Below are 144,179 nucleotides of genomic sequence, written 5' to 3' on the forward strand. Positions count from 1 at the left end.
TGTACCATCAACATGATTCTGAAGCTGTTTTAAAATGAAAAAGTGACGTAATATAACTTTAAGAATAATTATAAATCCACTCTTAAAATGATCAAATAAATCCTGAACATGAAGCAGGATAATCTGGGTCCATTCGTACAAAACAGGAATTCCCAGCATCCTTCCTCTTTCCCTCCAAATAGCCAGTAATGAATGACTCCCCATGCATCGAGAGCATCATTAACGAGATATGACCTGTGTCTGAGCGAGGAGCAGAGGAAGGTTTCTTTAATTAGCACACTACATGTCCTTGTCTTGTCACAGACGCAGTAACAGATTACATACATTAATGCACCACACGTAACCACAGTTACCTCGCCGTCCACTGTGGGTCCTCATTACTTGCCTCCTTTGATTCCCTCGCTCCACCTCCGCTAAGGTAGAGATGACGAATGAGCCAATGATAATTCAGGATAGGAGAATCTTCCATCGTGACAATGTAGCTCCGTTTCAGGTGCACTCCCCCTCATTACTTTTGAAAAGGCAGATACCATATAGAGAGGAACAATTAGCGAAGCTTTCATCTTAGCATCATGCGAGGTGTTCCTCTTTTGTATCTTGAAGCAAACATCACATCAGAGCCAGGCGAGCGCGGTGTAATTAAGGTGGCGAGGATGCAATTAGCTGCAGCTTGGATAAATATTTTCCCAGTGATAATCCAAATTCCTGTTTAGGAAAAACATTACTGCATATTAAAGAAATAATTTACCCCAAAATGCTAATTCAGTGAAGCCTCTGTGGTGCCCTGTTAGGGTTTTTTTACACTGTTGATGTGAAGCTACGACGCTGGAAAAACAAACTGGATAAAAGAGCAAAATAAGAATATTTAAAATGTGATGTAATCACACGGCAACGAAATACTTGCACGTTAAATATAATATTACATAGAGTTACAGAAATAACACCATTTCACATGATTATAACCAGGTTTGGGGAGTAACAGAATACATGTAACAGGATTATGTAATGTAATTAGATTACAGATACGTTCAGTGAAAAAAGAGGATTACTGACAAGATATCAATTTTAAATAAAGAATGATATACAAGTCTGTAACCAGTGTTGTATAAAGCACCCAACAGTCTAAAGTAAAGATATCCTGTTAAAATATTATTCTGGTAAACTCGAATAATCACCCATACAAATAGTACTTGAGTATAAGTCTTAAAGTATCTGATATTAAATGTGCGTAAGTATCAAAAGTACAAGTAAAAGTAAAATATACATATATTTACATGTATGTACTGTAAATATTGTATACTATGGGTTGATCGATTACCAGCCTGGACAATTATCAGATCCGATATTCAGCATTTTTCTGATTATCTGTGTTTTTAAAAAAAATCTGATTGTCGTTAAAATACTTTAATTCAAAAGTGCACTTATTAGGCTCTGATGCAGAATGCAACCAGAAAAGTAACTAGTAACTAAAGTAAGTAAAAAGTATGATATTTGCCTCTGAAGTACAGTACTTGAGTAAATGTACTTACACATGACAATGTTGTTAAGATGAAATCAAAGTCGTCTTATTTATATTTCTTTCCTCTCGTCTTTATTTGAATATGTTTGGCATTGAAGTAATCCAAAAGTAACGCAAAGTAATCAAGTTACATTTCATATTGTGATAGTTGGATTACCTTACTGACTAAATTTTTTAACAAGAAATTAGTAACTGTAACAGAATACATTTTTAAAGTGATTATAACCACAATAAACTCCTGTACACCGCTGACTGAACAGCACAAGCTGAATATCTTTAGCCTACAGGCCCTTCAGCTGATCCTCATCACCACTAAATGGGAAAAGTGAGTGCTGCCAGGGGACATTAAGGCTCATCTCTCGATGGGACTGAGGTATAAGTTCATATTTTCATTTCACAGAACAGAACTGAAATCCTGTGTTTCGTTAAGTCCATAAGGTTTACAAATATATCAGCACTGAAGGAGTGCGACCTCGTCCAAGAGGGGGGATTTAGGATTTAAATTATGATCCGTGCTATAAAAAGATTTATGAATCGAACACAATTGAACCTTATGGACTTAACTTTCCTTTCTGTGTGATGAAACATACTGTATTCACTCCTGAACGGCAGATGTTCTGGGTCCAGATGTTCATGCAGGCAGCAGTAGAGGGCAGCACACCCTGAGCGTTTAGCCGGACACAGACAGTATTCCTCAAAGTCTGAATCTCATAAAGGCTGGGGGACTCTACGACGGCTCAAAACGTGGAAGATATTTATCTTTAATCTGTTTTCACACACACAAACACACACGCACAAGTACACACACTGTCCTTCCCCAGCAGCACACAGATATGGAGGTGGGCGGTGATGAATGGCTCATATCAGTTGAGTGGAGAGGCAGGAGAGAGTTAAATGAACTGTCCTTGTTCTGGGGTCTATGTATGCGCATACATTGTTATATTTTTACCGTGGCCAGTGAAAAAAAAAAAAATCTGGGTTAGTCTACGGCTCCTTTTCTTTGTGTCCTCACTGATTCCCATCTCTGCTCAAAGGCAAAAAGCACAGCGAACATCAGCTGCACGCAACAAATACAGACAAGCAGACAAACTACTGTCTTCCAGTTCACCTTCAGCTTCAAGACGTGCAAATTTAAAAAATAAAAATAAAAAAAAATCCCAAAATAATCTCACAGACAAAAAGTCAAACTGGCCACAGGACAGTCCTTCAAGAGGGCGGCTTTGGTGTATGTCAGGGCTAAAGGGAACATCAGCAAAAGTGTCTTTGCCAGACTTTGGCTGAAATGTATTTGGGCAGCTGTTGCCTAGCATGAGATGGCGACTGGGTTGGCATCAAGTGTACTGCCTTCCCTCGCCAGCCAACACAAACATCTGCTTTGCCTCCCCACCACCATTTCGCCCAACATCAAACAACAGAGCTCGCCTGCTCCGCTGCCCCCGTGGCCAATCCCAAGAATTAATGACCCACCAAGCACATTAGCGGTGCCCTATTGCCCCGGCCTGGCTGGAGCGGGGAATAGGGAAAGCCGGGAGAGGGCAGGGTTAGTGGGTCAGGATGATAAAGTACTTCACAGGTCAGGAATTAAGATGGAGAGATATTCAAGTCCTTTTTCCATCCTACAGCAGGGTTCATCTTTACTGTTACAGTGATTTTGACAGATAAAACTTAAATTCTCCACCAGCACAACATAGTGTGACGTATATCTGCTTTACAAACTGCACGTCCTTTTAGTTCTGGTGCCAACTCTACAGTATACATCTATAGTTATCTCTGTGCTTTTTAATCCATAACTAAGTTAAAATACTTAATCACGTATGTGTTTTTAAAGGGGCAATATGTAAGAACTGTCCACCTGTCAAATGATATTCTAAACAACTCCAAACATAGCCGCTAACTGCTGCTAACTGTAGCTGCCGTTAGCTTGTAAGCTAAGTTATCCGTGCAGCTAGCGATGGTATTAGCTGGGGAAGTGTTAGCGTTGTCTGCTATCAGACTATTACCTCTTGAGGAACAATATAACTAGGGGCTAGCTGGTTAGCATGCATAACGTCAAAACTGTTATTTCTTCATATTCTGTTGATAGTTTTAATTTTTTAACGTTTTAAACTAAAACTATTTCATGTCGCACCTTTAACTCGTGATGTTAGCCTGTCAGCTAGCCTAGCTGGCTGCCTAAAAAGCTCTGCTTACACTCATAATAATTGCACCGTTCACCCCTCTTATCCATCAGTGAGGTCGGAGCTTTACTGCTCGCTTTCAGTTTCATATCTGGCAGCTCTCCCAAGCACAGAGTGTAAAAACGAGCCATTTTTGGCAGCTCTGCCAAGTAGAAATCCCTCTCTCTGATTTGTGATGCCAGCCTGCCGTTATTTGTCTATCTACAGTATATGTCTGTAGTTGTCTTGATGCTTAACTTAGTTATAATACTTCACGTTTCACAGTTCGCTCTATTGTTTTGTCATTAATGACCCTTTAGATAGATAACCATTAGTGATGTTAGCTAGCCACGTGCTAACATTAGGTTGCTATGGCTCGTTTTTACACTCGGTGCTTTGAAGAGCTGCCAAAAATGAACCGAGTATAAAAACAATGGTTTTAAAAACACAGAGGAAATGATCAAAAATGCTAAAAACACTGTGTACAAAGACTCGCAGTGAGAGGTGAAGTATTTTCACCAACTTATGAATGAAAAAGCACAGATAACTACAGACATGGACTTTAGAGTTGCACCAGAAGCAAAACAACACGCAGTTTGTAAAGCGGATGTACATCACACTACATTGTACAAGTGGAGAAATCCGGATTTTCCATGTTTGACAGTCCGACAAGTGGCAGAACAAGCACGCTATCTCAAGTTGATGATAAGGTTGTTAAAAAACCCAATTTATGGCAATGAAGAAGCAGCACTCAGACTAAAACGACCCACTCTTGAGTAGAAACAAAATCTAAGAGGGCCTTCTTCCTCTTTCTCTTCGGGCTTCCCTGTGCGTGCTCACTCTTTCCCCAACTGGTGCTGTCAGGGTGTGGATGGGAGGACTGGGTTATCTCACTGACTGTAGCCTAAACACGCTGCGCCGATGCGACTGAGAAACAGTCGTCATTTCCTTAAGCAGAAAGAAAGCAAACAGTGAGGGCACTCTACATTGAGCTGTCTGCAGTTTTAATGCTTTGAACGGACTGAACAGAAAAGTAAGAACACGGACAGGCCGGGGCCTGCTCGGGTCAGTGTCTCCAGTTCCACTTTATGGCCTCCCTATTCAATTTCACACAATGCGCTCTGGAGACAATGTACAGTAGAGTGTTTTCACTGCGCGGCGAGGCCGGAGTCGAGGCCTCCGATCAATCATAATAAATGTTGACCCACAGAAAGAAAAAAGGCGCGTTACGGTTTGCTCGTGAGAATATTCACACGCCCCGACGTCTTGTATTTGCAAAACGAGATGTTTACACGGCGCCGTTTTGCCCTGTTCAGCTGTCAACACTCACAGGCTTTCAAGGAGCGCAATAGTTTAGAGAGAGTCGTGCTAAGTGGGACTGTTTAGGGTTGGCTGGCTGGAGCATGCACTCAGCGCACCATCATATAGACCGCTGTTTTCTAAATGGCCCCTATTAACTGAATGGGAAAAGGCTGCACTCAGGGCCTGTGTTGTTAGCTCAGCGAGGACAGGCTACACGGCTCGCACAGCCTGGTGTCGTCTCCACACGGCTGACCTGCCACACAGGCGCGTTTCATCACCGGAGGACTGATATGGCGCCGCTCACTGCCACCGAGGTGCAATTTGTTGCATTTGGACTATAACTGTCAAGAAGAGATATACCCTCACTTAAATAGCCGCCCATAATCTGCCCCTCTCCCTGTATTATCCTAATTGAACCCATGGGCGGCCAACGCCATCAATAGCTGAGCTCATCTGCGAATTAATAAAACATGGGCCCTCACCGAATCTATGCTCGTGATAGAGCTCGGAGCTACTTAAAGGACTGTGATTGTTATTTTCAAAAGAAATGGAAGCACAATAAAATCGTTCTCATTTTGCTTTCCAGCGGTGATGAGTTCTTACGGCTCCCGTGGTCCTTTGCTGTTTCCCCAATGAGCTCTCTTCTTCCTCCTTCCCTTTCAGTAATGGAAGCGTTTATTAAAACCATCAAACGCCATCAAGCCAAACATGCTTTTGCAATCCGGGCCTGTAATGCGGTGACGCTGGAGCTGCTTCGAGGAGCAGATTCCAACCAATTCAACAGGTGATCGCCATCACGCGGGGTGTTTTGTCTTCTTCTCCTTAACTGCTGAGCCATGTGTTCCTTGGTCAGGACCGAGACATGCTGGCACCATCAACAAGTGCCACATCAGCACAAGTACAGGGGGGCTTTTGACTGTGTGTTTGTTTTGACTGTCTGGACTGACGCCCAGCGTGATGTGGGAGCCGATGAAAGAGGTGGTCATCATAATAAGCGCTAGATCTTAATAACAACAAAATCCTGGAGGACACTAAAAAAGCAGCCAGAGGTTATTAAAGACATCTATCATGTCTGTTGGTCCAGTCGTCACCAAGTCACCATCCCTTCTCTCCTCCTCTCACCCGGCGATGATCGCTCCTCTGTTGAACATGAAGCCGAGGCCGTCGCAGTTCACTTTCTTGCCTTCTTCGTCGCCCACGCAGCTTCCTCTCATGTAGTCCCTTTGTTTTCGCACATACAAAAACCCGTAAGGCAGACTGTGACCTCCTGCAGCTCCTCCTGAAGCAAGGCCAAGCCCGAAGTGGCATCGCTCTCTGAAGAAAGGCACGACTCCTCCAACGTCAACACAAGCGTACCTGGCCTTGGGTGCACCTCAAAAGCTTTCGGTCCGCTCGTGGGCTTATTTCACAGCGCAGTCTGTGTGTACTGAAATGCCTCTCAGGACATAAAGAAAGGAATGCCATAAAAGCTGGAAGGCCATGACAACTTGATGAGCCATCAAGACCGACTGTGAACAACCAGAAACACGGAGAGAAAAGGGCTGACATCACAGAGCTGGGGTATATGGAGTCATGGATATATGGACAAAATAGAAAAACAAACTGACTCTCCAAAGAAAACAGTGAGTAATCCTTGGACAGAGAATTGTTTGGGCACGCTCACGATTGTTGAAACACCTCGACGCAACAGTGAATGATGGCGCACACTTGTCTAAGCTGGACCTGTAACAGAGTGGGGGGTGTAAAAACACGAGAAACCATCAAACCAGAAGGGAAACAAGTTCCCATGAACAATATCCACAAAGAGGAGCCTTTTCCGCGCCGCGAAGCGAGCTTTAGTAACACACACACACACACACTAAAAGTCGAGAACATTTTGAGAGCAATTCTCATCACTGAAATCTGTGGAGTGGCCCTTTAAAGGTGCAGTATTTCCCTTTCCTCTAATGGAGTGAAAGTCTCTCAAATTACAAATAAACTCAAGAAGAGTGCCAGTAAAATCAAACACAAATAAATCATCCACTTACAAATCCAACATCGTACCAGCCTTTAAGATGCCTTAAAGAGGGGTTCTGGTATTTTTAAACCTGGGCTCTGTGTTTATATATTTTGGTGTCTTAAAAATACAAAACATTTTGCAATTTGCCCAGTAGATCAGTCATGAAACGGGCTGCAGCGTAATCTCTGAGGGCGACATCGACCGTCAAAGAACATCTACTAGAAGTGCTTGTTTTTAACACCGACAGGCTCAGATTGTTATTTCAAAGTGTTTGACGACATTACGGAAATAATCCCCACAGTTTAGACCAGTAAAATCCTTCTTTTATTGTTTTAGTCGATGTACCCGAGCTCTGTGACGTCAGCATCAGCGCCCATATGTTGGATCTGTCAGTGGAAGTGTGTTTAATTGTACTGGCGCTGGTTTTGAATATATTATGTATACTTTGTGTGACTTTATTGCACCAGATTTCAAAAGAAAATATTGAAGTCTTAAAGAGGGACTCCACTGATTTTACACATTAAGTTGTCATGTCGTCATGAGATGTACCACACAGCCTGTATCAACATTATATAATGTATTTTGTCGCTCTTAAGGGAGCTATCCAAAGTTTGAGAAACATTTGGAAAAGCTCAGTGAGGTCAAATAAAACAGGCCATTGACTTGCATTATTGGCAATGTAGTTTTTGGAGCATACGATGAGGACAAAAAGTTAGGACATTTCAGCCACCCTTGCTTTAATTTTGAGTATTTTTGTCTCCTCTGAGTCCCTGAACTTTACAGAAGCGCAGTACTAAATAGCTTAAATGCCACATTAAAGTAATAGTTTGACATTTCGGGAAACGTATTCACTCTCCGGTGACGAGTACAGGGACATTTTACACATTGGCAGCCCGACTGACGGGATAAAATGTTGGCAGTTAACACGATAGGTTCACATTTGTATGCGACTTTCATGTTGCGGTGCAGAGGGAATGGCGGTGAAGTCACAGGCAAGAGGGCAGCCAAGCCAATGACCACAGTTCAAGACTGTGTTTCAATGTTTATAAGCAAGACCTCTGGACAATGTCGAGCTGTGGTTGAGCTACAAAAACAGGATATTTTTGATGGGGAGTTGCGACATCTTCAGCTGTGTTTGTGGTGACAATACGAGCCAAGACATGATCTTTTCCAAACACTAACCAATTGTTTTTGTGCCTCAACCTAACCAGAGCATGAGCACAGCGTTGCCTCAACATAAAATTGAAAAACTGAATTTTAAAGTTGCAATAAAAAGAAATGTAAAGTTTCAACGTGTCCGTGGTTTGCACGAATGTCCGTTGCTAACATTCATTCTGGTGTTTAAGTTGGATGCGGATACAATTTACAAAATTGATGACATTACAACCATATAACACAATAATGTTAAAGCTAAGAGAAAGAAGCAATAGCGTTAGGAAACACTTATTAATTTTCTTTATGAGAACAGTGATAGAACGCTCATGTCTGTACAGTAAATATGAAGCTAACGCAGCAATTAGCTTAGCAACCACAGGACACAAGGACAAAGTTTTAAACATCTGTATGATTTTACTTCGGCCAGGCACAGAGAGAGTCACCACAGAAGAAGAGACTGGACGGGAATTAAATGCGTTGGATGGTGGCAAAGGAGAAGTGGAGGTCCGTGCAAGACCTCTGAGCAGCGCCCTCTACTGGTTGTATAACATCCACGCCAACGTGAAAGGAGCATGATTACACAGAATTTGTTACTATTGGACGGTGCTAGACTACACGTCTCTATGCTAAGCTAAGATGAACAGCTCCCATTTATGAGAGTTGCATTGACAGAGAGCATAAAAGCATTGTTTTTAAAACGTTGAACTACTTTGAAAATATATGATGTGATGTGCTAGTAGGATGCGTTGTTGGAGTTGAGACTAGACTGCATGAAGCAGTCTGATCAATTGCACATTCAATTATTCTCACAGTTTCTTTACATGAATACTTTACCACTCTGTAGGGGACCGCTGTTCACAGAAAAAGCTGTAACTTTTTATAAACGACTCATCTATTTTATCGCGATACTTAAGTTCAAATTCTTTTGCGATGTTGTACCAAAATGGTCACAGCACTGGACACTTTTAGGAGCGAATGCCAGAAAAGAAACCTAACACAAATGTATTTCGTCAAGTGCGGCCTCCGTAACAGTGTGCACTATCATGTACTGGGCTGTCTGCGTTGTATTTAATGATTTACTCCCTCCAAACTTCAGTGGAAACATAATATTTAACATCCCTTTGAATGTCTTGTGTGAGGCAGCAGAGCGTAATGTCGACTTTCATTCCCTTTTTTTCAAAGAGTAAAACCTTGGAGTTCGTCTAGAAGGCCTTGTTGAAATTTGCTGCGTTGATTAAGATTTTTTTTTTAAAAGATGTCACTCACGGTCATTGTCACCGCTAGTGATAAAAAGTGGAGCCCAAAGGACATTAAGTGGAGGATTTATGGCCGCCATATATTTGAGTGGAGGGCTGCTAAACCTTATGAAGTCTGTCTTGGCACTGTGAGGTTTTGCTTTCTCTGTCTCGCTCTGTTGGTTTTTTCCCTGTTGCTTCAGAGTGCCTACAATTTCCCTCTCTTTATTTTCATTGGCATTTAAAGAGCTCGGCGCTCTGTTGAATGTACTCATTCAATAGTGAGCTTTTCAACACACGCACACGCACAAATACATCAGGACGGACGCACACACACACACACACACAAAGAAAGCAGCGGTGAACATACAGAGTAGACCCTGACTCTCCTGCTCAATGCCACAGGATGTTGGAACCCAGCAAGTTTTCAGACGCACGCCGGGTCTGAAAGCATTTCTCCCTGTCTATGCCTGTCATTGTTGGGGGGGGGGGGGGCATTAATTGATTGGCTTGGTTTCTATTCCCTTTTGTGAAGTGGCTTCAGACGTGGCTTTATGAAGGTTGCTGAAATCTATTCAGACCATTCTCTTTGCCTGGTGGAGCACAGCACAGCGGTGGAGCAGCCGCCGTCTCCACCTTTATTGGGGAAATCGCCCTTGCCACATTTTAATCTGCCATCTCCTGGGGTCTCATAACACTTTATGGCTTTATATGTCTCATCAGGTTTTATATTCTTCATGTACAAAAATGACTTCTTCAATCTTCTTTTTGGCTTTTCACTCGCCTTTTTTTTTTTTTTTTTTTTAGTTCTTAGATATTTGAGCCTTGAGAAGAGGCAAAAGAAGAATCGCATTAACATAGAAACATCAGACCTCTAAATTCACTGTGTGCACTGTTAACAAACAGGAGGTTTTCACAGGAACTTCTCACAGTAAACTGCTGAACTTACGCTTTTGCAGTGCATGACAGGTATTTTTTTTGGAATACTGTGATGAGCTGCTGTGAATTTGAATCAAGCGACATCCTGCAGCTGCCATAAAAAAAGTAAAAATAGCACATTACAAGGAAATACTGTAATTAGGTAACTGCAATAACAGTAATTTAGCAATAAAATAAAATATTATAGTTTTACAACAAGGTATACATGCCAAAGGGCTAACAACATGCTAACAGCCCTACAAGAGCTCCAAAAAGGTACACAAGCTAACCTACTAACAACATGCTAACAACAGGCCTACAAGTGGACCAACAAGGTGCACAAGCTAACATGCTAACAACAGGCCTACAGGTGGACCAACAAGGTGCACAAGCTAACATGCTAACAAAAGGCTAACAACAGGCCTACAAGTGGACCAACAAGGTACACAAGCTAACCTGCTAAAAGGCGTACTTTCAGCAAGCAATGTGGTTGTGTTAATGTGAAAACACAGTACATCGATGTAGTATTACATAATATTAAGTTCACTAAAGTTGTATGTATTACAATAACTACAGATGTTTACTACAGTATCAACTAAAATTTTACATCAAAATACTTTAAAATGTGTATATTTAACGATGGAACACAATATAATTTTATGATTTTCATCTATAATACTGTAAAATAATGACAGTATACTACTGTGAATTTACTGCAATTACTGGCCAGTAATTTGACAGTTATAACTTATACAGCGTGTCTGCATATGAATGGAGGCAGTCTTCAGGATATAATTGACCACACATGAGATCAAAGTGTGTTTGTGCAGCAACATTTTACGAATCCGCCTTTTTTTTTTTTTTTTTTAAATGCAGAACTGTGACCAGACGCTGAAAGTGTATGTACACACTCCAAACTGTGTTCCAGTAATTAAACATGTCCCATAAAACCGTCAACGTTCACCTCGAGGCCATCAGGAGCTACAGTAATCCTGGCGGGGGGTAATTGGAGAGGTGGGTGTCAGAATCAAATCATCAAAAATAGAGACATTACTCACTTTGACTCACGTACGCTGCAGCTTTCAGACACAGTCACACATACACACACAGTAACAGCTCATGCAGATGGTCCTATATCAACATCTGGCAACAGCTGGAGTTGTGAGCACATCTGTTCCGTCCTAGGTGGAAACAGAAAGGGTTGCCGCTGCTTTAATACTGACCTTCCCTTAAATATTTTCACTTTTTTTCGATACGCTGTAGCACCACGGCAGCCGAAATCCAACACCAGCGGGGTTCTCTTGTGTCCCCCCTTCCCAGATTCAGACAGAATGGCCTATCAAGCTCGCCGGAGGGGAACAAATGTCTGCCCAAATCACATCGTTTACACTCTCATACACATCGTTTCCCCTCCTTCTTTGTGTTCTTGCTTCTGTGACTTCGCAGACTTTCTGTGCTGCTCTTCCTTTGTTCTTCCTTCTCTCTCTGCTTTAATGTTTTTCTCCTCTCCCTTCTTCACATGTCCGCGTATTATCAGGGCAGCTGATGAACCGCCTTGTACTTCTCAGCTCTGTGAGACAACAGACGGCTAAGATCAGAAGCATTGTGTGGGAGACAGACGTCGAGTTATAATTTCTTCGGCTGCAAGGGTCTGTGGTCATTTTGACCCCTTTTGATGATGTGTTGCCTTCACAAACCTTCTCAGTGTAACAGTGTTGCAAAAAGTACCCAGAAGACATACTTGAGTAAAAGTAAAGATATCTTGTTAAAATATTACTTTGGTAAAAGTCACATATAGAAATAGTACTTGAGTAAAAGTCACAAAGTATCTGATATGACATGTAGTGGTAAAAGTAATTTACTGGCGATAAATGCAGTTATGTATCAAATGTACGAGTAAAAGTAAATTAAACATACATTTACATGTATGATTAAACTGTATGTTGACTAGATCAGTAGTGCAGACTTGTTGGTGTCACTGGCATTAGCGTTTTCGGCATTGATATTATTAACATTGGCGTTAATTAAATTGATTTTATCGGCATTGACATTTTCGGCATTTATGTTTTTTACCTGATTGCGGATACAATGAATTAATTTATAAACGTGCTACTTTGGCTCTGATGCAACATCCAATCTGCAAAGTAACTAGTGACTAAACTTATCAAATTAACGTAGTGGAGAAAAACAGTACAATATTTGCCTCCAAATGTTGTGGAGTGGAAGTATAAAGTAGCATAAAACTGAACTACTCAGGTAAAGTAGAACTAACTTAAAGTTGGACTTGAGTAGATGTACTTAGTTACATCCCATCACTGGTAACAGATACATCTGTCTGACCCCAACAGGCCCATTCAGGTGGCAAAATTGATTGAAATGATGTAAAAAAAAAAAAAAAATTAAATTTGAAATACAGCCCAAGACACATGGCCTGTCTCTTCTTCGTTTAATTCCACTCTCCCATTCCTCTTTCTGGAGATCCATGAGACCTATTTCCTTTCTCCTCCATCACCTTCTACTTCTCTACATCTTACTTTTTACTTGCCCCATTTTGCAATCAATCTGCTGTTCATCTTATCTAATGAGCTCATTAGGGTGTCTTAAGCAATGGTGATTGATAATAATGGCTTAGAAATGTCCCATTGATTCACTTCTATATCAGGCCTGTAAAGTAAAGGCTCTCTGCATTAAAACCATGGGTCAGCTGAACCCTGTCTCCTGTCCGTCGACGACGTCTGGGTGACAAGTCCTTTTGTTTTCAACGCACGTCAGATTCACGATAAGTGAAAACTGGTTTGTAGTCGACACATCTGCTATAAATTCCTGCAACAAAAGTGTGAGAAATCATTACGGCTGAGAGGATGAATGACTCCTTTCGCAGCGTTTTTCCCTTCAACATGCTTAAATTCCGCCATATTTTACATGTTTACAGAGAGCGGTGAGTGAAACCGAATGTTAACAGTAGACATCACATTATTCCAGCCAATCAAAACAAAGGAGACGTGTTACAGTTGGTCAGTTCGCTGGAAGTCTTTAATTTTTATGGCTGGGCTTCTTAACAGCCATGACTGATGGAGCCATTCGACTTTAAAGCTGTAAGAGCTACTGTTTGCAATGCGGGCCAGTTTGCGAGGCCACTGGCAATATGTCTGAGGATATACTACAGCTTTATGTACGCCATTTGTGTGTTTGTGTGTGTGTGTGCGTGTAGGAAGGAGGGAGAGATGGAAAAAGAAAGAAGAAGAAGGGGAGGGCGAGGAGGGGGGGCTGCTAATGATAATTTGGGAGGGGGTGTGTGTGACAGAATTTGCGCCCACATGAATAACGCGCAGTCAGCCTGCAAGCTCAAAATCACTTCAATAGTTTCACATCAACCAATTTAATGGCACAATCCCGGGCCAGTGAAGTTTTTATTCCAAATCCTGTCCATAATCTAATGGCCTTTGAAAGTCTGCCACTTCCCCCTGGCTGACAGGTTGTGCATTTGGATCTAATTGAATCCATTTACATCCTGCACAAATGGAAAGCACATGGAGGCCTTCCCACCTGGTTCTGATCAGCTACTGAGTTGGGAGAGCCACACTCTTCGGAGTACGCCCAGTGCCAGCAGGGGTTACTCGACACAGCGCAGCGAGGGGAGGGGAGCGGAGAGAGAACACCTTTTGATATTACTCTTGGCTCTGATTTAATTCAGTTTGAGTTCACTTACCCCGTCACATTTCCGTGTACTCCTATCTGTCTGGTGCTCTTTTACAGTTGTGTAATATTTAACCACAAGGGGGAGTCCAGCAATAACCACTCGTGTACAGTGGCACTGTGTCTGCTGAGCATGGAGAGTTTAAAAAATTAGATTTAATGAAGTATTTCAGGTTACAGGCTGGCGTCTGGGCCAGTTTTTTTTTGTTTTTTTTCACATTTAATGTTCGAATATTAAAACATTTTTAGTCAGACAAAATATTCACAGGGGGTTGGCAAAATACTGCAATAACCAATAATATAATTAACTGAATGAATTCCCTAATTAACATTTTTCAGGTTGCAACAAAGGTGTGGGGGAATTAGTTTGAAGGCTAATCAGCAGCACTTGTCAGAAACTGAGATTTGACAACCAACACTTCTGAGTTTTCAAAGCAACGTGAGGCGACTCATTCATTCACTCCTTCATGTGGAAGATGACTAGAGTGTGTAGTCTTTATTTCTATTAGCAGTAGTGCTTTATCTTGTGTTTTTATTATTCTGTTATGTATTTCTATTTTGTCTTGTTTCAATGTTGTTTCTATCAATCAATCACTGCTGTAACAAGTGGATTTCCCCAGTGAAGGATCAATATTTTAGTGTAGGATTTTTCAAAACACTTGTGTTTGACAGAAAATACTTAAACACATTCCTTGAACAAAACAGGACCGAAGGACGAAAAACTTACACATCTGGCTTCTTTCTTAATAATAACATAAGATACTGTAGATACAGATCCCTGTTGTGTTTACCCGTTTCTTTTCATAAATCAGATAATAAAAAAATACATACAATACAATACAATAAAAAACAACATCATTTTCAGTCATTGTCGAGAGAAATCCACAGTTTCCCTCCATATACTGAAATACACTTCAGTGTAGTATACGTGCAGATGGACTTTTAACATTAATAAATGCACATGTACAATATACAGTATATACTGACAATTATTCTTAATAATAAGCATGCAAAGTGATATCATGTATCAATGTTTTAAATCTTTATTTAGTAAGTTAAATGTACAACAAGAGTGTTTAACTAGTTATGAAGCAGACTCATTTTAATACTGAAGCCTCTATATGACCTACATAAGCAAACCAGACTATTATGAGAATATCTGTTTGGTTATTATATTCATTCTTACTGCCGGTCACCAGGTCAGATTCTGACTTATTTTGGTTAGATAAGTCATAGTTAAAACTATTTTTCATGGTGGAGTGCCGAGGATCAATTAAGGGGTCTCACAGCCTGAGAAAAGAAGCTCGTCTGTAGTAACACAAAGTTCTCTTTGTTTCACCGTCATCATCATATTACAGCTATTAATCCCATTAATCTACAGGCAGATACATTACGTCATCGTCATGCGTCCTGCGGAAAGCTGGCTTTACAAAAGAAAAACAGAATTAAAAGATATCTTTAGTTCACGTGCTTCCAAAACAAATGCACACACCAGCCAGTTCAAGATCTTCACGATAGGAGGCTGCGGTGCTCATTTTGACCACAGGAGCCACCAGAATCCATGAAAAACAAAAGTTCCTTGTGGCTGCTTTAAAGCCTTGTTTCACAAAAAGAAATACTTTGACAGTTTGGGCAAAAACATTAGTAAATATGAGGCTACAGCCAGCAGCCAGGTCGATAGCCTAGCACAATGTCTCCACTTGTTTCTGGCCTTAGCTAAGCTAACCAGCTGCTGGCGTTAGCTTCCTTACTGCGCAGACATGAGGAAGGTATGAATGTTTTGATAGAAGTCCCAGCAAGACGTATAAGCTGTGCATTTCGAGGCATTATTCCCTTTTTTGTCAGTTTTTACATTATTATTATACAGTATGTTGTCTTTGTGATGCCAGTAGTGTCATGAATCCTCATTATGAGTAAAGTGTTCCTGTGTGCTGGTCGGTGACGACATGTGGAAACGTGTGTTTTTCAGGATTTATTTGCGGCTCGGTAACGTGGCCAACACTCGCGTGTCTGCAAATGGATATGGTTAATGGGGGCGATGGGTAACATCATGACCTTCATCAGGTCCCCCTCGTAGTCCATCCCAGCCCCACCTCACACCACATCTGGTTTGACCATCTCCACCCCAAACCCCTGCTAGCCACCCCCGCCTGCACCTCATCAATCCTCTGTGTCATCGTTGCCACACTTCTGGCTATTGGCAAAGTAAGCCGTGACACGAAGACGTGAAAATGATGAATGGACTTTTCCGGTCAGGAAGCGGCGATGGTTGAGGAGACACCCCACCCTCGCTCATCTTTCCGATCCATTTTTCACTTTCTTTCCCACTGCCACGTCTCTCTGTTGTCTGTCCCTCTTGAGTCAATAAGAGCCAAGCGATCATGCTCCACAAATAAAGCTCTCCAAAGTATGTGGTTGGATTTTTTCATTTTGTAGAGAAAGTTGAGTCTCCAGAATGGCTTCAGATGACAAGCCCTTTTCATTTTTGCTTGGTTATGAGCAACTCTGAGCAACTAAATAAACAGCTAATCTTTTTATGAAAACTTTGATTGGATAAAGAGAACACATAAATCACTAGATACAATTAATTCACATAATCATTTCAGCCATCTTCCAGCCATATTTTTTTCAGTTTTAATGGAAGCTGCAGCACTGTACATAATAAGAAAACTGATGTGGTTTCTGAGCATTAAAGCATGTAAACCTATTCTGGAAGTAACCCAAAATAAAATCATGAACCTGAGAACGAGCACTACAGTCTCCTTTATTAATCAAATACATTCTAGTTCTCTCCGTGTTTACACAATTCGATCTGCGACTGGTTTAGCCCTCACATCCCCGACCACAAGACTTACAGTGAACCTTGAGTTGGCGTCTGTATACCATCCATTGTTGTGTCTGCCTACCCATAACGTGTCTATTCACTGCTGGACAATACTGTCCATTAACTATTATACGACTTGCTGTAGTTTTATTGGCTGCTGATGTGAATAGAAGTCCCACTGTGTTCTGGAGAGACATTATCATTCTCGATCGCCATAACTATCGGCTGCGACTTGCACGCCGAGGTTCACATAATGGCTCATGACTGAGATATTCATGTGAAACTTTGGTCAGACATGGTTATTACCTTTATAAATTGTAGTAATTTTCTCTGTCAGATGTCATATGATTTTAATGTTTGTGTCAGGGTGTGTGTTAAGGCTTTAGGGGCATGTTTTCGAACAGAGCCAGCTCTTAAAATCTTTCCACAGTCATCACTTCGCCTTCATGAACTCTGGCTCTGTAGCTTCCAATATCAGACCAAAGAAACCCTCCCTTGTTTCTATGCTCCCTCGGGGCAAAGTGGCACTGGTAGATATTTAAGAGATTTAGGCCTCCTATGTTTGGGGGGGGACTGAAGCCACTCCTTCCCTCGCCCCCTAAAGCACAGCGAAGCCTCAATATCTTCATCATCCATATGTCTGATTTAACACATGGAAAGACTTTTGTTTCCCTAAAAGAAGAGATGAATTAAATATCCGCCAAAGTTTTTCTGGGACCATTTGTTTCCGAGCCTTTCAAAATAATCCTCCAAGGAGCTGCACAGTTTGTCTGACATCAATTATTTCGAATAAGACAAACAGCTCTCGTTAAAGCTGCCGAACACAGCAGGACAGATGTGAATATTCAATAAAAAGACGCAACACTGCAGGTTAAACACTCCCCAAAGTGGAAGTTTTTGGTGCTTCTATTTAATTTCAGACGTATAGAAACTTAAATCCTCAGCGTGAATATATTGAGGGATTCTCTTGCATGTAATTTGATTAGTGGACCAGGATTACAGCCGGCCCTCCCTCATTTACTTTGAGTGAGGAGAAAAACAATTAAGCTATACATGTTGGCTATCAAGGAGACAACACACACATGCACAGGCACACACACACACACACACACACATGCGCGCGCACAAGTCTCATTTAATCCTTTATGATGCGCCTGGAATTTGTAATGATTTTAATTAGGAAAGGTGCAATAGGAGTCTACTTCGTGGCAATGCTGACACTCCAGGGTGCCGGGAGCCAATTAAAAATATGTGCTGATCAAACAGCCTGCCCTCGCCATGCACGACTATCCCCGGAGCCCGTGCTGCAGCAGAGGGACGGCCAAGCTCAGGGCCTCCAAGCTCCCACAGAAACAGGCTGCAGAGGAGCCGGCGGAGCTACAGCCGACACTCTCCGCCCTGAGATCTGGTTCAAGGCTCAGCTACTCCTCGCATTAGCTGCCTGCTACTGTGGGCGAGTGGAAGCCCCAGAAGAGGAATCCTTCAGCTCACAATCAAACGTCTGTGAGGAAATGTCACACACCCCATTTGATCCCCCACAGAGATCCTTCTTTCTTTCCACGAGGGAACTGGCTCAGCCCAATTTTCCCTCACACTCTGAGTGAGAACGCCACATTAAATTAGAATTATATGACAATTTAGAGTGACAATTAAGCCTGGTATTAATTACACTGTTCCTTTTGTTTCGAGCAATCCCTGCGATGTTGCCAGACCCAGGAGTGCCCAAAATAGATAAATTTAAATGAATCTGAAAGCGACTTATATTTTCCAAATGTTAATATTCATCTCTGTCACATCCACCCTGTGTGAAGTCCCTCCTACCTCTATCATTAGGCATCTCTGTCCCCGGTGATTAATGATACTAATGAGCATGTGCAGCCATTCACTCTGCCACACATTATTCTATCCTCTGGCCTAGGCCATGTGTCATGTCCTCCTGTGAGCGGAGAAACATGGCTCCCTGATCACATTCAGCCAAACAATAATATTAACTTATATCTTTTGCAATATCTATGTCAGAGGGGCGCACACACGTGGATTGAACGTGCATAAACGTGCATACGGCCTCATTTTCGACAACAAAGATATTAAAAATCATAATGAAAATGATATTTGCATGCACTGGAGACACAGACTAATAATCAGACATCACATTACTGTATCGAGACTATATTCAAAGTTAGCTTTATGTTTCTGCTGTATAATTCTCAACACATATCTGGTAGTTTAATCAAATGTGACAACCTACAAGACAGTGAATTAGTCTGGAGCCTGTAGTGGAAAAGGGATGGATCTCTCTTTGGGTTTTTTTTAACAGACTTTTATTGGTAGGAGTTATAGAGGACCTTTCGCCATCATATCAGTAACACACAGATGGAAATGAAGAAGATAAAATAGGAATAATAAAAGAGAAAAGTGCCATCTATCCTCTCTCAACAGAGAGATCTCCCTGCTGACCACCCTCCTCCCTCACCTTCACATCATACACAGCAGCTTTACTCCATATTGTCCTGTATACAGACACGTGTGATTAGCTATATATAATAGTCACATCATCTTTGACAGTTCACAATATTATGCAGTGATACCATAATCAAAATTAAGTGGGGAAACACAATAAATGGGGAATTTCTCACTAAAGTACACCAGTGCAGCCCATTATTATGTAATTACCTTAGTTTATGGGCTTAAAGGTGCAATATTGAAGAATTTTAGGTGGAAACATGAAAAAAATTTATTCAAATCATCAGCAGAATGTGACAAACTCAGTTTGGACATTATGATGTCTATTTGAAGTTAGCATGCTAACCAGCTAGCCTAAGCCGGTCTTGGTCCAGAGCTCCGGCACTAGCCACATAAACACCAACTCTCCTCGATGCTCAGAGCTCTAAGTCCGGACCGCTAACTGAGCTAACGGTAGCTACAACAGGCAGCAGTTAGTGGTTATACACTGCCTCATATTGAGAATGAATTGGACTAGATGGCAATTCTCACATACTGCACCTTTAAGTGTTACTGTGCAAAATATGAAGTCGTGCTGTCTTGTAATTACATTTTGTAATAGTAGTCTATTACAAATGGTCAGACTGATGGACTTATGGACATCCACCTTCATGCATCATAGCAACATCGGCTTTCTTTGAAAACCCTGATGTTCGTAGATTTTTAGGCATGTTAAGAATTGGCTTAATTATGATACGATACAATACCATGTAGCGATACGATACGATACGATACGATACGATATGGTATTATATGACATGACGATACAATACGATATGAGGATACAATACATACGAATGATATTTTTCTCCCTAATAGGATAATTTAAAGCCTTTGTTATGATTGGTTGTCACTTCCCATCTGGTAACTCTGTATTTATGTGTAAATGTTGAAATAAAAAATCTGCTGTGAATACAATCAACCTTTTCTATGTGTTTCACTTACACATGTTGCTGAACTGTCTGCTCCCGCTGCTGTTTCGTCTTCTCTCCACTTCGACATTGTTGCAATGATGCAGCATTGTTAAACTTTTATCTTTGGCAGACGTTGCAGGATCTGTCAGGTGGGCAGCAAGAGTGATTACCGCATATTTGAAGATCCATAAAAAGGCCCCCATATCTTTGGGAGTCGCATCAGCCGGGACGCTGAAATACAGCTCATCACTTTTATGTCGCAACCACAATCGGCTGTTGGGATGTGAAATTAATATGACGGAGGGGCCATCTGGTGTAGGGGGGCACGGTGGCAACCAGGAAAACTGTTTTAGGCCTTGCAGAGGACGTTTTTAATTGGACGCTTTGTGTGACAAGCATATACATGTCATATAAAATGATTCGTTGGTCTGAAGGCTGCGCTGGATTTATAGTAGCGAGCAAAGAGACTTGGTGGGGAAGAGAGAGATGCTTAGAAGAAAATAAAAGTAACGCGTTAGTTAGTTATGAGTTTGGAATGAATGCACCAAATCAGATAACCATGTAGGAATGCTCAGTTTGAATCTGATTGTACAAAGGTTGCTTGTTATCAGAAACCCTTTTAACACAATCTGACCTCAGTGCGTGCTTGTTATTGTTGTTGTTGTTTCTGTAGATAAGCATCAGCATAGAAAGCTTTTAACTACCTTTTAAGTAAGCCAGACATTCTAAGTTGCGGCTGCAGCCCGCTGTGCTGTGAAGCCCGAACCCCCGACTGATCATTCATCGGCGGCCCGGCCTCAGCACCTTCTTGATTCAGAGGGGGATGATTGGAGGATGTTGTCATTGTTAAACTGTGGTTCCATTTTCTGGCCACAAACGAGTGTTTTTCTACACTGAGGTTCACAGTAGTAATTGTTAGACTTCTCAGAGCGCTCATACAAAAGTTGGCAGGCAAAGATAAAGTTTTAACATCTTCTATTAAGGTTTTTACAGCTGATTTTTATTTTTATCCTCTTTCATTCCAGCAACTATATGGAGAAGTGCCGCTCTTTGTAATAATCGAGTGTCATTGAATTCATATCGAATGATCTGACTTTGTAGGTTTTTTCTCAGAAGTCTGACTTTTTCACAGAAGTCATTAATTTAACTGCCGACAGAAATCGTGTGTTGTTGTTTCTCTATCAAACTGGTCATAAAAATGAGGGTATCCTTATAAATCAGCATTGGGTGTGGTGAGAAGAAGAGGCTGAAGCGTGAGATGTGTAGGCTCTGGGACCTTGAACTGATCTACAAGATCGCTGCTCCGTCCGGCCATGTGATGCTTATGCAATGCTCCTCCAACCTGCAGCTGGGGGAGAAATCAATCACACCACAGACCCCCTTTTCTTCTCTCAAACAAGAGCTTTTTAGTGACAACAGCTATCTTGGTCACATGACCATGGGAGCATCATGCAAAGACCCCTCCCCCCGATACCAGTATCCCCCCCAGCACCCCTCGGTGCAGATGTTGGGTAACAACATGGCTGATGAGTTTAACAACGGTGGCACAGTGTTGCTCTTGTGTTGTCGTGTTGGACGTCCACGATCACGAGACTTGGTCAAGGAGAATAATTACTTCATGTGTGATACAGAATAAGGCAATTATCAGTTGGGCTGTTTGGATGGAAAGTCAAATAAAGCTGCTTCTTGGTTTCATGTCCTTAATTGCAACAAACATGATCACAAACACACACAGAGTTCACCTTCACAAAGACATTTTCCACAGTGGAGCTGAGCCGTCAGCCTCTAACTGCTGATGAACTTTGCAAATGTTGTCATTTCCATTGTGGGCTCAGAGGACTGTGAGGGGAACAGTCCCGGCCTCCTGTAACTCCTACTGAGGTAATGAGGGGTTAAAATCTGATGTCAGGTATGTTGTGTAGCTGACCTTAAAGGGACAGTTCACCCTAAAATTAAAAAATACTATTTTTCCCCCCCTTACCTGTAGTGCTATTTATTCATCTAAATTGTTTTGGTGTGATATTTAAAAATGATATATTTATGTCGTGTTAATAATGTACATGATAATATTGTTCAAATAATCCAGCAGGTCTTAAATTATCGCTTTAAGCTCTCACTTTGTCGTAGTATGTGGTGATACTGTGACTTAACACAGGCTGCCACCCACCATAACATGGGAAAAGACAAAGAAGATGCAAGCTGGCCACCACCAGTGTGCGGCTACTACTGCCAAACTAAATTACTTTGCCCGTAGTGCAGGTAGATATCAGGATAATTTCGTTATCGTGAATTCTTTTGGCCACAATGATCACGTATAAAAATCTGATAAAGTGATAGACCTAGGAACTATATGGCAATCGGCTTGTGGTCCTCAAGGAACTATTTATTTCTCTCCCGAACTACACCGTATCACCGCGCAGAAGGAAGCGTGCATCTGCTCATGCACAAGAGGCTAGCTAACTGAGCTAACTAAGCTAGCTAATGTTCACACTCAGCCGAGGAGAACGGCACTAATCTTTACATCCTGCACTGCCAGGAGCACGAACCTCTCGTCCGTGCGTAGATGCACGCTTCCTTCTGCACAGGTGTATTTCATTAGAAAATAAAATAGCTCCTCCATGAAACTGCTTACAACAAGGTCTGTGGATTATCTTGAGTAACCGGGTCATGTTTTCTGGACAGAGAAATTACTGTTGAGTTTTTCTAAACTATTTTTTTTTACAAGCCAAGTGCCATCTTGTTCCATTATATTTGAGAGAAAGCAGACATGTCCAAAACTCTGCAGCTCATGCCAAAGAAATCTGGATAGATAAACAGCACGAAAGATAAGAGGAAAAATGTGTATTTTTTATTTTGGGGTGAACTTTCCCTTTAAAGGTGGAGAAAGTGGCAGAGGATGTCACAGGATTGTAAGCTAGTGCTATATAACAACCACTGAGCATTAAGTATTCTGATTGAGGAAAAATTGTTTGTTTTTTTATTTAATTTAATTAATTTGTAGGAGATCAATAGTTATTTATTTATTTTGGTGCTCCATTATACTGCAGGCTCTGATGCGTGTCACAGTTATTGTCTGTGTCTATTGTCATATGTATTCACTCATGCTTCCAATGATCTTTTGTTTTCCGCCGGAGGAAGTATCATGTGAATCAAGGCCACCTGGGTTTTTAAAACAAGACTTTTCATTGGCTTGTTGCTACAGAAAAAAAAAAAAGAAAACCTGAAATGTGTTTGAGCTGCCCTTTAGCAAGAGTTACATCTCAGTGAGAATTATCTAAAAATAAAATGAACAGTTTTATTAGTGTGGTGAGATCAGATCCTTGAAGTGAAGACAGATCCGTGTAACAGCGCCAGCCTTCAGGAGGCTTCTGGTTATGCCATATGCCACTACAATTCAAGCAGTAGCACCCCCACCCACCACACACACACACACACACACACACACACACACACACACCTCGATTATGCCAATCCACCCATGATATTAAAAAAATGCCATGTTTTGTATTTTTTCAGACTAATTCATGATGTTATGTGTGTAATGTATGTATATGTGTGTAAATATATATCTTAATTAATACATCTACTGATAATAAAGCAGATCATGCCTCCACGAATGCTCTCTCTCTCTCTCCCTCACACACACACACACACACACACAGAGGTCAAAGGCTAACCTAGGCCTCGTACTGCGGGTCTTAACTCGACCAAACTAAACGCATAAAAACCAACCTCAACTCATTTTGGATGATTTAGTTTAAATATTAAGTGACATTTTCAGCTTTTAAATAATGAAAAAATCTAATTTAATCTGCTCAAGCGTTTTATGCTCCAAACCTAAAACAATCACAAACATATATATATATATATATATATATATAAATATTTTTTAAACAACATGAATCCTCGCCGTCAGAAGATCATGCGTGCTTTGTGTTTTATGTATGGGAATAAAATCATATAGACAATCAGTTGATCTATCCTTAATATCCAAGGGCCCTTTCACCGTCTGTAGACGTGGGTGGGAGGCACACACTGTCAATCATCAACGCTTCATTGATCAAGGACAATCCTCGTCGTACAACTGGTCTTTTTCATAAGAAATCACTCACTCTGCATTAATTATCACTCTGCCTGGGTGTGTGTGTGTGTGTGTGTGTGTGTGTGTGTGTGTGTGTGTGTGTGCCACCTCTTTGACTATTTCGCTTTGCTTGTGCACTCACTTGAGAGGAGATGAGATGAAATTCCAGCACCCTCTGCTAAAATACAAGTTGGTATTCAAGCACAGCAGCTCGACCTTTTGTCGGAGCTCACACTGAGAAAATAGCGTCGAAAAAAAAAATCCATTACATTTTATCCCGCAAGTTAAAAAAAAAAATGATTTCAGAAGTATTTATTCATTTCTTTCTTTTTTCTTTTTTCTAAATGCACGCTGGATGTTGGATATCTTCATATAAGCGTTGTGAATTGATAAATAACAACGAGCCAGTTTGAGGTTTAATCTGACAAAGATTTTTTTTAAAATCAATAAATACAGATTTGTATTTTTGTGCTGCTTAAAAAAAATCGTATGTGGGTCAGGGGTCACTTTCAACACCAAAAATGTGGTAATAATTTAACATAAATCTTTTTTTTTCGTCATAAATATTAATACCCTCCTTGTATATTTTATTTCCCTGTGATCTCACGGTTAAATAAAACATTTACTCAAGATTAAAAAAAAAAAAAAGGTTGCGCAGTTTAGTTGTGTACAAAGTGTGAAGTAATTGCAGACATTTATTTTTCTTGACAAACACTTAAAATAAAAAATAAAATAAAAAAATGTTTGGTATCACAGAGAGTGGCGGATGTTTATTTAGCAGAGGGGAAAAAAATGTTAAATGTTGTTAAAAGGCTGCTTACATGATAACAAACATGTCGCTCAGATAATGAGAATTATTTCTGTGGCTGCCGCACATTCACGGTCGTCTCTGCGTTGTGTTCACGCACAATCCGTCCGCTATCAAACATCTGATAATAACTCAGCGACTAAAAGCCAGAAACCGCAACTATTACAAACACAGCACGCGACGCTATCGCCCGACTCCACGTCGCATTTCACACCAAAACAAAACGACGCTGCTTTTTTATTTCTCTTTCTGACAAACCTCATGCAGCCACACTTTAAAATGGTGAAAGGCTCCGTGCAGCTCCTCTCCAGTACCGCGGACTTCTCTCTCTCTCTCTTTCTCTCTCTCTCTCTATCACGTGCAGCCTCTAAACATGAATTATTTCCACTTTACTTGTTCTCGTAAGTTTTTCGTAATGATCTGCTCCGCATTTATCCGAAAACTAACCTCGATTATTTTGAATATCCAACATATAATTTCCCCCTCTCTGCAGTATTCCCTTTGATTCACGCTTGACTCATATGGCTTCAGGGCCAATAGGGGTCCGCCTTTGGGGCGCCTTGAAACCGGCTCTTCTTATCCCCTTTCATCATCTAACCCGGGAAGCCTTGAAACCGCAGGGCCAGTTATTGCCTTTTTTTTTTTTCAGACAGCCCAATGCGGACTGGCCAACAGCCAATCAGAGTCTTGTTTACATTCTGTGACTGACAATGCTCTGGCGCCGTGCCAGCCAATCAGAGCATCACATACAGGGAGGAGGAGGGGGGGAGTGAGGTGGGGGGGGGTTCATTTGTAAACATTTAGCATAATGTAATAACCAAAGTCCATAGTAATAACATGAGAGAAATATTGGAATTACTGTCCTGTCTGCATGATTCAGTGTAGAGTTTCGTGAAATTGGCGTTGAAACCATTTGTCAAAAAAGCCTCTGGTGGCTCTGAAGAAGGAAAAAATGTGGACGAGAGTACAGTGAGGGTTTGATGTGTGGCTGTAAATACCCTGAAATGTTAGCAAAGGTCTTAAAAAGTATATATATATATATGTAACATATAACATAAACATATATATAGTATATCATATTAAATGTTCTCTTGTAGCATCATTATTTAGCGCTCTATATGTTAGCGCTATTTGTGACTGTTCATTAATTAATGGTGAGTTAAATGTTAGTTAATTGTTATTCACTGTTGACTAACAATGAAATGCTTTACTTACCATTTGCTAAGCGATTGTGAAGGTTTATGAACGTCAGATGCAACTTTATAACGATGTTTATGAATAAACTAATGTAAACATCCATTGAACTTAATAAACAATTGCTTCATGAATAGTTTATAAAGCATTTGTAAACAGTGAAATACTATTAGTTGTTAATGATGTTTATCATAAAGTGCTACCAAATGATTTTTTGTTTGATATTTTACATTAATACTATGGAAGCCCATTGAGGACTTTATTAAATTGCTAATGTAAAATTGAAAATTAAAATGTAATTCCATTACAGCTTTACAATTTTCCAAATATGTATGTGTTATTTGAGTTAAAACAGAAAAAATAGAAAATATATATTATATTTTTTAGTCGTGTGACACATTCATATTTGGAAAATTGAAACGCTATTGTGGAATTACATTTGAATTTTTAAAGTATATGTTATCATTTTAAAAAAAGTCCCATATGGGCTTCCATAATTTGCATTGTTGAGGCTGCTGAATATATAGGTGTAGGCAAATAACTTTTTTTACTACTGTGCATTTCTGAGATGCCTCCAAAACAATGCAAACTACGGAAGCCCATATGGGACTTTTTTGAAATGATAATGTAAACATGCAAATTAAAATGTCACTCCACAACATCATTGCAATTATTCAAATGTTGTTTGACTAAAAATAAAAACAAAACAAAATTTTTTTAGTCACACAACATATTCATATTTGGAAAATTGAAACGCTATTGTTGAATTTTGAAACGTATATTATAATTTTAATTTTAAGTCCCATATGGGCTTCCATAATTTGCATTGTTGAAGCTGCTGAGTATATAGATTTAGTCAAATAAATTGCTTTTTGACTACTGTGCATTTCTGAGATGCGTCCAGGCGTAAAGCTTTTCGCTCACGTCTTATGTGAAATATATTTGGAGCGTTACCTGGGCTGATATGTAAGTTCAGTTTGGGTTTTCCTACAAACATGCATAAACTGATTTGCAATTTTGACAATTTCCTTTTCATTTGAACATTATTTACACCATCATGAGAAACTGTCTGTGTTGATTTTATCCTGTATCCATTTGGAGGCTGTGCTCCGGCTGCACTGAGCTCTATTGTGAGAGATCCTCGACCATCCCGTGCTTTAAAATCTGGCGCTTTTCACTCTGTTCAGCATCGCCAGTCACCACACCATTGGCCTGCGCTGCCGGCCAATCAGAGCCGTCCGTATCTCCGGGCGGGCGGCACGAGCTCATTAACATGCAGGTACCCGACCAATGGGAGGGCGTGTTTACCCTGCCCCGAGACGCGAGGTACGCAGTTGCACCGGGAGAGAAACCGCTGCTCGGAGATCCGAGCCGCGATCCAGCCAGGCCGGAAGCCCTGTAGTCCCACTGCTTCCATAGACCGAACCAGAAGGCTACTGCACAGCCTCAGATGGAAATACTGTAGGACCTCACTCTCTGAGCCACATGCTTTATTTCACATTTTGATTTTAAATGGGCGTCGCACTCGGCCTTGCTCCTTCCCTCCCTGTGTTTTGTGATTTTATAATTTATTGTTATGCAAGGATTTAACATACCAGTAAGTAGTGATTTTATATCCTTTAATTTTTTTTAAATCTGTGGAATAAAAATATTTTAAGGCCTGTTTCATTGTTGGGAAATGATAGCGGCTGTATTTAGGTGAAGGGAAGAAAAAAAAAAAGAAATGCTATATGTGACATGCTGTTCATTGAACACAGCACAATGCTGTAATTTACTTAATAGCACAACAAAAAACAGCATGTTTGGGGTTTATCCTGTGAGGAATAAATGGAGGATTTAATGCAGCGAGCTGCCAGAAATAAATTAAATTAAAATATAATTATTATCATTATTAGTAGTAGCCTTCCAGGATTAGTATCGATTATAATAATGTAACAGCGTCACTACATTTTGGCGTTAGGAGCATTTTTGTTATTATATACAATTTTAAATTATCGACGACTTATTTGCTTGTGTTTTGTTTTAAATTATCTTATATTTTTAGAAACGTGACACGCTACGTATTTTTTAATTATTATTTTTTTTTACGATTTAAGATCGAAGAGCTCGTAATTAATTGTTCGAACATGTTTAATTTTTTGGTGAAGCTGCCGGTTGTGGTCAGACTGTGGTGCAATTAACACAATATGGAGAATTTGCATTGGAGAGGACAGGGAGGGGGGGCGGCGTGTGTGCGCTTGCTCGCCCCGGCCGAGGTGCACTCCCTGCCGGCCAGCTCAGCCACGGAGGGCCGCCTGCCTCCTCGCAGAGCGCGGTCCGACCTACACAGCGTAATCTGATTTATTATCCGCGTTTCTGCTTTCGATTGGATTCTGTAGATGCAATTGACAGCTGCTTAATGAATTGCATTAGGGGCGTCGATTATTTTCGGACGCTTTTAGTGTATTTGTGGAGGGCTTTCGCTTATTTAAAGGCAGAAATGAAAGAAAAACGACAGGCGGGGGAGATTTGGGCTGCTGCTGCGATCGCACTCACATAAATGTACAATTCGAGCATTTACACGGCGGCGGTGTGATCCCAGGCCTCGTGGATGCTGAATAATTTTAATTCTAGGGGTTGTTAGTGGACATATGAGTGGGCTGAATGCAACAGCATGGCGAGGGGGAAGGTAATGGCTGACTGCAAAGCACTTTCTCAGTGTGGAGACAAAGGCAGTCCTCCTGACGGGCGGCCATTCACCTTGGATCTCTGCACAGTCCTCAACCTGGAGACTCAGCCATCATGCATGCAGAAGCAAAGAATAAAATATGAAAAGGCTTCTTCGCTGTTTCACGTTGAGGGGCCACATACATGCAGGTTGCTCAGGAAGCCTCCGTTGATCAGATTTGGTCCCAGGGAGCTCCGTATGGAAGGATTTTTTATTGTTGCTGGTGTAGCTGTGAGCTGAAGGCTGGGCTGTAACTGGCTGCATGTGGAGATAATGGTGCTGAGAGTGAAAGAGCACATATCATACAGCTACCTGTGCATTCTTACACATTTTAACATTTTTTTTTCTTCTTTTGGATTCAATTTAATTCATGCTAAAAGAGGCTTTTTATCACGCTGAGGACCCCCTGCACCCCCTTCGAGAAACCCTGTAGGGCACCCCCAAATTGTGAATCCATAATGTGAAACCAAACATATATCCTTGTGTCGAGAGAAAATCCACTCATGCAGGATTTATTTATTTATTTCTCTATTTGGAGCTGTAAAAAAAATTAAGCTGCCTTCTGTTTGCCTGCTTCATTTTTTTTTCAATCACTGTGGCACAAAAAAAACAGGCTGTCACGTTCAAAAACATATACTTTTCCACACTGAAATGTCGTTTAATTGTAATTTAAATTTAATTTGGACTTTAATAATGCTATTTTTCCCCCCCCTACAAAATGTATTTATTTTTTGGTGTGGCATGGCAGAGGATGAAGCCTATAATGTATTTTACTACTCTCATTTGATTACCTGACCTGAAATAGGTCAAGGCAGATGAAGACAGTGAGAGTGCAGTTATTCACACACACACGGGCGCGCGCACGTGCACGCACGCACACACGCAGAGAGAGAGAGAGAGAGAGAGGCTTTCAGGGTGCATCTGTGTTTTAATCATACTCTCGTTTTGAATGCGATTTGTTTGTGAAACTTTGCAACTCAAATCGCTCCGATGCACGATCGACATTTCTGCGATTATATTGTAGTCTGCAAAAATAAATAGGTGTGTGTTTAGTGTGTGTGCGCGCGTGTCAGTTTATGCAGCTCGTGGTGCAAAAATGTGAAAATAGTGTGTGAGGTGGTAATGAGAGCTGGATTGATGGAGGCAGGGGAAGGAGGGAAGAGAAGGAGAAAAAAAACGCGGAGACAATAGGACGAGCAAGGCAGCGTTGTTCACCTTGAGATGTAGGCTTCCATCATCATCATCAACACACAGGACAACACACTTCCTGCTCTCACACATCACGATTTAAAAAAAAAAAAAAAAGGTATTTATGTATTGCATGTTAATAAGCAGGGGGGAGAGAGGGACAGCTGGTAACTGCTGACGTGGTATTTGAATTAATTGTTTGGATAAAATATGATGTGAGCTTAATTAAAGAGAGAGAGGGAGAAAGAAAGAAAAGGGGGGAAAAACCTAAACATGTGTCAATCTGCTCGTCGTGTCTCTGCAATACGAGAGTGCTGCTCTCCTCCATATGATGTGTATTAGGCCTGATCAATAGAGCTGAACGTGAGCCCGGCTCAGTGGGCTCCTGGACGCCTCGCTCGCCGTTTCTACCCGCGGTGACTTATTTTTGCAGCAGCAGTTTTAAGCTGGAGAAAGACAAGAAAAAAAAAAATAGGGGGCAAACCTGGATATGACAGAAAAGGTATCACAGCACAATCCAATGGGGCGGAACTAATGATTTGTTTTCTCTTACATTTTATTGGACTTGTCAGTGTTTTTTTTTGTTTTTTTTGCATCGTGTAAATCCAAACCGAGCCTGCTCCACATCCATATGAAAACATGCTCTGATTTTTTTTCTTCTCTCTCTTGACAGAAAAGATGATCGGGGGCTACGTTTTTGGCTGGGGAAGCCTGCGATCGACTGAATGCAACACATAGATCTGAAGGAAAGGATTATTATATGGGTTGCATTTGATTTTCCTGACCTGCCCTATCCGGATTTCGGATTACTCAACATTCTTCGGGAATGGAAGGACGGGATTTCGCTGCTCCGGCGCACCTCCTCTCAGAGCGGGGCGCCCTGGTGCACCGAGCCGCCTCTCGGATCGCTCCCTCGGGCCACAGCTCTGTGCAGCACGCCGGTCACTTCCCGCCGGGAAAATATTACCCCTCGCACATACCGATGGCTCCCCACTCAGGTTAGTCAACCAATCTACGCTGGTTGTGTCACACAAGAATGAAGCTGTATGGAAAATGTTTGCTGCCATAGTGTTGTTTTAAAACGCTCTGTGAGTAACAGGCTATGGCCTGCATGTGTGCTGTCCTACAAAGCTGGTTATTCCTGCACAAAAGAGAGGAACAGACGCCTGCTCAGGTGTGGCTGTTGACAGAGTGTTCAAAATATCAGCTGAAATTTACATGTGATTATTTTTTGATTAAGCTGAATCAACATTTCTGGCTTAAATATCTCGAAGGCAATGAAGGAATCATCGCTAAACAAATAGCCGTTTGATAAGTTAAGTAAATGCCACGGTATTTTAAAATGGCATTTAGGATCTGTTTTAGCTTGCACGATGGGGAAGTTGGACCCTGCCACTGGTCTCCCATTGGCTCTGGGGCTGCATTACAAATGAGATTTCGTCACTTCACGTTACATTGATGAGTGTCACACCGGTGCCATCACTTGACTGAAACCCCCCCCGGGCCAAACCCAAGAGCCATAAGCAAGTCAGAGAGGAGGGTGGGGGAGGTGAGGAGGGGAGGGGGACGCTGGATGCACAGGTCTGCACGGGTTACATTGGATGGAAGAAAGCTAGAAAATCCCACTTCTATATTGGGCTTCAAAGTGTCAGGGTGCAAATGTGTTCACAGTGCATGCATCAGGTTTAACAAGTGACTTGGGTATCTTGTGTACCCGAAGCGTGCGCCTTTGCAAACATGCACACACAAACAATACAACAGTGTAAAAACTGCATCATCTACAGCAGCTGATATATATATATATTTTTAAAAAAATGCAGGAATGACCCTTTAAAATCCCAAACCCTTGATGTTTATAAGGCTGTCATGCTCATTTTTTAAAGCAGATGCTGGGTTTAATTTAATAATGGCCACAAAAAGAAACAATAGGAGAATTTATATATTTGTTGTTACAACATTGTAAAAGGACTGGATCACAATGTGTGAGGGATTTTAAATAAGTCACATCAGTGGCATATTGATTGCATCAAACACTCACACATCTGAAACAATTTCCTTTGAAAATATGTTAATGTGCCTGCTAAAAGCACACGTTTATGATGCAGCAGCTGAGGAATCTTGGGTCACCGCTCTGCCAAGAATATTTAGCCCTTTAAAGTTATTTTATGTAACGTATATCAGCTAAAATTATCACTGTAGGTGGTCGTCGTAGGCGGCTAAATGCCGGATCAAAGTGACCTCTGACAATGCCTTTTTGTCTTCTGCGTCACGTTTTTACTTATTTATTTATACTTTTGCTAATATCTTATTGCACTTCCCGCTGTAAAAAGGCAGAAGTGTTGTGTTTGGCTGATCAAACATATTTTTCTCTTTTCAAATTCATTGTGTTCATAGGGATTCTGAATTCATTTGCAAAATCATGCTAAACACGAGGTATAATTAGGCATTCAGGAGGATTCATGGGCGCCGTTCACCATTCATCTCTCACCATTCATGTTTGCTTTTGGCAGCACTCACACACACACACACACACACACACACTCTCTCACACACTCTGCCTGCGTCCGTATGTTTTCTTTTTTTTCTTATAGATGTTCTGTTGAGAGCATGAAGGCTAATGTTGGCTACAGGGCACAGGTGCCCCCCCCCCCCCCCTACAACCACATTTCTTTTGTAGTATTGTGCTGCACCAACATGCAGACCTTCCCTCCAAATGTCATCACTGTTCAATGAGCAGCACAGGTGGTTTATTGTTCTCCCCGCTCTCGTCAGTAACACATGGGTGTGACTGGAGAGAATATCCTCAAGATTATTTGGGAAAATGACTTAATTCTTTGCATTTCAGGTTTCAGGAATAATTTCACACGATTTCATGTAAAACGCCCTCCAGGCGCCGTTAGAATTAGTTTGCCGTTGGGCGCTGCTGATGTACAATCTTTGATTTATTGTTTTAATAATATTTGAAAATGTCAAGCATGTCATAACGCAAAAAGGTGGACGAGACACGAAGCATAATTCACAATTATTCATGACGTATATTTTCAGGATGGTAATTTGTCACAACAGCACACAATGCACATTTATAACCCGTCTGACGCGAGAAAAAAAAACGTTTTTTTTACCTTTTTCACAGCCATTTTTATTTATCGTATCCACATTTAAAGGAGCACTATGTAGATTTTGGGGAGAAATTTTAACCGGGAGAGAAAAATTTGTATTGATTGATTTTCATGCTTGAACGACCTAAATAATCAAACATGTCTGCGTTTTCATGACTGAATGAACTGAAAAAACAAACTGCCCTTAAAGGACAACACAGCTTCATGCTGTTTTACTTTGTTTATATGTGGTGGACCCTGCCACCTGTCTAGCCTCAAACAGTGTTCTGGGGACCTTATTTTCCTCTGAGAACAGCTTGTTTATTCAGTTACGGAAACAATAAATAAATCTGAGTTTGTATTATTACCTCATTATTTTGTAAATATTTAATTCTGAGTTTGAATTTCTTCTCCAAAAACTACATAGTGCCCCTTTAATATGAGCAATAAAAACCATGATTTTCTCTGTAATTTATTCATATGATCACAGTATCCGTTTTGTCTTTTGTCAGCCAGTTTACCCAAATGAATCCAGGCCAGTCTCACTAAGTAAGAACAGTCAAATCCTCGCACGCTGTCCGACCAAACCGCTGCTGTTTGTCTTGACAGTTCGGGTCATTAGTGTCCCCCTCAAGTGTCCTGTATGCTAGCAACATTAGCACAACTGAGCATGCTGTTTACTGAGTGTGTTGGATCCCTTCAGTTTCTCTGCACTTTCCCCCCGGGGACTAACTCGCACACTGGTTCACATGAATACTTTACAAAGAGCATGAATATTTCAGGGTTGATGTAAAAATGCATTCAGAGGCAGGTTTCTGATGTGGCTCCTTGAAAGGGCTCCTTCTGACTTTGCAGAGGTATTTATTGTGAGCGCTCCCCGTCACCCTCGCAGCTGAAAAAGAGTGATGGCGGTTGCGACACCCTCCCCTCGCCGTTGTTCCTTGAATTTCAACAGATTTTTTGGAGGAAATTTCCTTTTTTCTCTTTCTTCTGCACACGCTGGTGAGTTTGGTTGCAGTTAGGTAACAACACACTCCTACCTTCTTACCCACTGAACCATGTGAACTCAGAAGCAGCGGAGATTCTGTCAGCGTGCATTTGCCTCTGTCCGTCTTCACCTACTACAAGCCAGTCATTTGTAATGCACGTCAGGTGGTCGGTTTATAGTTTGCACTTGCACTGTGTTCTGGGAATGTGACATTGGAGCAACTTCTCGCTGATGCAGTGAGACGAAAACCTGTAAACTCATCTAATGCGGTTTAATTCAGCCAGTTCATTTACGAGGACTTTGAAATAGAAATTTTATCTTCTGCTGGCTCCGGCGCAGAGTTGGAGGCAGTCTTCACTTGGCTGTGAGGCTGGGATTCAGATGTTGGATAGTGTCAAAGGAGGAGACACAGTGGAGCTGTCTTTACTGCTGGCATTTACGGCGGTGGGCTCATCTTTCAGCCATATTGTTCTGATCAGTGTGCTCCGGCTGAGGTGTGGCTGTGTGAAAGCAGCAGGGGGTTCGGAGGCTGTCCACGGCTCAGCTCTGCTCCAAACACCCCACGTAATCAAAGGTCATATTTGTGTCATCTCGCTCGCTCATGCCTCTCCTCTGTCTCCCTTTTCCATAAGCTGTCCTCTCTCTCCTCCCCTCCATTTCTCGCTCTCCTTTCTTTCCAGCAGGAAGACCCTTGTGTCTGGGAAGCGGTGGTCCTTCCTGCCACTTCTGTTTCAGCCACCCTCCCCTGCCCCGGGCCATTGTTGCAGACCCCAGCTTTGTGTGTGTTTTACGGCTGCTGTTAAAGATAAAAAACAGTCCCTTCCACCCCCTTTATTGTTTTCTGGTAGGATGTCCCTGTCATTCCCTTGGTTTTTATGTCCTAGCTGGATATCCGAGCAGCTTCCCCCTTCAAAGGTTAGCTATGCTGTCTGCCTTCTCCCATTTTTTTTTCCGAAGGGGAATAAATAACTTTACTGAGACTTTTATTGAACGTCTCATTGCTGGAATATCCCATGGGTCTGTGGTTGTTAGGAAGACGCTTCAAAGACAAACACAGGTGTTTGGTGGAGTTAGCAAAGGGCTGGTTACAACCAGGGTCTTTAAAAGAATAAACCTCAGCGAGTGGGTGAGGGTTGTTTGTGGGAAGGGAGGCTTCTTCTTCTTCTTGGCCTTGTAGCTCTCGTGTTGTGAGCACTCACAGTTCGTACCCGGCGTCCCTTTTGCTTCACCGACCTCCCCCATCGTCGTTGACCCCAGACAAGAGCGGTGGCTGGAGTGTGTTGCGTGCTCAGGGTAATTATTTAGCGAGACAGAACCCAGAGCAACCGAAAAGCCTGTCCTTTCCCTCTGAGTCTAAAACAAACTGTGGACTCGGTGAGAGAAGTTTAACAGCCTTACCTGCCTGAAAAGAAACCTGATGTGTTGAATAAGCCATCTTAAATATTACATTAAAAGGCTACTTGTATCCGGGAGCCACCGTGGTGGAAGTACAGTGACAGAACGTGGGTCTTAGGCCAAGTTCCATTTGGCTCGGGCCTCGTGCGCTACCTCCCTCTTTTTTCTCTCGCTGCAGCTCTGCAAATCAGAGCGAGAACCTTGGCCTGTTGTCGGGCTCGTTTGTGGATTGTTGTGAGATGACACGGTTCAGACGCGATATCACAGGAGTTCCCCTGAATGGTGGAGGTGTTGCTTGGCATCGTGCACCTGGCTGAAATAGCACTTCTCCCGGTGCTGCAGCCATCTGTCACCTTCCCCCTGACATCGCTGCTGGAGACCCAAATGACTTGCAAGGGCAGTCAGGCTTTTCTTTTTTTTTTTTTTTTAAAGAGCGAGAAAATAGTTGGTTTTAAGGCTAATGTGAGCTCGCCATGTTTCGAGTGGATTCAGGCGTCAGTGTCTTTAAAGCCTTTGGTGACGACAGGATCATGAAACCCAATCATCAGTCATCAAAAGTAATTACCAGCATCTGGAATTCATTAGCAAACCAATCTTAAGAATAAATGTTAGCAATGTACATTTCTGCATACCGTGATTATGTTTCCAAAGAGCCCGGTACAGTTAGCCGCTGTTAGCCGGGAGTTTAGCAACAAGTAAAGCCAGTTTTTCATTATGAAACTCCATAAATCACAGAGGGTTCAGGCAGAGCAGCTGGACGACATTAGAGGGAAACAAACAAAATATTGTCCAACATAAAATATGATCCAGTTTCACCCGAATCAGTGAATAAAGTTATAAATGTGTTGTTGTTTTTCTACAATAATCATGGGGGCCCATTCCCACAAACACATCTGTAATAAAAATAAATAGAAAATACTAAGAAGTAGATTTTTTTTCTAATTTCTTTTTGTCTTGTTAAACGTGGATGTGGTCTAAAATGGTTAAAAAGGTTTCTCTTTTTGTCGACCTCTCATTCTTCCACAACACGGTAGAGATTATGTTTCCATCTGCATTGTTTTGTTGTCCTAGCGGTTGGCTGTTGCTGATCTGGTGAGCTTAAAAGCAGTTATGAGTGGTGATACGGGGTTATTGAGTTTGATATTAGATTAGGTTTGATTAAATCAAAGGGGACTGTTGGGCTTTGGCGGAGGTATGCACTCTACTGAGTGCCAATCTAGTTTTCCTTTATGTTGTGACAACGCCGTGCTCATGGTGTGGTTAGGTTTAGGAAAAGATCATGTTTGACTTGTTCTGTCACAAAACAAACCACAGGAAGTAGTCCGGACGTCTCAATAAAAATCTTAAGTGATTTGGCACTTACGAATGTTGAAACGCCGTCCTGAACAGTGGTCTCTAGCTTGGCAGACATATTGCGTAGCAGTCATGCCAGCATCCTCCTCCTGACATTGAGTTCAGCTCATACACATGTAATCCTGACGTGATATGACGTGTATTGTATAAATGCTGATGTTGATACCAGCGTCTGACCGAAATTAGATTTTTTTGGAGCCGATTACAGAATTTAATGTTTTCAATATTAATTAGGTAATATTACAAACACAGAAATATAAATTTTTTTTTCATAACTGAATAAACAAGCTGTTCTCAGAGGAAAATAAGGTCCTCAGAACACTGTTTGAAGCTAGAAAGGTGGCAGGGTCCACCACATATAAATAAAATAAAACAGCATGAAGTTGTGTTGTCCTTCAAGGTCAGTTTGTTTATTCAGTTCATTCAGTCATGAAAATGAAGAGAGTTTGTTTATTTAGGCATAAAAAAATCAGTCAATGGAGAGTTTTCTCTTCCGATTAAAATTTCTTCCCCGAAACTACATAGTGCACCTTTAAGTGACAGAAACGATGTCGTTCCCTGTCTTGGCGCTTCTCTGCTCATCAGCAAAACTGTCCACAGAAAGTAAAAGCCTGAGTGGGGGAAAAAAAAAAAGGATGGATCTGGCTTTGCGAGAGGAATTTGGCTGGTGAGTGGCCACGCTGCCTCAGAGACGGGCTCTTCAAACAGACCGCCACCCACACTACACCGTGTGGCATGGTGCCACAGAGCCCTCGTTCTCGAGCACGGGGCGTGTACACAGGACAAACACAAAGGAGACCCACGGGTGAGAGTGACGGGCAGGGTAATACCTTCCTGTATCAGATTTCAGGGCATTGGATTTCAAAACCTTGCCGTCTATTTTTACGCTCAACGCGAGGAAGTGAGAAGTTGCATTAAGAATCCGACGAGGCTATGAATGTCTTTTGTTCGCTTCCCATGACGAACACACACACTCTGCACGCGCGCACGCACACACACTGACACTGAAACTTGATGGAAAAAAAATAGCTGGACTGGAAATATATTGTTGCGAGATTGAATAGACTGATACATTTGCCCAAAGTCAACCGCTGCTGTTTTGTTTGTGATTTGGATCTCTCTCTCTGTGTTTTGCTCTTTCTCTCTTTCTTTTTGTCTCTCTCTCTCTCTCTCTCTCCCTCTCTCCCCCCTCACTCTCCCTCCCTCCCTCGCCCAGTATCAGGCTGCTTCTCATCAGGCAGCCCCAGGCCCACCTCAGCGCATGGCCCTATTGCATGTGACAGCTGTTAGACATTATTAACGGCTCAAGCAGAAAATCCAGATTACTTGTTTTTTAATTTAAATTTTATGATTGTAATCGTTCAGTGAAAAGAACAAAAAAGGGCCGTTGCCCTATTGTTGTTAGCGGATTTGTGGTCAGTGACAATACTGTACGCACGAGTGTGTGTGAGCGTGTGTGTGGTTATGTTTGGGTGGGTGGCTGGGTTTGCATGCGTGTGTGTGTGTGTGTGCTGGGCTGTGTTCTCCAGACACCCCCCACTAGAGCCGAGGCACCCTGTGGTTGGCTGTGAGGCCTGAGACAGGTGCACTGTTAACCCTCTAACGTCTGAGTCTGTCCCGGCTGGATCTGGATCATGACGATGCAGCTCGTGTAGTGGTCCCACTTTGTGTCCATTCTAATGACGGGAGAGGAGTTTTGGAAATCACTGTTTCGTCTGTCGTAAGGTCCGAAACTCTGCAACGTACAGGCTGAAGTTTCTGCTGCTGTAGCGCTAACATGTTAACCCTCGAAGACAGAGAATCATTTTGTGGGTGTCTGACTCTGATTTATTTTGCTTTTCACCTATTCTAGCAGTCAGAATCAAGCGCCATACGGCATTTGATTCAGGAGAACCTTAAATTTCAGTCTGGCTCATTTAAAGTCCCAATTTTACATTTGCTTTGTCTGAGAATGAAGTTTCTCTAGTTTTGGAGAAGAAATTCAAACTCAAAATTTTAATATTTACAATATTAGCGAGTAATAATACAAACTCTAAAATATTTATTGTTTCCATGACTGAATAAACAAGCTGTTCTCAGAGGAAAATAAGGTCCCCAGAACACCGTTTGAAGCTAGAAAGGTGGCAGGGTCCGCCAAATATAAACAAGGTAAAACAGTATGAAACCGTGTTGTCCTTGAAGGTCAGTTTATTTAGTTTATTTCAGTTTATTCAGTCATGAAAACAGAGTTTGCTTTTGTTTGTTTAGACATAAAAAATCTGAAAATCTTTCCCTTCTGATTCAAATTTCTTCACGTGTAATCCTATTTTTTTTCCTTTTACCGATCTTATTTACTGCCTCTGCAGTATCCCAAAAAGTTCAGATAGTAAATAAAAGGTTATTAAATCATAACGTAGGACACTGACTAGTAAACGTGAATAACAAAAGAGGCATGGCTACAAACCACTGCCCGTTGGCCCAAAGGAAGAAACTTTGTGGGTTTCCTTGATGAAAAAATGCTGCAGAACTTGATGGCGTAATCATGTTTACTACAGAGTCTCTGACACCCACCAAGTCATGTGTGATGCCACTGAAAAGCTGAGAAACTCCACTTTCCACATGGATAGGATTAGCAGTTCAAAAGTTATTGATCGTTTTAGAACAATAGTCTGTCGATGTCTTTGAGGGCTCATGCTCGGGATTTATTTTGGAAAGAAAACAATCAGACAGCTCAGCGCTTCCTTTCCGCTCCCGTTTCTCGCTCCTATTTCGTATTTTCCGAGCTTCCCTTTCTCAAATAGCACACGCACGATGAGCCATATGTGTGGATGCTGTGTGGCGGAGACGCAGGACTGAGAGCAGATAAACTCAAATAATGGGCCACAGTTCGGTGACTGTCAGCGGAACAGCGGGCGGTGGTGACACAGTACCCAACAATGAGGTGCGCTGCTAAATATATGCAGAGATTTGCCATTAAATATACATGCAGTATGCCTCTCAAGGATGTGTCAGCCCTTTTGTGAGAAAACAAAGATTAGCATCAGGAATTCCATTTTAATAAGTCTCTCGGGACCCTCCAACCAGCTGCCTAGTCCTCAATCCAAAGGGGACTTGTTGCTCTCTCTCTCACTCTCTTGCGTGGATTTCCTGTGCTCCCTCTGACATTGATTAGAGCGAAAACCCTCCCCTCTCCCTCCCCTCCTGCCTTTCTTTTTTGTCAAATCACTTGTTTTACACCACAAATGTCGACATGTCCTCCTTTTGATGATGCATGTCCGTACCCTGCCTGCTCCTCCCGCCTTCTCTTTTACATTCATTGTTTCACAGTGGGTCCCTCTCTGCCCTTCACCTCGTTCTGCAGGTTTTTTTTTTTTCTTTCTCCGTCCCCTCTGCCTGCAGTGACCACTAGGCTACACTGCCTCCTCTCTCTGATACAGTACGTGTCCTGGGGATCTGGGGCAAATGACTGGCTCCTCAGCAACAGATGTGTGTTTGTCTGCCGGTGCTGCATGCATTAGCTTTCTGTGCTCGCCATGCACGACCACTGACCTACCCTCTGGTGAACGTTGGGGGTTGGGGAGGGAGGGGGACTGATGCACGAGGAAAGAAAGAAAGAGTGCGACAGCGAGACTAGATGCACGCTGTCACATGCTGTCATACACTTACTGGTGCATTGCGAGCGGGCGCACACGCGCACAGTCGCGCACGCACAAACACTGGCAGGCGCGCACACTCACACATCTTGCTTCCCAGGAGGCCATGAGGCCAGTGGGACAGAGCAAGCTTGAGAGTCTGGTTCGTCTGTTTACATCTAATTATAGAAACAGGACTATTTCTGCAACCGCTGCTCCAGCTTTTTTATATTCTTACAAGAGGGAGAGAGAGCGAGAGGGAGGGAGGGAGAGGAGGGAGGGAGAGGAGAGAGAAAACAAAGCTTTGACAGCCTTTTCTCACAATGGTGAACGGTTATCTCATCCCCTCAGCGCTGCCACAGTCTGCAGGCTCTCAGTACAGTACAACAGGAGACAGAGGGGGAGGGGGAGAGTGTCTTGTATCGTAAGCCCTCTCATCCTCATGTAACATGAATGTGCAAATTTACGAGAAGCGAGCAAACGGCAAATAAGGAGATGTACTTTCCCCCCATTAGGCCCGCCGATACATTCGGTTGACAATCACCCCGATAAAAAGAGAATCATTCCTTCACCCCTGCCCCTCGGGCTCTCGCTCCGGCCCGGCGTAAAGCGCCGTCCATCACGCCAGTCAAAACAAAAGGAAGAAAGAGTTGATGTTGAGGATTAGCGTTGTATAAAATGTATCTAGTATTAAAGCGACAGGGCCGGTGCTGTGGTTAATCCTCGAGCTCGGTGGCTGATATCCAGCTGAGTGTCTGTTGTTAGCCAGGGGGGCCTGGAGGGGGTGAGCTGTCAGGGAGCCGCGGCGCTGCCTGTCGACCCGCCTTTGGGGTGCCGTGTGAGGGCCAGGTTTTGGCCTGTGGATCGGGGCCAGACAGGCTGCAGCCTCTCGCAGGTGCTTTCATAAAGAGCCCCCGAGGCGAAATGCACAGCAACCTGAGCCAGGTGCTCCCCATCCCCCACCCAAATACATAAACCGCTACATAATGTGTGCTCGCATTCACCCCGCTGCCACCGCCCACTCCGCCCCCTTTATTCAGAGACATGGCAGGTAAATTAATTGGCCATGAGTATGTAACGTATACGCCGAGATAAAGGTGCGCTGTCTGGCCGAGGCGTAGCGTAACGGCCGTAATGATGGCTCCATTGTGTTGATGTTGAGGGGGGTAGTTAGCGGCACAGCCAGCGGGGCCTTTGCTGGAGGGCTGGATAGTCTCTGATTAATAGTGGGGAATGCTTTGAAGTGACACCCAAGTGCACCGGCTCACAGGCTAATAGCAATACCATCAGTATAGGGAGAGCTCCCTCTTCCTCAGTCTTCATTAGCTAACGTTTCCCCAGCACCCTCCTCTCACGCCTGCCTCATCTACAGAGAGCCTTTAGGAGCTTTTTTTTTCTTTTCTTTTTTTTTTCCATTTTTGCAATTGTTTCATGATTTCCCTGCCATCTCTCTCTGTCACGTTTGGTAAAGTAGGAGATTTCTTTCCTCGAAGGCAGCCTCCGCCGCTAAGGTGAACTGTGGCACGGCCTAAAGACCCCTGGGATTGATGTGGCACAAGTGGGACATGACTGGGGACTGTTCCCAGGATCCATTTTGATCTCCAGTACTGACAGACGAGCTACAGCCGTGGGTGTGTCCGCGTGAGTGTGTGTGTGTGTGTTTAGGAAGCCGAGGCGAGCAGGCAGGGCTGGGTCTGTCAGCTGTTGGAGTAAAGTAAACTATTAGCGGTGGGAGAAGGCAGTGTTTCCAGTGAAGAATTAGAACCACTTCTAATTGCAGTGAGGTTGGGCTATGATTACATGCTGGCTAATGCACTGACAGACCTCTCACTTGGCTGGCTCTCAGAACACTGCTGAAATGGCTGAATGCCTTTTGGTTATACAGCATAATGGGAGGGTGTGTGGATGCACGTGTGTGTGTGTGTGTGTGTGTTTGTGATGTGTGGGTGGCTGCCTGCCTGTGTGTATCTGTGATTAAACTTGCTTTTTAAGTGTGGTTTTCCGTGCTCTTGGCGTGTTTTTGCGAGTTATGCATTTCGCTTGCATACGTGTGTGTTTCTGGAGTGCCTGTCGTTATTTGTAGTGGAGGTAACTTTTCTTTTTCCCCAAATCAAAACTCAGCTGGCGTAGCCGTCTCTGAACAGTAAGGAAAAAGTGTGTGTGTGTTTTTTTGTGTGTGTGTATGCATGTGTTGTATTCGTGTGTGTGCCCACGGGGAAGAGCAATCAAAGGAGCTGTGTGGTGGAGAGATTGTATAAAAGGAGTGAGAGAGGAAACGGAGTGGCAGGCAGCTGAGAGGGCAGCATGTGGGGGTGGACGGGGGGCTGATGCAGGTGCCTAATTCTACCTCAGCCCTGGGCGTTTTATATTCCATCCATCGCTTTCCTCGCCGCCTCTTCTGCATCGGGCCTGTTGTGGTATGTAGCAAATCCACCTGCCTCAATTACTACGTTGATTAGCCGATATATCTGTGACAGTAATCAGAATAATAACACACCCAGATGGATTTATACATCTTTATACTTTAAGTCTCCTGCATAAATAACCAGGTAAGAATTTTAAGAAGCTGTGTTCAGTTTTCACCCCGTAATCTTTCATTTTTTTGTGTGTGCGTGTGGAACAGCCTGTTCTCAGGTGTGCAGACGCCCCCGTTTGCAAGAATCTGTTGGTTTACTGTTTTGCAGTTAAGCGCCGTAAATCACGTCACATTCCCAGCGTTTGGGATGACAGTTATGGCAGTGTATCGGCTGTTTCTTCATCAGGCCCTCAGGCCCGAGTTATCACGCTTTTAACGAGATGGGAGGAAGAGATCGTTGCGGTTTCTTCTGGGGTCAGGAGGTCAGAGAGAAACTTTCAACACAGTAACTGGAATTTTGTTGTGCGCATCTCTTCTGGTCAGTGATAGGTCACAGATAGGCAGAGTGGTTCTAGGACTACTCATGGGATTACACAAAAGACCCACACAAGGCATTTTCATTATCAATTATTGTCACGATTAATCACTTAGTCTATAAAATGTAAAAATAAATTGCGAAAAATGCTCATCACGATGTCCCAGAGCCCGAAGTGAAGACTTCTTTTGTCCAAACAGTCCAAAACCCAAAGACTCTTCATTTACTGTCGTAAATGACAAAGAAAAGCAGCATATTCTTACATTTAGGAAGCTGAAACCAGCAAATGTTTGATATTTTTGCACGAAACATGATCGAAACAATTAATCGATTATCAAATGGACTAATTAATTAACCTCCGAAACTCTACTTTCGTTAGCATGCTAACCAGCTAGCCCCTGTGCAAGCGTTGTGAATACCAACCGTCTCCTGGCCCCCGAGCTCTCAGTCTTAACTGCTAGCTGCATGGCTAACTGAGCTAACTAGCTGAGGGCAGGTACAGTTAGCAGCAGTAAGGTTACTCTGGTGAAATGCTGCCCCCTATTGGTTTAGAGTAGGAATTCATATTGCACCTTTAACTTCGAGTGCAGATCCAGATAAAGGGATGTTTTTGACATTTTCAGCAGTTTCTCAGGGAACAATGCATGAATCTTGATACAAAGAAAAATCTGGCAGATTTAGGTGACTGGTGTCTATGAGTGAGCACAATTTAACGGGGATCTGAAGAGCTTAAATTATTGTAAAGCAGTTTGAGTGATACAGGGCTATCGAGTTTGATACTGAATCAAGGCTTGATTGGATTGAAAGGGACTGGAAGGCATATTTTAAACCTCTAGTGTACAAGTTTCTAAATATACCAAAAATATCAGGCTGAATTTTGGGGAAATGTGTAAAAAAAAAAATGATGCAGAGGACTTGCAGATTATTTAATTTAATTATTTGATTTTGCAATTGTATTTTTTATGTTACCAGGAAGTCCAATTGGGATCAAGATCTCTTTCACAGGGGAGATCGGGCCAATTAAATGGTGCGGCTCTAAAAAGCAAAGCAACTTCGGTGTAAAAGTATCATAAAGCTTCAGTGAAGATTTTACAAATTGAGAGAATCCTAACCGAAAACTTCAGCAGGAGGGCTTTCGGAGGTCAGCAGTCACAAATGGACGTGGTTTGGCGCATGTTTGAGTCGTGTGCGGTTGTTAGGGAACAAAACAGGACACGTGTTTGTTTTATTTTGGTGATGTCCAAGGCTTGTCGCTTCCTGGCTACTGTGTGACGCACCAGTGAGGTCTGAGGAGAGAAGTGGTCATTACCCGACCAGAGTCGTCTGTGCACATGGAAACTGGATGGATCAATACCACTGGCATGGAGGAGGTGGAGTAAACTATGCAGCTGCGTGGGAAGGAGAGAATAGTTTTGCATACTGGAACATGTGATGGTGCTGCAGATGTCTGTTTTTCTGGAGAATTTTTATTCAAGCTATGCAGTCCGAGATGTATTAACGCCTTTTTTGAGGGGTTTGTGTGTGTAAATGTGTGTATCCGCATTTGACAGATCGTCTTTCAGAAAGTGGAACTGCTTTGAGGATCAATACTGACACACTGTCTGCACAAGTACACACACACACACAACACACGTACACACACACTTTTACGCCCGCTGTCTCATCTGTCAGTTGACAGAGTTTTCTCCAGCTCTGTGGGTTTTCTTTCCAGCCAAGCAGATGGTGAACATTCAGAATGAAAGCAGATCCTAAGTCTTTTTGGATCTCCATCAATCCGGCAGTCTCTGGGCCCGTCCTGCACGGGGCTCAAGTTTCTCGCCACTGACTGAGCCTTTACTGCTCTGCAACCAGGCCGCGGTCGCCGCCTTCCCTCCACAGTGGACATATGTCCAGTCTGTGTCCACTGCTTTTAAATCTCACATTCGATCAATGCTTGGAGCGGAAAAAGCTGACAGTTGCTCCCATTGCTCCCCAGCAGATACCTCCAAACCCAGCAGGGTGCCTCTGCGCTCTCTTCTCCCATATCCTCGCCCAGTGTGTGGCACCCTACTGTGTGCATATAGAAAAAAAGCTGTGAAGAGCTCATTTCCCTCGTCTTCTCTCGTCTGTTTGCCCCGCGTACCTGCAGCAGCAGCTGCACCAGCCAGCCCTCCTCCCTCAGCCCTCCACCCAGCGTGTTTTTATGTGACAGAATGAGCAGGATTTATTTCAGTGCGCGTGCTTGGACCCTTTAACAGGGCTGGTTTTGAAAGCGCGCCACTTTGAAGCCCGCACCGCTCCTCAACTGTAAGTGATTTTATGAGACGTGTTTTCTGTGCCAGTCAACCAGGCCACCGCGCCACAACCAGATTGGTGGAGAGCAATGGGGATGCCATTCCAGCACACAACCATCTGGAAGAAAGAGGAGCGGAGGAAGTATGCGTACTTGTTCGCATATGTTTGTGTGTGTGTGTGCGCGCATGTAAAGGGGGAGAGGTGGTTAGCGCTGGCTGTGAAAGGAAAGTAAGTTTGGCTTTTCGGAGGAGGCCTCATACTGCCCCGGCCTGCTTCTACTGATTTATGAGCCTGTGAAGGAAATCTCTCATTTGTCACTTTTCATCTCTTTTCTCCATTTCATCCTTTTTTTCTCTCTCTTTCCCTCTCGCTCAATGGACGTTTTTCCCGAAATCTTCCACTGCTTCCAAAGGCTGGAGAGGAAGAGGGAAGAGGAAAGGAAAGCAGCCAGGACGGAGCTGCTTTCTTTTACGTATCTGGTTAAACCATGTCGAACAAAAGCCTTGTCTTAGTGGATATGTTTTAGTAAATATTCATAGATGTTGACATGTCAGCGTAATGTATTTTGTTTGTGGTACGGATGCGTGTCATTAGCAGTGTATACTTTCCGCCTGTAAATAATTCAAAGCACTTGTTATGGTGCTGTTCCTGCTGCACTGTGGTTTGAGCATTACTGTTAGAAAATAGGAAGGAAAAAAAAACATTGGGTCTGAATCCTCTGTAAAAACACACTCAGGTTTCCTGCTAATACCTGCGAGCCAGTACATTACCGCACTGGGGTCACAGTCAGGTCAACTGCAGTCTGGAGCCTGAGCGTGTGTGTGTGTGCACATGAATGTGCACTAATCATGTGTTTACGTGCCGGTGTGCACCTTACTCACTCAGGTGCTAGCTATAAATCTGCCTCACCCTTTCCTGGCCTGCTGAGGACCCAGCAGGAGTGGTTGGGGTTTCGAGCTTTTTCAAAGCGGGGGAGGAGAGAGGAAAGAGAGGGAGAGGGTAAAGGGTTAGAGGGGAAGAGAGATAAATGAGGGAGGGGGCTTAATGAGAGCCCTGGCTCACATGATTATGGGACTGGCTGATAGAAATCAGGATCTTTCTCAAAGAAGTCAATTAACCCCCTCCCCCCTTCCCTAATTATGCATGGATTGCTCCACTGGCTCTGTACTGATAGGGCTGCTCGGCTCAGCTCAATATGCAGACTCATGCTGCCTCAGTCTACACGGGGTTGTGTGTATTGTGAGAAGCATTCGTCAACCTTTTTTTTCTAGAATCTGTCGGCAGTCTGCTTTAAACCAAGGCTTTTTCAAAGCCATTAGTTATCCCCAACCCCCTCATCTTTCTTCTCACCTGTCAAGCTGGGAGCCAATACCGTGCAGAGCCAGGAGGGGGCTCCACCCCAGGAGGCCTCCGGTCATTAGTGCATTAGAAGCTAGATGTGTGGTCAGAGTAAATAATCAGTGTTGTACAATGTCAACACGACCAGGCGGCTCCTTCACAGCACCCACTGTTGACATAACTGCTCTCTTATCTGAGAAGTGCAAAGCCCAGCCCCACAATAGAAGACTGTGCCAGAACAAATACAGTTAGGAGATAGAAACCACACACACGCACACACACACACACTTACAGTGGCTGCGAGGGAATGTGTCATATGGCACTACAAGTCAAAGCTCCTGCTGCTGCTGATGCCGCCGTCAATATGGCACAAACAATCCTGAAAACAGTGGGGTGTTTGGATCTCAGTAATCTGGGTAAAGGACCTGCTCTCACTGCTCAACATGGCAAAGGCAGAAGGCCGGCCTGATGGTCATGAGACACGCTCTGCTATCAGGAAATGAGCAGTTTTTAGAAGTCGCTGCTGCAACGATCACTTGAGGGTCAGTGTGCCAAGTAATATTTTGTGTAGTTTAACCTATTAAAGGTGCAATACTTAAAAGTTGGTCACGTGTTTGAATTCATTCTCCAAACAAATAGGGGGCAGCATCTCACCAGAGTACCTGCTAACTGCTGCTGACTGTAGCTGCAGTTACCTAGTTAGCTCAGTTAGCCATGTAGCTAGCGGTCCTATTAGCTGACTCGAGTATGCCTGTACTGTGAGCTCACACCGAGCCAGGCACAGGAGCCTTAAGGTTAGATGAGTGATATTTATTCACATTCTGTTGTGAATGTGAATTGTGAACAAAAATGTTTTAAAGTCAAATTTGTGCATATGGCACCTTTAAGATGGCCTGATAAATTTGGTGTCATTGTAAATGTTATGTTCACTATTTTAAGAAATTATATGAGCTGATACAATATAATCTAGTCCCTGTCTTAATAGACAGCTGTCACAGACTGTAGTAACTACACAGTCTGCGGTCTGCTTTAGTTATTGCTTGAATTTTGTGGTTACTACAATTTTTACATCATTTTTTCCCTAAAATGGGGAAAGATTAAATTTAGAAACATTGTCACGAGATAAAAAAAAAAAAAACATTTCAAAGTTAAATTTCAGTTAACGATATTTAGTTTGGCTTTGTAGGCCAGTATTTGTTCCCTCAGCCAGAGTTTCCAAGATTTGGTAAATCAGTCCACTGATGTATGAAAAACGCAACGGCTATTTTGCACACGACTATACAACAACAACAAGCTCCTGTGCTTTTGAAAACCTCAGGGATGTTTTGAGGGGTAAAATAATGTCCTCAGTACTTGATTTAGATCCTGGTCCCTGCCATGGAAACACATTGAGTTCCTCCAAAGGTTTCTAGCCCTCATGTGAAAGTTCCTGCGGCTAAAGAAAGGAAACAAGGGACAGAGGCTAACAGAATGAAAGATGGCGGTGGTTTGCCTTTCAAACCCTTGTTTAAGTACCTGTGTCACATTTGCTATTTTTCTGTGTCAAAACATTTCAGTAAGCTCTCTTCCCTTCATTGCCTCACATCACCCTAATAACTCTTCTTTATTCTCCTTCCCTGTCCCCCTCTGCCTCCCCCTTTCTCTCCATTATGGCCTCTGCCAGATCTAGAGTAGGCTTGGCTCACACTGGCGTTGTGATAACCTGCTGAAAGCTGTTGCCCTCCCGCGGATATGAGGGCACCCAGCTGAGGTTTCTCTTCGCTGCGTCTCCTCGTGCTTCCTCCCCATGACTCGTTGTCTTCCTTCCACAGATTCCCCAAATCGTTTCACTGGTCAGGCCTGTCACACAGTGTAGCTCGAGGCTTTCTGGCCCAACGCGTAGGTGCTGACATGTTTTATGGCCGGCAGAGCTAAGCGTATATTAAAGAAAAATAAGAAAAGCCAACATGTGCACTCATAGGCACACTGTTCAAAGTCAGTTTAATGGTTACTCTGGGATGTCGGGTTTTTATTTGAGACCCAAAACACTTGGACCACTTGGAAAATGTATGATTTAAATTTCCATGCTGCTAACATGTATATAGTGGTACTTTTGTGGGCTTTTTTTTTTCAGTGAGTGCGTCTGTGTGTGCGGGTGGGGGTGTGTTTGGGGATGTGCTACGGCAGCTGCGCCACATCTGTTAACTTCGATCAGTTGCTGCAAGCCTCTCATAACCCCACAAGGCCTCCCTCCTCCAATGCCGGTGCTGAATACGACCTGCAGACAAATACAGAGTGAGGGGGCATGTCACGTGACCGTCCGGCCCGCCCACCTGTCCGGCAGACCCGATGTGATCACTGCGAAGGAGATAGACGACTGCAATGGTCGCTGTGCAGCCAACCAACCAGACAGACCAGCCATGAACAGTTGATCAAGATGATATCCCTCCCATCCGTCTCACTGGTCTGACCTTGAATTGTGCCTTTTTTCCTACCCCGCGCTGTTAAAGCCTACATCAAGCTAACCAGCTGGAGAGGAGAGGCGAGGCTGTTTTTATGACCGCCCTGCTCTGTGTTACACTTCATCTGCTCATGTTCGGCTGAGGATGACCTTCTCTTCTCTGTGCAGATTGCAGGAAATGCTCCTAATTTTACTCATCTCTGCTCAAGTGTGTTGCTGCAGATGTTGAGCAGGCCCCAGCAGCAGCATTCCATGGATGACCAGTGTCAGCAGTTGGGAGACATAACTCAACTTTAAAGCCGAGATTGTCAGATGCGTTTCGTAAAAGAATTCGCTGTGTGATTTGGCTGACCTTGTACGCACTTGAAAGTGTAGGCTGAGGAAGAAGGTGGTTATGAGTATTGTCCTTTGGTTAGGAAGCTTTGCAACAACAGAAGTCAATATACAGTGTGTTCTTTACAAGGTAATATTGTATATCGTTTGGCCTTGGCTACCCAGGTGCCTTCCCTCCCCTTGTCTGTAGGTTATCAGAACAAAACTGCTTGCATTTGTCTTGGCCAACGCTACAAGAATTAAACATTTCTCCTTTGTTCCCCTTGTGAACCAGCAGCAAATTATATTCAGGGCTGCAGAAAGACCTTGGGCTGGCTGGCTGGCTGGCTGGCGCGGCGGCTCTCGGCTCCGTTATCTGCACTGTTCTGTCTCTGTGCCTCTGACAGGCTACATCAGACGGAGAGAAGCCAGAGCAGGGAGCTGCCTTCTGTTTCTTTCACACACATCACTCCAGGACTTTATCATATTACAGGCCAATCCAACAGAACTCGGAGGACAACAGCAAAGCAGTCTCTTCAACAACCAGGCCCCTTCACATCCAGCACTGCTCTCCATGACCTAAAGGAGGCGCCGGGCCACAGATGTAAGAGGGAGGACAAGAACGGGACATTCCGATGAGCCCCAGTTCCCAGTTGAATGTTTGGATGCTGATTTATGGGCGGTTCTGACGGAGGGAGGGGTGAACCTGTGACTCCCCATAAAACAAGACGTTCATTACCCTCCCAGGCCTCGGGAAAACTGATGGACGAACAAGAGCAGAGAAACAGAGCAGAAGTGGGACGAAGGAGTGGGAGGGAAAGCGGTTTTTAAAAACCCAAAAAATGAAGAGAAAGTGTTTCCATTTTGAAACAAGCGGATGACGGCAACTGAGGGAAGAGAGCGAGGTGATGAGGGAGGACAGAAATATGGAGCTGAGCAGCAGGGGAAGGAGGCAGAGTGATGGAGGGATGATGGAGAGGGTGTGAGGACGGAAAGGGAAAACTGAGAAGGGGAATGAGTGATGGGGCTCGAAGGAGCAAAGGGAGACGAGGGGATGAAAGTGAAAAAGGAAAGACAGCAGGCAAAATCTGCCCAATGAATCGAGCTGCGTGCAGATTTATGTGGTGTTGTGGGTATCATTATACATCAACCAGAGGAGATGGGGGGACTCGAGCAATGTGACGCCTATGGGGTTGTGTGTGTGTGTGTGTTTATCTGTGTCTGTATTGCACCGCACTTTTATTCTCCATCCTCACGCTGCTCATGTCTCCTCCAAAGCAAACTGACTTCTGAGTTCGTCAGAACACACTTGCCTGTGGTGAGGTAACATCCACCCACATCCACACTCCACTTTTCCGTAGCCTATCTATCTAGCACTGCTGGTTGAGAGAAGAGAGATTCAGACCACCCAGGACTGGGTAGTCAAAGAGCTGCTTTGATGTGGCACAAGCATATGTGCAGTGCATGGGTGCAATCTCTGCTAAAACACACTCGCAAAACACAGTTTTACTGCCTCCTGTGCGGCATCATTACTCCTCGTCACTGGAGCAGTGGGATGCTCAGAACGAGGGAGAGAGTAAAAGAGAGAGGCAGCCACCTCCTGTGCCAGGCAGTGCCAGGCTGAAATACTGGAGCCGTATGGTCACCCTGAGGGAGGGGAAACCTGCCCAGCCTAACCACATCTCAATTAACCAATTAAGTTCAAAAGTTAACAGGGGACTAATTAGAGAGAATAGTGCTGAGCACTTGTTTTAATCTGTCTTTTTCCCACTACCAGGCATGTCTGTGTCCGTGACCTGGCTGGCTGAGCTCTGGCTGCGTCGGCAGAAACATGGCACGCAAGCCGGTGTTAGTCACCCATCCATTCCCATGGCCAGAACATAAAACCAATGGATTTAGACAGATCAGTCATCAGCTGTAAAACAAACCAGATCCCGAACATTCCTTGTGATGTTTTCCAGTGGAACAGGAGAACCATGAAAATCCCGTATTTGAATCTGGAGATTGAGAGAAGTGAGAGAAGGTCCAAAAGTGGAGGATGGTTTTTAGTCATATCTAACGTGGCTATTTCCTGCTCGCCCCCTCGTATTTGGCCCTGCAGATGGGTTTTAATGGATGCCAAATGGGAGGTTTAGTGCCTCACTATTGGCCTGTTGGAGTCTCCTTTTAACACCATCACATTAAATGACTTGTGTTTAGGACTTGAGGCTACGGCGTGCTCCTCTCGTTGACAATATGCCTCAGGCGGAAAGTGTTTGTAACTTACCACTAAAAGTACAAATTTTATCCCTGTGTTCAAGAGGAGGAGGGGGGTTGTTATATTGGCTGCTACCACCAATAAAAGATATGTGGGCTCCATGACACAATTGTAGCGGGGCTGCTTTGAGCCCCGGAGCCAAATGCAGTGTGTTTGGAATCGGGCTGACAGCTAGATAGAGAGAGAGAGGTGAGAAATCCCTCTTTGACTCTACTCGTTTTCCAGCGAGGATATCTTTGTGCTCTGATTTTTTTTTTTTTTGGGCTTTACTTGAAGGCCGTGACAATTTAAGTTCCTGCATGGTTGATTAGCTGTGTGTGCATGTGTTCCTGCTTGTGTGTATGTGTGTGAATGAGGAAGAGAGTGAGAGAACTCTTGGATGTCAGGATGCAGTTTGAGGGGTGAAGGACTCCCCTGTTGTAAGCGAGGCCCTAGAGGATTCCTCCCCCTTTCCTCTCTTCCTCCTCCTTCCTTCTTCACCCCCCCTAACATTCATCTCTTCCTCTGTGAGATCCACAATGCTGGGAAGAAATGTGTCATTAACAGGGGAGACCAAAATAATGTTTATGGGCTCAAGCAGCACTGAAATCATTTTCCATATCAGTGCAACTGCATGGGCCCTGTGGGGGAGTAAATCTGATTTTCTCCTCCCTGTGCCAATGGGAAACATCATGGGAAAGAAAACAGATTGGATTGTTAGAGAGATGGCCTGACGCAGCTGTGGGCGGCTCTTTTTGTGTTTGGGTGTGTTGCTGTGTGTGTGTAACATGCATGTATGTGTGTGCATCAGGAGGACAGAGACAACTAGGGGGAGAAAGAGAAAGAGAGAAAGCAAAATAAAAATGTGGATGTTTAGCGTGCGTGCGAGGATGAGAGAATGAGACGGATGAGCCCCACTATGGTAATCACAATTTCACGCCTCAGGAATAAAGAGCCTGAACGCAACAAACGGCCCTGAAACGCTCTCATGTAACAATGGGTCAGTTAACAAGCACACTCACCAAAGTTTGGACAGATAACAAATGGTTCTCCTTGAGGAGTGTGTAGCTGCCCTGTATACAAAGAACAAAGTGTGTCTGGCCATGCAAGCACTCAGCAAAATGTCAGGCCTTTATTGGCCATTTCATAAGAAACACTTGCATTTAATCTGAACCAAGAGACAAAAAAGCAATTGCTTTATTCGGTCGCGTGGAGGGGGATTTAATAAAGTAAAATGCTGATGGAAATAACAAGGAGGTGCTTGGAGAGAAAACACTTTGTAATGAGAGTCCAGTCCAAGGAAAACTGCGTTGGTCTGGTGTAATGTGCACTTCCTGTCACACCATGAACGTTCAAGTTCTCAGAGAAAGGATAGAATGGGAGGAACTGAAACCAGAGTTTGGTAATTTTGTGTTTTGACATTGCTTTTCTTGTTAAATCTGTGTTGTGGGAGTAGGGAATGCAAGTGTGCATGTGTGGGTGGGTGTAAAAGGAAGGTAATGGGCCTTGAGCTCATTTGTCCTGGCCTGGTCCTGCTGTTGTTTCGAATCTGTCCTCCCACCTTCTGTGTCCCAGCCTGGAATGTCTGCTTGTTGTCCACAGATGAGGCCTGTGACTCAGCAAACTACTGCACTTTCACATGGATCATAGCAAGTACACCTAAACAATAGCGAACAGACCCTAACTGGTTCTGGATTGGCGCTAGTGCTGGTTCGGTGTTGGTTCAACCTGAGAGCCTTTTAATAACCGGTTTGCTTTTCCACAGGCATGAGAGTTACTCTAGAGCCACATCATTCAGTCACTGTATAAGAATGTATCCAATTTCCCAGCATTGTTAGGAACAACTATGGCGGACTACATCGACTCTTTACCAGTGTTGTTCCTGGCTTTGCATGCCTACATTGGCATCCAAACATGACTGGTCCTTGGACCACCTTTGCTTCGATTTGGCGTCCGTATTGAAAATCTTTTATTTACTTGTCGATAAGTCAGGACACGGTAAACTTGCTTTGTTCCTTGGTCGCTGAAATACAAAGAACTGGTTCCAGAGTAGGTACTGGCTCCGAACCAGCATCTGAACTGCCATGGTCGAAAAGGGGCACAAGTATAGGAGTTCTGCATTGGCACTCTTGCCCACGTTGAGTCACACCATACGTGGATTTGCGTCTCCAAGAGTTGTGACCATCTCCAGATTTCCGTCAAAGCACCTGACCGACTCCACGCGAGTTGCAGTGACATCAGATGGGCTTTGCCATCATTAAGGAGTTTCTTTTCCTCGTCTACAGCCATTTTGTCATCCCATCGCCATTTTTCAAGCAATGAGCGGTATATGCCAAGTAAAAACAAGTAAAGTAAAAACAACAGCCTGAAAATCCATCAAGATAGGTAGCTGGTTACCAACAACCATTACACAGCACTAAATAGGACATTTCTTTTAAATGTCCAATTTTTAAGATAGTTGATTGTTGAGTCTCATTTCCAGCTCGGGTGGCCTACCAAGCGGCAATACTTCACAAGTATTTGATAAGTTGGGAATGGGACTCAACAATCAACTGTCTTACAAGTTGGACCCTTCAATGTCATAGACTCAAGACAAGCAGGTAGCCCTGTTGTAGTGGAAAATTAAACACGAGAGTCACCATGTGTATTGAAACGGGCTATAGATCCTGTTTCCTACTAGTGCCCTTCCCTGGGCCTTACCCTTACCTATCTCAGAGGTCTTACTGTCTCTTGAACGACACACTTCCTGTCCACTCTTCAGCAAAAAGCTGCACCGGTGCTGTGTGTCCAGCTTGTTATTTACAGTGCCCATAAAACTCCACTTCAGCAGGAACTCTTCCAGACGTCGCTATCTCTTCCTGTTGGCCACCCCCTGCCCCGTTACACCACTGTTGGCACAGCAGTGATCGGATTAGAAGTGGAGCCCCTTTGTGACGATAACCCTCTATGAAAAGGAGGCTTGATGAATGATTAATTTCAGTAAAACTGAGGTAGAATACCTTTTGAGACCGGTGAGGAGGTGCCTCATGTGATACCTGCTCTGCCGTGTCAAGAAAGCCGATGTTCTTGCAGACTCTTGTATAAATTGTAAAAGAAGGTGAGATAGAAAATAGATGAAGGGAAACATATATTGGTGGGATGCTCTTTGACATCACTCTTCACTTCCTAGAACAAAATATCCCTCAGAGACATTGTCTTCTATCGGTTCTATCTGTTCTCTATGTAGCATCACGGCCTGTGAAGATCCATTGTTGTTTTCAGGCTTCCTGCCAAGCCAGGACAAGCCAGTTGGACTAATTTGTTTAGGATTAGAATCTCTTATCCCTATCATGTCAACTTGTGTATTGTATAAACAGCTGGGTGCAGTGGGCGGGGATGCTTCGGCTGACCTCCCCTAGCCAATTCTATTTGCATAGCACTTCTGCAAAATTGAAAAAAAAAAAAAAAAAAGTCCCAGATTCCCTTTTACACTGCCATCGCTTCAATCGCGAGTGAGTGGCTGACCACAAAGCCACTCTGCAAACACAGTCTGTCAACTTCAGCGAGACGACCACCATACGCACACACAATCGCACACACAGAGGCTCGCATATGCTCGGCAACACACACTCCCACACACTCTCTGCTGCTCTTTCGCTCTCAAACTTTCTCACAGTTCCTCACACCCTTATCTACACTTCCAGTCTAAACTCTCGCCCCTTACCCCTCCTCTGGATGTTGCCCTGTAGTGCAGACAATCTTTCTCACTCTCCTCCTCCATCCATTCTTCCAACTGCTTCTCCCGCTCCCTTTCCACTTCTCCCACCCCCGCGCTGACCACATCCACTAAACTCACTCCACAGGCACGCAGTGTGGAGAGTGTCGGAGGCGTGCGCTGCTGGCACTTTCCCCCACCCCTGCACTGGGCCCAGCTCCAGGACTGGACCGCCTGCTCTCTCTTTCTCTCTCTCTTTTGCTTCAGTATGCTTCTGATCAGACCAGCCTCTGACGACAGTTGTGGAGGGGCCGACTCCCTCAACCCCACCATAAAACCACCCACCAACCCAAAAACACGAAATCAGGGCGGGAGTTTATAAAGCAGGGGGGCAAACAACTTAAAAAAAAAAAAAAAAACTTCTGCTACAGTTGTTTCTGAAAGTGAGGAGGAATTTGGCTACCAGTTCTGCTAATGTTTTCAAGATGACTTTGACTGTTTGAAGGAAATCCCCCCTCTTTAGTAGCCATTTGAAATTCCTTCTGCGTTTTATTGTGAGGAAGTAGGCGCTGGGTTAGTCAGCGGCCCTCCAGGGTAGCGTGTACAGTCTGTCTGGGGCTGCTGGTGTGTACAGTTGCCCAGTCCAATACAGCTTCCCTTCTGCGTTACTAGACAGGGTCAAAAAACTTAGTAATGTGTTTATGAGTGAATATGTGTGTGGAAAGTCTGGCTGGCTTCGTCTTGGGCGTCTGAATTCTTGGGCAGAACATGGATTTACATCGGTAGGAAAGTCTGATGAGGAAGACGCTGAAGTGGGAGTGAGACTCTCACCAACAGACACGCCGCTCAATATGTTTTCACTTGGTAAGTTAACATTCAAACGTCTATCGCTTCATCGTTGTCTTTAGTCTCTCCTTCCTTGTGTTGAAGAGCCAAACCATTAAGAATCACAGCTCAGGCCACATAAACAAAGAAAATCTTAATAGATTTGAAGAATAACAACATGTCTGAAATCGGTAATCTCATTCTAATGTTACTAGCACAAGTTCTGTCATCTTGTCTTGCTGTGTCAGAGTTAAAGCACTGCCAGTAACAGCTACTTTGACTTTATTTTAAGCAGCTCTCGGAAAAGAGAATGTTTCTTGTTTCCTCTTTGATCATCTAACTCTTGCTGATATTGATTTAATTTATTTGAGACAAGAAGGAAGGGGATGTGCGTTTTGTCACAGGACATGACAGAGCGGGATAGTATGTGAGCTGAAATCATTCAGCTATGGAGCCTGGCTGCCACATGGCACTGACCGCTGACTGTGCAACCTCAACCGGCTTTTTTTCATTCACTCTTTCTGCGATAGGAGGTGTGTGCGTGTGTGTGTTTCCATCTCTCGTGGCATTTCTTCTTCTTCCTCTTCTTCTTCTTGCTGATCACTGAGCTGTGGAGAACAGGTTGATGCAGTCACACCTGCAATATTCTCTCTATCGCTCTTCTTCTCTTGTCACCATCACTCTCATCTCTCGCTGTCTGTCTGGTGTCCTTGTCTAGACGACACGTCCATCCGTCCCTTCAGGCTGCCGTCTGCAGATAAGACGGAGAGCTCCAGACTACCTTGGCTCACTTTTCAAGAGCAGACAGGGAAATATGATGCACGGTGAAATAATTGCACATTATCTCCTCTTAGACAATAGGCATAGTCGTAGATCTACGCTCGCATGTGTGTGCGCTTGCGTGTCCAGGCACACGAGTGCGTGTGAATGGGTGTGTATTTCTCCAGGAGGAAATTTTGATCTGATTCCCAGCATTCAAAAGAACAACGTGTTGTGGGCGGGTGCTTGTTGTCAGCTTTTTTTTTTTTTCCCATCACTGCTTGGCCCACACTTAGATGAATCCCTTTACATCCTATTATTGTATAATTCCTTGTTAAGATGCCAAACAGCTCGCCCTCGAGTTACATTAATGGATAGAGGCGCTCATTGGAGCAGATTAGTGACCCAAACAGGGCAAAGATTATGACTCCTCCCTCCTCGCAGTCAAACAAATTAAACCTGATTCCATAGAAAGGTGTGCGTGTGTGTGTGTGTTTGTATGGGTTGGGTTTCAAGGTAGGTTAGGAGGGCCGCTGTTGCCGAGCAGCACACTGACCAACTGCATCTGCCCACTGCTGTTGTAATGGCGAGCGTTCAGCCTCCTTGCCTCGAGCGCTGTTTCTTTTTCGTTCCCATGACAACTAGGCCTTCATCCTCCCTGCTCCGCCTCCCCGCCTGCTGCTCACTCTGTGCCGTCCACGGGGGCCTCCGCCTGGGCCCCCATTACTGTGTGTGCATGCATGTGCACAGACTGGACTCCTTCACCCTACTACACCCACACTGGAGCGTGGGTGGAGTAGCACCAGTTAACACCTCCACCTCCAGAGGTTTTTGGATATTTGTGCGTTTGTTCCTGCATTTTTTTTTTATGCATTTGAACACGCCTGTTTGAGTGAGGGTGTCAGGGTGGGATGTATAGATGTCAGGCAGGGAGGTGGTGCTCCCCCGTCCCAATGCTCCCCTCCACTTTAATTCTCTAATAGGATTAATCTCCATCGCTGTCAGGGATCGGCGCCGATTAGGATGCACATGACCCGATTTTCTTAAGAGCCCATACAAGTGCACTGCTGGCACTACTTAAGAACTGGAGAAATAAATATACAGGGTTTAAAATAAAAAACACGCGAGCAGAGAAAACACACAACTTTTACAAGGAGCTGGTGTTGCGGTGGCAGGCTCCCTGGATCCATGTCACTACTTAATAAGCTGCTAAATAAACAGTTATGGTGACTCCAGTGCCGTTGCTGTCATTCCTGGGACCTTCGCTCCACTTGTTCTGAACTGCTATGGTTGGCACCCAAACGGCAAACACCGAGGCAGACCAGACCACTTTTATAACCTGTGTGTTTTCTCACCGACACCTCTGATTCATTAGTGTTTAAATGAGTTTAGGCAGGGCACCATATTAAATTTCTTAGCTTTAACAGTGGTATGATGAGGTTTGAGCAAACTGTGTATTTTCAGCAGGAGCTACCAAGCAGACATAACCCAGATGGAGGGGTCCTTTATTGTGTGACAACCCGTGGAGACAGCGTGACAGAGGTGAAGGCCACCACATTAATATTCTGTACCTACTACAGTTCCGGGTACAGACCCTATGGCCAAAACTGGATCCCTGAGATCTAGTCGTGTTGAGGGAAGGGCTTCGTTTATGGGGGTATTCGTTCAATCCCCTTCTCCCCTAACATCAGCTTAAACTTCAAAGATCTCCTTGCCTGGCATCTAGACATCCCCTTTTTATGTATTGTCCCTCTCCTCTCCTTGTCTTTCTGGCAAAGGCTCTCTCCTCTTGCGGTGTGTGAAGAGGGGCTTCACGGCCTCTCTCTGTCACTCTCTATGTCTCTCTCACCCTTTCTCTCTCTCTCTGGGGCAAGGCTGTTAATAATGCAGGAGGATTAGCTGATTTATGTGAGCCGGAGGCACTGAGGAAAGCTGGGGTTTCTCGGGGCGACAGGCAGAAAGAGAGGGGCCGGTGAGTGTGCAATGTGGAGGGCGGTGCCATACAGGAGCCCTGGGTGTCTGGATGATGGGGACTGGATGTCAGCCTAGCAGGCACGCTGGCCACAATCCTTACAGTCCACAGAGCTCTGCCAGGAGGGCTCTGCAGGGTCAGGGGTGATGGGAGGTGGCAGTGGAGAAAAGAGGAGGCTTCGTCTCAGTGGCATGTACAATGATGCTATAGCAGCCTTTACTGTGTAGCACTCTTCTAAAGTCTTCCTTGGCATTTCAGATGCTTGTAATGGTAAATTAAGTTCTTCCGTTGTTTGTTTGCGTGTGTTCTGTGTTATATCCCGCTGGCGCAACGACAACCAGATCGCTTTGCCTTCTCCTCAGAGTCGCAGCTACTAACAACACGGAACAGAACAGTTTATTCATTCACTTAGTCTATAACAGAGACGAGAAAGCAGACGGAAATGGTGCCAGGCTGCCAACCTGGCTGTATTGCCGGCCAGCTTTCATTTAACCTGTAGATTTCGTGCCCGGCGGCAGACAGAACTGAACGGTGAAAGTGACATTTATAGAGAACAAATCTGTTGATTCATTATTCTATTGCCATTACATTGTGCATCTACATTTACTTCATAATGATGATTTAAAGATAAATTGTAATAAATTGAAAATTGTATAATGTCAGTTTAAAAAACATTTTATAGCAAGGGCCTCATTTGGAAAATGTACTTTAAATCAACTTTAGTAGGACTTAAGCAGAAAACCACATGTAAGAATTTATGTTTAAGGCCCGACTGACGATACAGGTGAGGTCATTTTAAAAGCCTGCTTTGGACAAAACAGCATGATGCACTTCTGGAGCCAGGCTGCGCGCGTATCTGGCTATCGTATGTAATCAATGGGAAAAGTGGTACAACTCTGTGCCTTGCCATGAAAAGTTGAACATATTTCAACTTCTAAAAACAGCTAGAAAACAACCTGACATTCAGCGTAGATGAGGAGTGCCCACCAGGGGCGCCATATCATAGGAAAACAATGGTTTTGCTAGTGACGTGTCTCAGTGTGATCGGCCCTTTAAGCCTAAAATTGATGTAAGTGATTTTCCTGCTGGTTATGTAGGGGTATTGCACCCAAAACCTTTGGTGAACTTTGCATGAGCTTTATGAACAATGTGCAGAAGTGACACACTCCCAACCTGCATGTTTGGCCTTGTTTGTCAACTCACTATTTATACCACCGAATAATTGGTGTTGCCTGGCTTCAATATCCTCTACCATCGCTGTGATCTCGCCTCCCAGAAAGTTTGATTTTATCTATTGGTCCATGGCTATTCCTGACTTAACCCTGACTTTTGCTGTCCTGAAGCCCTGGGTCTCTTATTGTTTCAGACAATCCATAAACAATAATAAATCAAACGACAAACAACAAAAACGCCATAAATAATTACCATTACTGAACAAGGAACATAACACATTTTGCCTTTTAGATTTCCTCCTGTGGCTGAATTTTGGAGGCTAATTTGTGTTGCAGCTGTAAATGTGCCAGTGAAACACAAAGGAGACTGTAATTGTTTTCCCATGAGTTTGTGACTGTCATGTGAGCACACACACACACACACGCACAGGGTTGGTTTTAAGGTAGTTTTCGAGGTAAAGCTCTGTGAGGTTGAGGATTGTGGGGGATTTCCACCTGTCTGGGGCTGTGGTGCAAAGTGTGACAGCGCGGTGTGTCTGGATGTGTGCGAATGCATGTCCGCTCCTATTTCTATGTGGGAAGTGCATGTGTGTGTGTGCCTCTGCATGCTCCTGTGCTCTGGCCCATGAGCCATAGGCTATTCTGTGCAGACTGATGGGTTTATCCCTGCTGTCTGCCCGGCGGATGTGCTCACTCACTGCCTGGCTGATTAAGACTTCCACACAATTGTTCTCACACTCCCAGAAAAGGATCGATTCATGTTCGGACTGATTCATGCTTAAAGAAAATCAAATCAAACAGCGTTCCTTGTTAGATCAGCTCGTCATGAGAGGCTGATAATGAATTTTTACCATGTTGCTCACCCCTCCGTTTTCCTAGCTTGCCCTGCGCGCACAATGTATGCTGCACCGATGTGTGTGTTTGTGCAAGCATGTGCATGTGTGCTCTCATCCAGGCATCTTCATACATATGCATGAGACTTCATGGCAGTGTGACTTGGGGGAAATGAATGTGCAAAGAGCCGGGCACCCGGGCCCCTCGCTCAAGTGCACTGGCGGGCGCGTAATGGGAATGTAATTTAAGCAGTGGTTAATCAGTGTGTTTTCTCCGACTTGCCCAGCAATGCATAATAGACAATCAGCCCCCAGTCACACGGGCGTTGCTACGAATGGTCAATTACTCATCATAGTCTTGTTAAACACACAGTTCAGCCAGCCAGGGACAGATTGCTCTGCTGGTGCCATCATTATGGTAAAGAACAAAGCAAAGCAATGCTATGTGTCAGAAAGAAAGAGGGACAAAGGGGGAGAAAATAGAGACAATGAGGGAAGAAGCATGCACATAGTGTATGTCTGCTCAGTGAGATGGGACCACAGAGGAAAGGAGAGGAAGAGTGACAAAGCAGAGGGGGGAAGGAAAAGGAGCAAAACGCCGAAACATAACCAAAGAAGAAAGTACGAGAAACGGGCTGTCAGAGTCATACGGCGAGAGAAAGGAAGAATGAAAGAAAGCGGGACAGAGAGGGTGAGGTGAAATGGAGCAGAGCCATAAGAGAGATTGAGGGCATGAAAGTGAGAGATGGAGAGCATAAGATAATGGAGGGAGGGAGAGAAATTGAGAAAGGGACACTGGGGAGCGGGAGCAAAAGTGTGTGAGAGTGAGAGGGAGAGAGCCTGAGAAAGTGTGTACTCAGCTGTGAGATGAGACCTCTGTCTGCCCATAGGGAGAGGCAGTGTGAGGGGAGAGAAGGCGAGGGGAGAGAGGACTCTGCTGTCAGTGAGGGGGAGGAGAGTCTCACACTCTTTTCCTCTCTCACACACACACACACACACATACACACACACACTCACACACTCACTCATTCACCCTCTCCCCAGGGCAGCGATCAAATCTGCCTGGCTTAATGATTCACCTAGAGGGCCAGTGGGCTTCATCCTTTTACATCTTGATCTGATGCATTTTCTTTTTGGTCACACGCACAGTCACAGTGTACTCTTCTAATGCTAACCATGTTCTCTCTGCTTACCTTTGTCCCTGTGGGAATGCAGGCAGTGGATTGATGGGCAATTCCTCCGCCTCCTTCATGGGGACCTTTCTGGCCAGTAGTCTGGGTACCCCCCCTTCCCACCCGTCTCACCCTTCCCGGCCGCCCTCCTCGCCCTCCTCACCCTCCTTCCGGGGCGGACCCCACTCCAGCGCCTCTCAAATCTGGTTCCCCCATTCGCATGAAGGTACCTCAGATCACACACAAACACACGCCCACAGCCTCACCCGCTCATTGTCTGGATGAGGATATTCATATCTTGGCAGTATTGGGGACGGAGCTTTGCAGGGTGTATTGTTACTCTGATATTGTGTATTTTTAGGCTGTGTTAGGTTTCTACCAAAGCACGGCTTGTAATCATCCAGCGAGCGCCAGGCTCTCGCCCTTTTATTTGTGCACCAAAATAGGCACAAGCCCAGCAAGTTTGGGGACGGATCACTGCGCCACGGTTTCTGGACGGGGACACAGGGGTTAAAAGTTCATCCGAGGAATCTTGCGGTATTCGATTCACGTCAGCAGGAATGTCACTCAAGGCTCTCTGAAGCAGCGGGCGCAGTAAAAAGCTGCAGTGATTGCAGAGCATTCAGCTGGTGTCACAGTTTAATAGGGTGGTTCCCACCCAACGCTACATACACGCACCGTCAGGAAAATATAAACACACACACTTAGTTCAACACCTCTCATTTCTGCTGCTAAGATAGAGCTGGGAAGTCATACAAGGATAAAGTAGAGAGATTAATCTGCGAGGGTATTTTCGGGAATTCAACAGCTAAGGATGACACATAAATGTAAAACCTATCCAATACCACCCACCGATATATTAATGCAAGGTCTGCTTTCCTGTGACTCCACTTCTGTCACTTTTTACATTTACATGTTCGTAATCTCTTGCTAATTACACGACACGATACCATCTAGTGAACCGCATGCTTTGAAGTTGACGGACTCTTGTTGTTTCAGCCCTCTTGTGTTTATTTATTTATTTTCTAAGAATAGCCCAGCTGTTAGTCCATGGGGGGACGCCAGTGGGGAGTGTTTGTTATTTGTGGTCACTGATCAGCGGCGCCCCAGTTGCGTGATGTGTGGCTGCGGCTGATTGGGTTTAGTGCAGCTGAGATGCCGCGTGTGTGTGTGTGTGTGTTTTTTTCTTTTGGAGGTTGTTAAGCCATTGGATGCCTCCCAGCCACCTCCTCCCCTCCCCTCCCCTCCCCTCACCTCGCTCTTATGTCGTGGCCACCAGGGGTTGAGTCAGTGGACAGCTGCTACAGTGCTGAGACTCTTTCAAATAAACAGTGAGACAGGAAGAATAAATTGGAACGAGATATCAACTCCAGCATCAGATCAGTCAGAAACATTTTCCCTCAAAGCTCATTTAGTAATCATCTGTTTCTTTTACCTTATAGTTTCAGGGTTTCATTGTCAAAGATTTTCTTCTTGTGGAAAAGTAGAATAATATTAATAAGAGTGATGATGATAATGCCAAGCCTAATAAAAGTAATGGAGGTGATTATGACTGGGATTATTACTCAGTTGGCAATGGAGGCCATTATCTCTATTGCAGTTTAATTGCATATAACGCACTAAGAGCATGATTGAATCCAGACTGTTCATCAACCACATTCAGCTGTTCCCTCCTCAAGATAATTGCATATTGTCTTTTTCCTGTTTTGCATAAAAAGCAAGTCATCAAAATGAGCGGCACAATTACCCAGACTCTCGCCTCCTCTCTCCGGGTGTCAGCAGAACCCCACCAGCAGCAGAGCAGGCACTGATTCGAGCGTGCGAGTGTCGGCACATTAGTGTGTCACTTGTAACCTTAAAGATATTCTCTGGATTTTTTATTTTTTTTTGCCCGTGTGTTTTTTAAGTGGCTGTGCGCATGCAAATCTAAGCATGGCAGCTCAAATTTGTATTCGAAGATTATTGTATGATCCACACGTGTCTGGCATACCCCTGTCATGGGGCAGAATGTCTTTGTCTCGACTGTTCTTCTGACACGTTTTCCACAGAGTAAAGAGCCCAAATCCAGCGTTTTTCACTTGCTAACCAGTCACTTAGTGTAGATAAACAGTTTATTTATTTTACTTTTTACCTTTATTAGGTCAGTCAATTAAGAAGTCTTCTTTTCCATGCAATTACCAGACTTGAAAAGTGATTACAATAATTAGAAAGCACTTAGGGAGTGCCTGCAAGTCTGCACAATCCTCTCTGAATGTTTTATTTTAGGTGAAGAAATGTACATCTGCAATAAAACGTTAGAGGAAGTATTCAGATCATTAGTTTCAAAATGCTGCAAAAATTCTCTTTTACAAGTTAAAGGGGCACTAAGAAATTCAGAAAGGTAATATTTAAATATTGATAAGGTAATAATGCTAACTAAGCAACATTCATTTTTTCCATAACTGAATAAACAAGCTGTTTTCTGAGGAAAATAAGGTCCCAAGAACACTGTTTGTAGCTAGAAATATGGCAGAGTCCGCCAAATATAAACAAAGTAAAACAGTATGAAATGTGTTGTCCTTTCAGGGCAGTCTGTGTATTCAGTTCATTCAGTCGTGTAAACGAAAACAGTTTGTTTATTTAAAACGACATAGTGCTCCTTTAAAGTCCTGCATTTATAATGTTACTTAAATGTGTAAGTATAATCAGGAAAATGTACTTAAAATATTAAAAGTAAATGTAGTCAATGCAGAAAAATGTAATCTGTGACTGTTACACTGTTGTTTATTATGTCATTACATTATTATTACTCATGCATTAATGTAACAGCAGGATTTTACTGTTGTAGCCAGTTTAGGTGGAGCTCATTTTTAACTATTTTCCATAGACTACTGATCTTTATGGATTAATCTGCTTATTATTTTCTTCATTCTTGATTGTTTGGTTTGTAAAAATTCTGGAGATAGCGAGAAACGGCGTCACAATTACCCAGATCCCCAAGTTACACCTTCACAATGCTTGTTTTGTTGAGTCAAAGTCAAAATAAATATAAAATAACATTAAAAGTATTTAAATAATGAAAAAGAAACGCTGCTAATCTTTACATTTGAGAGTAGTTGCCATTTAATTTTCTGTTAATCGACTAATCATTTCAGCTGTACTTGTATAAACTGTTAATGTGGTTTAATTTATAGCACAACACCAAGATCTTAATTTGTAAAGTAACAAGTAACTAAAGCTGTCAGATAAATGCAGTGGAGTAAAAAGTGCAATATTTTCCTCCAAGATGTAGCAGAGGAGAATTCATAATGTAGTTAGTTACCATCCACCGCTGCATAACTAATAATAGACAATCAAATCAAAGGATTCACATGGCTGATATTTTTTAATCCAGTAAGTGCAGAAGTGCATGAGAAAAAAAATGTCAAAAAATAAAAAACAGTGTTTTTTCTGCAGATGAAACTGAATCGGAAGAAACCTATCAATCCAATTTGGAAAGAGCCGGCTGGGCTCAGCTTCTGGGGTTTGAAGGCCAAATACGAGAGAAAAAGATGTGTTTTCAATTGAATCCACATTAGTGTAGACATGGTGTGAGTATGTTTACAGAGACCCAGTTAAGTCATGCATACAGACCACATTTCTATCGGGAGCATGATCGACAAACCATTAGCTGAGTGACACGTTAAGCAAACCTATAAATAACATCACCACATAACAGTGGTGGCGTGGGCCTGTGGATCAGGGTAACTTTGGCTGTGAATTTGGTTACAGAATAGTCTTGTGTTTACTTTCGTTTGAAGATTTATTGTGCTGGGAAAAGGAAAGTGTGCACGGTCGTACAAATGCTGAGATATTTCTGTGAGGTGACAGTGCCAAGAACCGAACCCATTAGTGGCTTTCATGATGTCAGAGGGTAGCACGGATTAAAAGAGGTTTTTTGTTTCAGATTCTCTCTTCAGATTGATTGCCAAATACAGTAACAGCCATTGTGTGCACCACGCATGGGATTGTCTGTTGTTCATTTGCTGAAGGAGAGACGAGGACTCGCTGACACAGAGGCAGGCAGAGAGGGGCGGCAGCGTATGACAGAGACAGATGCACTGTAGTGACCGTTTTAATAAATGTGATGTAAAATGTTTTTTCATAACACCTGGGAAAATGGATTAGGCCCTCTGAGCTTTTGAAAGATTTATTTTCATGTTTGAATAAACCCCGCTGAATCAACTGAAATTAAAAAAAGAAAAATGGACCAAAGAAAAAAAAAAAAGAAAACCTGCGGGCTCCTCACAGGCTCGAGGCCAGCTGGCTGCGGTCCAAATGACTTCTTACGTTATGCCAAAAACAATCGCAGTCTCATATCTCTGTCAACACATATAGACACACATGCGTACACACACACGATTGCCCGCACACACCTGTCTAATCCACTTCTGTTTGATACGCCTTTCCAAGCCTATCTTCAGTTGTCCATCTTTTCCTTCTGTTAGCAGTTGCTAGCTTTTCCTTTTGTGGGATTTAAGCTGCACCCCCACCTCTCCTCTCTTCCATACTCCTGCCTCTTTCATTCTCTCTCTCTCTCTCTCTCTCGTGCCAGCCTGCATCCCTTCCTTTCAATTAGTCAAACCTGAAGAGATCCACCACCGTGCTGCCCCTCCTCCGCCAAACCCCTCCTCCTCCCTCTCTGTGTCTTGATGGTTCTGTCACTTTTTCTCAATTAGCGGACCTGACAGGCAGCTAAGCTTGCTCCTCCTCTCCTCCCGGTCTTCCTCTGCCATGCTCTCTCTCTCTGTCCTTATATCATTCTATCTGTGAAATGTTACAGCCATTTCCCCCCGGAGACTATACAGAATTCTGCATTTATAGTTATTTTGCAAGAGTGAGGGGAACTCTCATGAGGGTTTTTCAGGGCAGGTGTACGAGAAGTGGATAGGAACGAGAGAGAGAGAGAGGACGAGAGGCAAAACACTCGTCCGCCTCTAACTCAGCGGGCTTAATTCTCCTCTGCCTCTAGGTGCTGTTCTATATCCAGCCCCCTTCTTTGTCCTCCCTGTCGGCCTGCTTCTCTCAACCCACCACGCTGTGAGAAATACCTTCAGAACTTCTAGAAATCCCTCCCTGGGATGCAGCGCTGTTTGTTCTGCCTCTCGCCCCTGCTCCGCCCGTGGAAAGGAGGACATGCGCTGCGAACTCCCCTCTGTCATTCACTTGCTGATGCGGACTTGTTTATGTGTGTGTGAGTGTGAGGAGGGTGTGAGAGAGCGAGGCTGCTGTGCAGTCAGCAGACTGCACTAAGACCCTGCTCACGTCGCCTGCAGCAGCAGCAGCAGCGGCAGCAGCAGCAGCAGCAGCTTCCCTTGTCCTGGCCAGATTAATGGCTGAATGGGCTCTGCCGTGCCCAGCAGTCCCCCTCTTGCCGCCCCAATGGAGGGCATGCTGAAACTGAGCGGGCTGGCATTATCGGGCACAGCCAGACCACGCTGTGAAAAGGGATTACGCCGTCAATCGTCACGCTCACAAACAACATGCTGCCGCAGAAAAAAAAAAAAAAGCCCTTCTCCCAGCTTGGATAAAGACTGCCAAACAGCTCTCTGCTTTTCTCCCTCCCAAAATCAGAGAAAAACGTCTTGCTTAAACAAAGGATCCCCCCCTCCTCCTCCCACTGTAGATGAATTGGCATAAATGTGTGTGCTTATTAATCATGACAGCAGAGAAAGAGACAGAGACAAAAGGGGAGAGAGTGAACAGAGTAAGAGGTAGAAAAATTGGCGAAACAAAGAAAAAGAGAGGAAAAAGTGAGGGTATGTAATTATCACCCCATTGCCCTCCTCAGAAGGCAGCACCTCCTGTGTTATTGCAGGTCTGTTTGCCCTCTCTGTGCATTTCATTAATTAAGATGGGAGCATGCGGAGGCCGCTCTGAGACGGGGTCATTAAGCCCACCACAACACTCCTCCCTCCCCAGAGCCGGGCGCACAGCACCGGCCCCATTGTTCCACCGGCAGAAAGTGAGACATTCAACACTCAGGGCTCCTGTTAAAACCACGGCGCTACACACACACACACACACACACACACACACACACACACACACACAGGCCAAATGAACTGCATCTGCGCTTTCCGGGATCAGGTCGCACGCTTGCCAACACAAATACGCCTGTCTTTCATTTAGCTTGTAGAGCCGTGTTTTCCTCCCTTTATCCCCCTCCTCCTTCCTTCACTCCGTCTGTGAGTCGTGTTTGAAAGTGAGGCTGGAGGGTGAGACAGGTGCAAAAGAAGACGTGAAACACCTGGACTTCTCTGGATGACTCACAGGTCACCGAGATGCTTGTAGGCTATGTGGTGCTGGTGGATAGTAGACGTCCTGTCTGTCTTAATCACAGTCAGATGGATTAGAGTCTCTTCTCTCTACATCTTTCTTCCCCTCCTTCTCTTTCCTTCCTGCCCTGATATTTAGTCACTCATGGTGCATATAGGTTTCTTGTTTAGTTTCCCTTACTTGCTTTGTGTGTGTAGCACATTAATCATGTTTTTTAGTATCACAATACATAATATGCTCAGAGGGGAATAGTAACTGTAGTTATAATGCACTCATCAGCTAAGAATTTCACACGCCCATACTGCCCTATTTTTGTAATTTGCAGCACTTGAATTTTATTATTAAATATATTCCATGCAATTGTATGACATAATTAATTATACACCAGTAGAGGAGATAGGCTAATTCAATTCACATTGATTGTTTAAATGTTATCCAATTTCAGTGGAAGTGTGTTGTCATAGAGATGTGTTTTCTTTGTCCCAATATTGCGATGGGCTTTCATCTCGATCCATGTTTTCTCTCCTCCACCTTCAAAGTCCTTTGTGTTTTTGAATGTCCCATTGCAAAATGAGTTCTGTGCTTGGTTGTGGTGTAAATTATCTCCAGATGGGCTTCGATGGTAATAATAAGCCCAGGTGTGCCGGCTTACAGGCACCAACATCCAAATGACCTTTAACCCCAGCAGAGGTCGGTAAAGGTCAGCCACTCAACTCACTCCTCATTGTAAACACAAGCTTCAAATCCGTCCTTATCGCTCCATTCAGATGGATGGAGGTGTCACTGCCAGTTCTCAGAGAGATAAAGAAGGAACCATATGTTTAAAAGACAAATTTCATACGTTACAGCAATCCCCAAGCTTGTCTTGTATTGTTTGCATTCTAAACTCAGGCAGGAAAGGCAAACATGACAGGCAGAGCCAGTACTTATTTGCGTATGAACACCACCAGCTGCATTGGACCTGAAGGATTATGCTGGGTTAGTCTGGATAACTGCATCTTGGTGGTTATTGTCCTGTCTTATCAATTCTCTCCCTCCCTCTGCTATCCATCTCAGCAGCTCCAGGGTATCCTCGATTCTCAGGGAGTCTGGCCCACACTTTCCTTCCCATGAGCCACTTGGATCACCATGCCAACAGTGGAGTTCTCTACGGGCAGCACCGTTTCTATGACACCCAAAAAGGTGAGGCGTGAGATGATTAAAATTTAATCAGACAGAAGTAAGACATTTAAATCCAATTTATACAACATAGTATGGTGTAATTTGATGTGGGATATTGATATAAGGATGCCTCGGGACACTATCATGAGGGCTGAATAATCTAATTCTGTCATTGCCTTTTCCTTTCTTGACTAATGCATTTGTCTTTCTTGGCCTGTGTCTTTTCCTCTTATAGAGAACTTCTATCTTCGAGGTCTCCCATCCCAGCCACCTCTCATCTCAGCCAATCACAGTCTGCCACCAATGTCCAGGGCAGGCTCAGGACACTCTCAGGGGTCCTGCAGCAGAGACAGAGACCCAGGAGTCGGGGCGGGTCTACATAAGGGTCTTAAAGAGGGTTCTGTGGAGAGAGGAGTGGTACCTGTCAAGGACAAGGAGAGGTCCAGTAGCAAACAGGAGGCAAAGGAGAGACAGCAGCAGCACCAACAGCACCACAACCAGCAGCCACCCCAGCCCACACACCACCACCATTCCCACTCCCATCAGCAGCACCCCCACTATCCACAGCACCCACTGCCCCTGGAGGAGGTTAACAGTCGGGCCCTGGAGAGGCACAAGGCACCGCTTGCAATGGAGTACAGCAAGGAACACCCTCAAAGTATGGGCAAGCCCCTCAGTGCCTGCTTGCACAATGGCAAGATGCAAAATGGAGATGCAGGAACTGGGGCAGGGGCTAAGGCCTCCATGTCCAGCTACGGTGGAGAGGGCACAGCCCTTGGGGCTATGGGGGGTGGAGGGAGCAGCCAGGGTCGACATATGGGGTCCAGCGGCAGTGGTCGCTGCACTAAAGAGGGAATAAGTGGGGAGATGAGGATCAGTGAACAACCTTCAGACTGTCTGGAGAGGGGTCAGGCACCACTCCACCACTCTCTGTCGTACTCTGTACCCCCACCCTTACACATGGGTTCTGCTGCTGGAGGGGCACACCCCCATCCGCATCCTCATGCTCACGCCCATACACATCCTCACCCAGGGGGCTTCCACTGTCTTCAGCTCCACCCCAGCCACCCACACCACCCACATCATTCCCATCACACACACCACCACCCAGACTTCTTCTGCCCACCTCCTCCTGCTCCACTAGCCAACCCTGCCTCTCATGAGAGGGGGCCAGCCAATGTGGGGCGAGAGCCTAAAGTCACAGGGCCGACATTTGTGCCATCTGTGGCAGACCTGGGGGACAAATCTAATGGGCCATTCCAGCTTGGTAACCCTGACTGCCAGGGTGTGGGTGGTGGTGGTGGAGGCGGCAATATTAAGGACAAGGTAATAGAAAAGAACGGAGGTGGTGGGCATCATAGTAGTTGGCACAGAAAACAGCAACAACAACAGCAGCAGCAACAACAACAGCAACAGCAGCACACATACAGAAAGACAGAGAAGGCTCCAGACTGGATGCAGTCACACCACCAACACCTTCAGCCCTCACAGCTTCCTCCACCTCCCCAACTACAACAGCCTCCACATCCTCAACAGCAGCACCAGGTTGTACGATCACGCAGTGCTGAGTGTATCAACAGTGGTGTGGACATGGATGTGTTCAGACCCTCGTTGCCCCAGGGGCCCAAGGCCGGACACTCTGTTCCCCATTCTGTCAACACTTCTCCTTACAGAGACTGTTCCCACCCAGGACCCCCACCTAACGCCTCCCCACTTGGTAGTAAAAGCATGGGTCAACATGGTGGGGCTGGAGCAGCCCATGGTCCCGGTCCTGGTCCTGGAGGTAGCTGCTCCTTACAGAGAGATGGACAAAAGGTAGCCAGGATACGCCACCAACAGCATGGCCGACCTGGCCCAGATGCTCCTTCTCCTTCTGAGATGAACCAGGGGGCTAGCCAGGAGCTGAAACGAAAGATGGACATGTCTCCTTATGGTTACAGCAACAGCAGTGGGCAGCATCACCACCAGCAGCCCCCTGTGCCACCCTGGGCCATGAGGCCTCCTCACCACATGCCACAACCTGAGGAGGAGCAAAGGAAGTCCTACATGGAGTTAGGGAGCACTGGTGGGCAACATTCCCAGCAGCAGCAGCAGCAACAGCAGCAGCAGCAGCAGCAGCAGCAGCAGCAGCCAGGAATGAGCCTGCCTCCTCCCCAGCCTCCGCCTGCACCTCCTCTCAGTCAGCAGCAGCAGCAGCCACAGCAGCAATCTGAGCCCCAGGGCCCAACTCAGGGGGAGAGCAGTGCCATGAAAAGCTTACTTAAGTACAGCAACCAGCAACAGCCACTGCTACTCTCCCAGAAGAGCCCATTTGGGGGGCTGGGAAGCCTTAAATCAGGTCCTGCTGGGGGGAGCTGCGCCCTGCAGGGTAACAAACAGACTCTACCTTCCAGAAAGGGCCCAGCCACTGACAACGAGCGCCCTGATTACAGTGGGCGCAGCCGGGATATGGGGGAAGCAGGCCATGGGGAAAGCGAGGTGCGGCAGCCGCCGGTGGGAATTGCAGTGGCTGTGGCCAGACAAAGGGAGCCACCTTGTCGTTCAGCAGACGGTCATCCCAACAGCCGACAGGGCAGGGTACATCCCTCTGTGAAAGGTAAGTAGTGTAGGTCACTGCCTCATAAACAGAGGTGAAGGGAACAGGGACATTTTTTTCCTTATCTGTGACCTGTTAATGACCTAGCCGTGAAAAGAAAACAGAAAAACCTAGGCTCCACACCAGTATTTTTCTTTTGCTTGCTTCTGACGAAACACAACAGTCTCGTCTTTTATTTATTCTGTAGAATTATTATTTTAAACATAGCAGCGCTACACAATCAGTAACACGTGTCTTTGTTTGGATCTGTACTCACTGCCCACCCCTTCACGGTGTCATTTTTTAAGTGTATGGTAGTGATGAGATGCACCTTTGCTCTTGGTTTCATCAAAATCTTGTTTAAAAGCAATAGTCTGATTCATTTTGGGGGAATAATTAGAGGTATAATAGAGCAGAAAACGGTTATGTATATAAGACTTTGGTTGAAATAGCAATAAAAGGTATGATTCAAAATCTGTAAAACTAATAAGCACTGTCAGCGCTCCAAGTCTCTTGTGAGTAATGGTAGTGTTTTGAGAAATGGTGAGAGGCTTGGGAATATGTCCTCACCAGGGGACACAACGGTGGAGGCTAATGGTTGAGCTAATGTTTGTCTCACAGGACCGCCCCGCTCCATGTATCCCTCGGATCCCACAACTGAAGAGGAGAGGAAGAGGTTAAGTGGGGAACAGATAAGTCTGACTTGCTTGGACAGAGAAAGAGATGCATATATCAGGTAAGCAACCGTAAAGCTTAATTAAAACCTGTCACTGTGAGATACTTTCAGGACACTGGTCTTCATTTGTGTTTCCTTATCTTTGTCTCATCTTGATGCCAGGGATAATAAGGAAAGGGTGGAGTTTGCAAGAATCCACCCCTCCAACAGCTGTCACGGAGACCTCACCTCTCATCTCATGGTCCCAGGCGGGACTTCCCTCCAGTCTGGCCAATTAGGAGATCCTTCTGCACATTCTGCTCACCATCATTGGATGCCAAGAACTGGAAGCCCATCCCTCTGGATGACAGGACACTCTTATGGTAAGAGAATATTAACAGTCCTGGAAATTAGGATGCTAAAATTGTACGCATTCCAACCTGTTGACAGATCATGTAAAGAAGGTAGCGTCCCCATTAATAAAAAGGTGTTTTTATGCTTGGCTGACATGCAGATCATTTTTGCTTTTATGTTATCTTGCTCAGCAGCAAATATTGAGTTTTTTTGAGTACTGTAAAAGGACTCTGTGTCATTTCATTTTTTTTTGCAGAATTCAGCTGCCCGGATTTTACATTGTGCTGAAGAGATTGCATCGTTTCAATTTTAAAATCTTTTCACTGGTTCCTGGTCAAGCTTAAAATTGATCTTATGATGTATTTGTAACAGTATTTTTTTTTGTTTTTTCTACACATGATGTGATGGCTATATAAATCTTAACTGGCATATTTTCTGTAAAGCAGGTATAGGTCATACAGCCCTGCACCAGAATCTGCCCCCAGGTTTCTCTGCAGCCATGCCAGGCCCTCTGCAGCCAGTCCTGCCTCTGCCTCAGGACCCTTCTGCCCAGCTGGTGGTCCTGCCCACTGAGCCTCCCTCCCATCCTGCCACCCATCACCTGGGTATGCCATAACCTTGCTTTCTCCTTTGCTAAGTGCATGTATGGCAGACTTTGAACAAATGAGTCTGCCAGTACATACAAACTATGCTTGTACGTTCTAACTAATAACTTAATAACTTATGTTATAATTAACTAGCTAACTAAGTTATAGTTGTGCTTACATCCCATCACTGGTTATCCTAAATTTTGATGGTAAGATTTTCATTTTTACTGAAAATGTGTATCAGTTACAAATATCAGTTATTATCAGTCTCCTTGATTACTTGCAATCATTATCGGCCCTGAATGAAAAACATATCGGTCGATCCCTAGTTCATACAGTATACAGTATTTGGGGCTAACATTAAAAGGACTGCTGGTAATCACAGCGATCCCGTGAAGACTGCTGATGATCTTCCTTTTAATGGGCTCATTAACAGACACAATTCAAACTTTTCCAGCACACCACGTGCTTGGCCCAGCAGGAACAGGGCTCTCAATGGGTCAGGGTACTCATCTGAAGCTATACAAACAAAATAAAAACATGCATACACTGAGAACCACACCAGGGGAAGAGGAAGTGTGAGAATTAGGTAAAAGATCACTTCTCAAAACTCATTGTAGACACATATTCAGTGAACAGGCTGTGACATTTAATTAGCTCACAGTTTTTAACAGTTCATTTCCTCCTGTGCTCCACGGGAGTTTCAGCTGAGAAAGGAAGTACATCCACAAAGCGTTCCCACAGGAAACATTTGCGTATCCAAGTTCATGTCTCCCGACAAGGATTTTGGTGTTTCAAAGGGGTGGAGGGGCGAAAGGTGAGAACAAAAAAATACCAGTTTTCTGGTTCCTCTGAATGGGTCATGAATGGGTCATCTGACATAGCACAGCACCCACACCAAGTTGTTCTGGTTCTTAAAGCCACATCATGAGAAAGCTTGTCCACAGACATGGGAACTAAGCCTCCTGCTGGGCCCTTCTGCAGACCCTTTTCCGTGGTTTGGCTGGGCAGGTGGGACTTTTTGCCGGAATGTCCATTCTGAATGCTCCGGCGAGACAAAAATGCATTTCAAGCCCAGTACTTTGACCTCTAATCAACTTAGAAGAGAGATCATCTGTTCACATTTCATCATTGTCATGACTTTTTTCCAGCATTCCAGCAAATTCTCAAGGCAGTTCTTAAGAGAGAGCTTTCTGTTCAGAGCGGGGGAGAGTGTGGGTTTGCTGCTGCCTGGGGAGATGTTGTGCTGTGGAGTCAAAAATCTTTTTTTAAAGAGATTTGTCAGTATCGCTGCTTTAAAATGTGAATACAATGATTTTTAAATGATCCATAATGGTTTCACTGTTTTTGAAATGGGTGTGTGGGAGGTAGATAATGAGAGATATGGATAACACAATGTTGTGTTTGCGCAAAGTGTTGATGTGTATGAATCCAAAAGAAGAAGTGTGTATGTGCATGAATGTCTTTTTGTTCTAAGGTAGCCCCCTTTGTCACATTCCTCCTCCTTTTTCTCATTAGATGTGATGGAGCAGCCAGGGCTGTGGCCCCCTGTGTATGGCGCCCGGGGCCCACCCTCCCACATGCAGCATCCTGCTGTGTACTCCCGATCCCAGTTTCTACGGCAACAGGAGCTGTATGCTCTCCAGCAGCACCAACAGCTCCAGCATCAGCATCAGCACCAGAGCCACCAGTCACAGCAACCACAACCACAGTCTCAAACCCAGCAGCAGCAGCAGCAACAACAGCAGCAGCAGCAGCACAGAGCTGCACATAGCATGGACATGCAACATCATGCCACTCACAATACACAGGTGATTATAAACTATGCAAGAAACATTGAGGTATTAGTGTGAAGAGTTTAATTTGATCAATCTATCTATCTATCAATCTATCAGTCTATCAATCCAATAGAGAATTCAAGCAGAGTGAGTGAGTCATGGGTCAGCTTAACTATTTAGTCTATTTTTAACTCCCCTAATACTTTTCTGGGATATGCTGATTTTCTCACAGGGATGGAGTCAGTCGCTGAAAATAGACTGTTGAGCAAGTAGCTTTTGCTTCAGTAACTAGATTGCAAGGAATTGATTATTACATTGCTATTTACTTGCTTGAGGAATTAAAATAACTTTATTTAAATTGCCACAGATGCAGAAGAGGCCCGATGAGCCCTCGGTTGAACTTGAGGAACTCATTTCAGAACCCAGAGCATCTAAACCTGCCAAGCCCTACTCTTACAACCCACCTCAGAGGAACACATCTCCCCCTGGGGCCTGTGCTGCTCACCTGTCCCCTTGCTGCCAATCCCCCTCACTACGACCACATCCCAAAAGCACTCCCTCAACACCCTGCCCTGCTCCCAGCCCTGCTGCAGCAGCCCCACACTCACCTGCCATCAGTCCTGCCCCACCTCAGATGCCCAAGGGGCCAGAACTCCAGGACAAGAGAGGAGAGGGACAGCCCCCACAGGATTACCCAGAGTCTCTGGAGCCTGGTAAGCAAAAGTATCTTCATGCAAACAAAAACATACCACTGTGACTCAGTTTTCCAGCACCCTTTGATCCTTATTTTGGTGTATAAAATGACGTATATGTTAAAAAAGTTTGGTCTAGCTGCTAAAAGGGCTGCAATGGCTGCAACATAATCCTTGGGGGCAAATGTGCTTGTCAAAGTACTTCAGCTGGAAGTAGAATGTCTCTATCAGTTAGTTTGTTTGTGTGACTTTGGTGTTTTTTAAACTTGCATGTTAAAACAAGCAATAACACAAAGTAATGGATCAAGACAGCAGTAGACCAGGAAGTCCTGCGAGGAAATATGACTGTTTTTGTCTAAGCAGTCTGGTGGTCTTAAACAAAAAGGATCTTACTCTTTTACAAAAAGGTCCTTCTCTGTAGGGATCGTTTCAATAATGTTGCCAGAAACTTAGAATAACAAGCTGAGCCTGTCGCTTGCAAAAACAAGCACTTTTAGTGGACGTACTTGAAAGGCACAGTTGCCCCAAAGGATTACAAGGGAACACAAGGTAACAGGGTCATTTTTTTGTCATTATACAACACAGCATTGCATAACAAAATGAGAGTTTGTAGTTCCTTCATGTTACACGAACATCGAGCGTATATAATATGGGTATATGGGTGAATGTAAACAGCAGCAACAAGATGGTGACTATAATAGGGTCGCATCTTTACATCAAATAAAAACATTGTCAGTCAAATTTAAGTGCATTTGAGCATCAAGCATCAATAACATCAGATGAAAGCCTTTCAAAGAAAAGGTGGTTTGTAATCAGTTTAAGATGTTGCTAGTGACAGATGTTATGCCAAATAACCCTGACACAACATCAGTAAAAGGATAGTGAGTTCTAGGATACAGAAGCACCTTCGTCATTGTACACAATGGTAATTGGAATAAACACTGTTGTTAATGATCCTTTTTTTTCTGCTGGTGTTGTGGTGATATGTGTGGGTGGCTCTGTTGGCAAGCCCCTGTTTGACTGAACAGCTCAAAGCTGCAGAAAATGGCTGCCGGTTAAGCAGGGGCTTTCCGTTACTGTTAGCTCTGTAATGACTGAGAAACACCTCAATAGCAGCCCTTGCCTCTCCTCCACCCCCACGGGCCCCCGCACTCTCTTCATCATCATTAATGTCTGGCTAACGGCCGCCACACGCTAGAGGAATTGTGTCAGGTGCTCTGATAAACCAACGGCCTGGCCCACTTCAAATAACACACTCACACAAGGTTGCATGTGGTCCTCTTCTCTTCCTGCTGCTAGAAGATCAAGGCAGAGTGCCTTTCCTTTTCCAGGTTTTAACTCCTGGTGACCTCATAGGCAGCGAGAGAGTTAAAGTTTAGAGTAGGTCTGATGTGTATAGGTGTTAAGATTTGCGTTACATTACCCTTAGACAATAACATCATAATGAGATATTTTTGTTTATGAGAGTCATTTATCCCATATTGGAAACTGATGGTTCCATTATCTACACTTCTTTCTCTCTGTAGACTTGCCTCCTGGATACACCTACCCTGCCATTGCCATGGGCTACAGGAGCGGCCCGTCCCCCCAGGATGTTCGCCTGGCTGAGCCAGCCGACCTGGAAGCAGTCCAAGTGGAGCCTGCTGAGCATGCTCCCCAGTCCCTCTCCAGCCTGGGGGAGGAGCTAGACTGCCAAGTGGCAGTCAGGCCCCTCCCAGAGCCTCTCCCACCCAAGGAAGTGGAGCAGGAAGAGGAGGAAAGAGTGGTTGAGAGAGTTCTTGAACAGAGGGAGGAGGTGCAGGTCACAGCAATGACAGCAGCCAACTATGTGCCTGGAGAGAAGGAGGTGGAGGAGCAGGGGCCCGCTGAGGAAGAGGTCCTGGTTTGCCTCCCTGTTGAGAGCCCAGTGTGCGAGGCAGCTTCCTGTCCAGTCCCCCTCTCAACAGAGGAGCCTGAAAGGCCAGGAGCTGTCATCACCTTGGAAGAGGAAGAGGATGATGAGGCGGTGGGTGAGGAGAGCCAGGTGGAGAATGCTCAAAAGGTCGACATGCCTGGAGAGCAGGATCCAGTGCTGCCCACCATCATCGAGCTTGACCCTGCTTCCCCTGCAGCCCCCGAGCCTCAGTCCCCGGCCCTTGAGGGAGCAAAGGACAGCAAGCAGCAGCACAAGAACGAGACGACCCCTGATGATGCCTCAGCGGATTTTGTCTGCCTCTCCCCTGCCTCGGCTTCTGCCTGTAGCCCAAGCCAAGCTACTACTGCCGTGCCCCACAAACCTATTGTGCCCTGCTACTGGAGTCTGGAGCTGCTGATTGCTGCTGCCTTCTGCACAGACGTACCCCCATTTCCCCTGTTCCCTCTTAGCACCCCATCAGTTGCCCCGTCACAGCCCAACCCCCACCAGGGTATGGAGCTTCTGAGTGAGCTGGCTGATCTGGAGCTGCAACAGCAAAAGCGCACCTGTGGGAAAAGCCAGGGTGAGGGACTGTGGGTCTTCGACTACTCACACACATTAACATGCACACAAAACACACTCATATCAGCAGAATTCACGTCTCTCTCGTAGTTTACCCTCCTTTTCCTCTGCGTCCACTGAGACAAACTCCCACTCCCCCCTCAGGCCTAGCCTGTGTCGCTCTGTGTTCCCTCCCAGATCCTCCTCTCTTCCTGCTGGTCTCAAGAGCCTCTGGTGGATTCTAACATGTCCCCAGAGAAGCTGTCTGCATGCCTGCTTGCCGTTCCTCTTCTTTGGTGTGTTAAAGGCACTTTTATTTTCTAAAAGGCTGTTCTAATGATGCAGAGGCCTCAGGAGAGGGAGAAGAAGCAGGAGGACAGGGCTGAACTACTAGCGAGGGGTGTGCACCTCCCTCCCTCACTCTCTCCCTCTCTTTCCTTCCAGCTTTCCTCAGGGAACTGTCTCTCTGTCTTACCATCCTGCCGCTGTTTGATCCACACGTGTGCGCAAATGCACACACATATAAACACACACACACACATGCAAGTAAAAATACGCACACTTTAACGAAAAGGTAAAAAGAGACACCCCAATTGGCTTCCTTCTCTCCCACACACAACGCGTTACTGAAAGTTAGTGTGTAATCACAAAAGCAGTCGATGTTTTCAGCACCCTGGAGCATTGCCTGGCTAATTAGACCCCATTGTTTTAAAGTGCCTTTAAAAGCTTCCTTGTTTTTCAAAGCGCCATGTGTTTTTTTTTTTTTATTCATGCAAAAGGATGTTTTGTGTTTACCACAGCATCCTAATGCATTTAACTGCTCCCAATAGAGGGTTCTATAAAAAGGGTATCATCAACTGATTCGAGAGTCAGTGATGTTGTCTTTGTGATGCGATACTGTTGACAGCTCAGGGAAGTGGCACATGTCGAGTCACAACAACAGTCTTTACCGAAACACGCACTAAAACAAGTAAGAAAAAACAGTATTTTTATTTATATATGTAAAGACGTACATCACTGTTACTTTGTAAACAAAATCTGATGTTTCTCCATCTCTGTGAGGAGACATCAAACCCTGATATTCAGCCTTTAGCTCAGTCCATTAATGGCAGATAGTCGAGTGAGTGCCACGGGCAGGTAGGGCTATATAGGAAGAGCTTGGCCCAGATGGCCACAGACGTAGCAGCATCTGGTGAGTCCACATTGATATGACCTCTGAGAAGATACGCTGCTGCTTCCTCATACTGACTGAATGTGCACAGATTCCCTCAATGTCTTTCTTTCTCGCCATTTATTCACTATATCACACGATTACTGCTGAAATTCAAAGCCACAAGTTTTGATGCTGAATGTGCGCATGTAACACACACATGCCCGAACTCCCCTCATCTTTCTTGTTTCTTTCAACACATTTTTTACCAAAAAAGATCAGTTCAATTGTAGTGTCTTTTTACAATGTGAGCCAAACTAATGTTCTGTCTTTTGTTCCGTAACAGAAGACGAGTTGCTGATGTTTGACCTCCAGAGCCTTGCTACACTGGCCACAGCCCGTGCGCTGGAGATGGGCTCACAGGAAGGCAGCAGCACGGGTTCAGGGCGACACTTCCCAGCACGCAGAATCCTCAATTTACGTAGGAAATGCAGCTGGACACCTCGCAATGAACCAGTAAGAATGCAACAAAAACACGAAGATCCTACAGGGTTTTTACAGATAACCTACTAAAGAATGTGTTTTGCTTTTACTTCATTTTTAATGCTAAAAATAACCACAAATGATGTGTATCTCAGGTGTGCCCGGCCAAAAGTACCATGGAAACAATGGACGGTCCTGAGCTCGCAATGCGTGTGAAGCTGGCTGAGCTACAGCGTCGCTACAAAGAGAAGCAAAAGGAGCTGGCCAAACTTCAGAGGAAGCACGATCATCAGTGAGTATGACCTTATCCTCTTTTCCCTTAAGCTCATCTCTACCCTTTGCATTCAGAAATTTCAAAAGCCATAAAAACATTCGGTTCTGGTTTTCTTTGCTGCAACCTTTTGAGTGCAGACATATCTCAGAGTTCTTCTCCGTCTGCTTGTGTGTTTACATCTGCGTGTGCAAGCAGGAAGGAGGAAACACCTCGCAGCCCGGCGCGACGAGGACCAGGGCGGCCGAGGAAGCGGAAACCCACCCTCACCGCAGGTCCAGTGTCCTCATCCGAGGGCCAAAGAAAAGTCAAGTGAGTATCATTCAACCCATCTACGCTGGCTGGCTATGGTCCAATCTCGCCTGATAAGCCCCTCCATATCACTGGCATACAGGGACTGCCTCTCACTGGCATAAACAGGAAATAGGAGACCACAGCTGAACTATTCGAGGAAGTCCACTCGAGTCCCTTCTAATGTAATCAACACTGGCGTTAATTGTATGACAGCATAACCAGTGTCAGTGGAGTGTACATCTGCTAGTACAGAATATTTATGTATGCTCGATTTATGGACTACACACTCCTAGAAAACTGCCCGTAGGCCTCATTAGGCTTCAGCCCAGCTAATCTTAACCCTCGGTGGCATTACTGCAGTGCATGTTGAGCTTAGCTGGGCTGGGTTTCGGGGGGGAGTTGGCTGCTGACCGGGGGGGATGACAGGCAGAGGATGTAATTAGAGTACTGTGAATTCTCCTGTAATCTGTCCCCGCAGCAGGAATGTGACACACCAGAGCCCCACAGGGTCACCAGGGGTCCAAAGGATAACATGATGGTCAGACAGTCCAGGCACTCAGAGATAAGCCGACATTTAGAGCTCTCGTACAATGTCTGTGTGTGTGACGGGGAAAAAACAATTAGAGGAATACAGTGAGCAGAACAGCTGAGGGTATTCAAGAAACAAGGGTATTATGCCATCTTAAAATGTGTTGATGACATTTAAAAAAGTGCAAGCCTCAGCGTCAAAATAGGGGTACCACTGCAGTTTGGTGGAAGTGAGTGAAGGGTCCAAGGTATGAAGGTTTGCTGTCTTCAATTAGCCTCGTCATCAGGGTTTGGAAGGCTTAGAGGACTAAATGTCACCTCGCAGCGTCTTCTCCTCTCCCTTCTTTTCTCACTGTTGTTTCTGGGCAGCGGTCCACAGTGTTCCCAGCTGCCCCTCTGCGATGTCACCTCCACTCTCCTTCCACCCATGTACCCCTGCCCCCTTGCCAGGCCAGCACTGATCGGAGTGGGGACGCTGATGCTGGGTGACAATGACACCCAAACGAAAGGGTAACGGGCCAGGGCCCTGCAGCGAAGTGGAGGGGGGCGGGGGGCATGAGGGTGGAGAAGTGGTCTGCCGGCCTCAGCACAGTAAATTGCAGTCTGTCTCTCTATTGTGTTAAAAAATTGAGCCACAGCTCTGGCACTTTTACACCCTGCAGCCAGGGTGTACACCCTTTTGTTTCTGCAGATGTGTGTGTACAATGACATGACGCTTCGGAACAAGGATCAGGCAGGCTGGGGACTGATTAGCCCCATGTTGCGTTACATGGCAGGGTTATGTAAAAGCATGTACTGCACCTGCCACTCATGCCCCGACGAGAGGCTGATGCTTGGGTGCTATGATGGAGGGCAGTGTGTCAGTCCTTCGTTACATGATTTTTCTTGACCCACAGAGAGTGTGTGTTAGTGCCTACCTGTGCATTCCTATGCATCTATATAGTTACAATCTCACTGTAGCTCACAAGCATCTATGCAGGCATTGTTTGCTTTTGTGTGTGCCTCTGTTATTCCTGTGGGTAGAGCATTGGGGTCCTTTGTGGTGCTGCTTTGATTGGGAGGGGGAAGGCAGGAGAGAACTACTGCTAGCCAGCAAACCCTGCTAATCAATTCTGTTTAATTAGTCACTGTACGCTCAGCCCCCCACAGAGGGGAGGGACTCTGTCATATTGTGTTTGTCAGCAGCGGAAGGCAAGCAGTGGCGGGATCTGCCTCGCAGGGACAACTCACACTCCAGTGCCACCTCTGTCACTCTCCTGTCAGTCAGCAGGCAGACAGTCTCACTGCCCGACAATTGCGTTCATTCTTTTCATGTTCTGTTACAGATGCATGCTGACACACTCTGATTATGAGATATACACATGATCTAAAAACTGCGTCTTCATGTGATGTGTTCCTATGCTGACTAAACAAAGGAGCTCATTTGATTTTAAACAGTATGTAGTAACAGAACTGTATGTTATATGCTCCACCAACAAAGAACATGAAATGTCGAATGTACGTTATTTATCCACTTCACATTCAAACCCCGCTTACTCTGAAAATGTGACTGATTTCCTCGGCTGTACGCACACCAGGAGAGGGGAAGTTAATCTTTTGTTTGAGCATGGCCTGGCTCATGCCGGTGTGGTCTATGGGCAGGCTTCCAGAGGGAAATTCAAGGGCATTTGGAGTGGTTGGCCTGTGATGCTGCTCAGCGTAGGGGAAACAGTGCGCCACGGTGATATGAAAATGCAACTGGAGAGCTATGATATTCGCTGAGAACAATAGAGCTGCATACAAATGCGATGCCTTCCAACCATTACCGTATCTTTCAAAGCTATGCAGTGCTTCACAGGCTGCGAAGACACTCCCTAGATAAAGCGTTAGGGCTTCTTATGCCACACTGCCCTCAAACAATCCCAGGTTCCTTGTTAGATCCCAATTTTTCAAGTGTGTGGTTCAGACGCTGGGCTCTCCATGTCCTTTTTTGTCGTTCTGTTCATCAGACAGAGAAAGGAGAGTTATTAGATCCCACAGAGAGGTGACTCAACTCTGTTTTCCCCTGTGATGTCCTACCCCCTCTTTTTCTTTCAAACCACTGCCATTCTCCTCTAATGAATGCCTCTCCCTTGTTTTGACTGGCAGGTCGATGGGGGCGGGGCTTGCCCTGTTGCCTGAGGACCTAGGAGGGGGCGGAGACAGCCAGAGAAGGAAGAAGAGGCTGTCCAGTCGAGGCTTTGAGCGACTCAGCAGCACACAGGTCAGGGTCCCCTTGTCCTCCTCCCTTTTGTCCTCTATGCAACTAGAAATGAAAGAGGCCACTCTTTGTTTCTCTGCGTTTGATATATTCCTTTGTTGCACACTATTTCTAATTAGGTGCTACCCCCAGGAGTCAAATCCTCTGCTCTCCATATTAATATCTTTTTCATTGGGGCTTCTACGATTCCCTTTTCTTCTCTGTGTGTGAGCAAACGAGAGCCCCTCTTTCCTCTGACGTTCTGATGCTTTTGCGGCTGCTGTGACCGGGAGTGTAACTGGCTCTCTCTGGCTCTCTCATCTCTCTCTGTTGCAGCAGATAAAAGCACAGGGCTGCAGAAAAAGCAGTCTTCACAGCATGCTCAGCTCCAAGCTGGCCGGTGATGTGACTCAGCTCAAACAGAAAGCCCAGGGTAAAAAGAATCTCTCAGGGACAGGCTCCAGGGACAAGGAAGTTTCGCCCTGCAACTCCAACCCCAAGTATAGACACAGAATCCAGGTTGCGAGCAAAGCTGAGTCCAGGAGGGAGTCTGGGGGACAAAGTGACACAGGTAGAAAGTGGCAATCACGGTACTGATTGTGCCTGATGCTGTTTTGTTTTAATAAAGACAGTGCTGTGTTTGAATCACTAAAATTCCACTGACAATTTTTAACCTACAATTGAACTGTGATCGGTTATCCAAACTTTCCTAGCAGCCAGCGTGGATAGTGGCCCTCAGGAGAGCTGGACTGGACTGGTGCGCCGTGGACGTAAAAAGGGATGCACCACCCTGACACAGGGTTCTTCTCGTCTGAGCCAGCCGAGAGCGAGGGTGCTCCGTGGCCATAGACAGGAGGCAATGGAGGAAGGGGAAAGCTCGCCTGCAGAGAGTGACTCCTCTGATCAAGGTGAGGCAGTGAATACCGAGAGCTGGTTATGAGAATAGCCACAGCAACCCAATATGGCTCAGTGGTTAACACTGCCCCCCCAGAGCAAGAAAGACCTTGCCGCAATTCCTGGTCTTGACCGTACGCAGTTTACATGTTTTCCATTTACTCTGTTGATTTGTGGGTGAACTGGGGATTTGTAATTGGCTACCGATGAGAGTGTTATCTGTATCAATCCCATTTACACCTGGTCTTCAGATCTTAGTAGTAGCTAGGTGTAAACTCAATCCGCACAACTTGCTATTTTTAGCTAGATATAATATAGTTACACCAGTAGTGCAACATGCCAGGACAAACTGACACAATATTTTTTTACACAATAAAAGGGACTTAATGTGTTACACTGCCAAATTTACAAGAGGGGAGTTCAAAAAGTTTCATCAAACTCAACAACTCATAAAACTATGAGATTTTTCAGGGGAGTCTGGGGCTGATTTGCTGCCAGGTAACATATCCGGAAACAGTTCTTATTTTAATTCCATGTATAAAAAGAGTGTATGATGGAAAAGCCATGTGACAAAGCTGTTTTTGGATGATGTTAAGACTCTATAAACAAGTATTCACCCCACACAGATTTAAAATACTACATAAAACAAATGAATAATGGCTGCAGTGCTTTAAGCACATTTGACCTGCTTTGAGTTAAAAATAAAGCAACAACCCCTGACATATTAATGTCCAACCAGAGTATCACTAACGCAGCGAGGCACAGTCCTTTCGTTAATTTGTTAATCACTTTAAAAGTAATCAGAGGTGAGTAAATAGGTGTTGATGAATGTCCTGTAACAGACAGGGGTGAGCACGGACATCTGACACCCCAGTGATCAGCCTTGTTGGCTGGTCAGACCTAGATGTGCAGCCACAGCTGTGGACGCTTGCCTTGTGAGAGGCTCTGACAGCCCTGGAGACTAGCAGACTGGGTCAAAGAGCTGTTTGAGAGAGTGCAGCGATAAACACACACACTAACTCACTCCTACACGCCCTTGCACACTAGCTCTGTAGCATGTGGGTTCACACCAGGAAATACCGCTGAGGCACAGCACTTCATACATAATTTCTATGAACAGTTAAGCTATTTACTTAAATGCTAATGAAGTGCCTGTGAAATGATGGAGAGAAAGTTGAATAAGTGACTTTAAAAGATGGATCTGATAAGTCACAGAAGTTCATAAAACCTACCCAATAGCAACATCTCCATGCTGTATTATTTTCTATCTCCATTAGACGACGAAGACGAAGAAGGCAGTTATGATACTGATGAAGGTCAAGACTACAGAGCCCAACCCCCCAGAGACATCACCTCTAGCTCCTCCGTGACAGGTCCGAGTCCCTTGTCTGTTGTAAAACTGGAGGCCAATCAGAAAGCCAGGAACAAAAAACAGAGACAGGAGCTTTATGGTAAGACTGTCCTTTGAAACTGATTCATAAGTCAACAAAGCTGCCCCACATCTTCACGGGAAGCATCTGTTTTGTGTTTCTCCTCCTGGCTTGTTAGCCTGGTCTAAATCTGTTTCTCTAATTGAACCATACAGGCTCCCAGAGTCTGTCTGGAGCAGAGGGGGAAGTCAAAGTCAGGAAGAAGCCCCCCTGCAGGCTGGGCTTGGCCACTGCAGTCAAAAACCTACATGAAGATCACCTTCGGGTTGAAGGGGTTAGAAGGCCATGCGTGCCCAGGTCTAAAGAGCCTCGGTGGGGCAGCCTCGGGACCAGAGGCAACCGCTACCGGAGGAGCATGGGACTGGCCACCTTTCCGACCACCAGTGAGAGGCTAAAGAGGGCGACCCGCAAGAGCACCATGCTGAGAGGAGCAATCAATAAGGTTAGTAGAAACATTAGGAAGGAAAAAAGGCATCAAAATAAGCCGTATAGTCGCAGCATGATGTGCTCAAAAATAGCTCCGTCTCATTATACATTTCAAAAGCGGTTATGGGCCATCATATCCTCCTAGAAATGTCAGATGATTTTTTTCCCTCAAAGCATAAAAGCAGCCACACATAATAGGCACTCTTACCATTAAGCGATAAGTGCAGTTTGGTATGCTTATCAATTTATCATGATGGTAGCATAAAGACGGGTGATATAGAAGTATGATATAGAAAATTGTATTTAGTTTAGTTTGTATGCACATTTTTTTAAAAGTGCAATATATAACAATTTACCAAATTCTAAACAAATAAGGGACAGCGCATCACTAGAGTAACTGCTAACTGCTGCTAACTGTAGCTGCTGTTAGCTAGTTAGCTCAGTTAGCTGTGCAGCTTGCAGTCTGGACTAGGAGTTCAGCGAACCAGGGGAGTGTTTGTGTTTACAACGCTAGCACTTTAGATGATTTCAGCTAAAATTCTCACACATTGCACCTTGAATTAATACCCTCAGTTTAATTAGTGAATGTTAACAGAAAACTTGAATTAATAACGCTCACAAACTAGAAATGTGTTCACTCAAATTAATAATTCCTGCCCTCAGGGGACTTCAACTGTGTGAATCATTTTGCACATGAATAATTATTCCTGGTAATTTATGTGCACAAACTTTGCACCCATTCCTGCTTCCCCTGCACTTGCTTGTGGAGATAAGTCACACTCTCACTACTCATCCTGTCCATCCTCATGTCACTTTCACAGAGGAGAAGTTGCTGGTCAGTTGGGGCGCCGTCATCTCAAAATGAGGAGGGCAGCAGGGGACGAAGGAGCAAGGACCAGCAGGTACCAGTGAATTCAAAAAGCACTCCATCCGCACACACATGCAAACGGCCGAACTGAATCCAACTCTACAAAAACGCCAGCCTTCATACATTCTGTTAATAATTCTGGGTATGTCTTACTGTCCTAGATTTCTCACCCTGAGGACGGTTACTGTAGAACTATTAAAAGTACTTAGCACATCGCACATCGCCCAACCTCCTGCTGAGTAATCTTAGGGGAGGAGAGGATGGGAGACGAGATGTGGGAATGGGGGGTGGCTCACACCTTCTGCTGTGACAGAGTGAAAAAAAGTTAGAGTGAATGGCTACTGATAGGAGACTGTTCAGGCGCTGTGAAGCCCCCTGTGGTTAATTCCTACTTTGGGTTGCATGCGAAACAATTTCTACATTCTTCTATCACACTTTCTATCTCCAAGTTTATTTTTTTATCCATCCCTGCATCCATTTATTCTTCTGGCCGTCCCTTCTGTTATATTTTTACAGCCAAAGGGACGAGCGGTGAGCCGGCTGCTGGAGAGTTTTGCAGCTGACGAGGGCTTTCAGATGGATGGCAGCAGCTTTTCAGAAGAAGAGGAGGACAGCAACCACTCGTACAGCAACAAAAGCCCTGAATGTAAGAGATACCGCTTGGTATCTTGCAGCAGCGTTTCAAGCAAGAGCTAAGTTTAAGTGGTGAAATATTAATTGTGATGTTTGCTTTCTCCATATGTAGTTCCTAACTGTGTCCTGACCAAAGAACTCCTGACTGATGGGCTGAAGGTGTTGGTCTCTAAAGAGGATGAGCTGCTATACGCCGCCAGGGTCCACACCCTTGAGCTCCCAGATATGTAAGCAGTCAGGGTGTTTTCTGTTAGCAAATGTCACCTAAATCAGATTAGCTTATTTATTAAGGAGATTAAAGTTTAAATGGAAGTAATGATAATACAATAATCAGACTTAAAGAGCATTTCACCAGAGGAAAAGTTTCCTTGGTAAAAAACTGGGCTGATGGGTGACAAACCATGAAAATATGGTTATGAAAACATTTAGGCAAGATATAGACAATGAACAGGATGATGGCTCATATTTGATTAACATCTCACAGTTTTACACATTTTCAACCTCTGTTTCTGTTTCCACAACACAGTACACACAAAACATTTTAGGTGAGAAATTGGTGTTCAGTGAGACGCCCCAAACTCGATCCAAGAGAGACACTTGATCCGACTGCAAACATATGGATTGCACGATGCAGTGCAAATGAGTCCATCCAACACTATGTACCAAGCTCAAGAAACCAAATAATCAAATATGAATCGACTCTGTTACTACATTGCCTATTTATCGCCTCAATTGTATCTGAAACATACTGTATGTTAGTGTCCTATTGAGCTGGAATACAAGAAAATTTGTAAGCAGGTAGCCATTGTTTCCTGCTTGGAAACAGACAAGACAAAGCCAAGCACTGGCCAACTCTACATGACGTAATCGGCCAGCTAGAGCTTTCAGTGATCCGGTCTGTTTCCTGCTTCAGTCTTTCAAATTACAGTGACATCTTTAAACTTTTTTGTCGGCGTTCACAGTGTGCTATAATGGAGGAAACCATGCACAAAGTGGCATTTCAATGTAGAAGATATGGCTAGAAATCAATGAATACTCCCGGAGGCTAACACATGCTTGCATCATAAAAGAAATCATGCAAACAAGGTTTATCCAGAAAGGCATCTTTAGGATCATAAAATGAGTAATTTCGCACGAGAGGACGAGAAGTTATCACCAGTATCCACATTTTTGCCGCTTTTTATGCCTCTCTTTTATCTCGCTTCATATCTTTCTTCCTAACATTACAAACCCCACATCGTCCCATGCCTAGCTCAATATCAATACGGCTCCTCTGGCTCAGGCAGCAAAAAAGATGCTATAACAACAGCAGAGTGGGAGTAACATATGACATGGGAGGCAGGCAAGGATAATACAAGCATCTGAAAATAGCCTCATCTTTCTCTCTCTGCTGTGCTTTTTTCTCTAGCTTTAGCATTGTTATCGACGGGGAAAGAGGAAACCGCCCAAGAATCTATTCATTGGAGCAACTGCTACAGGAAGCTGTAAGTTCACCCCGCTGCACTAAAACATTCTTTGTTACAACAACATATCACTTCTGGGTCACTCAACACTTCTATTTCTCTTAAACATCCTTCACCCTCTACACCATTGCCTTCCAGCGTTTCTGTAGCTCTGCCAGTCCCTTCACTCTCTCTCTTTCAACCTCCCCTGGCTGTCTCTCTGGGTCACAAAGAGCCATCTAAACCTCTTAAATGAGTATGAACATATGGGAGGCAGGACCTTTGGGTTTATGTGTTTGTCTGTGAATGTCCGTTAAAACCCAGCTCTGTGTGTGGGTGGGATAATCCCGCAAACACCGGGATCCATTCACGTTTTGTAGTTTAAATGGCAGATGACGTGGACTTTACATCCCTGCTGCTGCCAAAGTAACAGAGTTGTTTAAAGGCTCAGGACATAACAGCGCATGACGCTAGCTAATGATGACCTGGACTGATCCAAAAGCACTCAGCTATTATAAGACATAATATTTCATGGTAAAATTCTTCATCCCTTTAACGTTTTCAGTTGCATCTGGAGTGGTTGAATTTATTTTATTTTTTACCTAAACCACACGATTTGTAATTCTCACTCAGTTTCATGTTGAGATGCAATTATAGTTTACCTAAGCCATCCATGTAATAAGACATAATTATACACTGTAGAAACCACAGCACATTCTTGGCTGCTGTTCATTTGTATTTAGGTAACATGTGCTTTCTGATGTGTTCTGCATCCAGTAAAGTTTTAGCCCCAGCAGGTGACCTTTGTCCCAATTTTTTCCCACTGAGAGGATGCTGGTCTCTCTGAACTAATAACAGCTGGGTCACCTAAAGCAAAGTCGTCAAACCCACAGCTTCTCCGACTATGGAAAACAAGTCCTCACTATTGCCAAAAAGGGCACAGGACGTTGTGTTTGCACACAATGGAGTTTCCAGAGATGATGGCCCTGGAAGAGTAGAGCAGAGTTTAACTGGCATGATCGTGCCTTTGGTTAATGGTTTTTGCTGTCCTTCTGCGCAGCACGATAACTGTGCTGGGAGCTTCTCTAAAATGGTTTTGTGATCATATTTCATCCAAAGTCATGAATGATAAAGTAACTATATTTAAACATTTACTCAGATTTTAGAGTAGACATACAACAATTGATTTTCCTGTTGGCTGTGCTGAATGTATGGGAGCAATTTGATTCTTTTTGAAAATCATAGCTGGCATACATTTTCAATTAAAGTCAAGAGGAATTAGTCGCGATAACTAGTTCCTGACCGATACTGGATTTTTGGGGCCGATGCTGATACCTTTCTTAAGGAGTAAAAAGAAACTTTTGTTATCAATATATTGACCGTAGGGTTGCAACAGTATGAGATTTTCACAGTACGAGTACCGTCTTAGAAAATATCATGGTTTCTCAGTATCATTGTTGTTATTATTAATTCAAATATTTATACACAGAATTTATACATAAACACAGACTTTCTTGGAATCATTCCCTAGAAGTGGTTGTCACACTTACGACAAACATATGTATGTAATGAGGCAGGATATTTTACAGTGTAACAATCAACATTATTGTCCAAAATAAAATCAGTGTTCTGAAACAGTAAACTCGACTAACATTTTAATATTTATAAGTACATATTTTTTTTAATTAAGCTGGATAACATTTTAAGCAAATGTTATGACCTCTTTCACTTCTTGAAAAATGGGTCTAAAGATAGCTGTGATTAATGAATCACATGGGAACGAGTCATGATTGATTTAATTACACTTCTTCAAAATTACATCCTTTTCTTGCCACAGCATTATGTTATCTGCTTGTTTGTTTGTTTAGGTATAACTCCAAAAGCTCTCAAAAGAAGTCTCACATGTTATTATTATTGTTGTTTATATCTCTCTATTGGCCACAACTTGTCCACAGAGTCTCGCTCATACTGATCAATGTCGGTATTCCCACAAAGCCTTCTTGACAGTGCCATTTTCTAATTCTCTAAGCAGTGTTACACCAAACACTTCTGGCAACTTTTCTCTTATCTAAACACTCATCGGAAAGCAGCTGGTTCTAATTATGCCATAGTTCCACTTTGTCTTTAAATGAGTCCAAAAGCCATTTATTTGACTCTGACACCAATACCCTGAATTTCACCGCACTCCCTCTCCCTTCACCGTGCACGCACACACACACACCCATATCCACACCTCATCAGTCAAAGGGTCCCTTGCCATGGCAACAGTAAATGAAAGCAACCTAAAAGAGCCCCCAGTGAGTGGCGGATGCTGGGGCTGACTGCATTGTTGGAGGGAGGATCTGGCAACCTGCAATCACAAGCCCTCTATTCAGGCCCTCTTTAGTATTACTCAGCAAGTCAGGATTTACTGCATCATGGCTTCCGTTCTTTTCAGCCCTGACTGGCACATTGGCATGAGATAAGTGCCGCTTGGAAACGTGGCACAGTGGCTGCCCATGCACAATGCTCCGTGGGTCTCGCACTGTTTGTGTGTGTGTGCATGTGTGTATGTGAGCAGTGTGTGTGCGAGCAGTGTGTGTGCAGCCTGTAATGAATCTTAATTATGTTTTGGTCTGGCCTACAGGTCCTAGATGTACGTCCAGAGTCGGAGACCATGCTCAGTGAAGGAACCAGGGTGTGTGCTTACTGGAGCGAACGCTCACGCTGCTTATACCCAGGCTATGTTCGCAGAGGTGAGACATCAGCTTCTTCCATCTGTTTTCCTGTGCATCCTCTGTATCTTCAACTACATATCTGATTGTACATACATACAATCACTTAATGGCATTTTGCCTCATTTGTCTCTTGCAGGTGGTTCATCTGATGAAGGGAAGCAAGGAGGAGTGATGGTAGAGTTTGATGATGGCGACCGAGGGAAGATTTCTCTCCCAAACATCCGCCTCCTGCCTCCAGGATACCAGATTCACTGTGAGTATCTCCTCTCTATGTAACTGGGAATTCTTCAGTGTATTGTCTAATAAATGCTAATAAACTTCTACCCCCATTTTTCTTTAGGTGCGGAGTCATCTCCTGCCCTGCTGGTACCAAGCGGGACATCAGCCAAGAGAAGTTCTAGTCTGGAGCAAGCCCCCATCAGTGACAGACCCTCTGACAGACTCAACACTCTCAATACTATAATCAACAATCAAACTCTGAATGTCCATAAAAGAAGACCAGGTAAGAATTAATCCTGAAAACTCTTATTTTCATATAAAATTATTAGTTTCTTCTTCCAACAAAAAAATTCAGCTATAATGCTAACAATGGGTAAAATAAATAAAAAAATCTTTAAGAACTGCACTATGACATCAAATGAAAATATTCCTCTTATGTGTCTTAAGTCTTATGTGTAATTTTTGAAAACCATACATTCTTCACTAGAATTCAAAATACATTTGCCTTTACTATAGCTCAACACAATAGCCTTGCAAAAGATCTTATCTTTGTAAAGTTTACAATATTGTTGATATTATTTTGTTGATGCTGAGCAGCAGAAGGAACAAGATTTAACTGTTGGACAGTTGTATCACATAAACTGATTGGTCTATAGTATGTACACACGAGACATAATTAGGCTTCATCATTTGTAATGTATTGCTAAAAGATGATTTTTCTTCAATCTAGGGAGGCCTAAGGGTTCTGGGAAAAAACAAAAGCAGCAGCAGCAGGCTGAGAATGCCAATAAAAATCTTTCGCCTTTCCTGGGTTGGCCTTCATTGGCCAACAACAGGAAGAGGACTTCCGACAACCTATTTCAGCTCAACGGGGCTCCCAGGAAGGCCTTGAGAGGAAAGGAGGATGACCTGTTCCCCTTGCCTCAAACCCAGCCAATGGCATCCACCCCAGCCAAAGGCCTTTTCAGCAGCAGCTCTTTTGAGGTGGACTCCTTTAGCAGCATTGCAAATGGCTACTCCTCCTTCTGTAAGCAGTCTACAGGGCCAAGTCCAGGTTTATCTATGGGTCCCAGAAGTGGGCTGTATGGCCAGAGGCGACGGCAAGATGAGCTTGTTATGCCAAGGGACCGGAAGTCTGGACAAGAGTTTCTGGTCAAGTTAGATCATGAAGGAGTGACCTCCCCTAAGACAAAGAACAGCAAGGCCCTGCTGTTGAGAGGTGGATCTTCCAGCATCAGTGGTATGCCCAGGACAGAGGCTTACTCTCACCCTGTCCTTTTGGTGAAAGACAACAAAAAAGGTGGTGCCTCCAGGGTAGAACTTCTTGTGAAAGGAACCACACCTCAAAGAAAGCCCTCCAATTCTCTGCGTCTGGGTGAATATGGCGACATGGGCTTCAGCTACCACAGAGAATGTCACAGCCCCTACTCTGATCTGGAAGATGAAGAGGAGGAGAGGAGGAGAGCTGCACTGGTTGCAGCCTCAGGAGGACTAAGGACGGCTGGCCGCTTCCTGTCTCGTCTCTCTGTCTCCTCTTCCTCTTCTGGTTCTTCAAGCTCCTCCTCTTCGGGCTCTCTGTCCAGTTCCAGCCTATGTTCCTCTGACAATGATTCCTCCTACAGCTCAGATGATGAGGACAGTTCTACACTGATGCTTCAGAGTTGTCTGTCTTCCCACCGAGGACTCCTGCAACCCTCTGAACCCTCCACTTCTTCAAGGTCGCACCAGCACTCCTTTGTGGCCAAAGCTGTGGCTGTTTCCAACGCCAAAGGAGGCCCCCCTGGCCAGGTCTCCAACAGCAAGCCCTTGAAGAGGAAAGAATGCACCAGCTCCACTTCTAAACCATCTAAAGATTTCATGAAAAAACCTAGGATGCTTCCAGATGACACCTCATTTATTCCAAGGCCCAAGATGTCTGCATTCCTTGCAGGACGACAAATGTGGAGGTGGTCAGGAAACCCTACACAGGTGAGAATAGTAATAATGTTTCTTTTGCATATCATAATTGTAGCGAAGATCTGTCCTTTTTTTCTTTTATACTATAAGGTCAGTTATCTTAAATCATTAGTAGTCAAGAGAGATAATAATCACCATCATCAAAGAAGATTGATCAAAGTGTCTGGTTCTCCACAGCGGCGAGGTCTAAAGGGCAAGGCCAGGAAGCTTTTCTATAAGGCCATCGTGCGAGGCAGAGACATAGTGAGGGTGGGAGATTGTGCTGTGTTCCTCTCAGCTGGACGCCCTAACCTCCCATACGTAGGTCGAATTGAGAACTTCTGGGAATCCTGGACCTCCAGCATGGTGGTCAAAGTCAAGTGGTTCTACCACCCTGAAGAGACCAAGCTAGGCAAGAGGCATCGAGATGGAAAGGTGAGCCATGATGGAGGTTACAATTTTATAGAGATTGTTGGCCATTTTTGTAGCATATTGAACTTCCCATGACATTACTCTTTCTTTGATGGATCTTACATATAATGATGTAACTAACCCTGTCTTTTCTCTGTCCAGCACGCCCTGTACCAGTCGTGTCATGAGGATGAGAATGACGTCCAGACAATCTCTCACAAGTGCCAGGTGGTGAGCAGGGAGGAGTATGAGTGTCTGACTCGCAATCAGAAGCCGAACAGTACCTCCCCAGACCTCTACTACCTGGCTGGGACGTATGACCCCACCACTGGTCAGTTGGTCACTGCTGAAGGAGTTTCCATCCTGTGCTGAACCTTAATGAGGACACTACTGAAGGACTCCTTTGGAGGAAGGATAAAAGTCAATGACTTTACCTACAAGACCCTCCAGCCTTGGAAGACAACAAGTGTTCCTTGGGTATGCTTCAAGGACCCATGGACTTAATGTCAGCACCAAAGCAGGGCTGTCAGAGTTTACACACTGGAGTCTATTGGCGTCTTACCTTCACCAAAGTGAAGGGTATGTCCATAACTGGTTGATCCTTTCAAGAAGAATCGTAGTCTGGGTCTTCCTGGGCAAATTCAATAAATGGCGTTTCAGTCGTCTAACTAATCTCTTTTTAATGGATCCATGTGATTGACAGCTTCATAACTGGTTTTAAGACTCATGCTTCCAGCTCCTATCATATGTCACCAAAGGAGAGCTGAGAGTGCATTTGACTGTGCGAAGTACCATGAGGCTGAATAGTCTCTGCTGACCAATTCTTTCAAGGTAGCCTTACCTAAGGGAATGGAAACGAAAGTGAGGCGTGGGGCTCTCCCTAGACCTCTTCATTCCAGGGAAGTTAAAACATGTAAAGGATGTAAAGTTGATGTCTGTAAATATTTTGAATTTTTCCCAATCAAGCCATACACTTCAGTACCTCTCACCTGTCTTAACTGTTCAGGTGTACATTGTACAGTTCAATTATTGTATTGTTGTCTGTTGTCTATATGTACATAAAAGCTATTTTATATAGGAGTATATTGTATATATGAGATGTATCTTTCCATGTTTGCGATTGATTTATTTTTATATGGGTGTAGAATACATTACGTTGTTTTTCCTTTGCTTTGGGAAGTCAGGATTGGAGATGTTAGTGTTGCACTGCATATGCCCTGCTGAGACAGACAGAGACAGACAGAGCACAAACAAAGACAGAAGGATTTAGTCTATAACAGGACAACACTCCCTTTCTGAGAGAGAGGGGTCTTCCTGTTTAAAAAATAGGTCAAGTGGCTTTTTGTAAAAGTGTTCTGTTATTTCGCATTTTTGTTATCCTGTTTTAGAAACACCTTTTTATTTATGTACCTCTCAGTTGTTCATCATCACAAGGCAGATCCCACTGGACTGCAATCACGGGTCAAAAATGATTTAAGATTAATGATATGAGTATACCATTTTGACACAATATTTGTGTGATGTGATGAGTGTCCTGGCATCACTATAATCATGTCAACACAAATCAATTTCGAACAAGACTGGGTCTCTTAATGAAAATTTGTTAAATGTGCATTGCACTCATGAATGCATAGTTCAGCACATTATGACCTACAAAATACCAAAGTGTCTTTAATATCTTTATTTCCTTTATTTAAATTTAACATATGTCGAGCACCTGTACTGAACTCAAATCAGAAATCACTGGTAACTTAGAGAATACTTGTCCTCCACTATGTGCATATATATTGGCTTTGCATTGTGACAATGGTTTCTTGCACCTGCAGTTTTGTTTAGTGCAAACATATGCAGCAAAAGGCCACCTGGGAGTGTGATTATGAAGGTCAAGGTACTGACAAAGTAAGATGTTGAGTACTGACAATTTGTTGGAATTAGTCTATTATAGTTTCATCAGCCATCTGTGTCTATTTTGTACAGTACACGCACATACTCAATGCTAACTGTGAAGGACAATCAGATTCACAAAGCAATGGACATAGAGTAGGTTCACTCAATCTGAAAATTACTTAAGTTTATTTAATTTGTGCCAAGTACATTTTGTCTATTTTTGTCTTGTTTGATAGGCAATCCTGAGTATTTCTTTGTTCACAAAGTTTTATTTTGTTCGCCAACATTTTTATTTATTGTCAATGTTGCTGTTTGTTCATGCCAAGAGCGCTTTATGAGAATGTGACATTGTTTTTCTTGGTGTGATGTCGCATTTGCATTTCTTAAATAAAACTGGTCTTGTAGAGGCCATCTAGTGAAAATGAAATAAAGCAACACTGGATTCTTCTCATCCACAAACCTCTGTGAGTTAATTCTGTTATTCTGGCTGTGTCCCCTTGATCTTCCTGCACCTGCCATTTCCCATCAACACATTTATGTTAAACCCAGAATTTTTGCACAGTTATTTTGCCTTGCTATAAACACAGAAATCCTCAGAGTAGTAAAAAAATGTTGGCACACTCAACAATTATAGTGTGTACATGTGAGTCTATATGTGTGTATTTGAATGTTCTGGAGTAAACATTAGAAAGCAACTCCTTGCTGTAGATGACAGAAACAAACAGGTTAAGACATTTCTTCCTGGATTCTGTAATAAATAGATTGAATAAAGTTTTGAAATATGGCTGAAATATTGCCTTTCAAGGAAAGAATAAATTGGAATTTGCTATTCAAATGTGACAGACAGACACCAAAGAGACAATGTTTTCAGAGGAGACTAACCCAGTCCACGTGCATTGGTATCCTTTTCCGCAAGTATCTAAGGTAGATTTGTTGGTGTTTTAAAATTAATATTAAAGAAAATGGTAAGTGCAACAGTTTACCCGCTGACAGAAATGGAGTAACTAGTTCAGGCAGAGCACTTACATTGTGTATTTTATCAGATAATCAGTATTATTTGTCAAACAATCACTGAGAAGGCGAGTCAACAAGTAAATAAGGCGTCTTTATGACAAACTTGCTCTCATTCTTTTGATCATTTGTGCCTTCTTTTCTGGTTATACTGTTTATTCCCATCTATATCACACAGCTGATTTCTCCCTTAACCATCCCCCAGCCTCCACCTGTTCTAGTTTCTTATTACTAGATGCAGTGACGGCAGCTCTTGCCTTGTTGTGCATTATGTATATCACATATCTCATTTATATGTGTGTGTGCTGGGCTTTGTTCTTTATACTCGGGAGTTTTAATGTGCTCCCCTTAGAATTTTGAGGCTACTTGGATTCATTTGTAAAGCACCATCAAGCACAAGGCCCTTTTTCTGCCAAACTCTTTTATTTGTTGCGATAAATCCTTTGATGTAATTGTCTCTGGCTGCACTAAGTTTATGTGAGCTTTGAGTTCCTTGGTAAATAGAGACAGATCTGTCACAGCATCAAATAAAGCCTACTGGGTTTAGCTGCCAAGCTCTGTAAATATGATGTTGACTGATTCAGAGATAGATGTGAATTTTCGTGAGATTGCCTATTTTTAAAATGAATTGGTTCTTTGTTGGTGTATCTGTAAGGGTGGTAGAAAATGAGATAGGCCTAAAAGCTAACCAAAAATACCATTTTGTCCTAAACCCTTGAAGAAGTTAATGTTCTCAAGATTTGTAAATGTGTAGTTTCTGTATTTGTACTGCTTTTTTTTTTTTTTTTACAACTAAATCTGTGGTATAAGATCAAGATATTTATAATTACATGCCATGAAAAGTATGTAAAATATTAGTTTGTTTTTATTTGTTTGTTTTTGATCAGAATAAAGGGATTTATATATGCATTTTTCACAACTCTTAAATAGAGGATACATGTAAAGGAGGGCGCTCTCTAGTGGAACACAAACCAAACTACATCACAAACAATAAGCTTACGGACTGAAAACACCTATTTGTTTTTGTTTTTTATCAAAGGCAGAATGTAGTATTATAAATGTATTGTGTACAATAGTGCCCAAAATACCAGCAGTAACATGAGCCCTTCTCCATTCAGTGCCTGGAGCAGCAGGTACCTTCCTCTATCCCACCAGACCACGCATAACCTACAGCATCTGTCCATATGCATACATGTTCATCAGCTCCTCTGTAACCTGAATCACTGAAATAACCACTGGCGAGGCCTGAAGGAGACACAATATGGGTCAGTGACCTTTCTCTGCACGCCCAGGGGTCTTTTTGTCCTGCATGGAGCCCGAGTGCTACCACCCCCCTCCCCCTAATGCCCAGACAGGGGCTAATGGGCACATCAGTCATCTCCAACAGCGGCCCAGTGAACACAAACAGCTCTGTTTACCACCACAACCTTTAGTGTTGACTATGGCCACTGCCCCGTGTCTGAGCCGTGGCCCTTCCTGCATCAGCAGCAGCGTGGGGGCAAGAGGGACTCTGCTTACCACTGGAGCTGAGGATGGGGTAAGAGGGGGTTTATGGGTTACGATGTTTTGAGATGGTTTTGCGTCATTACTGCTCAGGCAAAATAAGTTTAATTAGGGATCTAATGAGAGCTTTTATACAGCTTTTTAAGAGAAAGCATTTTTCAAGCACTTTCAAGGTTCCAAAACCAAGAATTTCTAGACGACTTAATTGTTACTATAAATGCATGAATTCCTTTATACCACAACAATAGATTTACAATGTCATTGTGTTTAATTTACCAGCTGTTGATTATATGTTTTGATCATGATTATTTAATGCTTGCTAATTTCAACTCCAACCAAGTATAACAACACGATATTTCAATTTCAAACATCAAAAGATTTTTGGTTTTCATGTGTGATTTTGTAGACGAAAACAACCTCCTTGGCGGGGGTAATTGGGCATTTTCCAAACTTTCGAGACCTTGTACAAACCCTGTAATTAGAACAATTTAGGTTGTATATTTCTAACGAATCATGCACTTAAAATTAAGCCATTAAAATGTGCTGTATCTGTGGCAAAGACAAGGTCATTTAAACAGGACAATGCACAAAAGGAGTCACATTTGGACCACATTTTAAAGTCAACCTGGATTCTTTTACCTCTCACTCGACAGTCTGCTCTGTCAGTGGCTGTCTGGTTCAGCTTGTTCAGTATCCAGACTGTGTTGCTCAGTGTCAACAGGAGGAATGCTTTCCTGCACAAATATCTACACCTCATAAATGTCTCGCCCTCTGCTTGACCCTGTCTGGCCTCTGACTGTGAGGGGGTTGAACAGGGGACAGACAGCCCGGTGTGTGTGTGTGTGTGTGTGTGTGTGTTTGCAGCAGTAAGGTTGAGGTGAGGTCTTGGGTCTTAACAAGGTGCTGGGAGGAGAGAGCAGGACAAACAGATCACTCAGATGCTGACTGCCTCTTCTTAAAGGGCACTAAAGCCCTGATCGTTCGCTTTTTAAACATATCAATTATGGAGCAGTAACAGCAACTGCAGAATAACCGAAACCATACTGTAACACAGGCGCTTTCAAGCAATTCCTCTATGGAGTGGAGCAAAAGTGGGGCCTCAGTGTGAAAACATAGAAACGCCTTTGATGTCTACATTTGGATTCATACAAATACTGAAGAGTGAGACTTGCAGATGAGAGAAATATGGTAGTGTGGTGTATATAAAAAGAAAAATTACAGGCAAGTTCAAGAGTCTTTCAGCGGATCTGATGGTAAACAACATAATTCTGTTTAGTGATGGATCCAAGACTGAGCCTTTAAATAACTTTAAGAGCATGAGACCTCCAAAAAGCTGAAAGTGTGTGCACGCTTGCAGCATGCATTATGAAAGGCTTTTAAAGGCACCTGCTGTCTCCAAATACCTACACTTCCTCAATGGGATATGCTGGACTGTTGCACACTCCTGTGTTGCACAGACACAGTCAGTTCACTAACTGTGCAGTGTGTTGTTGCCGTGGCCCAGATCCAGCCATGCCACCCCTAATCCATTTCTCTGTTGCTCATTATTAGTGGCTTGTAAAGATTCTGTATCAGCTATGCTAAAAGAGCTTTTCACAGTATTACATGGGATTATTGTTGCTCCTCACTACATATGTTGCTCACAAACTCTGATGTAATATCGCCGCCCTGTTTACATGGCGCTAAAAAGAATATGCATGACTCATTATCTTCTCTCTTTTTGTTTGTGGGTTAAAATTACGTCACGTCACGTTTATCCAAAAATTATCCCTCTCACACTTCATGTCCATGTCTTTGCTTCTGTTGTCTGACACAGCAGTAGTGTGTCCACACATGAATGAACTAGGGGTGTTAATGAATAATCATTACAGACAGACAGATCAGAGATGGGCACAAATACATCAGGAAGTATCTTGATGCAAATTACAAACACATTTGGTACAATAAAGTACAAAAAATCTGTATGAGTAAATGCATTTAATTAAAAAAACAAGTAATTTGTCATTGAAAGGCAAAAAGACATCCTATACAAACTGATATTATTACTTTTTCGTCTTTTAGTAAGCAAAATATGGGTTGGATTTTGTTGGCCCAGTTTCTGCAACAGATGGGAGCTCCACAATAAAAATGAAGTCATTATTTTGTGTTATTTAGTTTTAGCATTCGAGCAACCCCTGTTTACTTTATCTGTTTTCTTTTTAACGTAGCTTACTCTGATTTTGCATTGAACATTGATAATGTCAGTGGTTTAAACAGTTTTCTTAGGGAAAAACGTCCAACATATTTCATGTATTATCAATGATTAATGGATAATCCACTATTAATGCAACTGGCTATCAATTAAAGGTATTGCTTCAAATTTGCACCCAAGATAATAAAACGAGAAGGGAAATCAGCACATTCAGGGTTAATTTCCCCATGAGAGTTTAGGTTTAGAGAAAAAGAGGATTTAATAGTGACACTGTCTCAAACTATCTCAGATATGTATCTGGCCTAAACTGCTCACTCATAATGTATTTATCCAGCTTGGCAGCAATCACAGAATGCTGCGTAATCAGGGGATGGATGCTGTTCGTAAATGGGTCTGAATCCAAAAGATCAAATCTTTTCCCAGCACATGACCTAGCTGTGAAAAAAGGGGAGTCAGTTGATCCCGTCTGCTGGTCTGGTTGTCACTCGTGGCTCCTTAATCGGCTGCAACACCTGCATGAATCTGGGTTTGGTCTAACACGTATGGATGTCTTCCTGCGTCGCGTTACAGAATGATACTGTGCCAACAGCAGCAGTTGTTCTCTCACTGTCCACAGTACTCGACTGACCCAACAAAAGCAGGAAAAGTTACAGCCTGTCATAAAAGGGTCAGGCGCCTTCTCCTACAATCCCATTTGTGAGTGCAGGACAGCTGGAAATGCTCTGTATCTCATAAATAATAAAGAAAGGCCCTTGGCTCTCTATGGTGGGAGATCAACTGCAGGCTTGATTAATCAGTTGCACCCAAAATCAAATGTAATTAAGACATTTGGTTGACTAAAATTAAGATTTGAAATGTGAGAAACTGGGCTTGTTAACAGGTAGATTCTTGTCTAAACTCTTGTAATTATCTCTAAAAAATATAGAGGTCAGGTATTGTATGGGAACATGAAGCCAGAGGAGAGCATTACTGTTGCATTCTTTCTTTCCACACCTTCCTGTGTAGTGCTGTTTGTGCATTCCTGTGTCGACAACCCCTCTGTCTAGTTCTCTGGGGTGTTTACCCCCTTTCACGGTAGCAGGGAAGCAGCTCCCTCCATCCCATCTCTGTTTACATTGCTCTTCTCCTCTATTTACTCTGTGCTCCGGCGCCCTGGCGCACCGCGCTCCAAACAGCTGTTCCATTATGGAGAGAGCAGGCGCTTCAACCGCACAGCGCTGCCACACAGCTCCCTCTGACAGCCCACCGTGGTCGACACCACGATGACTGCCTGGCTCCGCTGGCACGCCTGCCATTGTTGCCATAAAGCTCAGGCTCCTTCAATGCCAGAGTGGCTTCTGGGTAAAGAGTGAGCCAGGGCAACTGTCAGAGATTGTCTTCAAACCGCAAGACAAATTTGCCAAGTTCAGCTTTTGATTAAGTGTTTTCGTATGCGATGCAGTTCTGTGGTGATTTAAACAAGCGACAATCATATCCAGATGATCTACAATAAACAGGCACAAACATCTTTTCAATGAAACAAGGCTTTTAAACTATGTCATTACAAAACGTACAGCATTTTCATCATTATGGCACATTTTCTCTAAGTACCCCATATATTCTACTCCAACATGACATCATCCAAAGGAGCCATTATCCCACAGAGCGTGATGATCCTTCCTTGCTGTCAGGTAAAAGAAAGACTATTGTCTAACTGACTGCCTTGGGGTCACACTATACCATGAATCTCCAGTGAATTATTTTTACCCTTTGCATGTTCTTTTTCCTGCTGGTGTGCACAGCTGGTGCTGAGTCAGGAGACAGGAAACCAGGGAGAAAGGCCACCAAGCATCCCCGGGCTCCCAGTGGACCGCTGCAGGGCCCCGTGGCTACAGGGACAGGAGACACTCCATTTATCACAATACAATAGCTGCTGCACAGGGCCGGTGGACTATGGGCCTGTCTGGTTCTATATGTTCCTTCATGTCTATACAAGTGCTAATATGTGAGCTGGCATCAGTGTGTCTTCATCCTCAACTTGTCTATGCATGACGAGGGGTGTGTCATATAGCAGTGCCTCTTCAAATATCAAATGATTAACAACGCCAGCAACACAGTAGGTTACACATTTAAGCTGGCAATAGACAACTTTTTTGCTTAAATACCATTCTGCATAAAATACTGATTGCACAGTGTAATGGCTATAGGAAATGTCACCAGCCTGCTATTCAGCCTGCAATAGGGCTCGATTTTTCCCAGCAAAAATGAAGCACGAATTACGGCACAAAGGAAGCACGTCTGCCATTGCGCAAGTGAAACAGGAAGAGGCATTGTTTTCCCAGGTAACGGTGGATTAACGGAATAACAACTGGAATAACCGTGGAAGCGCTACACTAAAAAAGAAAAAGAACCCAGCTGATGGAGGAGGCACACAGGGTGAGGTGGTAGAGGTAAAACAAGAGTGAGCGAACTAGCATTCATTCGATAGAGATAGTGTTGTCTCAAAGTTCGTTCCCCCGCTAATCCTGTGTCTCTCCTTACCACCGGGACTTGAGACGGTTCTAAACTGGCATTTTTCTACTAGCTTAATGACAATATGCAATTTCTGCCGCTCAGGGGCTCTCTATCAAAACAAAACACATTACATTTGCAGAGTGTTTTGTGGGGAGGAGCCACTGCTCAGCTGGTCAGAGCTGGATCAAGTGTTGGGGTCACATCAGATTCTGCTCTGATCTCAGCCGTTCACCTTTTCCTTTCGGCCATAAAAAGTGGATTTATCTTCACTCCCATTTATCAAGAGACCTCCTTTGTCGGTGTTCATGCCATCAGGATTTGTAAGGGTCAAGTTGGGATTCTTACGGTTGTTTTTTGCCTTGGACAGAAGCCTGGCTATTAGCAGTAGCCATGTTGCTAATGCTTTCTTTGCGGCAGCGGCGCCAAACAGTAATACCACAGGGAAATGCTAGAAGGGGGGGAACTTTTCCACTATAAAAGCCTGGTACAATCTCAACCTTTAAATGTAGTCATTTTGATAAAGTGATAAATGATGAAATAGCAAAAATCCACAAACATCAGGCCAGAGCACCACTGTATAAAGGCTTACAGATCCCCCTCTCTCCCTACATGGACATTTTTCTTTTTTGGTTTAATTTGTATGTTTTTTCATCAGATGGTGCAGGCGAAATATTGCTTAAATAATTGCCTCATCCCCGCTTCCCTGCATCTGTTCTCTTCCCTTTTAGCTAATTGCATTTATATGGTGCAACAAATTAGTTTGACTTAACACTAACATGGATATTTGTGCTGAAAAGTCACCGGGACGCCAGTAAAGCTCCCTGTTTTTTAACATCAGACTGAGGAATAAACTCTGGGTACATTTGATTAACAGGTCAGGCTGATCTATTGTGCTCTTTAATAAAAACTTCCTGATTTAAAGAAATGAGAGAAATTAGAAAGAAAAAATACACAGAGAGGAAAATCTCCCCTATCCTGGTATGCAGGTGGTCGAAAACAACTGATTCACTGTTGCACATTCACCGCAAACCTCTCAGGGTGATGAGGACACATGTGTGCAGCAGTTTAAGCTGCCTCACACACACACACACACACACACACACACACAGAAGCTCTTTCTCCTATCTGGCCTTGCTCTGTAGTAGCCTCGCCCACGATGAAAAGGGATATCAGCGTGTATAATGGCACGAGTGGTGAGTGAGCGTATTAAAGAGAGAGACATACAGAGAGAGAGAGACAGAGCATGCACTCATGCATGCATGCCTGTGTGTGTGTATAAAAGTGCCAGTCATAGCAGGATATAAAAGAATTTTGCCCAGCTGCCAGGTCCCCAGCGCTGGTTGCCAGAGCCCTTAAACACATCCATGTCCTTCACTGGATGGCTCCACTCTCCTCTCCTCCTCGAATATATCTCGCACTTTAAAAATATACAATCTGCTTAGATACTAGGCAGTCATAAGCTCCATGACTGGCACTTGGACATCTTATCAACATGAGTTGAAGCCCCTGGGCAACTAAGCCAAGCTTTGATCAGACATTTTGGAGACATCGCTCATTTTCTTCAAACAAATCCATCGGGGTTGGTGTGTGCTAAATTGGAAACAAACTCAAAGCGCTAAATGTACCTTGTGATGCGGGAAACAGAGGCACCGCCATATACGGCTTGTTTAATAAAGAGGTGAGAGGCTGCAAAACAATCCGCGCATGCGAGCGAGGAGGAGAAATTAGAGAAAATGTCAAACAGAGGTGAGGACAAGAAAAGGTGAAAAGAAATTCTGTCAGAGAGAGGAGGAGAGGGAAGAGCGCAGCATGCATGGGCCGCGCTATGAGATCAGCTGACAAACATCTCTGCAACCTTCGCAGAGGCAGATCAGCATCCATCCCCCTGAATGGGCCTGTGACAGTTGTTATGTACAGAGACCCAATTCCACCTTATATCTTCTCTTGAATTTTAGCCCTGCTACCTGTCAGTGGGAGAGAAAGAGAAAGTGAATGAATGAAAGAAAGAGACAGAAAAGTCGGGCTCGTGGCCTGCTGCTGAACGGTGGGGGAGAAAGTGAAAGAAAAAGAGAAAGAGAAAATATAGACAAGAAAGAAAATGAAACCTAAATGGACCAATTCAGCTGGCGGAGCCACACAGAGACTTCACCTGAGGGCAGTCTCATGCCCTGTTTGTGTCTCCATGGAGACGGGCCTCCTGAGTGTGCGCTTCTGTAAAGACTGACAGTGGTCCAGCTAGCTAGCCCTGCTATTGATTTCCACACAATTTCCTTGACCAGACCAGTGGGTGAAAAAAAGCGAGTATTCTGCTGCAAACCCAACTTGGCTGCGGTTTCTCGGAAATGTTAATGTTTAATTTCGAGACAGTGGTATTTTAAGCATGTTAAGAGACATTTCACATGTGCACAATGCATTCTTTTACTCAGCTCTAATGTATAGCTCCCACAAGATCAGATAAAGTGTTTTTTCAGCTGCTACCAGGCATTTGCCCAGAAAATCTCCAGCTTTGAATATATTAAGTTTTAAAGACTTCAACCAACTGGGCTAAAGGCATGATAACATCTCCTCGTCTGGTGACTTGAGATATAAATACATCTACAGTACGGGGCATATCTGTTTAGTATCCTGCATGGTTTCAAGCCCCGAGGCAAGGCTTCTCTGTCATCTCTCCCCGCTCAGCTCCACTTCCCTCACTATCCTGACCATAGGAACCAGATCAGAGGCTCAAGATGGCCTTTATCTGGAGGTCTATTGGCCAGTGTCAGCTTACAGGCCCCACTCTGTACACACGGCACATTATGGAAGTTTTAATAGGTGATCAGAGCAGCTGTTGCCAGCACAGCGTTGATTTACTGTGGCTAAGAGAGGGCTTAATGACTATAGAGGCAGACAGCGCTTAACCCTTTGATGTGCGTTGGATAATGTAATAGGATCAGGTAGCCCCTTGGGAAACTTGCATGTACGCTCATGCACTAACATAAGCGCACACTAGCACAAACGCTCTGGAATACAATTACTCCATCTTAAAGCTCCTTAATAAGAGTGCCAACCTCTTACTGTTATACAGTAGAAAAACAACATCTGGGTCTGACTTGTGCCACTAGTCATGGCTTGTAAGGTCCATGAATGAACATATAAACACATGCACAAACACACATAGTTGTGTTGCGTGCTGACAGGTGGTGCATGCACAAGGAAATACAAGCTTACCCAGCACAAACAGCCCCAGAAGGCTTACCACTTCAGCAGAGAGCAATTGGAGTACTTATGCAGAAGCTAGCACTATTCAGACCACGCAACATCCATCTCAGGGGTCAAAGGGCACAAATTCTGTTTGCACCATGAAGACACCAATATCCCCTCTTTTACAGTGTGTCTGACATCACAGCTGGACACACAACCGGGACAGGCCAGGCCAAACAGTCATGAGATGGATTAAACATCTGATGACTTATAGCTTTGTCAAAGCAAGCCCTGCTGGTGGCTCTGAGGAGCTCTGCGAGGCTGTACTTTGGCACAGCGGGGCTATGAGCTAAATGCAAACGCCAGCATGTAAACATGACTATAGTGACAACGCTTACATGCTGATGCTATGCAGGTATAATATTTACCATGATCACCATCATAGCTTAGTTAAGTGTGCTAACGTAAGCTAATTAGCACAGGCTATATTCAGGAATCCTTTTTAAAGACCCTTTTCATTTTGACGTCATCGCCACTTCAGTTCTAACCAGTTATTACTATCAGATCAGCAACACATTTTAATTATGTTTAATATGCATCGATTGAAGGCTAGCACAACTGAACAGTCTTGGTTAATGATAACTCCTTGGACACAGTTTCAAGAAGCTTGGCGGCCAGAGTCGCAATTATCTATCATCAATATTATACATTGTATATATTATACAGAAGAAATTTCTCTTCTGATTAAAATCTACTAAATAAATAATTGCACCCACATCTGTTCTTGGCTTCTGTAGAAAATAAATACCTCGGATAAACAAAAACTGATGCTTTGGGATTATAGGACGGGCTGGCAGCCTTTAATACTTTCTGAGGGCCTAAACTGTCACTAAATTGGTTTATCAATCATATTTTTATTTACTGTAGACACTTAAAACAAAGTCCAGCCAAAGTTGATGGAAATGTGATTGGTTTTGTTGGCATTTTATCAAAAATCAAAAGCATTAATTGAAATTTTTACCTGACAATGGCGCTAGAGCAGCAAAACTAAAACTTAATGGTTGCCACGGACCAAAAGCCGACGCCTATTGTATTGTATTGTATTGTTATGATGCAATAATGGTACTGGGATCCACTATGCGTGTGATAAAAAATAATCATTAATTAGGGATCCTTCGTTTTTAAAGAGCATTTTTAACGCCAAAGAAAATAGAATAGCAAAAACCAATTCATATTTTAATATTTTTCTTAATTTGGTAAAGACACATCTGGTGGGACAAATCAAACATTATGGCGGGCCAAATTTTGCCCACAGGTGCCAATTTGGTTATTTTGGTGATCACCAAAATTATAACAATTCATTATGGGGGAGTCATGAATGTGTGGCCTAAATCTCAAGGCAATCCATCCAGTTTCACTTCTCACCTCTAGGCACTAGAGCTTGCATGTTTGCACACATACATGAAAGAGAAATACCACACAACCGTTTGTATGCAGTACTCATTGCTGTAACAACTGAAAATCTCGGCCAACCTACTGTTTTGAACCCCAACATAAACCTCCAGCCTGGGCCCCATTAACCCATCTAGGAATGATAGCTAAATTGTCCGCTTGCTCTCCGAGGCCAGCCAGGATGTAATCAAAAACAGACGGAATAATCAACAAAAATGCTCTCTATTCCGGTAAGGATGTCTCCCAAAAGCACATGAATTACACTGAAGCAGGCACTGGGACTGTGAATGATGTTGGGCTACCAGCACCAGCCAAGTCACTGTCTCCCAATGCCAAGTGAGAGGATGCCAGGCACTTCCTGCTGTAAACAATCAACCCACAGACGGAGAAAGAGGGGAGGAAACCTCTGAATGAGAAACAACAGGAGACGGAGAGAAGACCCAGTTGCTCAATGAAAATTTCTCCAGTGAACAAATGCGCTCAATTTGTCAGACAAGCTATCGTAGTCTGTTTGAGGGGAATGTGTGTGTGTGTGTGTGTTTGTGTGTGTGCAAGGACAAATGGCATCGCTCGGTGTAGATGAACACATAGCAAGTGCTCAGGGCTTATGGAGACAGACGTTGGATATACAGCTTGGCTGAGTTCACACTACATAATAAGGGCTCCCTCTCCTTTCTTCAGACTGTCTCTCCTCCCACACATTGTCCCCTCTGTTCCAACTGCTGGTCTAAACTGCTGTCTTCTGGCCAGCTTCATTAGCTAACAGTGCCAATATTGACCTCAGTATCATCTCATATGACAAACAGGTGAAAATTTTGTTTTAATTTACATACTAGCAATGATCCCTCAGGTTTTGCACTTGCACTCTTTTTTGGATAACTCCACATTTCTTACCCCCTGGGGTCTGTACTAACAATCCTGCTAACAGATTTTGCAAAACAAACATGCTCCTCTGACCCTCTTAAAGAAACCTGGGACTAACTTAGCTTTCAAATCGGTACAGTAGGGGTACAGTGCATTGATTGTATTTATGCACATGTGTGTAAATCACTCTCTTTTTACAGTCTCTGCGTGTGGGAATGCAGTAAAAAGCGAGCGAGGAGAAATGCGGTGTGACGTACGTCTGGCTCTTGTAGAATGGCAGAGATTGTATATAAACCTCTGAGTGAACAGGCCAACATGTGGAGTCGCTGAAACACATGTGTTTGCACATAAATTACCATGTCTGCATGCACATGCACGCACAGGCACAAACAAAAACACACACAAGAGTGACTATTAGCCACGCATGCGAGCTCACATCCACCTCCTCACACACAACAGACAAGCACATTTTTACAGACAGACACACACATACCTGTCATTGTAATTCACATGATCATTCTCTTTATATGAAAGAGACAGGGAATTGTCAGAATGACAGAAGCTGAGGCCTCATATTAGCCCTGCTGTCAGAGCCGGTGAGCAAAGGATGACAACATGAGCGCCCCTGTCCCTTAAAGCTCACCCTGTCTACATCGAAACAAGAGCCCAGTCTGTGCACGGCTGTATGCAGTGTCCACTAGTCTGCAGTTTAATCTATCAGAAACTGCTTTTATTGCTTACCTATTCACAGGCTGCTTTCCTTGAGAGCTGAGGTATCTTTGTCAATAATGTATTGAACTGACAGCGACGTAACCTCCAATAAAGTTATAGCGCCTTCTCTCTCTGCATGACCGGATCCCTGTCTTCACTCCTCAGAAAATTAGCAGGGGGAGGGGGTGGTTTAACAAGTTTGGCTCACTCTAAAAACAAATGACAGGCTACAAAACAAATGTGGCATTACAACTGAGTATTAAAAGGCTTGACATTTACCAAGGCTCATTTATATGGCTGCCCATACTTAGCTCATTGGCAGCCCCCCATTACATTGGGTAGAGCAGGAGTGAGAAGGCCGGGGCTGGGAAGGGTCGGGCTGGGCAAACACAGTGGGGTGAGCCGTTAACGGCCTGTGGGAGGATCGTCCTGTAGATGAATGAACACCTGGATTAATGGGGTCAGTGAGCACCAAGCTGCTGAGGAAGGAGAATCCCAGCCAAGGCAGCCATTTTACATTTTACTTTTACTGCATGTCTCATGGACTGTTTTCCTCTGCTGGTTTTAGAGGGGGCAGCGGGAGGCTCCCACGGGGGCAGGAGAGAGCAAAGAAAGGACATTTTTTGGACCTGTGTGGTGTATATAGGACATGAGCAGTGGAGGTGTTAGTTAAACAGTTATGATTTTATTAACCCACAGCCATTTCAAGGACATAGCCCCATAAAAGAAACTGCAATAGGTTTGCAATGAAGTGCAATTACTTATACAAATGTTAAAGACATGATATGCAAGATTTCTACATTAAAATATCCAAAAACAACTCGACCTTTGTTACATTTTTTTGTTGAGTTTTGTTTTTTTATTATCCCATACGTTTCAATAAATGTTCAAACCCAGAGGAATCCACAAATGTACTCAAGGTAACGGTGCGTTTCATTTTATCGTCTGTCAACCTAACTTGCAAGATAGTGTCAGAGAGCGAGGAAGGTAGTCAGTGAAGAAGACTAAACATCTCAGAGTTCACACACGACCTTAACGACTCTGTAAGGACACACCCACACAGGGTTTAAAACCTGCAGCTCACTTCCAGTTTGACCTGGATGACTGAGAACCTTCATCAAGACTAAACATAGCACGAATAAAACTTGAAACATTACCTTGTTCATGAACCATTTTTGCCTGAGTCACATAGCTTGGTGTTTCTTTTTAATGGGGTGTATACCACTAGCGAAGCGAATTGGACCGCGGGATCATTTGTTTTTGCTCTTGTTACTTGCGCAAGTGTTTATTCTTCCCAAACAGTCAGATTAGTTTACTGTACATTAACCATAAGCTAGCCAGCAATGGCACGCACAGTGTATGTCAACATTGCAGTACATAAACACCTGACTATGGAGGTCACCTCGATGGATCGCAACAGCGGTCAGGCTGATAAACAGGAGTGAAGATAAATCCACTTTTTAATCCTAGTCATAGCAGATTTTTTTGTAGTAACCAAAGTATTATTTTTCTGTTTCTTCAAACACTCGCACCTTAGTTGTTTGGGAGTCAGATGCACTCAATTTACCATTGACAACCTAGACTCTTCTCTGAAACAATAAAAGCTAACAAATTGGGATGGTGCTGGCCCTTTAAATGGAGCTCTGAGTGCTTGGCAGGCTAATAGATGCAGTCTAAAGGTGCTTGTGGATGGCAACCTGAAAAATGGTCTTATCTGAAAAGGTCCAGGACAGTTATAAATGAAATAATCGCGCCCGGCACATTAATCCATGTTCGTGCCCTCGGGGGAGACCTCAGCTCATCATTTGATTTGTGTGTGAGTGCATGCACATGCATGTCTCTGTGTGTTTGCAAATAACCAACCGTTTTATTTTTATTTTTTTCTCCTTCATTCATTTTCTTTTAGAGCAACAGCAGAGGTTTTATTATTCTTTCTGACTTGCTTCTAAGCAGGAATTCTAGCAGGAGATATCTTACGAGGGAGGAAAAAGAGAGATAAATACAAAGACAGGCAGACAACCAAGAAAGACAGAGAGGGAGAGAAATTAAAGACATTGAAGTCACAATATGCACTTTGGCATGGCTACTGGACCGCCACAGTTTAAATGAGGTATGGTTATTGCTCATAAGGATCCTGGAGTGCCAAGCAACCCAGAGTTGCAAGGGAGTGGGGGAGGATATGAAGGACTTAAGAACGACTGTCCTCATATGTTGAATATTATTTCCATCATCAGAGACTCATGGCCTATCAGCGACAGTATCTCCTCACAACAGTTACTTGGTTCTTTTCTGTTTTGTGTTTGTGGGAAGAAGGAGAAATGGGCAGTTGATTAAAGACCTGAAAACCAGTGAGTCACTTCAAACCTATAGTACAATATATCAATTAGTTTATATTTCTCTAATAATGGACATAACACTTTCCATCTGTATCATTCTATTGGGGACCCAGAGAGCTGACACAAGTGTGTTTTAAAGTGCAACAACTCATTGTTGCTTGGTCATCTTTCCTATTTTCCATTTTAGTTACAATATAATTAATTATATTTGCCCCCTGTTCTAATAGTCCAAACATTAATCAAGAGACAAATCTGATCAGGTGATTGCAGACTGGTACATAAGTACATCTTTGTCCTATCCAGGAAGGGAAACTCTCTCCAGTACACTCTCAGAAATCACTTTCATGCAATGTATCATGAATTAATTTGGCTTTTACTTTGTGTTCAACCAGCCAAGCAGCTCCTGTCTATTAAGAAGCTTGAGAAAATGATTGACATTCTTCTCAAGAAATGTTTCTCATTTCACAGCATAAACCAGTGAACACAGGAATCCAATTTTGTGGGAGAAAACAACTACAATTTATAGTCAACACTGCCATCTACTGGACAGGAATCAGCTGTAATAACCATAGAGCCATCAGAGCGCATATGAACAGAGCTGCAAAGTTAACTGAAAGCTGGGCCGTGTCACAAAACAGATAAATGGCTGTTATATTTGGCATCCAAATAGAAATATCATTCACATAGGGTTTGTACTAATTATAGTATTGTTTGTGATCTGACTAGTGAGCTGTGTTCTTCAGTTTTCACTGGCAAACAATATTCTCATAATTGGTAAATAAAGGGGACCTCAAATCAAATCAAATGAGTATTGCACTCCCATGAAGGTAGGAGGTTTGTGAGATGGATTTAATTTTTCGTAAAATTGCAGATTGCAACCACCTGAACACACCTCGTCTCATACTCAACTTATAGTGGACACTAAAAAGGTAAAAGGCACTCTCTAGAGGCAGTGTTTGGTTAAGCCGTTCTGGGGTACTATGAAAATATGGGCCCAACATGGCAGACTCTGTCGGATGATGCAGGAATGGATGGGCCAGGCGGACGGGGGAGGGACACTCTGCTGTGCACTCTGGTATTATTGGTTGTTAATTGTCAGTAGCTTACACTTAAACAGCCATTCACAGCAGCATATAGGAGCTTACGCATTGGAGGATTTCAACTATATCAGATTCATGCGTATGAAATATTCTCCGGATTGGTTTGCAAAACAAACAGCCAGCGGCAGTGATGATACAGCAGATTGACAGCTTTGCTTCCCCGGTAAACACACCGACCTCTTCGACTCAAAGCTGAGTCTCAAAATCAAATTCAATCCAATGAGATGCTGACATAATCCTTACTTAAATTCCTTGTTGGGCTCAAGCTTCACAAAGACTTGATCCCAAACTTGAGTCATGCAATTCAATAATGTCCTTTGTTAGACTCCCCCTGTCATTGTCGCATCTTTCATATTCCAAGTGATTTCTATTTGTGGTCTCCAAGCCCAAACCAAGATTACTCAAGTGGGATGGCTGTAGTGGTTTTCACAGTCTGTGTAATACTCCTTGTGTATGAATGGTAAATTGACATGTAAAACTGGTACAGTGTCGCTTTAAGAAAGTCTGTTATTGCATTTCCTCTGATCCATCTAGTAGCTCAGTTAGTATGCGCAGATAATTTAATAAGCATGGACTGCAATGTCATACACTTCATACTACATATACTATTTGATTTGATTATCAATACTGTAATGCTCACTATGTTAATAAACAAAGCTGGATATATGAAACACTTCATTTACATGTAACAGTAAACCATCATTGTGCACTGGTACAAGGCAATGCTGCCATCTAGTGCACACATGGTGAAAATACATGAACAATGATGTATACTGCAGGTTTTTCTGAGGCCTTTGAATCACACAATTCAAGGCAAGTAAGAGCAGAATAGCCAAAGTTTTATAAGTTATAAGAAGTATTAGTATGGATAACAGAAAATAAAGTTTATTCTTAGTGTACATAACTGTTACTGTACTAAGTATGACTTTTGTTAATTCAGGTTTTAAGAAAGGAGACTTTTTTCAAAGTATGACAAAACCTGAACTAGGCTAATTACTTGTGACTGATAAAATATACAATTAGCAGGGAACAGAGTTGTTTCAAATGACAATAAAGAATCAACAGAATCTCACCTAAAGACGCTGGAAGGAAATATAAGAAATATCAGAAATTCAAGCTACTGCAACAAATAGTAGCCTAAGTAACATATATCAAGATCATGATGTCAATAGTGTGTATTGTGTTACTTTGTAGGAACTCACATTGTTCAGTATGTTTCAGTAAGTTTTACTTACTTACTACATACATCAACTTTGCTATCAAGTGCAATGTTTGTTGCTGCATAACAACCTCTGTGTCACAGTGGCAGCACCCAGAAGTAGCAGCCCTTGGATCTTGAATCTTCCCACACTGGGCCTCACAATACTTCAACTGAAGTGTTTGATGGATGGTCAAACAAATCGATCTCTGGTTTCTATGAATCAATATTGGATGATTCAGATGAAGATCAATTTGAGTCAGAAAAACGATTCTTTTAAACCCAGCCCTGATTAAATGTGTTGCGAATTGTTCTGAACAGCTACATTTTCTCAACCGTAAGGCATTCACAGTGTTGCACTTCTTTGTTCCCATGAAAGTAGTTGTACATTGAACTAAAAAAGAGCTGAAGTTAAAACCTTGGTTCCTTTCTCACCTCTGCACGGCCCTGTGTGCAGTCAGTGTGAATGCTGAATTGTCAGTTTAGGAAAGTTACAGAAAGCATCAGACACAGCCCCCCCCCCCAATTCTGATGTCAGAAAGGTGTGGTTGGCACAGTTTCAACACGTGGCTTTCAACACATAGGAGTAGAGGTTTTATTCAAAGCTCCTTCCAAATGTCAGAGCTCCACACCCTGTATGACAGTGATTTAAACACTGAGAATCTATTCCCAGCAGAAGAGACATTGTGCCTTAGCTACTTTACACACATCAACATCCCACATATGTTTCTGCTTTGCAAACAGCTTCTTTTTGCCTTTGGGATATTACCAACCTTTGTCCTTATTACCATTAGAGCGTTAACCCCCTTTGGTGGTCTGGGATCACTATGCTAATCACTCTTAACTGTCAAGGCTAATAGATGAGAGCTCTTGCCTTTAAAGATTATCAAGTAGAAATAAAACCCAAAGGATTTTGCTTTGTGCTATAGTTTAACTCTCACAGTTTTGTGGTTTTGGTAGTTACAATATGTTCTTCTTGGCATTACCCTCAACATCCCCAGTCAAAGAGGGTAGTAATGCTCTTACAAAGGTTCATCTTAGCGTGCACTGTGACAAAGGTCATGTGGCAGTGAGTTTGTCCTCTATTATCAATTGCCTGACAGAATAACAAAGATGGGTCTGGACGGATTAGATTGAAGAGGGTTAAGAATAAACAAAGGTGAAAGTGAAGGAAAGGCAAATCAGCAGCACATTCAAATGTGTTATTCAAATTCCTCTTTGCTTAGCTCACAGACTTCACAAATTTAAATATCTCTGAAGACTTGCAGCAAACAGAATGTTGCTATATAGCTCCTCTGGTCCTGCATGTGGCAAACTGGGGTAATAACCTTCATAAAGGAACCTTTGTACTACTTTGAGAATTAAGACTATGCTTCTAAATCAGCCACCCATGCACATTAACCCTGGTCCAATGCCATGTGAAAGAGGCTTTTTGTGACTACAATTTTAATCTTTACATCAAGCCTTTAACAAGCACAATGCTTATTCTTCGATAGGAAATGTTATTCAGAATGTATTTATATTTAAACAAACGGAATAATGATAAACTCAGTTAGTCTCAGATAAAAATCTGTTTTGAAAAGGGAAGCTCAAAAGAGAAGGAGAAGCAGTGGGGAGCAACCAAAAGCACCTTTCCTCTCTGGACATTTTCCAATTAGGCTGTGGCTCGCCAGCAGATCAAAGCTAGGATAATCCCAGGGCCTGGATGGCATGGCTACTAGTATATGGACCTAAATATGAGAGTAACAACCAATGGGGAGTCAGGTTGACAAGTTAGCGTGCCAGTGTGAGATACAGGGAAGAAGGACAAGGGTGAAGGAGAGAAGGAAGAGGTAAGAGAAAGGGAAAGATATGGAAGAGATAGAGAATGAATCCGGCTGAGTGTGTGCCGGAGAAGGAGAGGGAGGAGGGGAAGTTTGCGGTTGGTGCACGGGTATGTGACGTCAGCGGCTTGTTGGATTGAGGTGCTGTGTCCTGCTGATTTTAATCCTAACTCATTAAGGAACTGAGAGCAAGTGCCTGTGGAAACTCTCTGGGGGAACAGAGAAAGTGACAGAAGAAGGAAGGACCGCTACACAATTTATCAAGGGAGATCAGTGGAGCTAATTTACAGCTTGGGCGACAAAAGGAGGGAGAATTCAAGCATTTTATTTTTGCTTTTCAGTCACATGCCTGCTATCCCTAATTACCCTTTCCCTTGTCTGTCCTAAACCTCTTTACTTGCAACCTTTGCGTGTGGCCTGTTCAAGCATGCCCCCAAACGGAATTAACAGGGCCCTGAAGCTGCAGTTTGGCCTCATCAACTATGAGAACCGCTACCTGACAGCTGAGGCATTCGGTTTCAAGGTGAACGCCTCGGGCATCAGCATGAAGAAGAAACAGATCTGGACCTTAGAGCAGGATGAGCAAGATGGCCAGGTAGTGTTCCTCCGCAGCCACCTGGGACGCTATCTGGCCTCTGACAAAGATGGGAAGATCACATGTGGGGCAGAGAAGCCTGACCCTGAATGCCGTTTCCTTATTGTGCCCCAATCTGATGGTCGCTGGGCACTTCAATCAGAGCCTTTCCTGCGTTACTTTGGAGGCTCGGCTGACTACCTGTCCTGCTTTGCTCAAGCCATTGGGGAGCAAGAGCTGTGGGCCGTCCACTTGGCTTTACACCCACAGGCCAGCCTGCTGAGTGTGGCACGTAAGCGCTATGCCCATCTGTCTGCTTCAGATGGAGAAATCTCAGTGGACAGCAACATTCCCTGGGGGGTGGACTCCCTTGTCACCTTGGTATACCTGGACGGCAAGTACAGCCTGAAGACCTGTGACAGCCGTTTCCTCAGCAATGATGGCAAGCTGGTGAAGGAGAACACCAACACTACCAGCTTCACATTGGAGCTGAAGTCTGGCAAGCTGGCCTTTAAGGACTGTGATGGGAAATATCTGACACCGATTGGTCCCACGGGAACGCTGCGATCTGGCCGATGCTCCAAGCCTGGAAAAGATGAGCTGTTTGATCTAGAGGAGAGTCATCCACAAGTAGTTTTTCAAGCCGCCAATAAAAGATTTGTCTCGGTCAAGCAAGGTAATCAGCATCCAGTCTTGAAAAAAGCACATTTTCTTATAATTACACTGCTTTATGTGGGTTTGATATTTACAAAATTAAATAGTTATATACAGGAAAATGAGTTTGAATGATGCATTTATAGTATGATGAGGAAATTTAACACTGAGACAACTTTCATCGTTGAGGGTAATAGTGGTAAGAGAATGGGATTTGATAGTTTCTCAGTACATTTGAAATAATCTATTCAAAATTAGGTATGGTAAAGGTGCCTTCACAGTAACGATGGTAAAATATGGCGAACGTGTGAGCTAAACATAGCTAGAACTCCTTGGAGAGACTCCATGCTGAGCTCACACTTAGGGAAGGAAGAAAATACGAACCTAACATACATTGTGGTCATTCAATAGCTTTTTGACAAAATGTAGCAATTTCCTCCACCATCATTTTGCATTAATATGCAGTCTTTGTGCGCTTAACCAAAATGTTAGCATGGTAGACCATTTTTAGATCCCTTAGAGAGCAGTGCATCAGTTTTTTTTTTGTTTTTTTTTGTTTTATTTTAAAAAGATTGTTCATTTTTCAAACAACTCTTTGCTTTCCTCTTCGAAAGCAAAGAGTTGTTTCTACATTCTATGTTGCTAGCTTTATGTATTGAGGTTAGCTAAGAGTTTAGCCTTAGCCTGTACAGTAGAGTACACAGTGTGCCTTTGGACAACTTCATACACCTTCTTCTTGAATGTATTTTGTGAACATAAAGTAAATATATTACAGTTAAGAACCAAAAAAAGCTTATCTTTTATCTTAATAACATTCATCAGCTAGTAAGAGAAAGCATTGGCTTTCCTGTCTACACGCTGGCTCCAGACTGGCTGACAGTTGTACTGTGGAGGTAATTGTGGTAATGGGCTTTGTCATTTCCACTGTGCGTCCCTTGAAGATTAAGTAGCGTGCAAATGACTGTAGGGCAGGTCCATGCCCCAAGGGTGTCGATTACCATCAATGGTCTTTAAGCCTTACAGCTAGTCGTTCTTTACCGTCATCCATTGACTCACATTTTCCAAATTATGTGCCATTGTCCAGGGTGGCAATGAGTAACACCCAGGCCTTATCAGACGGATCAGTTACAAGGTCTCTTGTCAGCCTGCATGACGCTGCATCTGCTTTGCCTGGTATAATTATTTTAGAAAACAATGTGGGAGGACATGAGAGCAAATTGTGTTCTGTTGCAGCTTTTAAAGCTTTAAAATTAAATTAAAACAACAAACAGATGTCACAGGCCTTCTTGTAGGACATCTCTACTGATGTAGATGTTAACTAGTAGTACAATGCACATGCAATACTTTATCTGATGAATGAGGTCCTCAAACTTTAGACTACAGTCATCATTGTACATATGAATAAATAAAAGTCTGCATTAAAAAGGTTTATATCAGGGCAATACCGCCATCCTCAGAATAAAGGGCAAAGAATTACATTTTTAACTTTAGTGTTGGCCTTGTGGCAGTTCCACGTTTTTTTAGGAACAAGGCACTGAAAGCTGCTTAGTGGGCCCTGCAGTGCAGATTTGCATTTCACCACTCAGGGAATTACAGCAAGCGAATGAACGGGAAGGGTGGAGGGGTGACTTCGGGGGATTAGGGTTGTAACAGGCTTAAGAGAAAGGTTGAAGGATATTTCTGTGGCATCTAATTTGAACTACAGCAGACACAGTGAAGTTTCTGTCTGTGTATTCTCCACCACCTGACACACCCCACCAGACAGAGTTAATACATGTGGATTAAGTATATAATACTAGCTGAAAGTGAGGCAGTGGGTTTTAGAGAACAGTAACTAACCACCTGGAAAGATTGGCACAATCTTAAGTCAATTTTAGATGTTATTCAAGTCGGTTTTAGCTTAACTTACACAATTGCGTTTGAACGCAAAACAGATCACACTGGCTAGCTGATTATATAAAATGTTCTTAAAAGCAAAGGATCACAAACGAGGCATGTAAATGTTCATAGCACCCAGACAGCTTTGAGGCAGGTTATTTGTTTAAAGAGATCCTAAAATCTATTTCCTTTGTATGAAACACTCTTAAAATTACAATTAGGGCATGTTTTCATTGTGTGAGAAAAAGGGTTAAACATCCAAGCCTCAAACCAACCCTTCAGCATAGTTCACTTCTCCAGCCCAACCTGATCAAGGCATCTGTTTTTCTATGACGGAGCAAGTAAGACTTTTGATCATCCCCTTTCACGTCTAACAGGGGTGAGTGTTTTAAAACTCAGAGATGGATCTTGTGATGGAAACAATTCTTTATTAAATTATTAAATCAATTTATTAATGTTAAAAGATAGACAGGCTACATTTTATCATCTGTTAGCCACACTAAAGCATGATATATTAAGTATGATTAAATATCATAATTCCATTAAGTTAACACTGAGAGAATTGGGTCAAAATGTCATCACATAGCTTGTTAGCATTACTAGAGCAGATCCCAAATTAGAAGCTCATCTGTGCAGGAGGAGTCCTGGAGTAACACCACGCCAAAACACGTTACCTTTTGGCATGTTTTAGATGTTTCCCTGCTCCAACACACCTGATTCAAATGATCCACTCGTCACCGAGCTCTGGTGAAGCCTGATAACAACCCTACATTTGAATCAGGTGTGTTGAAGCAGGGGAACATCTAAATCATGGGGGCCCAGGACAAGGCTTGAAAAAACACAAATGATACATATGCAAAAAGAAAAAAATGCATACGTCATTTCCCACACATAAACTGGCCCTTATAAAAAAAGAATGTGCAGTGAGGATGTGTCCACCAAAGTGAAGCTATGGTCACATTTTTTCTGTCCAAACACAACTGACTCCAAGAGAGTAGTACCTGATCTCAACAGGCGTTCTGTTTTTCACATCCTGAGACTGAGTAGAAGTTTGTGTTACAGTACCCTGTCATGCATATGTTACCATGGTTAAAGACAAGGCATTGTTCTACGCACAGATGAAAAAACTCATATACAGTAAGAATATACAGAAGGCTATTTTATATCTATGGTAATGCATGTACACATACAGAACTGGAGTTTCATCTAGTAGTACATCTAGCAGTAACGACTTGTGACTTGACCAAACCCAGACATCATTTCTAAATTTTTGTCTGAACCCTGCCTGGCCCATCTGGTCCCAATGGGTCCCACCGGGTTCAGGTCGGGTATCAATTGTGTACACCATGTGTACACCTCATGTGTACACCTCACACATACTTCAGACCAGCCGTAAACATAATTTTTGGATCGTAGTGTTATTTTTCTACTCAGCGTTCTTTAACATGTCAATGGAAAGTTGCATTTATAAACTTAATCAAAGAATTCAAAAATAATAAAATAAAAATAATTTATTAGTGATGATTTTATCATCCTTTTTCCTTTTCCTAATATTTTTTTTAATCTTGTCCTGAATTGTGAAGCACTTTTTAATGTCTGTTTCAACACAAGAGCTTTAAATCAATCATTAATCATTCAACTAGTGGCAAGGGCACTAAAAACGGGCAGTCTGTGCTTAGTGACGGCTGTTCTGGTGTGTCAAAGAACTCGCCAATGTGACACAATACGTATATTTTTGTCTCTCTTTGGCCCCTGCTGGCTATATAAGCTGACAGAAGCCTTGGTTGAGTCATTGTATGCAGCACAATGTATTATGTGATGTACACACAAGGCATGGCTGTAATTAAATGCTGGATTACTACTACGCAGACAAGTCTCCTTGGCAATGCCTGAGAGAGTAAATGACATTCAGAAGGAGGCAGATGGCGTTCAAGAGAATGCGACATTGCAATCTATAATTTCTACTGAATGAAGGCACAATTACCAAGGCTGTCTTTTCTTCCCTTGTTACCAGGAGTGAGTATTTCAGCCAATCAGGATGTGGAGACAGACATGGAGACCTTCCAGATGGAGATTGATAAGGAGAGCAAAAAGTCTATGTTCAGGACCAATGGAGGATCCTACTGGACTCTCGTGACTCACGGAGAGATCCAGTCCACTGCCACAGAAGTGTAAGTAGCTCTTATAGCTTTACAATAAGTAATTTCTTCTATGTTTTTTTCCTACCTTTTATTTGTCAGCTCATTTGTGTCTTTCTTCCTAGAGAGGTCAACACGATGTTTGACATTGAGTGGCGAGGGCAGAGGGTGGCACTCAAAGCAAGTAATGGAAAGTATGTATGTACGAAGAAGAATGGGCAGCTCTCGGCCGTCAGCGATGCAGTGGGTAAGTGCTTTCAGGCAAGCCACTTACATTCAAATGTCTGTTTGAAAACGCTGCCACAGGTACAACCTTTGTTAACGTGTGCATGACAAATGAAAAGCATTTGTCCTTCATTGCAGGTGATAATGAATTATTCCTGATGAAACTCATCAACCGCCCGATGCTGATCCTTAGCGGAGAGAACGGCTTTGTGTGCCACCACAAGAACTCCAACACTCTGGACGCAAATCGATCCGTCTATGACATTTTCTCATTGATCTTCAATGATGGCGCCTACAACATAAAAAGTCAGTGTTTTCATCTGTGCACAATAGGGGAGGGCGATCTAGCCAAATAATAAATGCAATCCTTTTTCTCAATTTTGAAATGACCTGTAGACTGTAACTGGATTTGAAATATCCAATGACCTTTTACACACAGCTGTCCAATAGGCATAGCCATAGTTAGCTGCATCACTCTATTGGTATGTTAACATAGCATGGATCTGCTGGGCAATGAGGTTATGTGAAGTTTGGACACAGAAGTCGAAGGTTCAAGGTGACTCAAGGTTTTTTTTTTTCATTAAACAACACAGAGTTGCATAACAAGGAAAAATTTCGGAAACTCCTTCATGCTACACGAATGTAGGACATATATACAGTTTTTTATTTACATATAGATGTTAACACCTGATTTTTGGCATCATCACATTTAAAGTTCAACATCTAGGAAACACTGTCCATCAACTTTGACTCCGTGTGAGCACTAAGCATCAATGACATAAACACGAAGTCCAGCTCTCCTCATCCTGTCGTAGTCCTGCGCTCTGTTGATTTACATAACAAGCAGTATGTCTTAATCCTGTTTTAATAGCAATGGTTGTTAATTTAAAAAATTGGCTGAAATATAATCGACTGATATCCTTTTGCAGGCGTGAATGGAAAGTTCTGGTACGTCTCTAGCAGTGGCCTCGTGTGCTCAGATGGAGATAAGCCAGAGGACTTTTTCCTTGAGTTCCTGGAACATGGACGCGTCGCCATCAAGGGCTCCAATGGCAAGTACCTTCGTGGAGACCAGGGAGGTACACTTATGGGCGATGGTACAACCGTTGATGTATCTGCTCTTTGGGAGTACTGATCCCTTTCAATTGGGGTCGGGGAGCAGGACCCCTTCTACCAGCTCAAATGAAGCGGACTAACGGGTAGCATTTTCCTGCCTGTTTTTATACCAGCTGCCAGGTGCCCGATACCATGTTTTGTTTTGTTTTGTTTTGTTTGTTTTTTTTAATTGGGAAGAAGTGAACACTTTAGGAAGATATGTGTGGTTATGCTTGTTAATGTAAAATGATTTGTCTCTTAAATGACAATGCCAACATAAAACAACACATACTGTGTAAAATTGTTTAACTTCACAAATACGGATTAAGACAGTGACTGTCCCAATTCTTTTGGACAGTCCTTGTTCTATATACTGTAGGTACAGTACCAAATATGTTTTAGGGCAGCCACACTGATCAGTCATTGAAGAGAGAGAAAATAAACAAAGAGACAAATCTTCTTTTGACAGATTTACTGTTTAGCGTATTCAGAAAGCATGGCCATGAGAGGCACATTAAGTCCTTCTGTTGCTGCTGAATTCCATGGGCTAAACAGACTTAATATCTCCAAAAGAAAGAAAATATCTCTGCAAATGTGTCTCTCTATCAAAATGGATCCAAATCTGGCAGTGAAGGACATCAGTCATGAAAAACACTGACACGTGCTTACTGCAAATCAAGAAAAAAAAAAAGATGATAGATCAGTGAGACTGCATCTTTTGGATTTTTCAAAAAACAAAAAAACAAAAAACAAAACAGCGATGCAATACTTACACAAATGAAGTTCATTTAATCTGGCTAAAATGACAATACTTGAGTTGACTATCTGACTTTGTTAAATCTCTATCAACAATCACATTACGTGTTTACAGTTTTTAAATGACTTCACTACTTTGACATGTTCAATAATTATTGATTTCACTCTAAGCACCATGGTAATGTACCATTGTCCTCCAAGACCAGAATGGCTGCTGCCAATAGTGTTTTCATTCATTTAAATTGACAGCTTTCTTTGTAAATGAAAATATATTGGACCAAATAGTTAGCACTGTCTCAGGCACATCTGCAATGCTGAACAATGTATGTCAGCATAACTGCAAACACCGAAATACATTTTTAGTCAGAGATGAGTAACACATGTAGGATCACAGAGATCAGACTTGTTCAGGAAAAAAAGACTATTCAGTAGAAATGTCAGGGACATGCAAGAAACCAAAAGGGGAGCACATTTAGAGCATTTGATGGACTATATATCATTTTTAATGTATCAGGTGTGAACTCAGAAAGTGCTTCTCTAGTGTTCTGCCTAGGGGCCTTAAACCATACTGCACTCTATATCCCTTTATACCCTGTTCTCCTGCTCAGAGTTGGGTGGTTAGATTAAAAGGTAGAATGGATTTATAGAACAGATATTTTAACAGATTACTTACTGGAATACTTATACGTGGAAAAGACAACTCATAAGGCCATCATAGCAGTGATGTTGTATAAAAAGATCAGGCAGAAGCAACTGTATTTGAATACAAATCTTAAAGTAGTGCATATTTTCAGTCAGGTGACAAAATGCCATGCATTTCATTTGTGAGGTGAATGATATGTGCACTCCCTTTGTGCAGTTGTTGTCAGGGAAACCTATCTTCAATGTTTCAGAGTTATTGAAAAACATGTTTAAGAGATCTGCCTTCCCTCTGCTTCCAGTCCTTTATGCACCACTAGGCCAAGAAAATCCCACTGAAACTGATATGAATCTTTTGATTTGACAGCAAACAACTGTATTTCACAAAATTCTGGAGTGTTCCTCTAAGTAACCTACCCAACACTGTTTTGTAACATGTGATCGGTAGCCTCTAGTATAGCACAGCCATTTTCAGGGGGCACTTTGTATTGATTACAGACTCCTGACACCCATCAATCAAATTGCTAAGGGCGCAAGCTGCCCAGACTTTATTGGCCCAGATGTTGGTGTGCAGCACAGAGGACAACCTGAACCTGTCTACAATTTATCCTGTAGATTTTTGTGTCAGTTATTTCCCAGGAATAAATAAAAATCTGCTGTAGTTCAAGTGTTAATGTCTAAAGCAATGGTTTTGTGATGTGTTCGATTTACAATTAATAGAGAAACATCTTAGAAAGCAAAGTCTTAAAGGCTTGGTCACCTATGCATCCTGTATCAGCTCGTTAGAGAGCCTCCAGCCATATTGTAGAATGTATTTAATATGTGTAGATGTTTTAATATCTTTGTTTTCTGATATGATTTTTGGAAATGTTGATGACAATAAAAACTTGACAATATCTTTGTTGACTTTGGGACGAGAGTTGTATGCTGAGCTATGAAAATATAAGAGAAATCTCTAGTATCAGCTCTGTTACCTAAGACATCGAGCTGAGATTCGTCAATAAGGTCTGTTATATAGCAGACATTTTGTAAAAAAAAACAAGTGCAATTCCATCCACCTGTTTTCATGCACGATTTCAATTTGCATATTAAAAAAGCTGAGTGGAAATCCCTGGAAATTTGGGGGGAAAAAATGTGAATTATAACTAAGATGTTTAAGTTTGGTTCAGGGGGAAACAAAATGTGGCGAAGTGCAATGGAGTAAAACGTAATTAGGAATTAATCATAACATATCCAAAGAATGGGATTTGTAAATCAAATCTCTGCTCTGCTGAGGAGATGAAATATTGTGGCAAATGACACATTAATTCTAGATGGATGAGGAGATCGTAATGTTCCTTAAATTAATGCATGAAACAAATGGAAAAAACATTTCTCCGTCAAGTTTCCTCATTGTCTTCCACAGTTTGTGCTTTGGCTGATGCTCTTTTAATAATGTCATTATAAGATCACACAATTTAAGGCTTGACAGTAACATTGCCAAAGGTAGCCTGGTCATGTTTGCAATGTAATGTAATTTTGTAACCCGGAAGTTAGCATCGCCTTGGTTTCCTTAACAAAAAGCCTGTCGGATTTCTGCGCTTGTGTTAACCACAGACCTTATTTCAGGCATCTATCCCAAAAACACATTCAAAAAATCCATCACCTTCTAGGTAAGGGAACCCAAAATGTTTTTTTTTTTATTTCGTGTTATAGGATTTATCCCTGTGGCACTCAAGTATTGGCCTTCGGTTGCAATCAGTGGCAACACATTTTTACATATCCGGTATTAGTTTCTTTTATATTTGCTGCAGTAGCGATTCACAGAACTGAACCTGAACCAAAACTGGGATCAGACAACACTGCATGTGCAGCCCTCGTACTTTACTGGTTCACTCGTGAATATGCATCTGTTTGAGACAAAATGGCGACACAACTCCAATCATTACTAACATTTATACTTTTCCTGCTGTAAAGAAAATAATAATATAAAGAAAAGGGTCTTTTATAAGTAGGGCTCAGTATATATATATATATATATATATATATATACACACACACATATATATAATATGTAATGTAATATAATATGACAGGAAGCGGACTTAATGATGATTATATTCAATCTAGGTGTGCTAGCTCCAGAGACGTAAATGGAACTGAGGTATAATTAATGTCATAAGTAGACTAACAGCTGTTATGAGTCACAATGTCCGTTGAAAAGGGCTAAGGGTTCAAAAACATGGCATAATTCAAAAACGATATTAATGGTTTTCATATTCCTAACACAGAACACATTCAAACTAAAAACCAAATTCATCAAAAGATAGAGGGCAGAGAGGACTCTGCTCTGATCAGTGTGGTTTTCCCCATCACTACACTGGATGGCAGTGTGTACCTCTCTTACTGCAGTTCACTCTCTGTTACACTGATCGTACGTGACAAGTGCTGCATATCTGGCTGCAATCAAGACAAGCACAAACACCTGTGAGTAATCCACCGCACTGCAACCGACCTCCTGACATCTGTTCACACTTTCAACAACTTCATGTTCTAAACTGAACTGGCGTCAGCTGTCATTTGCAGAACACAACACTTTTAGGAGACATGAATTTCACAGTATGTACAGGAAGCCTTCGAGATGTATCACCTTTGCCTTCTTTGAGCTAATTAACAACAAAGTGTAGTGTTGTATCTATGAGTTTCAGCTGTCTCTCATTAATGAAACACACAACACATACATTTACATACACCCACTCTGAACTCTTCTCAAGACACATTTTTCTTTGACACTTTTCCTCTTGTTTAATTATAATTACACTGGCAAATGTTGTCTTTGAGAATCACAGTCCAGAAATGCCCTGCTGCTCACTAGCCCTGATAATTACACACTACTCACTGGACTGGAAGATGTTTTAATGGATTAGCTTGCCTTGATCGTGACACAGACTCTGCTTTTGGCGAATAATTTTTTGAACATTTGCAAATTAATTCGAAAAGAACTCTGAAACTGAGTGAAATGTATTCATTTCAAGTAACCAAGTAACCAACCTTTCTGACCCAGGTTTCTTCTTCTGTCTGTTTGTACTTGAAGCGGAAAACTATAGAGCTCTGGTGAGAATGGATGGATAAAGGTCAATCTGTATGACGGGCATGGTTTTCCTATGTGGGCTGCACTGCAACACTGGCTAGGTTTGCCTGCAGCAAACAACAATAAAATAGGGATATTTATGCTAAGTAGTAAGACATTTTTTATGAGATCCTTCAAGGAGGTTTTCTCAAAAATACAACATATCGGACAGAAATCCAATTCTGATTTATTTTGGATTAAAGGAAAGCACTTGTTTTAATGAGGTGGCATGACAATCTAAGCTTTTATGCGAATAATTTTTAAATGAAGTTGGCCCTGAAAGACTCTCTAGTCCATTCTGGGTGACTAGAAACAAGGGGGGGAATATGGTCTTCGGGTAGCTCTTTTGGGGCAACTGTGGGTCTCCTTGGAGCTGTGTTCTGCTTCGGGGCCAGGGCTGCTGAAACCTCCTGGCTGTCATGAGCTTGCCTCCGCAGTCGCCAGGCCTCGGCCCTATTGGGCATTTGTGGGGGCTTGTTGGGACTCCAGGGTGCGGGCATACTGTGGCATCATGGCATCTTCAGTTCCTAAGTTCTTGCTTGCTGGGAGGTTTTGTTTTCGGTGTTGTGTGAAGCACAAGTTTGATTGATTGGTTGATTGACTGAAGAGGTGTCGTATTAGAGGTGATGTATTACAGTTGAAGATAAGCTACGCTAAGACTTTCTTGATCCCATAGTATGACATACATATTAAGAAACACAGACATCTGTGGGTCTTTTTAGTTTGAAAGACAAATGACTCTGTGGCATAAAACAATCTCATCACTACCAATATGAACCTGGCTTCAAATACTCAAATCCATAACTTAACCTTTAGAGTCATTTTAGTGTTGATTGAAAACATTTTTGTCATGATTTACTAACTATTAAGCTGCTAGATCTTTTTATTTTGACCTATGAATTGACGCCTGATTCATGTGATTAATCAGATGATGATCAGCTGTGGGGAGAGCATCGGTACAATCTTTCACCTCTTGTTAAATAGAGAAGTGTTTTGATATCTGATTTAAAAGTTAGAAGCAACTGCAGTGTTGGGATTTGGACTGTTTAAAGGGTCAGTAGAGAACTGGAGCCCTGTTATGATGGTACCGATTAAAAGACTTTCAAAGAACAAACCCCAACATTTCAAGTATACCGTAGTGACGTGTGGGGACATCCTGACAAAACGAGGCTATCGAAAATGGGATTAACACCCAACTGAAACCTTTAAAAAAAAACAAATTGGTAAGAACACAATGTGCTCAGAGTTCACAGAAACACAACACACACCGATGCAGCACTGACATAGACCAATTTCCACTGTTAATTAGGATCTAAGAAAGAACAATACAATACTACAAACACCTTAAACCCAATGAGCCAAGCTCTTTCTATCGCACCAGCTGCAAAACAACGGAGACAAGTCCTTTAAGTATGCTCATCATTCGGCTTAGCTCAGTGACAATGCATGGCCTCAGCCCATTACTCACAAACTTGACCAACCAAATTATAGCCAATGAGACTGAAAAGTTATAAAGTAAAATCTGCAGTGTGGACCTTTTCTCTTCCCCTTAAGGCTGTGAGACTCATTACACAAACACTGTTACGTGCTTATGACGCCATATTTCTATTTGCCCGTTACTATGGTTGCTCTGGTAAACCAACCTTTGCTGGTTGACATAAAGACTGCCACAGGCTCCAGTTCTGAAATACAGACAGATTTACGTGGCAACTTAATCAGCAGTGTGTGACCTTCTTTGGCGATGGCTTGAATGTCATTTATATTTATGTACTGCAGTGGAGGTTAAGAGCTAATACCGAGGCAGATTATTTGGGCACTGTGAGCAAAGACACGATTGACCGGAACCTGGCCATTGAGACTGGTAGACACAGACAAACATGGCCACCTTTCAGCTTTAGGCCTGCCAAGAAGAAAAGGTTCAGACAGAGACACTCAGAGAGAGAGAGACACATTCGTTTCCTTGGTAAAGAGAGGAAAGTGAACAGGAGAAAGAGCTGGTTCTGTTATCAGAACCAAGGAGAGATTAATTTCTGACTTCTTCTTTTCCTACCTTCTACCTTCTGATGCTCAGTTGGTTGATCAAGCTGCTCAAAAATCATCATACCTGCTTCAACAGTCAGGATAAACTGTGGCCGTGTCAATTTCTTCTGCATTCTTCTTGTGAATCTGCAAAAACAGAGAAGATTTAGTGATCTATAAATACTTCGGAATAGGGCTGCAGTTATCAATCATTTTAGTAATCGAGTACTTTACCAATTTTTCCAGCAATTAATCTAGTAATTGGATAAGAAATATTGCACACTCTGCAATCTTTTTTATTAAATTACTTTTCCTTTTAGAGTAATAGTAATATACAGAAGGTAACATATGACAAGCCTCTTAAATGAACAACTAATCGGTATTAAATCAACATTTTTATTGCTCTGTTTCCAAAAATAAAGCGAATGATGCATCTGAAGTTGTCGGAACAGCAAAATCACTACAGACCCATCAACATCTCAGTGGAAACACATCTAAAACATAAAAAAAAATTATATTCCTGACATCAAGGCTTATCAATACCACAGTATATCATTATCTAACCCCCAGGGCAAGTTTAATACCGCCAGCACCAATGTAACAGCATAATCATCCATGCGAAACACAGTGCGCAATAGTTAACCTGGATTAAACGAAGCCTTGAGGCAAATTATTTGCTTGAAGGCTTTTTAGTAATCGAGTTACTCGAGGAATCGTTTCAGCCCTACTTCAGAACATAATTTGCTTAGAGATTTATTGGTTTATGTCAGCTATGCTTTAGTGACCCAAGGATGGCTGTGGGCAAAAGTAACTGTTGCTGCCCAGCATACAGCAGGAGAAAAGAGTAAACCCAGTGAGACCAACCTCAAACCTGTCCACAAGTTCAAGCATACTGCATGTGTGAATTTGCAACATGTGTATGACACCTACGTGCTGATGGATGACATGGATTGTAAAAGGATGGTGTGAAATTTTCAAGTTAAAACTAGCTGCTGTGACAGAACACACGTGTGTGTTACTTTATGCAAAGCCAAAGCCAATGCATTGATCCCTGTGGGGACATTATGCGAAAGAAATGTGTTTCACATTTAAGGGAAAGACATGGCAATTCTTGTTCACCTTACAACAATATTTCAAAAGCCAGCTGTCGTGTTGTACTGCATACACCAAGCATGTGGCATTTAAGCTATAATATTATATCCTAGAATGGTTCATTTAAAGCAAGGCAAGGCTACATTAAAACTTAATAAGAAAAGTGAAATATAAACCTGTGTGTTAGCGACTTTTGTTCGAGGTGAAAATTCTCAAGGCCACTTCAAAAGACTAAATAACGAATAGAGCCACAACAACTCTGACATATCGTTCCATTTCACTGCTGCTTTCCATCTGAGATGGCATCTCAGTAACTATGATGAAAGAATTTGCTAATTAACACAGGTTAACAGGTGAAGGCTACATTTATAAAACTGTTTTGCTGAAGTTTTCGTGCCTTGTCTTCAATGCAAGACATAATCGGTGTAGTTGTGATGGAAAGTCTCTGCTTAGACAGTCTGTAATATTTAACAAATGATGAGGAGCAGACATAATTGGTTTGATTGATTTGGTTTCTGCTGTTAACCTGGGCTACTATAAAAGCCTCCCCTCGCAATAATAAACAACACGCCTTCCTGGAAAATGTAGATAAGACTGGTGGACAATGACAACAGTAGTTTGTCAATAAAACATCAGTTGTCTGTCTTTTTTTCGCAGCGAATTAAAATAAACCATCATTGGCTGTTCTAGTGAGACATCAAACTATGTTGGTGAAATCATAATCAGGAGCAGAAACAATGTTCCTTGTTATAAGTTTGTAAGGGTATGTAAGTACTGAAAGTTTCTTCTCATTAAATAGGTACTTGACGTGAAAGAAAGTTATATTAAAGGCTGTTTCATGAATTTGTATGATCAATCTATTCTTGTGTGCTGAAGGACTGAATGACATTAAAAGAGTTCACTTATTTTTAGGCGCAAACAACAGCAAAATTAAATAGAAAAAGAACAAAAAAAAAAGCAAAAAGGAGCTTTGGATCGGAACAGGGCTAGCTGGTTGGCATGCTAACTTTTTATTTCTTTATATTCTGTTGATAATTTTTTTGTTAATTTTTGAGTATTTTCACATACAATTCTTACATATTGCTCCTTGAGATAGATCTATCCTATAACAGAAGTCACAATATTACTCTCATCAAACACACTGCACACTCCTAATCATGGCAGCATCTACACGTCATTTAAAATAATCACTTTCGCCTTCATGAAGACATGATTTGTTTGTCCTCAGAACTAAACATAGAACTGAACCTGATTCTATTACAATGCATGGTCAATTTATTGCTTTGTTCCGCTCTCTGCCTTCCCCACTTTTCACAGCGGATGCATTTGGGCAAACAGAACTGAGAGGCAATTCGACTGCAAAATAGGATGCTGAACAAGTTTTGATGCCTCAGAAAATTGTGGCGATCAAGAGGAGCTTAATTTCCTTTTCTGAACTTGACGAATCCATCTTTCTTTCTTCTTGATGTCAGATGTTAATGTAAAAACAGCCAGAATCAGGTACAAAATATTCCACGTCAGACATAATTTTACTTTTATCCATCCTTTGCACTGATTGAGAACTTTTGGGAATTTAAATGTTTAAATGTCTCAATGTACTTTTAGGCACCAACGGGTATGTGCGCTATAGCAAGTGGCTTCATAGGCTGTGGATTTAATGAGACACCCACTACATCCTTGTCTGATTGCAACACAGTGCCATACTCCAACACAGCAAGCACTGTATGCCAGATTGTGAGGGAAAATGTTACATCATTCACCCACTCTAGCTGTGTGACAACATGACAACTTACATAGTTGGTTATTATTGATTTTCCATGTCAGTGACTGTACTGCTCAGAGGGCAGTGTAATTCTTACATCTGCATGCTTTCTTCAAGTCTTACTCAGCATGAATAAGCAGCATGCCCAGGAGTATAGTACGCTGAAGGTGATCATTAAAATGATTTTCTTTTTCACCACTCTTTTACAGAGGTTGGAAATACAGTAAAAGCCAGCTTTTCTGGTGAGTGCAGGCAATGAGAACGCCTCCTGCAGTCCGCAAGAGATCTTGGTAGATTTATTTTTCAGCGAGACAACAACACCACACACACGGTGCAGTGATAAAGCTTCACAGAAATGGCTTCAAAATATCCTGGAGTATTGGCCAAGTCAGAGTCACAGCCTCAGTCCACTTGAGAATTTGTGGCAGGTAAATTGCTTTCCACTCACGGCCCCCATGGAACTTGAACGCTTGACAGAGCTTGGGCAGTTTACAAGGAATAATGGAGGAGGAAATGTACAGTCCAAATTAGGTGTCGACTCATATGGCTTTTACCGATAACAGAAATCAAGGAGATTCAAAACCGGTATCTGGGACTGATATTTATTTGCAGTAAGAATGAAAATGTTCATGTCAAAATTTAGAACAACCAGTGATGAAATAAAATAATACGTACTAATAAATAATAAGTACAATATACCAAAGTAGTGTTCTGAAGTACAATTTTGAGGTGCTTAACTCGAGCAGTTCCATTTTCTGCTACTTTATACTTCCTCTCCACAACATTTATTTGATAAATTTAGTTACTTTGCAGATTCTGATTATTCAGTGTTAACAGGCTATCAATTGTGATGTGTTACCAATCAGACAGTGTTGTAGGTGTGACATTGTGTGGGAGGATGTTACCTCAGATCCAAAGAAAAACATTTCAAATTAGTTTATTTTATCGGCAATCTAACAAAAGAAATCACAGATGCCGATTCCTGTTGAATATCAGCACCGAGAGTTCCCTACCACATTTCTCTGTCATTTATGTCACAGAAGCTTCTCTGTCCTCTCCTCTGTGTGTTTGACTGAAATATTTAAAATACAAATAAATTCATATCCTGTTTTGATCTGTTTCCGTTTTAATAATGTCGATTTAAAAACAACAATTTCTTCAGCAATTAATCCCAACAACACCTGTCTCTACAGCTGGTTATTGGCTTTACCCTGACTTTGTGGGTATGAGCAAATAAGTCCTAATTGACCAAAGTAATTTTGTGGTAAGTAATTTTTATGGCACACCATGTGCTCACTTAGAGAAATGTGAAGGTTTACTTCAGGCATCATCTTACTTCATATTTGTTTCAGGTGCTAATGTGTGAGTGTAATGTGAAAAACAGCAACCTGTGTTTTTTTTCATAATTGTTATGATGATAATCATGTGAAATTATGTGAAAATGCCATTTTTAGTCAAATAGCATCATCAAATTTTCTCTGGGGAGACACTGGGGAAACTTAATTTGGTAATAATTGCCAAATTTCCTTTTACTACATATTGGCTTGAAAGGGGTGAATGCTTGGGCTATGTTAATATAGTTTTGCTTCATAGCTGTTCATAATTTATATCAATTTGTCTAAAGTTTTTTGACATTAACCCTCAAAAAAGACAAAAAACATGCTCATCACATCCACTGGGCTTCAACTGCAGAGCACCTAACTTACCTCACTCGGACGCTAACGTTAGCTTGCTTAGCTTAGCTTATTTTAGCTTAGCTTAGCTTAGGCGCCCATCACTGCGTAACTCCAAAACGTCACGTTATCGCTCCACATATAACAATAAGTGGCCTGCTCTTACTGTTTAAACGTTAGCTAGTTAAGTTAACCCATCGGTTTACAGAGCAGTAAGCTCCCAACGACAAAAATATGCTGTGTTTACTTTTTCTTTTTGGACGCACAAACGCTAAACGTCAGTCTGCGATGAAGCTGCCCCACCTGCAGGACCCTTCCGGTATGACAGGTGACCGTAAGTGCCTGCTCATAAATTACAGGTAACGTAGGCTAAGTGTCATACTTACTTTGATGTTACTAAACACAACAGCAAAACATTAATGTGCTTAGCCATAAATGTTGATATGTATTTAGCCTGTTAAGTCTGCATACTTCACCTGGGGTGGGGTGGTCACAGTCATCTCTATATCTGATTGCTGTTACCGTTGAAAATTGAGTTACAGTAAGACTCAAGTTAACCAAAGATAACTGTGACCGGATGTAGTTTTTCTGCATCAAAAAACAAAGTTGAAGCACCTTCACGTGTAGCTTTTTTCAACAAAGTATAGAAACAATCTCACACTTTTTTTGTCGCATTTTTTCTTAAAGATTGTTTAATTCTATAAAAATCCAGACAATAGCACTCTTGAGTATGTATATGTACGCATTTGTAGCCTATTCTCCTTGTTTGATGCCCTTATGTAGCTTTATTCTAGTTGTAAGTGCTTTATCGTAGGCAACTGGACTGAAGGAAAGAAAGAAAGAAAGAAAGAAAGAAAGAAAGAAAGAAAGAAAGAAAAGCACCTTCACAGCCCATGTTCCGCTCTGGGTTTTATTTTGGAATCCTTCAGCGGAAGTTCGGCTCTCTATTCCTCTAACCTTGACTCTGTGGATCAGTCCAGGAGCGCTGCTGCCGCTGGCAGCCACAGTTTACACTCAGTGTGTTATAATCTGGCGTCCAGAAAGACGCATCTCTCCTCTCTTATTTTTATCTTTTCCCTTTCAAAGTAAACTCAGAGCAATTAACGGGATGTGTTTGGTTTTATTTCTCAGTTTCCATCCTGAACTATTTTAGTAGTCATGGAGAACCCACGGACCCAGCTGGAGAGCTTTTACGCACCGCGCATCCTGGAGCGTCGATGCAAATGACAGTGTAGAAAATCTGAAAAGTTTGCTGCATATTAGGGAAGCTGTGCGTGGGCTGTACATCATGAGGTACGGCTTGGTGGTGCTCACTGCTGGGTTTACAGGTTTGCTCAGTTTTAGCCTCCTGGCTGTGGCGATTGGGACCGATTATTGGTACATCATCGATGACAATACGGCCGACCACAAAAGTCCGGACGACTTGAGTTCACATTCTGGACTGTGGAGGATTATTGAAGGTATGTCAGCTCAACTTGAACCCTTTATTATGGTCTGCAGTTTGTGTGAGATTTCAGTCACAGGGTCTTCATAGTCATTGTGTGAGAGCTGTAATGAGGTTTCGAGAAGCTTTGACAGAGAAATTATTGTGCGTAAAAAGCATTGAAGGTCTGAATTCTGAATTGTAATCTCTGTCATGCCGAGGCAGTCTTGTTCTGACTTGTGCAAACACAGCATTGATTGTTTATGTTGTTGACAAAGTAGGGAAATCGATGCAGATGGTTACATGGGATCTAATAATGTTCAGGGATCAGGGGTCTGTGATGTTGCAGCGTTACCCACCTCGGCAGGAGCTCGCCTTGATTTATTCCTCACCACTCCACTCAGAGAGGAGAACTCAGGTGCGCAAGCTGCTCGCAGTGGATTTCAGTTTTGCACAGAAGAGATGACATGCCAGTGCGGCTACGGGCTGAATTGTTTCTCCTCATTTATCATCATTCATCAGACTAGATGTATTGCATTTTTCCCTTTCCAGCCATGTGGCAACTACTCCCTCACATCTGTATCAGCCCCCTGCAGGCAGCAGCTGCAGGTGAACACGCAGGAGGCTGCAGAGAATGAGATAAAGGATGTTTTTCGACACAGCTGCAACATAATTTGCTCACTGGCTGCACAACCAGAGGTTTCCACCACAGTTTACCCAGAAGCTCAAACATGCACTGACATGAATTCTTGGTGCAAAACTGTCACACATGCAGGTCCGAAGAAATATGTCTTATATTATTATCATATACAATTGATTTGACTCATCTGATTGTGCAATGTGTTCTATTTCTCTAACATTATTTTTTTTTCTTCATTGTTTGGTCTCCAGTAACAATTTTGCCATGTCTTGGAGCTCTCTCCTGTCCAGTCCTGTCATATCTTGACCTTTTTCCTTGACATTTTCAGGCGGGAACAGAAGCTCAGTCATCCCTTCTTTCACAGCAAATTTGACCAGCCTGCCGCAGACAGACAGGCACCTTCTCAGTGAGTGGTGGTTTTTGTTTATCAGCTGACATATGTGGCGGTGATGAAGTGGATGTAAAGTATGAGTCTGCCTGCTGATGCAATGACATTTACAAGGAACAGTTTGCTGTCAGAAAATCTAATCCAATAAACAAAATGGGAACATTATGCAAAGGATAGCACATGTCTGGAACAGTCGCTGGTCGCAGCTTTGTCAAGGAAATGAAATACAGTTGTCAGAAGCCATCTGAAGCCAGTCTTAACACACTGCAAGTTGATTTTCATACCCTACTTACAGTGGGAGTGAATGGCTCCCTGGATGGCAGAAATCAGTCTGAGAATCTAAACTGATTTTGGTAGTGGTCGCACTCGGCAGCAATTTTAGATCCAGCTGACATGAAGTGAAGACACTGTATCAAGCTTAGTCCTTTAAAGGTGCAGCACGTAGTTTTGGGGACGGAATTTTAATCAGAGAGATTGAGTACTAGGTTTAATCGAAAGATCTTCGTTGACTGATATTTTTATGCCTAAACAAACAAAATAAACAAACTCTCTTTGTTTTCATGACTGAATAAACAAACTGACCTTAGTTGTTTTACTTTGTTTATATGTGGCGGACCCTGCCAACTTTCTAGCTTCAAACAGTGTTCTGGAGACCTTATTTTCCTCTGAGAACAGCTTTGAAAAAATAAATGTTTCTGAGTTTGTATTAATACTTCGTTACTGTTGTAAATATTAAAATTCTGAGTTTGCTGGACTACATAGTTCCCCTTTAAGATCTTCAACCCCGCTAACCAGTGTGTGTTTGCACGTGCACGTGTGTGTTTGCAGGCTTGCACAGGGTGGTGGTCATCATGTTGCCTCTCAGCCTGGTCCTCCTGGTGTTCGGCTGGATCTTTGGACTCGTCAGTTCGTTGGCCAGCAGTCCAAACTTGCTGGCTGGAGCAGCATCTTACGTTCTCTTCTGCAGTAAGTTCAGACAGAATTTTGATTTGATAGGTTTTGTTCTGCGGAGCCTGTAGCAATTACATGTGCTTTTCATGTAAGCTGGTCTGTCATGCCGGTGCCAGAGGAAGTGTGTGGGCAGAACAGGTGCCTTTGTGTGTGTGTGGTTGTGTGTGTGTGCGTCAACTTCATCGCAGTAGAAAACCTTGACGATTCTTATTTAATCTCTTCTCTCTCACTTACTTGAAGGAACACTTCATCCCAAAATTGAAAAAGCATAATTTTCCTCCTACCCCTAGCGCTATTCTCCCGAATATAATGGAACAAGATGGGCATCAACTCGTGGTGCTCAAAAAAATACGTATGAAAAACTCAACAGCAATGTGTCTTTTCAGAAATCATGACCTGGTTACTCATTTTACAGTATATGCATCTGTGCATCTATTATCTAATGAACAATAACAGTTTTCCCGTTGTGTTCTGTTGAGCCTTTAACCATTCTTATTTGTTGGATTGCATTTCTCGGTGCAACATTATGTAACTTTTTTTACCTTAAAACAGCTTCAAAATCATGTTGATGGTACAGTGTCTCTTAATAGGGTGAATGTTGTCTCTGTCTCAGCCACTTCACCCCCCTATCACTTGTTTCTACACTTCAGTGAGAGGGTAGGATCACGGCGTACATACATGTTTTATGGACAGAGATTCCCCGAGGTGCTGTTGTGAACAGAGATTTCCTAAGATCTAGGTCACAGGTCATCAGGAGCTATTGGGTGCACCTGTAATGTTCTCACTCAGCTGACTGCAATCAGTCAGCTGACTGCAATCAGTCAGCTGGGAGGCTATATAAGGGGGTTGCAGTTCCCCTGCTCAGTTGGTTGTGTGTCTCCGGGGAGTCAACACCATTAGTTGGCTTTCTGTGTTTTATGTTTGAGTGAAAATCTGAGTTGAGTGTGTTTGAGAGTCTTCTTTTAGCCAGTTTTAATACATTTTGTTCGCCCCCTGTCCAGTGACTCCCACTTCACCTTTGGTTTTTGGGTCCAATCCTTGTGTCTGTCTATCATTTTGATACAATCAGTTGGTGGCTGTGTATTTTATTCCCACCGCCACCTTTTAGACAACAAGGGACCAATTTGCTTTATTAGTTTCCCAACCTGCGAAACAATGTTAACTTAAAGATACAAGTTCCCAACACATAACATTGTTATGATGTAATGAGTGTAGTTAGCACCTAGATTACGTCTGACAAATTGTTAGAGACGTGGGATTTGTTTTTACAACAGTGGTGTTGCATTCAGACACTGTGGGGGGCCAAATCGCACAAAATGCCAATTTCTACATAATGTTGCTTCAAATAAATTTTATACAAATCGTATTTTTAAGTGTATATGACACCTATGATTTAAGATGGATAAATAAAACGACAGGTAAGAGAAAAATATGCATTTTTCATTCTAAGCCACCTGCTAAAATCTCATTTTAGTGTCCCTGGACTGAGGAGTATACTGGAGCAGACGGAGGGCTGATGAGCAAACAGTCATTAGCGTTGTGTAAATGTCGTACCTTGCCTTTGGCTGCTGTAGGTAGAATCCAGGGCTTCACTCTACATTCGTCTGTGTGGACTTTCAGAAACCCATTCGACTAAATTGAGTCAGCTAATGATCTTTTCGCTCACTCTGTTATTAGAGTGGCTGACGATGGGGATTATAAGGTATTAAGGAGGAGAAACACCTTCAGACTGGTGTTATTGCACTGTGCACGACTGTTTGTCAGAGAAGACACTGATTAACTCAAGACGTTCACATACAATTATTGCAGAACTGTGATGGTCGTGCTGCTCTGACAGGGACTCCTGTATGCTAAATTAACAGTTTTTGAAACCTTTTTTTTTTTTTCGAAACACTGCTGTTCTGCAGAATTGTGTGAATTTAAATAACTTGAGGCAACGATCTGCTGATTCCATGTTTTTCTTTGCACTTGCCAATCAGATTTGCATAAAACAAATCAAATCATAATCGCAAGCTGGTTCCTGATGAGGCTCAGCATGATTTTAGACAACAAACCACCAAATGTTCTCTCTACAGATCTGGACACAATTAGCAGTATTGATCACAGCATCCAGAGTAATTGCTGATCCTGATGAAGTGGCACAAAATTACAGAGGACCTTGTCCCTGATTGAAAGATTCAGTCAGTCTGTGTCCTTTTTGTAGAAATTGAGTGTGATCCAAAAGACTATAAATAGAACGTTTACACCATTCGACCATGAGGCTGACGCATGTGGTTTTGAGTGAAGTGTCTTAAAATCTTTTGGATGTATTGCCATGAAATTCAAACACATTGATGTTCAGGACACATTTTAATAACTCATGCTGAGCATGTTGCCATGATTGCATTAGCATTTAGCCCAAAGCACCCAACCAAAGTCTGCTGTGTCACCTTCGCGCCTTGCCTACCCTACATGTTCGCATTCTGTGGTCAAGTTTGCAATACTGAATATGCAACGTTAAGTTACAATTTCAAAAATTAAGGCACCAAAACTACTTGGTTATAAGAAAAAGATCATCGTTTGGCTTAAAATAACTACTTCCTTGAAGCAATCGCTGTTGACTCCTGAGTCTAAGACTTAGAAATCAGAGGCGGAGCATTGGGCCTGTCTGATATTGTTGACTAACATCATTTTTGCTTGATTTTTTTGCTTCTCTCATGAATGAGATGATTTTTGTCTATTTTAATTGTGTTTATTGTTATTTCTGACTTTGTTGTGCTGCAGTCTTCAGTTCAGTAATCAAATTACTTCTGAGCTGCTCCTGACTGGTTGCCTTTTGGCCTTGGGCACCAGGCTGTGACATCATATTGATGAAAATCCCAAGTCTGAAAAGGGTGTTTTGTTTTGATGCAGGATGCTCTATGCTTTTCCCATGTCTGACCTCCTGCCTGTTCTCAAAATCTCTACTGGAAACAGCAACAGATCCTGCAACCTGCACGCTGAAAATAGCCACCCTCATATACTTTTACATCAATATGTTTGCTCAAGCCTGAACAAGCCCGCACTTGTAACCTTTTCTTTAATGGGGATCTAGCCATTTTAATGCCATGGCGTGCTGTGGAGGCTATGCAACACTAGTCAAAAATAGAAATCAGAGACTCATTTGAGAATTTAAATCTTTAGATTTACATAATAAACCCATTTTAGTCTTTACCAGGTTTTGAAACTATTTCACCATAATCAGCTGGTGCTCTTTTTATTTTTTCACCCAGCCAAATAAGAGTCTGCCAGATAAAACTGAGTATCAGCCTATATAATGACCCTGGAGACAGCACTTTGAGCAGAAATCCTCTACGATTGGTCTGTACAGAGAGGAGACCTGGATCCGCTTTTTTCCTTTAATAGCAGCATAAGGGCACACATCCATCAGCAGCACAGTAACAGAGGGATGTTTTTCCTCCCTCACCATGACAGGTTCAGCTATGGCCTTGTCACAATTACACAAGAAAATATAACATCCACCAACGAATGAATTTGAGCTGAGGTGGGAACTTAAAGGGAATGATCTTGAATCTTGATTTTGGTGAGGCTGAGAGTGAACGCATGGATCTGTCACAGAAATAGAAGGTATTATTATACTTCATCATCTGTGCTGACAGGCCCAGCTTCCCGTGTCACACAAAAAAGACAGCTAAATTCATGCTTTGCACTGAATGTCATGTCCACTTCTAACTATAAAAAGACCCGTCCGCTCGTCCAAAACCTCCTCTGACAAATGACAATGTGAAATGGATTGAAGTGTTTTCTTCTGCTTTTTTTATTTATTTATTTATTTTTACTTCTTTGCCCTTTTTTGCGTTTGAGAGATGGTATACTGAAACACAAGTTTGATGTTGTTCTTTGTGTCAATAGGTTTATGAAATCCTACTAGAGCTCTCACATCACATACTAGAGAGCTGATGAATCTGTTTGAGTCTCTTAGAGAATGAGATTGGGCAAAATTGACATTTTCACCTTTAACAGCTTTGACTCTGCAACTCAAGGTTGTTTTACAAAACAATCTTCACCCTAGTAAAATGGTTTTGCTTTTCTAAGTGAGCACATTAGATGTTCAGCAAATCCACCACAGAACTAAAGGTTAAAATCTTTCCATGAAGAGGTCTAATCATGTACAACGGATAAAAGGTGACAAGGTAAAAACTGTAATCAGGTGTACTAATCAGTGGAGGTATTTTCTCTGATGTTCTCCAGCAGACTTCAACTCATCTATAATTTAAACACGTTTCAGTCCATGTGAAAATGGTTTGCCTGCCTTCCACAAAAAGGAGGACTGCAGAACCCACAGAGCCTTTCTTTCTTTCTTTCTTTCTTTCTTTCTTTCTTTCTTTCTTTCTTTCTTTCTTTCTTTCTTTCTTTCTTTCGACGTAACATCACTTTTGACCCTATTAATCCCATCCGATGTAAACGAATGAGGAAATATTGTCCATGTAAACATAGCTACTGACATTGACCCTGACAGACATACACCTCGCAAGGCAGCTGGATCTGCAAGATCATGTAATCATGTGGTCACACAAATCCAGCTTTCCAGGCTTTAAGGTGCGTGCTTGTCACCAAAACACACTAGCATTGAACCAATCAGCATCCTTTTAAGACTAACTGCAGAGTATGTTTCATTGAAAGAAGACCAAAAAATGAGGGTTGGACCCTTTTTTTTTTTTTTTAACATTTTAACAAACCGGTTTGACATCATGCTTAACACCAGACTTGACCAGTGATACCGAGTTCCACCACTACAGTCCATCATGTCAACTGTGTCACATCATGTTTTTATTTCTCACTACAACAATTTAACTTCATTTTTCTTATTTTAAAGTTTAACATCAAAATAATAAATAAATTAAGACTTCAGTTGAGTGAAACTGGAGCAAAAATGTCGTTTTCCACAATACATTCCTGCAAATGTTTCACAATAAAAGCCTCGTTAGAAATGAGAGGTTTCTGTCCACTGAAACACTAGAAGGCTTTTCATGATTGACAGATGTTTTCGTTCCTGTCCTGTCTGGCTTCGGTAAGAGGTTGGCTCCACCGCTGGTAAAGCTCTCCGTCTGTTATAGACATGGATGGACAGATGGTACGTCCAATTATCTGCCAAGTGTTCTTTGAAAGTGCCTGTCCTTTTATAAACAGTTTCTGCCGGCTTCTTTCCAGATATGGTTCCGCGTTAAAAACCATCTGGTGCGTCATGTCTTTAATGTTTTTAATGATCTGAAGTTAATGGAGGTTAATAAGAGCATGCAAACGTCCAGCGTTTAGTGGTTCTGCCTTCCATGTTGCCACAGTAAAGGTCAGTCTGGATTGTGCCTGTAGCGGTGACTGCTCGATATTTAAGGGGTTTGGGGCTTGACATTCAGTGTGTTATTCCTTCCAACCATCCTCTGTGCTGTTATCCAAGATGCTTCATATGTCTTTTAGGAAGAAAAGAAGAGGAAATGAATTTCTACAACTCGCAGTATAAACTTAAATAATATGATTAAATTCAGAGGCAGCTTGCTGAAATAATTTGGACTTGACTGATAAAAATTGCTTTAAATCTTTAATGCTTTCGGATAATACTAATTGTTTCCAATTATTGGGCTAAGGAGTCTGTATTATCTAATTACATCCACAGATTTAGATGAAGACAGTTATGTTGGAATAGGATTATTTTCTAATTAAACTAACCAGTTTTTACAATGAAGTCATTAAGGTACAAATCCATTAATAAATTATGGTGAGCCTTTTGTTCCAGGTGCAAGTGAATTTGTGATTGTCTTTCCAATGGTTCCATGTATCTGTTTCAGGTCTCTTCACCTTAACGGGGCTATGCATCTACATCAAATACTCCAACCAGGCCATGGAGGACTTCGAGCGGTTCGTGCCCCCGGAGGACTTCACCGATGTGGACGTGTCCTACGGCTGGTCCTTCGCCGCAGCTTGGGTCTCCTACAGCCTGGAGGTGACCACTGGCCTGCTGCTCATGCTGGCTGCCAGAATAACTCAGATGAAGGGACACTATGAGTCTGGTGTAGCCATCGCCATGTTATAGGTTCATGTTTTTATTTATTTATTTATTTATTTTATTATTTATTTATTTATTTATTTTAACAGATGTTGATAAGTGACGCTGTTGCATATGTGTTTCTTTGTTCTCCACAATGATGTTGGAAATGCATCCGCACAAAAAGAAAGAGGCAATATCCATTCAGAGTGTAATTACTGCATAGATTAGCAGCATTTTCTTTGTCGTTTCAGCCTTGTATTGCCATATTCCAGTCAATATATATGTAAAGCTTATCACCATTGTATTATGTATGAGTTTGTGGGTCACATTTTAATTACTTTTGACGTGAGATGTG

At 43.0% G+C, this 144,179-nt stretch overlaps 3 protein-coding genes and 1 long non-coding RNA gene across 8 annotated transcripts in view; 3 read left to right on the forward strand and 1 right to left on the reverse strand.

Moving 5' to 3' along the window:
* The first annotated feature begins 27,676 nt into the window (after positions 1–27,676).
* bahcc1a (BAH domain and coiled-coil containing 1a) lies at positions 27,677–97,380 on the forward strand. 5 transcript variants are annotated; one of them, XM_084371729.1, is made up of 29 exons: positions 27,677–27,900; positions 30,872–31,196; positions 62,605–62,787; positions 69,915–70,040; positions 70,255–72,615; positions 73,216–73,330; positions 73,433–73,632; positions 74,047–74,208; positions 75,709–76,001; positions 76,336–76,681; positions 78,187–79,137; positions 80,612–80,781; positions 80,904–81,040; positions 81,218–81,331; positions 83,969–84,083; positions 84,396–84,630; positions 84,773–84,967; positions 86,231–86,404; positions 86,539–86,825; positions 87,631–87,711; positions 88,194–88,323; positions 88,423–88,537; positions 89,719–89,794; positions 92,379–92,487; positions 92,606–92,722; positions 92,810–92,971; positions 93,419–94,656; positions 94,822–95,058; positions 95,197–97,380. In XM_084371729.1, exons 2-29 carry the CDS (start codon positions 31,025–31,027, stop codon positions 95,404–95,406), a joined length of 8,811 nt encoding a protein of 2,936 aa, XP_084227855.1. In that variant the 5' UTR covers positions 27,677–27,900; positions 30,872–31,024; the 3' UTR covers positions 95,407–97,380. The 5 variants fall into 5 exon arrangements, with proteins under 5 accessions (XP_084227855.1, XP_084227857.1, XP_084227856.1 ...); XM_084371731.1 differs by having other exon boundaries at positions 84,776–84,967; XM_084371730.1 differs by having other exon boundaries at positions 84,399–84,630.
* Positions 97,381–103,239: 5,859 nt separating this feature from the next.
* Positions 103,240–134,695, reverse strand: LOC311267935. Its single transcript, XR_014623891.1, has 3 exons — positions 134,434–134,695; positions 129,905–130,020; positions 103,240–103,494 (listed from the first exon to the last, which is right to left on the reverse strand). It is a non-coding gene; the product is annotated as an uncharacterized lncRNA (long non-coding RNA).
* Positions 117,024–125,289, forward strand: fscn2a (fascin actin-bundling protein 2a, retinal). Its single transcript, XM_084371077.1, has 5 exons — positions 117,024–118,036; positions 121,907–122,063; positions 122,156–122,277; positions 122,394–122,561; positions 123,185–125,289. The coding sequence occupies exons 1-5, from the start codon at positions 117,214–117,216 to the stop codon at positions 123,388–123,390; spliced, it is 1,476 nt and encodes a 491-aa protein (XP_084227203.1). The 5' UTR covers positions 117,024–117,213; the 3' UTR covers positions 123,391–125,289.
* Positions 134,696–135,398: 703 nt separating the features above from the next.
* The window catches only part of LOC311267916 (transmembrane protein 235), a 9,713-nt gene continuing 932 nt past the window's right edge, over positions 135,399–144,179 (forward strand). The window contains exons 1-4 of the mRNA XM_084371187.1: positions 135,399–135,860; positions 136,792–136,869; positions 137,680–137,817; positions 143,625–144,179. The exon at positions 143,625–144,179 is cut by the window's right edge and continues 932 nt beyond it. Of these exons, the coding sequence (XP_084227313.1) occupies positions 135,689–135,860; positions 136,792–136,869; positions 137,680–137,817; positions 143,625–143,869 (633 nt within the window). The 5' untranslated portion in view covers positions 135,399–135,688 and the 3' untranslated portion in view covers positions 143,870–144,179. The remainder of the gene's footprint in view (positions 135,861–136,791; positions 136,870–137,679; positions 137,818–143,624) is intronic.

Source organism: Pagrus pagrus (genome assembly GCF_965226575.1).
Source record: "Pagrus pagrus genome assembly, chromosome: 13".
Taxonomy (NCBI): Eukaryota; Metazoa; Chordata; class Actinopteri; order Spariformes; family Sparidae; genus Pagrus; species Pagrus pagrus.

Coding starts and splice junctions, on each gene's coding strand:
- bahcc1a (XM_084371729.1), top strand. CDS start 31,025: ATGGAAGGACGGGATTTCGCTGCTCCGGCGCACCTCCTCTCAGAGCGG. Junction 88,324..88,422: donor CAGCAACAAAAGCCCTGAAT/GTAAGAGATACC, acceptor CTCCATATGTAG/TTCCTAACTGTGTCCTGACC. Junction 94,657..94,821: donor GGTCAGGAAACCCTACACAG/GTGAGAATAGTA, acceptor GGTTCTCCACAG/CGGCGAGGTCTAAAGGGCAA.
- fscn2a (XM_084371077.1), top strand. CDS start 117,214: ATGCCCCCAAACGGAATTAACAGGGCCCTGAAGCTGCAGTTTGGCCTC. Junction 122,064..122,155: donor CAGTCCACTGCCACAGAAGT/GTAAGTAGCTCT, acceptor CTTTCTTCCTAG/AGAGGTCAACACGATGTTTG. Junction 122,278..122,393: donor GGCCGTCAGCGATGCAGTGG/GTAAGTGCTTTC, acceptor CCTTCATTGCAG/GTGATAATGAATTATTCCTG.